Raw genomic sequence first — 141,169 nt, forward strand, 5'->3', positions numbered from 1 at the left:
GGGTTATTGAGCAGAGTACCCTTTGAGTAAACGCATGAAAAGCAACTGGGAGTGGTTGTGAACAATCACAGTCAACATACAAACACACTGAATTGTTGTAGTCTTTTACTTTTAGAAAAAGTAAAGCAAAGTCCAAAAACAATCCAAGTCAAACACAGATGTGAGCTAAAAGATAAATCCAGGGATATTTCAAGTACAAAGTCTTCTTACCAGTTGTAATCATTCAAAATAAAAGTTGTTCTTGAGTTTCAAAACAAGTTCAATATCAAAACATTCAATAAATAGTAGAAAGCAACATGTAGTTATGATCAAACAGTGATCATGGAGAGATCACGTAGAGAGTTACAGCAAATAAGCAGGTAAAATGGTGTAGTGTCCACACAAGCCATGATCCTGACTTCCCTTAAGTACATTGGCTACAGAGCTTAGCCAATCAGGATACAGGATGATGCAATACAGTCTTAAAGCAATATAATACCTTTCTGACTGCAAACATACACTGTCGGTTTATATATTGCCTGACCAACTAGTTAGAGAAATAACCATTTCCTAACACCCTCAACTCCATTTGTTCGAAAGGAATACTTTTACTAAAAGCCAAGTGGTTACATACAACAAAGCCAGATCTGAAAGTTTGCATTCAAAGGTTTCTGAGTTAACTTTCCATTTCTGTTCCTCCCCCGTTATCTCCCAGTGGAGGGATTCAGTCTGTTTGCACTGGTTCCATTCCATTCGTTGTCAAAGTTCAGACGGATGCCCTAATTAAATCATGAGTCTCGAACCAAGCTTCAAAAGAAATCCAGTTATTTATTAGGAGCTTCATGTCTGCACGTTCCCAAGGGAAGCCACCTCTGACCCTAGGTAATTTACGCTCCAATTATGACCCCGTTTCTCCCCTCCCCCCAGGGTGTGTCTTCAATCACATGTAGGTAGCCCTGGGATACAGGCTTGAGAGAGAGAAGCCTGGAATGTGCATCTGTCTTTGGCTGATGTGCCATTTCACCGTTTCCCATCCTCCCTGGCCTACGGCAACTAGAGAGCAGGCCAGGGATGCTTTGTGAGTTGACATTCGTAACTCGCGAACCGGTAGCGGAAATTTTGAGTAGTTTGGAGAACCGGTAGTAAAAATTCTGACCAGCCCCGCCCCCATCTATTCTCTGCTTCCCGAGTCCCAGCTAATCAGGAGGGAATGGAGATTTTGCAGTATCCTTCCCCTGCCACGCCCACCAAGCCAGGCCACGCCCACAGAACCGGTAGTAGAAAAAATTGAAACCCACCACTGGTTCTAACTGTAAAACTTGAACTGGATTTTGCTGCACATGAAACCACTTCAGAAATCACTGACCAGGCGCCCCCCCCACACACACACACCTTCGGCCCCATCCCGCACAGGACTCGGAAGAGAGAGTTCAGTCCGCGCGTTAGCGATGAAGCGGCCGCCACCGGCTGAGCCGGGCTGCTGTGAGGCGGATAAAGGGGGAGGCAGCTGCAGGCGGCAAGCTCCTCTTCCGGGGCCGAACATCCGGTCCGGCCATTCGTGCTCTCTCCACGCAGCCCAGCCAATGGCATGGCTCCAACACGGGAGGACGGACTCTGGCCGGCCAATGGCAGCGCGGCTCTGGGGGGCGGGGCCTCGCTGCGCGGGCGACCGGGCTCTTTCGTCCCTGAGGCGAAGGCGGCGGGCCTGCCTTCCGAGGCGAGCGGGGCAGGTAGGCGGCGGAGGGAGCGCTAGAAAGCGGGGGCCTGGATGCGGGCCGCGGCGTCTTCCGGCTGAGCCATGGAGATCAGCCACTCGGTGAAGGAGCGCACCATCGCGGAGAACAGCCTGGTGCTGCTCCTGCAGGGCCTGCACAGCCGCGTCACCACCGTGGAGCTGCGCGACGAGAGCGTGGCCGTGGGCCGCGTCGTCAACGTGGACGCCTTCATGAACGTCCGCCTGGGCGAGGCCACCTTCACCGACCGCCACGGCCGCGCCCGCCGCCTGCAGGACCTCTTCATCACCGGCAGGAACGTCCGCTACGTCCACATCCCCGACGAGGTGGACATCCGGGCCACGATCGAGCAGCAGCTGCAGCTCATCCACCGCGTCCGCACCTTCGGCGGCCGAGGCAAGGGCAGGACCGAGTTCCTTCGGCCGACGCCGGCGGGCAAGTGAGCGGTCCGGGGGCCACGCGGCAAGACCCGTCGCTCGCTTGGGAAGGCCGAGGCTGCTTCCCCCGCTCGGCCCGACCGAGCAGCTCCCACTCCGCTTCAAAGGGGAATCCTTCCTTTGGCAGGATATATAGACCCCTGTCTACCAACAAGAACCGTATTCTCAGCGGCTTTTCTATTCACATTCTGTCTCCACCCTGAACTGCTTTTCCCCGCTCAAGAATAAACTTTTAAGCCTTAAAATTCAGACTGCAGGGTGGACCTCTTTGAATCCCCCGTTGAAGCTCTGTATGGTGGATGCTTTTGTTTTACAGTAATTTCTAGTCAGTCAGAAATGAAAACTGATTTTGCACCTAATGGGTTGGATTTTCTGGAGGTTTTTTTGTGTTAATTTGTTCCGCTTACAAAATAAGTAAAGGATGGTAAGCAAAATGTCTCTTTTATCTGGGGAAAACCTAGACACACAAAAATGAAACAGCCCAGAATTCCAGGGCTGGTTGTTCTTCACATTGCTTCTAATCCCCTTTATGGTCCCTGGCCTGTAAAAAACTGCCTAAAAATAATATGGCTCTGTCAACAAATCCATGTCCTGTTCCTGCATGATGTTTGAAGGCTAGGTTTATGCAACGCACTGGTCCTAGCAAAAACGGATGGTAGTGGGTGACCGTAGTTCAGTATGTGACAGGAATACCATTCTATTAGGCCATAATTTTGATTGATTTGTTGGACTGTTATACTTTGTTAACTTGAGTTAGGCTTTGTTGCATTGTGTCAACTAAACTACAGCATGTGCTCTGGTAGTAGGTTGCTGGAGGAAATAGGGAGGTGGAAATTTTGCTGGCAAACTATGAGTCACATTGAAACTTGCTTGATTTAGAACTGCCTGCAACTGTGCCTAGGTGCCCCTGCATACCTACACTGCAAAGGGGTTGATGTATAAGCATAGGTTGCAGATGGCTACATTGTGCATAACTCCCCCTCCCAGGTGACACTGGTCACATTGTCCAATGAAGATGGAAGGCAGGCTCTTCTCCACTTTCAACAGCCACCTTTTTCAATGACCTTGGTTCCCACAGAAAGCATTTTGTTTTGATTGGAGCCGGGCTATCTACTTTCCCCCCCTTCCCCCTCTTGGGCTTCATGGCAACTATGAGGCAGCACAAGAGGCAGCCAGGTTCGCTTCAGAGTTGACAATCTGTTTGATCTTCTTCCACTAGGTGCAGAGTTTGTCTCACAGTCAGTGTACTTAAAGTCCCCCATTACTATTGTGATATTCTTCCTACATGCCTTAGTTAGCTGACTAGCAAAAAGCTCATTTATTTCCTCTGGTTGGTTGGGTGGCCATCTTCAGATGGTTTTTGTCATTGTTCTGCTGTATTTTTGTAGAGATATACAGGTAGTACTTCTTACAACAGTTCATTTAGTGACCATTCAAATTTACAATGGCACTGAAAAAAGTGACATGACCATTTTTTCAGTTACAACCTTTGTAGCATCCCCATGATCATGTGATCAAAATTTAGAGGCTTGGCAGCTGGTTCATACTTATGACCATTGCTGTGTCCCAAGGTCATGTGATCATCTTTTGCAACCTACAACAAGCAAACTCAGTGGGGAAGCCAGATTCACTTAACTGGGTTACTAAATTATCAAATTCACAACTGTGACAAGAAAGGTCATAAAATAGGGCAAAGCTCACTTTACAAATGTCTCACTTGACAACAGAAATTATGGGCTCAATTGTGGTCATAAGTCGAGGCTACCTGTAGTTATTTCTTATACATAGTGCAACTCCACCTCTTTTATTAGGTCTGTTTCTTTTAATCAATTTAAATCCCTCTGCCTAGTCCATTCATGGGTTTTATTCCACCAGGTTTCCCTAATAAATAAATAAAATAAATAACTTCATTGTCATTGTACGTGTATACACAGTATACCCATACAATGAAATTCACTTAACACCCAAAGACCAGGTCCAACACACACAACAATCCCCAAACACACTCCCATCCACCACAATTCTCCACCCCTAAACCACCCAAACATCCACACAACAGATCAAGTAATGCTGTCCAACAGCTCACTGATGGTGGTCCTTTACTTCATTGTTGAGTGCAATTATAGCTCTGGGATAAAAACTATTCAGGAAATGCGTGATCCGAGTTTTAATTGTTCTTCTGCCAGAAGGCAACAGTCCAAAAAGATTGTAAGCAGGATGGGAAGAGTCTCTGAGAATGTTATGCAACTTTCTCAAACAGCGAGATTTGAAGATGTCATCCAGAGCTGGTAGCTGGAGCCCAATGATATTCTGGGCAGTTTTAATGATTCTCTGTAGAGCATTTTTGTCTGCTACAGAACTGCTCCCATACCATGCAAGAATGTCGTATGTCAGGACACTCTCAATGGTGCTGCGATAGTAAGACAGAAGTAGTTGCTGAGATAGATTTACCTTCCTGAGCATTCTCAGGAAGTACAGCTTCTTCTGTGCCTTCTTCACAAGCATGTTAACATTCATAGTCCATGAGAGGTTCTTCGAGATATAAATGCCCAGAAATTTAAAACTACCCACCTCTCCACTTCCTCACTAGTGGCAACAATACCATATCTGCCCTCATGTACTTGGATTTCTAATTCACCCTGTTTATTTCTCATACTTTGTGCATTGGTGTATAGGCATCTGAGCCCTTTTTGACTGACCCTGTGTTTATTTTCTATATAACCTGTTTTGTGTCTGAGTGTCCCTTCTTCCTTATCACTTGTTCGATTAGTGCACATTGTGTGGCACACGCTATCAAAAGCTTGATTTTTCTTAACAACCACCTTAAGTGCACAAACATCTGTGTTAGAATGTTCTCTATCAACTAACTGTCTATTATTCTGTTTAAATATTTCTCCGGAAAGCCCCTGAATTTGGTCCTAAGTAAATCAGTTCCCTTTTGAAAGTAAGTAAACCATCCCTTTTGTGCAGGTGTTCATCAGACCAACTGCAAACATTATGACTAACATAATCAAAACCTTCCGCTTTACACCACTCCTTTTTAGCCACACACTGAATTCCACTCTACCCTGCCTTTTACTTTTTGCTCCTTATATACAGGTAAAATCTATGAAAAAGTAGGACTGCAGCCTGTCTTGCTAAATTCCTGCCCCAAACTCTGAAAATCCTCCTGCCCACATCTTTTTTGGACGGATTATTAGTGCCAAGATGCACAACACCACCATAGTCCTTATTAGCATCCTTGATTATCTTAAAATGTGCTTTTTTTTCTCTGCTGGCAGTAGCACCAGACAGACACCTCATCTCTTTCAAAAGCTCTACATCTTTTCTTAAATTGACACCTCTTTAAATTGTGTCACTAACCAGAATATGGATTCTCTTTGTAGATAAATTGCTCACCTCACATGACTGATTTGCAATACCTGACTAACATTTTCCTTTATCCGAAACTTCTTCCTCACAGATCACAATCTCCTGCTCAGTTGAGTAAACACCATTACAAACAGCCACCCTTGGTAAGCATATTAAGTTCAGCAAGGATACTGTATGCATTATGCAGGGACACAACAAAAATGTCATGCGTATGATCCACAGCTCACTCTGCGAGATCCAACAGTTGTCCATGCATGTCCATGTCCCTTCTCCTGCAGGGTCTTTGTGGTAGAGGGAGCAGATAGAAGGGCAGCTCAACACGGCGATTGAATTGGCCACCTAATTTCAGCCTGAAGAGCACAAACTAAAGACTCTAGATAAGAATCTGTACATGTAAACTAACTATCTCCTTAAAAGTAGGATAGTATCCAAATTTAAAGCATATCACAAAAGACATCTGCAAAACAAGTGTTGCACTGAACTAAGTCAGCCATTCTGAAATAAAGTTGCAATCTCACAAGTGTGGAGCAAGGATGAACTATTGCTGTTTTCCAACTACTGATGTTTTCTGATCAGAAAGTCAGTTGCCCTCACAAGTAAGTTCAGAGTCAGTGCAAATAGATAAACCCTTACAGCCTTCCAGTTTTAGATTTTTGTTCAATGAGTGGTGTGCCATTACTTTCTTCCACAGGACCAAGTCTCAGTCCTCTTGAACTTGCTGTGAGCTCCTCCTTCCAGCAATCTCTGGTGCTATGCAATTGTGACCAGTGACTCCAAAATGTTTTATTGCTTTAATTTATTTAATTAATTCATCTTTTCCTCTTTAAACCTGTGCCATGATTCCCATAGCCATGCTCAAATTTTCCCAATTCATGAAGCAGCCCAATTCCAGCACCACCTCCAAGAGAGGAGGAGCAGAGGACCCCTGTGCTGCAAGAGAGAGCAGTGATGGGCAGCCAAGGAGGCATTCGGGGCTACCCAAATATCCTGTGTCTGAAGGCCAACCTGCTCTGCCAAGCCCGAGAACTCCAGGGTGATGGCAGGGGTGGAATTGCAGAACCTGGAGAGTATTGTGTGGCAGAGCTCCTCAGGACTCATCATCTGTAAAGCAAAGGGGAGATCTGAAGGAATGAGAGGAGAAAGACCTAGCCTTTTTTTATCATAGTCAAGTATCTTGGCTAGCAATCAAAGTGAGACTAGAACTTGAGACCAGTAAGCCAACATCATCCTAGGACCCAGTAGAAGGAAGATGGCCCATCTCCTCACAAGCTCAATCTTGCCTACACTAGAGGGCTTGGATGGATCACATGCTGGGCAAAGAAGGCCCTCTCTGTGAATTTCACCAGGGTTGCAACACGATAGAGCAATGCAGGCTAGACAGACAGATTTGCAGTTGGCAGACCAAGCACACTCAGCGTGTGGTCCTCAATGGAACTACATCTATGTGTAGGGAAGAATGCAGAGGTCTTCCTGAAGATCTTATCTTGAGCCCAGCCCTGTGAACTTCTTAATAAATGACCTACAGGATTGAAAGGGCGGTCATCAAATTTGTGGGTGACAGAAAACTGGGCAAATTGCTAAGATTCTGGAAGACAGACTCAAGAAAGATCTTGATAGACTTGAGCATTGGGCCCTATCCAACAAGATCAAGTCAGTGATGTGACACGTAGGTACAAGATAGGTAGTTACCCAGCCAGCCAGTAGTTCCTGTGAGAGGCATCTAGGTGTCCTAGTGGACAACCACTTAAGTATGGTCAGCAATATGCTGCAGCTGCCAAAAAAAGTCGCCGGACAGTCCTAGGCAGCATCAACCATGGGACAGGGTCAAGATCACCAGAATTGATTGTACCGTCCTAGACTGCAGTATTGAGGTCACATTTGGAAGACTGCATCCTGTTCTGGACACCCTGAATAAAAAACAGATGCTGAGGCCCTAAAAAGAGTGCAGAGAAGAGCAACAAAGACCATAAGGGGTCTGGAGTTTAAATCGTATGATGAAAGACTAAGGGAACTAGCTACGTTTGGTTTAATGAGAGAGGCTTCAAATATGCTAGGTTAGTCTACTCTAACAAAGAGAAGGACTGGGGTGACATGGAAGGAGTGTTCCAATACTTGAAGGCTCCAGCCAAGCCATTAGGAACTTTCAGGTCTTCTCCATGACCTGCAGCAGTCCTGTTGATTTCAATGGACAAATCTATTTCATGGTCTTGTCTAAACTCTATTACATCTGCTTCCAACCCCTGACTGTCAGCTTTGGAAGCCATACTAGCACCAGAAGCTTCCACGCTGCCACCTTCTTGTGCTTGGGAAAGTAGGAGGGGGGGGATTAGTAGAGGGATTGTAGTTAGACATAATAGCATTCTTTCTTTCGGTCAAGGTCAGGTTGTTCCTGCATCTGGAGGAGGAGTTGATGTTGATTTTCTGAGGGAAAACCCGGAACTCTCAGATTCGGGTTTTCCCAGATATGCCAGTATACCTACTCTAATAAATTGAACTTTGAGAAAATGCCTGTCTCGGAGCTTTTAATTGGAGTTGGACTCTTCTGGAACGCTGACACTGACTTTAGAAAGGAAGCAGCCCACGATTAAACTGCCTCAGCAGTGCTGAAGCGCTTAGTCGAGCTTCTGTAACATGAGGCAATCCACATACAAAGAGCCATGGTTTCTGTGCAAAAAATGACAACTAGGCAATTTTAGGGATTGGTTTGGGAGCTTCCTTGGATTTAGGGGTTTCCCAGCATCATCAAGGGCGCCTTCTCTGGAAGAAGGACGTAGCCCCTGCCCCCACCCGCTGGCTTTCCATTCTATTCGGAGGGCAAACTTCCCTGCAAGCGACAATTCCAGCAATCAACCCCATGGCATGACCTAGGGCCCTCAGAGACAATGCAGAAAGCAGTAGAGCCAAGAGGCGAGTAACAGACGTACTCAGAAAAAGAGTGACAGAGACAGAAAAGAACGGAAGGCAGGGAAAAGGAAAGCTCGCTCCAGCTCACCAATACCAATGCGATTTGCATTTGCCTCCACATTTTTCCATCCTGGCAAAATGCTGCTACTTCTTTCCCCCATTTGCACCCATCGCTCCTTTTCTCACTTCTCTCTTTTTAAGGATCATCTCACGAGCTTCATGCTGCTCTTGCTCTTTGGAGGGGCAGGGGAAGGAAGGAGAGGGAAGGGCAGGGGAATTGAGTTCCCTCCCCTCCCTTCCCCCTCATGCGCCTTTCTCCCCGCTCTCCTCCCCTCCCTGTGCACCTCCCCATCCCACTTCCCCTCCCCCTCGCCCTGTGTCCCTTCCTTCCCCTCTCTCCATGTACCCCACCCAATGGCGGTACCCCTCCCTCTACCCATTCTCCCCCCACTCCCCCCCATCCTCCTCCTCAGCATCACCTCCCTCCCCCTCCCCCCCTTCAAAAGACCAACAAATCTCTTTGATAACTGATCACTGCAGATAACTAACATTTTAACCTGCATGGATGAAATCATTAAGCAATTTTCTCGTTCTGGGGCATTTAAAGGGGATATTAGCACATTTAACAGGCCTCTTTTTTAAACTTTAGGATAATGACTTATTTCTTCATTTATATATATATCAAACTAACTGCCATCTTCCTCCTAGAGAGGCTTCTGGGGACATTTCCAGGGTAGCTCCCTGCAGAGCCTGTGGCCAGAGTGGAATCCAGAGGTGGCCAGGGCAGAAGTGACTGAGCAGAGGGCCTCCCTGTCCAGGAAGGGGGGTCACTGGCATGTAAGGTGGAGTTGGGTAAAAGTCCTCCAGGCGAGGGTTGCCCCCTCTTCTTTGAGCTGGAGCCGTGAGTCCAAGGGGACTCCAAGTTAAGTGCCAGCCAGGTCTGGGGTAGTACAACCCCATCCTAGACACAATATGATAAATCTTGGACACGGAGGGGCCACGCACAGCCACTCCGTCTTGCCAGGGTTCAGTCTGTTATCTCCCGTCCAGGTCCCTACAGCCTTCGGGCACCCACCACATCCCACACTTCACCCGGGATGGAGCTATAGAGCTGGGCACCAGTACTATGTATCCCCCTCCATTTCCATCTACCTATTCCCCCTTCCTACTACCTATCTCCTCCCCTGCCTCCTACCTATCCCTTCCCCTATCCCCCTCCCATTCCTATTACTTATCCCCCTCCCCTTCCTATTATTTATCCCCCTCCCCCTTTTACTACCTATCCCTCTCCCCTTCCTATCCCTTCCCCTTCCTCCTATCGATCCCCTCCTTATCTCCCTCTCCTTCCTATCTCCCTCCCCTTCCTACTATCCCCCTATCTATCCCCCTTCCTACTACCTATCCCCCATCCCATTCCTATTACTTATCCCCCTCCCCTTTCTACTACCCTCTCCATTTCCCCCTCCCTCTCACTTACCTCTGATAACCTGCATGGATGAAAATATTATTTATTTATTTATTTATTTATTTATTTATTATTTATTATATTTCTATACTGTCTTTCTCCCGGAGGACTCAAGGCACTGTACAGTCAAGAAAAATATAGATACACAAACAGCATAAAATTGCTAATTAAAATTATTATTATAACATAGTTTGGCCTAATTAAATAGAACCTAAAATTAGATAACATTTTAAAAACATTCACATATTCATGTTTAGCCCCGCCTGTTGGAACATCAGGGTTTTGAGGGCACGGCGGAAAGCACAGAGATCAGGGATATTTTGTATCTCCGGGGGCAGTTCATTCCAAAGGGTTGGAGCCCCCACAGAGAAGGCCCTCCCCCTGGGAGTCGCCAGTCGGCATAATTTGACTGACGGTACCCTGAGTAGTCCCTCCCTGTGAGAACGAACTGGTCGGTGGGAGGCTATTGGTGGCAAAAGACGGTCTCGTAGGTACCCAGGTCCTAAGCCATGGAGCGCTTTAAAAGTGATAACTAACACCTTGAATCGCACCCGGAAGACCACCGGGAGCCAGTGCAGCTCGTGTAGGAGAGGTGTTACATGGGCGCAACGAGCTGCGCCCATAATCACCCGCGCGGCTACATTCTGGACCAGTTGGAGCCTCCAGGTACTTTTCAAGGAAAGCCCCATGTAGACAGCATTACAGTAGTCCATACGGGAGGTGACTAGGGCATGAGTGACCGTGCGCAAGGCGTCCCGATCCAGAAAGGGACGCAACTGGCGGATCAGGCGAACCTGATAAAAGGCACCCCTGGCCACGGCCGTCAAATGATCTTCTAAAGATAGCCGTGAATCCAGGAGGACACCCAAGTTGCGGGCCCTCTCTGTGGGGAGCAAGATCTCATCCCCTATTGTCAGTGATGGTACCAGCTGACTATACCGGGACGCCGGAAGCCACAGCCACTCGGTCTTGGAGGGGTTGAGTCTGAGCTTGTTTCTCCCCATCCAGATCCGCACGGCCTCCAGGCAATGGGACATCAAAGCAAGGGCATCATTGGGGTGGTCTGGGGTGGAGATGTATAGCTGTGTGTCATGAGCATACTGATGAACACTCACCCCAAAACCATGGATGATCTCGCCTAGCAGTTTTACATAAATGTTGAACAGAAGGGGTGAGAGGACTGACCCTTGCGGCACCCCACAAATAAGGTGCCTCGAGGTCGACCTCTGCCCCCCTGCCAACACAAACTGCGAACGGTCAGAGAGGAAGGAGGAGAACCACCGAAGCACAGTGCCCCCTATTCCTAACCCCTCCAGCCAGTGCAGTAAGATACCATGGTCGATGGTATCAAAAGCCGCTGAGAGATCTAATAGGACCAGGATAGAGGAGCAACCTCTGTCCCGAGCCCTCCAGAGATCATCAACCAACGCGACCAATGCCGTTTCCATGCTGTATCGTGACCTGAAGCCCGACTGGAACGGATCCAGATAGACAACTTCATCCAGGTATCGGGGTAGTTGTCGCGCCACCACACTCTCAAAAACCTTCGCAACAAAGCGAAGATTGGAGACTGGACGATAATTTGATAATATAGCCGGGTCCAGGGAAGGCTTCTTGAGGAGGGGCTTCACAACCGCCTCTTTCAAGGCGGCGGGAAAGACACCCTCACTCAGAGAAGCATTTATAATCCCCTGGAGCCAGCCTCGTGTAACCTCCTGGGAGGCCAGTACCAACCAGGAGGGACACGGGTCCAATAAACATGTGGCAGCGTTAAGCTTGCCCAGAATCCTCAGGAGCCACAGAGTCAAACTCTTCCCAGATAACGCTCTCAAGACCTACCCCCGTCTCCTCCCCTGGATCTACCCAATTAGAGTCCAGGCCTTCCCGAATCTGAGCAACTTTATCACGCAGGAATTGTACAAAATCCTCAGCTCGACCCTGTAAGGCAGTGGTCCCCAACCTTTTTATTGCCGCGGACCAATCAGCCTTGATAATTTTACCGTGGCCCGCTGAGCGCGCGCAGGGGTGGGGGCTTTGGGCCACACGTGCGTACCTGCGTGGGGCTCTCTTCCCTGGAGCCTTTGCGCACGGCCCAGGAGCTTTTGCGCACGGCCCAGGAGCCTTTGCGCTGCAGCGTTCATGTCCCCCGGCCGCTGCGCGGCCCGGTGCCAGGTACTCCACGGCCCGGCACCGGTCCGCGGACCGGGGGTTGGGGACCACTGCTGTAAGGGATCTTCCCGTACCCCCACCTGAAGTAGGGAGTGGGTCACCCTAAACAGCGCAGCTGGGCGGTTCTCTACAGATGCAATAAGAGCAAAGAAGTAGCTAGACTTTGCCACTCTTATTGCCACTAGGTAGGTCTTAATATAAGATCTCACCTGTGTTCGGTCAGATTCAGATCGGCTTGTCCTCCAATCGCTCTCCAGGCGTCTTTTCCGATGCTTCATCTCTCTCAGCTCCTCGGAAAACCAAGGAGCTAGACGAGATCGGCATCGGGTATTAGAATTCCTTAAAATATTAGAATTCCTCCCTCCCCAACTGTCCCTACCTATCCTTCTTCTGCCTGTTCCTTCTCTTCCCCCCCTCTTCATACTCCTCCCCTTCTCCCTCCCCCTCCCTTTCCACCCCATTGTGTTCTCCCTCAGCCCCTACCTTTCACTCCCTTCCTCTCTCCTACCCAGCCCACTCCATCTTTGTCCTCCTGACGTTCCCCAACTTCCTTCTCCTCCCCACCCTCTCCCTTTTTTAACATTTATTTTGTCCTCCCCTTCCCCACCCTATCCCCCACCCCCTGATCCTGATTCTTAACCTTACCTTCCCTCTCACCCTGCCCCTCAACCTCACCCTCTCCCCTTCACCATCGCCCCCACCCTCAACCTAACCCAATCTCTCACCCTCACTTACCCCCTAAGCGTTGGCTACCAAAAGAGGGCAGGTTCCCCAGAATGCAGGAGCCCCACTGAAGAGCAACTGCCCTCCAGGAAGGCATCTTCACTCTGACGGCTGAGAACTCTCAGTAACTGACCCTTTGGCCTGCAGGGATGAAGTCATAAAGCCATCAGAATCCCCAAGGAGATGACCCGCCTCCTGTATTAAAGGGCACCTGCCCTCCACTTGGTGACCTACCCCCATGCCAGACAAAGGTCTCTAGGAAGCCACCAAACCAATCCCTAAAGCTGCCTGTTTATCATTTTTTGCAGGGAAACCATAGCTCTTTGGATGTGGATTGCCTCTTTTTACAGAATGTTATGCTTGATAGGAAAAGTGGAATTATTTTTTTGCGGGTTATAGCTAAATAGTAAAAATCTGAATTTAACAATTCATCCGAATACCTTTGTAGAATATTTACTAACGATTGTGGTCTATGGACTGACTGAATGTTAAAAGAAACAGATGATGCTCATAAGAGGATGCATCTGTCCACTTTGTTAAATGGAAATATGAGGAGATGAGGACTGTATGTCAGGAGAGAAACAAATGGGTGGGAATGAACTCCTAAGGAGGGCATGTGGTCAAACAGGAGAGAGAGCTAAGAGCAAACAGCAGATGAACGAATATGACTCAAACACCAAAACCCGCAGGAAAAAAGAAATACATTGAAGTGGATGAGTCAGATAGAATTGGTAAGGATCAAATCAGAAAGCAGCCTGATGAAAGAAGGGAAGGATTGAGGAAGGAGAAGAGCAAGAGAGCCATGGTGGCATGAAGCTCGTGAAATGATCCTTAAAAAGAGAGAAGTGAGAAAAGGAGCGATGGGTGCAAATGGGGGAAAGAAGTAGCAGCATTTTGCCAGGATGGAAAAATGTGGAGGCAAATGCAAATCGCATTGGTATTGGTGAGCTGGAGCGAGCTTTCCTTTTCCCTGCCTTCCGTTCTTTTCTGTCTCTGTCACTCTTTTTCTGAGTACGTCTGTTACTCGCCTCTTGGCTCTACTGCTTTCTGCATTGTCTCCGAGGGCCCTAGGTCATGCCATGGGGTTGATTGCTGGAATTGTCGCTTGCAGGGAAGTTTGCCCTCCGAATAGAATGGAAAGCCAGCGGGTGGGGGCAGGGGCTACGTCCTTCTTCCAGAGAAGGCGCCCTTGATGATGCTGGGAAACCCCTAAATCCAGGGAAAAAACTCATTTTCCATAAATGGCCACTTCCGCACATGATCAAACAGGGTGGAAGGCTGGTTGGAAATCTCGGAGAGCTCCGCACTTCTGCTTCTTCTGCTGCTGCATTGCACCGACCTCAGTTATACTCTGCCTTATTAGGAACCTCAAATTCAAATCTTTAGTGCACAACATGCCTACAATGAGATTGAAGCTGCTGGCTAGAAGGGAACTCCGCTAGATTCAGCTAGCTCAGGGTTTCTCAACCTTGGTAGCTTGAAGATGGGCGGACTTCAACTCCCAGAATCCCCTGGCTGAGATCTCTTCCCACCCTTTCCTTATTTTCTCCCCTCCAGTCACCAAACCACAACATGAGGCAGCCGGAGACCCCGGACCCTCCGACGGGCGCCGGAGGAAAACGGTCTGAATCAGTCCGGAGCGACGGCCGTTGGGACCGAGGATCCGCCTTAGGTCGAGGAGGCTCTTCTTCTTCTTTTCCCGCCAGGTCTTGTGACGGGGAGTTCCGCAGGGCACCGCTGGAGGACTTCGATTGGGTTCGTGAGTCCGCCCCCCCAGCCCCCCCCCCGCGGTGACAAGCGAAGGGGCGGGAAAGCCGATCCCTCCTGCTCCTCCCCTCCCCTCCCCGTGACGGCTTCTTGCCCGGCTTCCGCCCCACCGCAGCCCCGGAAGCCCCGGGACGGAAGAGGCGGGACAGGCGCCCACGTGCTCGTTCGCCCGACCAATCCGAGGGCGGCGCCCGCGTCGCGACGTTCCCCTGCGTCACCTCCGGCGTGAGGGGCCGAGGCGGGCGCCCGAGCGGGAGGCGGCCTGGCGACGGGGCCGGCGGGGCCGGGCCCGGAGGTGGCGGTGGCGGCGGCGATGGGTGAGAGAGGGCGGCCAAGGGGCTGGTCCTCGGCGGTTCTTGCCCCGCGGACGGCTCCGTCGCATCGGGCGCCTCCCTCGGTCGAAGGCGCCCGGCGGTCGCCCGGAAAAGAAGCCGAGGCCCGCGGGGCTGCCGGGGCGGCGGTTCTGAGGGAGGAGCCGCCGGGGCCCGATGCGCGGAGGGAGGCGGGCGGAGGGGCCGGCCCTGGAAGCGGCGAAGGAGGCCTGTGGGTGCGGGGCGGGGGTGGGACGAGGCCCTCCGAGCGATGCCCCTGGGCAGCCCTGGGCGTCAGAGGACGCGGCCGCCAAGGAGGCCTGCGCCTGGGCCACGGAGGGCGAGCCAAGGGCCGGCCCGCGCTGCGTCTTTCTGCCCCGGAGCCCCGCTCAGCGAAACCTCGGCCGCCTGATTGCGAAAGCAAAAGCTCCTCCGCCCGTCGCTGCCTTTGGCCTTTGGGAAGGAGAGCCCGGGGGGGAGGGGCGGCTCCTAAGGTGCCTGGGCAGCCGAAACCGGCCCCGGCTGAGGTGGACTAGTCGGTCCCCAGTGCAGGAGCCCTTCCAGCCCTCTGGGCCGCTTAGAAAGAGGCGCCTTGGGGAGAAGGCCCCTGGTGCAGGCCGTGGGGGAGACCTAGCCGTAGCCTCCCTCTTCCCCAAGAGCCTCCCTCCTGTCTACCGGGAGATCCTAATGTCCTTGAAGCCGAGGGGCCATCAGAAAACAGCTGCTAATCTTCCTCCCTACCTTCCCTGCGAGAGAGGAGACCTCCATGCCAGGCGACGTCTTGGAGAGCAAGTCCTGTATGCGCCTGGGTAGAAGGGCTCCTTTCAGTCTGGATTCTCTCCAGAACTTGAAGAAATGCAGGTTAATTGTTCTCACTGTTAAGGATTTTCTCCCCGGTTCCAGGTTGCTAGAAGGTCAGGGTTACAGGTAGACTGCTGCTCTTCTGAAGTTGCATAGCTTTCTTTCACTCACTTGGTCTTCCTGCCCACAATTGGGATTGAAAGGTAACCCTTGTGGTTACGTTGAGTAAAGGAATGAAGGGAAATATACGTGTCCCTGGATAATGTTGCAAGATCGAATCTCAGTCGGTCACTGGACCAGATATGTACTCTTCCAAGCTTTCAGTCTTATGCTGAGTAGCAGGAGTCTGAAAACTCGGAAGAGTAAATCTCTGGTCCCGGTGACCAACCGAGATTCGATCTTGCAACTTTGAGCTAACTTTGCCAAGCCCGCATAGTTCACATGCCATCCGCCAGCAAGCAGCTCTAAAATAAGATTGCCTGGAAATGTCCTAGTAAATGAGGTGCATGCTTAGGAAACTGATCTTTTGCATCTTGTTCAATATTAAGATGAACGGGAGCAAATTTTCTACTGTCCAGTGAAGATTTTAACATTCTTGTATTGTGTCAAGGTGGATAAAGAGGAATCAAATTTCTGTCTGTTGTTCAAGGATTTGATAGCTCAGCAGGAGTTCTTTGCCTTGCATCCTAGCATGCACTTTCGTATATTTCTCAGAATTGTCCCACTGAATTAATGAGGATTTATGCCTTAATAAATGTACTCCTTTATTCCTTCTTGAGCTGATTGCAGCTCAAGAAGTGAAAACCCTTGACATAGAAAATACATATGTCTGGAGAACAATAATTATGAATTTATTTATTTGCTCATCCTGCTGGTATACTAGCAAATCAATACAGACGCGTGGCAAAATACAAATATAAGTGCCCCTTCTACATACAATAATGTAAAATGATGGCAATGTTAGTTTAAGAAGCACTTTTTTAAAAGATATTGTGAAAGTTCTTGAGAACCAGCAGAGTTCTGCTTTTCTTTCTAGCAAATATTTTAATCCCAAGGCCATCCAGAATTTTCACCAACCTGTGAGTGAAACTTGATCAAAGTGCAGGTTGGGTTGGCTAGTCAGCAGTGTGGCTCTAGCTGGCATGCTGTTATCAGGAAGGCAGAATATTGTAATAATTGTGTATTCAGAGTTCTACTTCCTGATGAAGTATGGCTGTTTTTCTTTTGTCCTTGGGAACATTGCTGTTAGCATGATACAAAGCTGAAGCTAAAATCTAACAAGATAAGGCTCCCCCAATCTGTACTGCTTTTCTGGCAAATTAAAAGTAGAAAAAATAAGTTCACTCTAGTTCATGCTAACCTAATCAGGGCTCAGAAATTAAGCAAGGTTGACATTTATTTTTTTTTTATTTTTTATTTATTAGATTTCTATACCGCCCTACTTCCGAAGGACTCAGGGCGGTGCACAGCCAAACAATAAAAACACATACAATACAAAATTTAAAAATAGAATAAAATCAAATTAAATAATTTTGGCCCCGACAAATTTAAAACCCCAAACTTTTAAAACCAATTTAAAATTGAATATATAAATACTAAAAAATATTTAAAATTTTAAAAATCTTTTATAAAAGAGGGGGAAAATTAGGCCAGGCCGGCCTGGTGAAATAGTAAGGTCTTTAAGGCGCGGCGGAAGGTGCGCAGATCCGGGATCCTCCGTATCTCTGGGGGGAGCTCGTTCCAGATAGTAGGTGCCCCCACAGAGAAGGCTCTCCCCCTGGGGGCCGCCAGTCGGCATTGTTTGGCTGACGGCACTCGGAGGAGCCCCTCTCTATGGGAGCGTACCGGCCGGTGGGAGGCTATTGGTGGTAGTAGGCGGTCCCGCAAGTACCCGGGTCCTAAGCCATGGAGCGCTTTAAAGGTGGTAACCAAAACCTTGAAACGCACCCGGAAGACCACCGGGAGCCAGTGCAGCTCGCGCAGGAGAGGTGTTACATGGGAACGCCATGTCGCTCCCATTACCACCCGCGCGGCCGCACTCTGCGCCAGTTGGAGCCTCCGGGTGCTCCTCAAGGGGAGCCCCATGTAGAGAGCGTTGCAATAGTCCAGGCGGGAGGTGACAAGGGCATGAGTGACCGTGCGTGAAGAGTCCCGATCCAGAAAGGGACGCAACTGGCGAATCAGGCGAACCTGATGAAAAATCCTCCCGGTCACGGCCGTCAAGTGCTCTTCTAAAGACAGCCGTGAGTCCAGGAGGATGCCCAAGTTGCGAGCCCTCTCCGTGGGGGCCAATGATTCGCCCCCAATAGTCAGTGATGGCGTCAATTGACTATATCGGGACGTCGGAAACCACAGCCACTCAGTCTTGGATGGGTTGAGCCTGAGCCTGTTCCTCCCCATCCAGATCCGTACGGCCTCCAGGCACCGGGACATCACTTCAAGGGCATCGTTGGGGTGATCCGGGGTGGAGATGTACAGCTGGGTGTCATCAGCGTACTGATGGTACTCCACCCCGAAACCACGGATGATCTCGCCCAGCGGCTTCACATAAATGTTGAACAGGAGAGGCGAGAGGACCGACCCTTGCGGCACCCCACATATGAGGGGCCTCGGGGTCGACCTCTGTCCCCCTGTCAACACAGACTGCGACCGGTCAGAGAGAAAGGAGGAGAACCACCGCAACACAGTGCCTCCCACCCCCAACTCTTCCAACCGGTGCAGCATGATACCATGGTCGATGGTATCAAAAGCCGCTGAGAGATCTAACAGGACCAGGACAGAGGAGCACCCCCTGTCCCGAGCCCTCCAGAGATCATCAACCAACGCGACCAATGCCGTTTCCGTGCTGTACCCGGGCCTGAAGCCCGACTGGAACGGATCCAGATACGTCGTTTCATCCAGGTGCTGGGGGAGCTGTTGCGCGACCACACTCTCAACAACCTTCGCAACAAAGCGAAGATTGGAGACCGGACGATAATTTACCAACATTGCCGGGTCCAGGGAAGGCTTCTTGAGGAGAGGCCTCACCACCGCCTCTTTCAAGGCGGCGGGAAAGTCACCCTCACTCAGCGAAGCGTTTATAATCCCCTGGAGCCAGCCTCGTGTCACTTCCCGGGAAGCCAGTACTAACCAGGAAGGACACGGGTCCAATAAACAAGTGGTCGCGTTCAGTCTACCCAGAATCCTGTCCACGTCCTCAGGGGTCACAGGATCAAACTCATCCCAGATAACATTCTCAAGACCTGCCCCTGTCTCTCCCCCTGAGACTACCCAGTCGGAGTCCAAATCTTCCCGAATCTGAGTGATTTTGTCATACAGATACTGAACAGAATCCTCGGCTCTACCCTCCAAGGGGTCCTCCCGCGCTTCCTGGTGGAGCAGGGAGCGGGTCACCCTAAAGAGGGCGGCCGGGCGATTATCTGATGACGCAATAAGAGCAGCAAAATAACTACATTTCGCTGCTTTTATCGCCACTAAGTAATTCCTAATGTGGGATCTTACTAGTGTCCGGTCAGATTCAAGAAGACTGGCCCTCCAACTACTCTCTAGGCGTCTTTTCCGGCGCTTCAACTCCCTCAGCTCCTCGGTAAACCAAGGAGCCAATTGAGATCGGCGCCGGGTCAGAGGCCGCAAAGGCACGACCCGATCCAGAGCACCAGCAGCCGCCCTATCCCAGGCGGCCACCAGGTCTCCAGTCGAGGCGTGTGCCAGAACCTCAGGAAATGGCCCAAGCTCCGTCTGGAATCTGTCAGGTTCCATCAGGCGCCTGGGGCGGAACCATCTGACCGGCTCCGCCTCCCTGCGGCGGGGTGCAGCGGTTCGAAAGTCGAGACGAAGGAGAGAGTGATCTGACCATGACAAGGGTTCAGTAACTATATCCCCTATATCAAGATCCCTCAACCACTGTCCAGAGACAAAAACCAGATCCAGCGTGTTTCCCCCTGTGTGGGTAGGGCCATGAATTAACTGGGTCAGGTCCATAGCTGTCATGGAAGCCATGAACTCCCGAGCCATCTCTGACGTCTCACCCACGGACGGCAGGTTGAAATCCCCCATAACCATAAGCTTAGGGGTATCAACCGCCACCGCGGCGATGACGTTGAGTAGCTCGGGCAGGGCTGTTGCCACGTGGCAGGGAGATGGGAGATTGCTAGGAAATTTCAAATCTGTAAGACTAACGTTTTAAAAAAAACTCCCAAAAGAATTTGATCAATCATGTTTGATGTAGCTGAAATTCCATGTGTGTTCATGAAGTCAAGATCAAATTGAGGGAAAGAGTATTTAAAGCAGGGGTGTCAAACTCACGTCGTCACGTCGGCATCGTATGACGTATCAGGACGTTTTTACCCTTTGCTAAACTGGGCGTGGGCGTGGCCAATGTGTGACACATCTGGCCCATGGACCGGGAGTTTGACTGACCTGCTTTAAAGCATTCCCCATAAGTGCTTCACAGTGCATATGGCTTAGTCTCAGTTGGGCAAGGAGACACAACATCTGTTTTGCTGGTGTCAGAACATAATCAGTCTCGGTTGATCCCAAAAGCAAAACTGAATTAGGTCTGGTTAATCCTCGTAAGGGACCAGTTGGGAATTCCAGGGCCATTGACAATCAGAGAAGTAGATGGTGACAAAACTGCATGAAGACAGTCCCCAAAGGTCAAATGTGACTTGAAGAAGTCTTTGCCTTTATGGTCCATCCACTGGTTTGCATTGCTGACACACAGATTTGGGCCAAACTCTGTACTGGATCTGATGAAAGCCCTTGGCTCAGTCTCCTTCATTTCAGGAACCTAGCTCTCGCAAGAGACCTTTGCAGGAACGCTTCCTGTACAGAGCCAAGACAAAAGTGGCAGCTATGGATCGGGGCAGACTGGCTAAGGATAGCCAGTCTGCCCCGATCCAGAATCCTCCAACACTACCTCCCACAATCACAAGCCAGGTCACAATTAAACCAGTTGGGGACTGTTTTTTCCAATCAGGTGAAAGCTAAGAAGAAACAAGACAAGTGTGAGTTGCAGATCAGTAGCAGAATGAGCTTTGCATCTTGGCTGTGGGCCATACAACAAAGCAAATGTTTGAATTTGTGTGTTAGGCACAACCATACTCAGAGCAAAGATCAAAACTTGGAGAATATCTGGCATACGCTTGATTCATTGCTGTCTTGTGCAGGCGCTTGTATATATAACTCAGCTGTGTGTTTTCTGTACCCAAAGAATTACATTCAGAGATTAGGACAGCTAAGACGTACACCTCATTGTGGTGGTGTCTCATGTGAGATTTGAGAAGAAGCTATCAAAGCACTGCAACCTGAACTCCTGCCTTCGGTACCCTTGCTCAGCTGCCCTTGGTGACTTTAGAACAGTGATCAGATCTGCTGTTCCCTGCAAGTTCTTGTGTTTCGCTAGGCCTCAAAAACACTATTGTATTAAATTGAGTGTTCCTAGGATGATGATCTTTGTGCTTTAGGGTTCATTGTGCATATGTGTGCCTGTCTATCACTTTCCTGCAGGTGATGCTCTTGTGCTCGACCTGGTACATTTTGTTGCCCCAATGAAGTCATTAGAAAAGATTACACAGGCAAACATGAACATGTGGACACATTCTTTTTGTGCACCAGTGATCTCAGACTGGCAGATTAGCATATGAGGCTGCCCTGTGTTCTTTCAAAGCCAAAGCATTCCTTGACTTTCTCCCCAGGAGTCTTTGGTAGGGAGACTGGCAGGATCTTCCATGAGTTCATGGCCCTCTTTGTTGAAGTATCACACGCTCTGGGGAGATTCCTTCAGCCCCTTGTCATTAGGGTGGGTCTCCTCAATTTCTCTTGGCTGTAGCAGCATTGGTTGCAGCTGGTGTTTCACGTCTGCTGATAAGTGGAGACCAGCTGAAGTCTCCAAAAAGGAAGAGTTCATCAGATCCGCACATTAAATGGCTTTACTGGTGCGGGAACCTCTCTTTTACTTCCTCTGTTCCTCTTGGTGCTTCTGCCATGGGTGGGCAGCCCTGGGTGCCTGAGGCCTGAGATCGTTCACAATCACTTTGCTGAAATCATCCTTGGAATGCAGTGAGGGGAGGGAGACTTCATGCAGTGGGTCCTTCCTAAGTTTCTCTCTCCGACCATTTAAACTACTGGGGGCTCCTGCCTGTCTTCTCCAGTTGCTTCCTAGGCAGCAGTTCTTGCCCCCCTCCCCCAAAGTCAACCGTGAGCAACAAACGGTGTGCAAATCTATGAGTTTCTTCTGTGTGGTACAAAAAGGTACCGTAGTTGTGATAGGAAAACTCCTTTGAGAAAATGAATTGAGCTTAAAGCAGCGTCTGCCTTTCCTTTGCAGAACTCAGAATGAAGCGACGAGCCTCCGATAGAGGTGGTGGGGAAACATCAGCCAAGGTCCTCTGCCCAGGGATTTCCAGCAGTAACACCAAGAGAGCTGGGCCTTTCATCCTTGGTGAGTAAGAAGGGATTCTTGCCCCCTGGGAGACTGTATCTAACTACCTATTCAGTGCTGTAAGATCATTAGGCATGCAGAGCGCTTCCTTTGCATAATGAGTTCTGCCATCAAACAGGATGAAATTCCTGGTCCCCGACAGACAGTATATTCAGCCAGGCTGCAGCACTGCAGAACTCTTTAGAGGTATCCCAGCCTCTCTTCATCACCAGATGGTATGAGGATCCCAGATGCAATGCTATCTCTAATCACAGCATTTGTGAATAAAGGTTTTGAATCCCTTTCTGCTGTGGTCACTGCCGGCATAATTGTGCCTAGTACCCCAGTGCAGCTAGCTCATCAAGAAAAGGTGGGCCACAAAGGTTGAAACTATACCAAATTCATCTTGAGTTGCACTTTCTCAGAAAAGACGGCACCACACTACAGTGTTTACACTTTTGTTTGTGTGTGATACACCTGGCTCCAGTTCCACAGCGGATGGCCACGGCACACTCCTGCTCTTGTGCTGAGCTGGGGAGGGCACATTAGGGCCATCTCCACTTCAGCTTCCTGTTGGCCATCTCTGTGGCTTAGGGAAAAACACATCTTGCTGGGCAGAGAGGGAGCTTCTGGGGATAGGCTGACAGGGCAGATGTTCTTTTTTTATGTTCCCAGGCCCACGTTTGGGCAACTCCCCAGTGCCTAGCATTGTTCAGTGCTTGGCAAGAAAGGATGGGACAGACGACTTCTATCAGCTGAAGGTAAGAAGCAATTTACACACTCCGTTTCCCCAAAATAACTGACATGGCAGAGTGTTTAAACCCTAATGATCTGCTGAGCTGCAGAATCTTTAAAGGTGGGATGGAATGCAGCGAATATTAACAGGAGCCCTGGTGGTGCAGTGGTTAGAATGCAGTATTGCAGACAAATTTTGCCCATAGCCAGGAGTTAGATCCTAATGGGGCTTCAGGTTGACTCAGCTTCCCAGCCTTCTGAAGTCAGGAAAGTGAAGACTAAATTGTTGGGGGGAATATGCAAATAATGCTTTGACACTAAGCTCCTAGAGAGTGCTGTAAAGTGCTACGGGGCAGTATATACACCTAAGTCCTATTGCTAAATAATAATAGAACTTAGACTTATATATTGCTTCATAGTGCTTTACAGCCCTCTCTAAGCCGCCTACAGAGTCAGCCTACAGCCCCCAACCCTCTGGGTCCTCTGAATACTATTTTGTAAAAAGGGAGTGGGGTAGGCAAGGCCTGGTCGATCTTCTGTGGAAAGTCAATGAGCAGTGGTGGCACCACAATCAAACCATTGGTGGTTCTCCTCAAGTGAGACTCAGCCCTTTCAAGGAGGGATATACCTTCTGCAGCTGTTCAGTCCCCAAAGCCACAGCAGCCCCTTTTACGTGGTGGGCTCAGGTAGAGAGAGGCCTTTCTTGCATCTTAACTGAGTCACTTGCTGTTGCCAAGGCTGGGGGTGATACAAGATTAAACTGTGAAAACTGTTACCTGCCCTAGAACAATTTAACCTCCAAATCTCATAGCAACAGGGCATGGGAGGAGTGTTGGGAAAAGGTGAACCCCCTTGGTTTGAGCCAGACCAAAAACGGAAGTAAGGCCTCCTTTCTTTAAGATGTCAACTTTGCGCTCCAAGGCACTCTGTGCCCTGCTGTGATTTTGTTTGCATTGCATTTGAGACTGGCGCTTTTTTGACTGCAAAAAAGGTCCTGTCTTGAGCTGTTCTTCCTTTGTCTTGTTCACAAAGATCCTCACCTTGGAGGACAAGAATGACCATGGCACAGAAACCCAAGAGGAACGTCAGGGCAAAATGCTGCTGCACACAGAGTTCTCCCTCCTCTCTCTCCTGCACAATCAGGATGGGGTGGTCCATCATCATGGCCTTTTCCAGGTAGGAGCCGGAGCCCATTGCTTACTGGCTTCCCAGCACTGACTTGGCGGAGCCTCGAGAGGCCTGCTTTCTTAGTCCTTCCCATGGCACAGGCCATGTTAATTGCTTTTGGGGACATCGTGGTTTTCATGTCATCTGCTGCTTGCAGGAGCTGCCACAGTCCCAGTCCAGCTCCTCTGCCTGAGACTGTTAAATTCTACCCATCAAATGCCCCTCTGTGCCTGTTTAATCACAATTGCTTAAGCAAGGCGAGGGACTGTCTTCAGAGAGTCTTTGGCAAGTCTGGGGCATGCTTGCTCGGAAGAATTTGACGCTTCCGGTAAGACAAACTATTTCTGCACCCACCCGCTCCTTTCCGAAATCTCTGAGAATTTTGTGAATGGTTGTAAAGAGCTATCATTTTGCACGGGTGCAAAACCTGCAGTTGTAGCCCTTGTGGAAGCAGCATAGAATGGGCTTGTGTCTAATCAGTGGGTAGGGTGGGCATCTCCCTGCTCAATTAACTCTGGTCCCTGTGACTTGGGACTATGCAGGACCGAACCTGCGAGCTGGTGGAAGATCTGGAGTCCAGTCGGATGGTCCGAAAAATGAAGAAGCGTATTTGTTTAGTGTTGGACTGCCTCTGTGCCCATGACTTCAGTGACAAGACGGCTGATCTCATCAACCTCCAGCACTATGTCATCAAAGAGAAGCGGCTTAGTGAACGAGAGACCGTTGTCATCTTCTATGATGTTGTGCGGGTGGTGGAAGCCTTGCACAAGGTACCATGTTTCTGTGCTTATTCCACAGTACGATAACCGGCCCCAGAATCTTGCACGGCTAGAAGAACGTTGCGGTCAGGGCACCAACCCTAAATTTTACCAAGAGCTGTTTCCCACCTGCCTTGGCAGGAGCAAAAGGACAGAAGTCAGAACTGAGCCGGGCACTTCTCTCGGGGGATTCAATCACGTGCTTCGTTTGGGTCTTCTGCATTGGGCAGAATAACTTCAGTTGTTCTAATTGCAGGATTGTTTTATTTTTGCAGAAGAACATTGTGCACAGAGACTTGAAACTGGGGAACATGGTGCTAAACAAAAGGTGTGTTCCTTCTGCAAATTGCTCGGCCATGGGATGGTTGAGGGCTCCCAGAGGGTCTTTACTTGCCCTTTGCACACAGCTGGGGAAGTGGGTAGCAGGTCTTCTGCAGAGACCCCTGGAAAAGTTTCAGCTGGTCTGCCATGTCCAGGGCAGATGGCATCTCCTGCACGCCCCTCTTTCTGTTCTCTGGTGGGCAAAGGTCCAAGAATGGGTGATGCTTCCATCAGGGGCAGTTGGTGGTACTGGAAGAGTCAGTCAGCTCCCCAGTCAGGAATCTTGTCCTTGATGCAGACAGACAGACAGAAAGTTTGTTTCAGCTATTGACCAATAAAAGTGCCTTCAGTAAAACGAACGGCACAAAACTATTCCTTAACAACAAGAACTATTAGCAACCATTTGAGGACGATGGCCCTGGTATAGCTGCTCTGCCAGTCACCAGGGAGACCAGGCTAGCTGGTTGTCTTCCAGAGAGCCTAGATACAAGAGGCTGCCCACCTCATCCCTTCATTATGCCCAGACAGATTGAGGGATGTATCTGGGCAGCAATTTTTGTGCATCCTCCTAAAAGCAGAATGTTAAGGCTTTGGCAGCAACCCTCTGGCCTCTTCTCATTCCCTTGTGGGGAAAAGCACCCCAAAGTCCTTTCAAGACTCTGGGCAGGAAGAACTGATCCAACCTCCAGCGAGATTGTGAGAATTCCTGGATGCATGCAGCTGTCTGGCCTTGGAAAGGAGGCTGAGTGGGCTTAGTTTAGGCTGCTGAGAGGCTTTGGAGGAAATAGAAGCGATTTCTTAGAGGCTGGAATTCACCCCTTGTGCGGGGAAGCAGTGCCCAAAAGCTCTCCGCTCCGGGGATGCTCTGTTCCAGCCTCAGAAAGAGAAGCTCAGGCAAACTTACTTTGGCTTCTGCCACCTACAGCTTTTTCTAACCTCACCTTTCTGACCCATATTTTGGCCGTGTCCAGGTCAAGTTGCTGCAGTGTGTTCTGTGAGAAAGCTGTTTGGAACAAGTAGCTGCTGAGTTTTTGAACAGGACTTGAACGTTTACATTTGAACGTTCTGAGCAGAATTGATGGCTTCACGTAGTTTGAGGTCAGGGAGCCTGAAGGGCTGCTTCAGTTGTGATTTCTTTTATGCACTTACCTGGATAAGGGCTGGATCCTGAGAAAACAGGACCTCGTGTCTGCTTCTGGGCACCAGAGCCTAAAACAACATGGACCAAAGTTCAGCATCTTTCGAGATGAAAATGAAATGAAGGAGGGCATGGAAACCAAGTCCTCTGAGGAATGATGAAAGCAACTGGCCATGTTTAGCTTGCAGGGGAAGAGGACGAGGGGAAGCCTGCTACTGAAAGGCAAGAAAAAGGAGGAATGGGTGGACCTTTGTTGCTGTGAGAGCAGGGCCAGAGCCAACGGGTGGAGCCTGCAGGAAAGGAGGTGGAGCTTGGACTTCAGCAGGAACTTCCTGATGGCAAAGAGCTCTCCGCTGGCCTCCCCTGGAGGTCTTCGGACAGGCTAGGCAGTGATCTGCAGTGGATCCTGCACTGAGCACAAGGTTAGCCTGGCCTCTTGAGATCTCTTCCAACTCTATGATTCCATGGAAAAGGCATGGAAGCCCTTTCTGGCAGCCCATGAAATTTGGAACCTCTTGGTGGCTGAATTCATACATAGTCTTGGATTGTAGAAATTTGGTTTTGTGCATTTGATTGTTTGGCTGCCTCCTATGTCCTCTTTTTTTTCTGCAGTAATTATGGCTCTTTTCTTGGTTTTAATCCTGTAGCTGTGAAACTCCCTCCTGTGATAGAAGGGGATATAAAATGACAAATTAACTATTCTTGGCAAATTTCCCTTGTTCTGCTTCATAGGAAATCCATCCTCATTCTGTATTTGTCTGAGCTGGAAGTTTCTTTCCTTTTTAAGCCAATGTTAATTGAGATAGAACACCAAAATATTTGTTCTTCTATGAAATCTTCCAATTTAATTCTGCTTTTAATTCAGAATTAAATTGATGGTCCTTCTCTCAAAGAATTCTTTTTAAAAGGTGCTGTGTTTATATGACAGCAATTTGGCACTATTCCTTTTCTAAAGTTCTGAGGATTCTGGCAATTTTTATCCAGCTGTGTGAAATAGAAAGAAACGTTTGCCTGCACTGCTTGTTCCCTCAGGTACGAGAGATGATGGCGGTGGGGATTCTCGGGCGATATTAGCCTTCCCTCTTTCCCCAGTGCAGCATCCAGGATTCTCTTCTGCCTCCACTTCCACTACAGGCTCCCAACACCCCTCAGGAAGGAGACTTGAGGCTGAACGACTGGATCAAACCCAAAGATACACGGAGAGCTTTTGGGCAGCCCTAGTTGTCCAAAGTCTCACAAGTCAATGCACAGTCACAGTACTTATCCCTGGAGGCTATTTCAGTTGGGTAGCATTCAGATCTAATTGACTAGATCTAGTTGTGAAAGCTGACTGGATGCTCCTCTATTGGGACTCTGCTTATCTATCCTAAAATCATAGAATTGTAGAGTTGGAAGGGACCCCAAGGATCGTCTGTTCCAACCCTCTGCGGTATACAAAGAGATCGGTTACACCAACTGTCAGAGTTGGCTATCCAGCCTCTTAAAAAACTCCAGAGACTCAAAACCCATCACCTCCATCAATAGACCGTTCCACTGTTGTACGTATCTTACAGATATTTAAATGAAATCTAGGTAACCACAGCTTATATCAGTAATTTCTGATGGTTATGGAAAACAGTTGATAACGATCTTCTCTGTGACTTACATGCCTGAATGTAGCTATCACGTCTTCCCTGTGTGAACATCCTATGTTCTTGCAGTCCGTTTCAGGATCTTGTATCGCCTTTGTTGCCCTCCTCTGAATCCACTCCCGCTTCCATTCTAATTCTGTCTTTGCTTCAGGACCCACCGCATTACGATCACCAACTTCTGTCTTGGGAAGCATTTGGTGAGTGAAGATGACCTGCTGAAGGACCAGCGGGGCAGCCCCGCCTACATTAGTCCTGATGTCCTCAGCGGTAAGTCGCATCCCTTTCTCCGGGACGTCTCCGGCAGCCCTTTTATTTACCCTGAGAGCTCCCATTCCTTTCTGACGCTGCTGTCTCCCCTCTAGTCCCTTTTCTGAAACATCTCGGGCGTCTGTGTGTGGGTGGATTTCCAGACCTTTTTCTAGCTACAATGGCTCCAAAACCTCTTTTTCTTGGCTGGCCGGTGGCCTGGCAGATGGAAAAGAGATTCTGTTTGTTGTGACTGGGAGAGAGGGGCCATCTTTACTCCTCCTCCCCCGGCCTCAGCACACTTGCGGCTTGGGGGAGGCCTCCTCCTCCTCCCAGTGCAGGAAGAACGTGAGCTCAACCGGCAGGGTGGTGCAGCTCCTGCTTCTTAGTGGGCCATGCTAGCCTGCGGGTGCCTCCTCTGCCCTGCAGGTCGGCCATACCGCGGCAAGCCCAGTGACATGTGGGCGCTGGGAGTGGTCCTTTTCACCATGCTCTACGGACAGTTCCCCTTCTACGACAGCATCCCTCAAGAGCTCTTCCGCAAGATCAAGGCTGCTGAGTACGCCATCCCAGAGTGAGTGAAAGCAGCCCTCGGTCCTCCTGTCTCCCCTGAGTCACCCTTCTTTCTGGCTCCAGGGGTTCAGGCCCCGTCCGACCATCCGTCCCTCTAGCTCTTCCCTGTTCTCCAGCAGGGACGGCCGGGTGTCCGAAAACACCGTCTGCCTGATCCGGAAGCTGCTGGTCTTGGACCCTCAGCAGCGCCTGGCGGCCTCGGAAGTGCTTGAATCCCTCAGCTCCATAATTGCCTCCTGGTGAGTGTGGAGGGGGATATGAGGGTGGGGCTGCCGTGGGCAGGGAGAGGAGGTTTGGAGTGGCTCTGCCCTGCATGCCAGCCCAAGCCTTGCCAGATGGAGGATGGGTTGGATTGGGCTGCCCTTCTTCGTCCATCCAAAGGGGACTGTTTGAAAAGGAATCCTCTGGAGCAGCTTCCTGACTCTCCATGTTTAGCAGCTCCCTTGTTTTGCCTTTTCCTCTGGCAAGGAAGCCATTGTCTGCCCCTAAGAACAGGGCCTCACTTGAGAGGCTGCCTTTGCAGAGGCTTCAACTAGACAGAAGAATTGGAAGAACTCCTCCCGGGGTCTCCAACCAGGTGGCCGAAGGGGTTTCGGTTCTCGATGCATTTGTTGTTGGGTAGCACAGATGGGAGAGATGATGGGCGGCTCTTGGCTCTTCTTCGCCAGTCTTTGGGTTGCTCTGGCGAGGGCATCATCCCAGCTCCGCAGCATGAACTGAAAGGTGCTACACCTGTTGTCCCTCCTCCACCCTGATGGAGAAGCACCTAGGATAAGAACCGGTGCTGTGGTGTACCTCCTCTGTGCTCTGGTGTGCACTCTGACCCACTCTGGGCTGTCTAGGAAATTCTCTCCCTGGGCTGGGCCAAACCTGGGAGGCCAGTGACCTCCTGCCTCCTCCTGGCAGGAGCCTTCACCCTGCTGATCAGCAAGCCTTTGTCTCCCACAGGCAGTCCATGTCCTCCCTCAGTGGGCCCTTGCAGGTGGTGCCTGACGTCGACGATCAGTTGGTCAGCCCAGAACACGCGCATGAGGTAAGATTTGCCATCCCAGCCTGGAGGGTCTCAGACTGAGCATCATCCTGGCTGCTGTTGCTGAACTTGAGGGGATGGCCTTGTCCGTCTCCTCCTGAGCCTTTTCCAGGAGCTTCTTCCAGTCCCTTCGGAGCCCCTCCGTGCAGGGTGCCTGTCTGCACATGTGTCTGCAAGGAAAGCAATGAAGGCTTGGGATTGGCCTCACCTGCTGACATTTCTGTGTCCGCTGCTGTCCCAGCTCCTCTCATAGGCTTCCGCCTCTGTTAGTCTGACATGCAGTCAATGCAAACTGGCATTTTCTGCTGCCAGGGGGTCAATGGCATGGAAACATGTAAGTGTGTGTGCGTGCGTGCGTGCATGGGCATGCATGTGCAGAGGGAATAGGCATCTGTCCTCTGAAAGCTGCTTGTCAGACTGTCCGCCCTGCTGCTTACTGAGGCTGGGATTCTTGGGGATCAGGAAGCCGCTCAGATCAAGAGCGTTTGTCTCCTGGTGGCAAAAGGCAGGGAGGGCTGGACACAGTTCTGGTCCCCAATGGACTTTGTCCTCCTCCCTGCAGGCAAAGGTGACCGAGGAGTGTTCCCAGTACGAGTTTGAGAATTACATGAGGCAGCAGCTCTTGCTAGCGGAGGAGAAGAACACGCTCCACGAGGCAAAGAACTTCCTGCAAAAGCGGCAGTTTGGCAGCGTCCCTCCGGTGAGACGCCTTGGCCACGATGCCCAGCCCATGAACGCCCTGGACGCCGCCGTCCTCGCACAGCGCTACCTTCGGAAGTAGCTCCCACGGGAGGCAGGAGTTGCGCTCCACCCGCCCAGCCTGGCGCAAGAGTAGGGGCCGGGCCTAGGTGCCAAGCGATGTAGCAGTCTTCCCTGCGTGCTGAGGGGTCTTGCGTGCCGGGGTTGCCCCAAGAGGACAAGTGGAAGACACCTGGCTGGGACCAGCACCTGTGGATTTGAACTCCCATCCTAGACAGTAGCCTGCTTTTACTTACGACTCTGAAATCTACCTCTCTGCCTTTTTTAACCACACTGTTCTCCAGACTGAAATGTAGAGCGGTTTTGGCAAAGGTTGTCCTAGCAGGCTCCTTTCCTCACACAAACTGTAGAAAGCAGGTGGACTGCATTTTGCTCCATATGGTTTGAATAAGCTTAATTGTTTGTTTGTTTTTTTCTCCATTGTCCTTCACCCTGGGTTTCAAAAAGGTAACTCTTTCTTCAACCCATTTCTGTTCAATACCCTGTTTTCAGTTTAAGCTCCAGGTTGAATTACTTCGTGCAGGCATTAATTTTGAACACCAGTGTGATTACAGCCTTGCAAAACGTCTCATCTTTACTCTGAGCTTGTTGAACTGAGAACATTTGCTTGCAGATTCCAGCCAGGGGAAGTTTCAGCCCAGAGCTGTTTAAAATGTAGCTTTTCTGGAGACCAAAGTCTCCGAGCCACTTAATTATTTTGGATCTCCTGGGTGTTCTGTTTTGGTTTTGATTTTTTTAAATGGTAGCTTTTGAAAAGTGCAGTAATGTTGCATTAATTCTGTTTTTATCTCTTGCCCCATTAGCCATGGAGGCATGTTTGAAGGGATAAAATTTTGATAATGTGAAAGAGGAGGAGTTGTCCCTTCCCTCTTCCTTCTATTCCACCACCCGTCCCCCCCACTTACAGACCTCACCTCAGTCCCCCCTCACATGTGCTCTTGGCACGATCTCACCATTGTCTCTGGTCACAGCAATTGCCTGTATGCACAGGTTGGGGAGGGGGCTTGTCCCTTGCTCCAAGCTAGGATCGGGCCGTGTGATGCCTGGGCCACGGGGGTTTTTTGGACTGGATGCCTTTCTTGCCAGATAAGTCATGCACAGCATCCTGTGGAGATAGATGATTCTATTGCAGAGTGTCCGGTTTCTTTTTCTCTTCCGTCATTAATTCATTTTCCAGCAATGTTGGCTCTCCAACGTGCTGCCCTTTGGAAGACCTGGATGCTGGGAGCCTGGAGCAAGCCCGTCAGACGAGGCTTGATGTGACATCTTCCCTGGAAGGGGGAGGGGAGCAAAGAAACCCTTCGGAAGCAGTAGAAAGCAGTCTCCCCAAGGTGAGTGTGCTCGCATGATTGAAGTAGTACAAGCAGATTTCTGACTCTGTTGCACAGGAGAAAAAATACAGTCCCAACAAGGTCTAGAAATCTGGTGAAATCCAGATGAGGCTTAGCCTGTCACTTGGAACCGCCACACAGGAGACGGGTGCAGTTATCATGGTCGGTCTCTGGAAAATGGCTCCTATGCATAGGAGCCTGCCTGCCTCAAGAGATAGGTAACCCCCACCCCACCTTCTCTCTTTGCAGCTGCAGAATCCGGGCCAGCCAGCAGCTTTGCCCAGGGATGGCAGCAGCAGCCTTTGTTGGCTGAAGTGGAAAGTGAAAAGTTGTGCACTTACCCTTTGAGCTGCTTTTCCACAGCCTTCCAGGAAGCTGCCTTCCCTTCTCCTGGTGAGCCCTGAACAGGATTCTCAAGTGTGAGAGAGGCGCTTCTGATATAGATGTGGGAGACAGACAGACAGAGTCCTGCAGGGATGTGCGCTCAGGAAGGAGCCCTTGGAGGCCTCACCTGCAGCGCCTGCTTCAAGTTCCACCCCTGGTTTACATCTTCCCGTAGGAAGGTTGGAGGCAGAAGCTGCCTGGGGAAAGAGCAGCTTTCTGCCCTCCGGAAGGGGTGATCAGGGTCTTCCCAGGAGAGGAGCAGGAGGCTGTGCCAGGGAAGTCATCTCCCAATCCTTGGAATGCTAATTTATCCCTTCGTAGCTCTGCCCTCTTCCCACCTTTAATTTTTTCACCCTTCCCCAAGATAGTTAATATGTCTGAATGACCTGGTCCTTCTCCCACCCTTGATAAAAATAGCAATACTCCATTGATTTGGGTGTTGGGCGTTCCACCATCTGTTGCAATAAAAAGCTGACTGGAAAGAGATGGAGAGGGACCCTGGGGTGGGGTGAGGGCCTCGAAAGGGATGTCGTGAGCTGCTGGGTTGGCTTGGGGAGATGTCATGTTGGGTGAGACACCACAGACAAAATCCCTATTGTAAAAACTTGCCAAGAACGTTTGTATAGAGACCTATTTTTGTATTACACCCATCTAATCCAGCATGCCAGCAATAAAATTTCATAATGTAGAATTCATGCACTCAGAAGTCTGGTTATTATTTCAACAGTTACCCTACCCCACACCTTCCAGGATGGGATATGGAAAACTCAAGAGTTCTTGTGTAAGAGCTTTTCGCTCATCTCTTTTAATAGCCGTTTCTGGCCTGGGGAAGTGTAGGTGGCAACACCTCCTATCTCGAAAACTACAGGTGGTAGTTGGTGGGAAGCCTTGCCTTGCCCTGTCAAATGCAAGCAGATCATTGTTCTCCAGTTATGAAGAACAGTGTTGAATGGCAGTAAAAGCATAAGAGAAGTTCTCATTCAAGGATCTTGCTGTGCTTCACCACTGTAGAATGGGGCCACCCATCAGTAGGGTGTCTGGTATCATCAGCATGTTGATAGTACCCAATTATATATCTCCACCCTTAGACAGACAGTGGTTGCTGTGGCGATGCTGGCCAAGTGCCTGCAAGCTGTCAAGGAGGAACCTTGGCGAACGGAGAGGCTTTGCAGGGGTTTTCGCCTCCCTGGACCAGATGATTAACTCTGGAGGGGGTGCCACTCCCCCAGACGGCTTGTGCTTGAGGAGGCAGGTGGCAGCCATGGCTTGGGGGGGGGGGGTGGACTTTGCACAGATTCATTTGGTGCTCCCAATTATGCCCTTTCCTGGACCAGCAGGCCTTGCTCATGGCCACTCATGTCTTGGGTCATATCCCGTTTATTGCAATGCACTCTACATGGGGCTGCCCTTGAAGACCACCCAAAAGTTGCTGCTAGTCCAAAACCCAGTGATGTGCACAGTAATTAGTGTCCCTTGGTTTGCCCGTGTAAGAGCTGCATTGGCTTATAGGTTCTTTCCAGGTGCCATTCAAGGTGCTGCTCATTACCTTTAAAGCCCTAAATAGGACAGGGACAGGTCATCTGCCCCTCCCTAAGGACATCTACTTATCCTACCAGATCAGATAGGGTGGGTACACATAGGCTCCTAGTCCTTGCCCTTAAATATTGCCACCTTGTGGGAGCAAGGAAGCATGCATTTTCCGTGGCAGCTCCACCCTTTGGAGCACTCTTCCCCCTGCACTTTGGCATCAGCCCTTAACCTTCCAAAAAGCACTGATGGTCTAGCTCAGTGGTTCTCAACCTTCCTAATGCCGCGACCCATTAATACAGTTCCTCATGTTGTGGTGACCCCCAACCGGGGGGGGGTTCTAAAATTTTTTACTATCGGTTCTGTGGGTGTGGCTTGGAGGTCATGTGACTGGGTGGGCGTGGCTAGCTGGTCATGTGACCGGGTGGCCATGGCTATGTGTATAGGGACTACTCAGAGGGCTGAAAAAAGTCATTTCTGACAGATCCTCGCACTTTTGACCGGTCTTCGCACTTATGACCATCCTCACATTTATGCCCGTGCAGCATTCTTAACAACCGTGTCAATCATTTCACCACTACTTCTCTTCACCACGGTGACAAGATAGGGCGCAAAACGTGAAATGTGAGGACAGTCATAAGTTCAAGGACTGGTCAAAAGTGCGAGGACCGGTCAAAAATAACTTTTTCAGCCCTCTGAGTAGTCCATATGCACATAAGGACTATCCAGAGGGCTGAAAAAAGTAATTTATGACAGGTCCTTGCACTTTTGACCGGTCATCATTTATGCCATCATTTATCTTCTAATCCAGAGATCTCCAACCTTGGCAACTTTAAGCCTGGCAGACTTCAACTCCCAGAATTCCCCAGCCAGCTATGCTGGCTAGAGAATTCTGGGAGTTGAAGTCCACAAGTCTTAAAGCTGCCACGTTTGAAGACCTCTGAGCTAGGGCTTTAGGGCCAGCCTTTTGGGGAGGGGGTCCCATTCGGAGAGACCCCCTGCCTCTCAGGAAGCATCAGGCCCAGGCAAAGAAAGTTGCCAAGGTTGGAGATCTCTGGACTAGAAACCTCCAAAGGTCCCTTCCAACTCTATAATTCTGGTAAGCAAGCACAGTTAAGCTACTTAAATCCTCCAGAATAGGGGTCCCCAACCTTTTGGACCTCAGGGACCACCAAGTTCATAATTTTAAATTTCGCAGACCACTAATACGAATCCAGTGTGCCACTTGCTGAAGCACCTGGACTCCCAGTGACGGGATAGGGTCCTTCAGGCACTCTCCCCCCCTCTTTCTCTCTCCCCCCTCTTTCATTCTCTCTTTCTCTCCCCCCTCTTTCTCCCTCTCTCCCCTACTCACTCTCTCTCTCATTCTCTCTTTCTCTCCCTCTTTCTCTCTCTCTCCCCCACTCTCTCTCTCATTCTCTCTCCCTTCTCTCTCTCCTCCACTCTCTCTCATTCTTTCTCTCACCCAATCTTTCTCTCCCCCCCCTTTCTCTCATTCTTTCTCTCTCCCCCTTCTCTCTCCCCCACTCTTTCTCTCACTCTCTCCCCCTCTTTCTCTCATTCTCTTTCTCTCTTCCCCCCCCCCTTTCTCTTTCCCTCTCTCTCCCCCACTCTCTCTCTCTCATTCTCTTGCAGGGGGCCGATTTGGTGTCTGCAATGGAGAGCAAAATCCAGCTTCTTCTCTCTGCTGTAAGTGCAGCATCAGGATTCTGCCTTGGTATATTTGCGGCGCAAGGCAGCCCTCATTTCCTGCCGACTCGGAGCGGTAAATAGCGTCTGGTTCGGGGAACAGCTGGATTTTGCTCTCCATTGCTCTCTCGGCCCCCTGTAAGCTCTCATCTCTCAAGAAGCCCAACCAAAGTTTCCCGCACCACTTCAGGGAGCGTTCCTCGAGAGACGAGAGCTTGCTGAGAGAGCAATGGAGAGCAAAATCCGGCTGATCCCCAAACCAGATGCTGTTTACCGCTCCAAGTCCCAAGCGGCAGGAGAGGAGGGCTGCCTTGTGCTGCAAATATACCAAGGTGGAATCCTGATGCGGAACTTACAGCAGAGAGAAGAAGCTGGATTTTGCTCTCCATTGCAGACACCAGATCGTATTGCACCACCTGCAAAAATGCAAAAATTTCCAAATGTAGCCCTGCCCTCTAACAGCCCTCCTGATGTTCAACTGTTGTCTCTCAAGGAGGATACTTGGCCAGCCTCATGCTTGAAAGGATTCTACAATGTAACAGCAGATGTCTCCCACCTTGGCAGCTTTAAGACTTGTGGACTTCAACTCCCAGAATTCTCCACAATTCCCCAGAATGGGCTAGGCGGGAGTTGAAGTCCACAGGTTGTAAGAGTCACAATTGCCCAGCCCTGGGCTAGGGTAGGCTGACGCCGCGCGGGTGGGAGGCGGGGCAAGGCGAGGGGCGGATGAGCCAGCAATTTAACAAACGGTTTGGTGTGCTGCGAGGCCAATAATTGCAAAAAAACACCGAACTGTTTGTTAAATTACTGGCTCGCCCACCCCTCGCCCTGCCCCACCCCCACTATTTATTGGCAAGGGGCGGGGCAAGCCAGCAATTTAACAAACGGTTCAACCAAGCCACCTAGAACCGGCAGAATCCCACCACAGGTTTGTTTCCCTCTAGCCATCAGCTGGGACTCTGGAGGCAGCAATAGATTGGGAGTGGGCGGGGTAAGCGACTGGCGACCGGCGATCCAACAGAGGCAGAGGGTGAGGGTGAGGGTGAGTGAAGGCGTGGGGAGGGCGAGAGAGGGCTTTGGTGACCCCTGTGAAATGGTCGTTTGACCCCCAAATGTGTCGCGACCCCCAGGTTGAGAACCGCTGGTCTAACTTTTCTCCCAAGTGCTGAGATAGAATGAGGTGGCTGCATGTTGGAAGCTTAATTTAGTGCCAGGTTTTTGTTTTTAAAGTTTTAATTTTAATAGTTTTAATTTATTTATTTTGTAAACTTGCATGCAACCCATCTCGCCATCTTTGTGGCTTCCATTCAATTAAAACACTCTAGGTAAAGGTTCCCCTCGCACATATGTGCTAGTTGTTCCTGACTCTAGGGGGCAGTGCTCATCTCAGTTTATTTATTTATTTATTTATTTTTGCGATTTATATGCCGCCATTCTCCCAAAGGACTCAAAGTTTCAAAGCCGAAGAGCCAGCACTGTCTGAAGACATCTCCATGATCATGTGGCCGGCATGATTCAATGCCAAAGGTGCACGGAACGCTGTTCCCTTCCCACCAAAGGTGGTCCCTATTTTTCTACTTGCATTTTTTACGTGCTTTCGAACTGCTAGGTTGGCAGAAGCTGGGACAAGGAACGGGAGCTCATCCCCATTACGCGGAACTAGGGATTCGAACCGCTGAACTGCCAACCTTTCGATCAACAACCTCAGCATCTTAGCCACTGAGCCACCGCATCTTATATGCACTATAAAACATTAAATATGGGTCATAAATGTAAAATTCAATTAAAATAAAGCTAACCAGTATAGAGAGGAAGCAAATTGTGCACAGGAAGGTGGGGTGTTGTCTCCTCCATTAGCCACCTCCAAAGTGCCACAGCCCCATCAGGACCCCAGGCTGAGTAGCACAAGAGGATGGGAGCAGATCTGGCCTTGGAGGAGCACGATGTTCCAGAGGGCAAGTCAGGGTAGAAAAGATTCTTCCCCTGGATCCCACCAGTTGAAATTGCTTGACTGACAGGGTCTGCAGCATGCCTCTTCTGCTGGCATGGGTGGGGCAGGGCAATCACGGTGGGCTGAGATGGTTCCTTGGATAACCTGCTTCCATGCCATGAAGGACTATAAAAGTGATAACCAATACCTTAAATTGGACCCGAAAGCAAACAAGCAACCAGTGCATCTTGCATAATAGCAGTGTAACATGGGCTGCCCTCGGGGCCCCAAGAACTGTCCATGTGGCTGCATTCTGCACCAGCTGAAGCTTCCAGATACTCTTCAAGGATAGCCTCATGTAGAGCACACTGCAATAGTCCAGAAGAGAGATGACCGGGGTTTGAACGAGTGTAGGGACTCCCAGCCTAGGAAATGACTCAACTGGCATGCAACACAAAGTTGTGTAAAGGCTCTCCTAGCCACAACTGCCATCTGCTCATCGAGCAAGAGTTATGATTCCAGAAGAACCCCCAAATTGCACACTGGATCTGTCTGGAGTAGTGCAGCCCCATCCAGAGCTAAAGATATTAAAGTCCTGGAGCCGGAAGCCACTCAAACTTCCTAGGATTTGACCAATGATCTCCCCTCCAGAAACCTCAGCCTCCAGGCACCATGAGAGGGCAGCGACAGCATCAATTGGGTCCCCCCCGGATGGAGCTGTAAAGCTGAGTGTCATCAGTCCACCATTTTTACCTTATCCCGTGGTGACAGATGACCTCACCCGGCAGCTTCATGTAGATGTTAAAAAGAAGCAGAGAAAGTACTGAGTCTTGTGGCACCCCACAAACGAGCAGCCATTGACTGGACCTCTCGTTTCCTATCAATATCAGTTGTGACTGGTTTTGGAGAAAGGAGCCAAACCAGGGCAGAATTATGCTGCCCAACCCCAAGCCCCACGACTGCCCCCAAAGGAACCATGGTCAATGATACCAAGGTCATCCAAAAGAGTGACCAATGCCCTTTCTGTCCCATAACCAGACCTGAAACCTGACCCGGAGGGCTCCAGACAATCCGTTTCATCCAGGATCCTCTGAAGCTGCCAACCACTTTCCCTGCCATCTACTCTAAAAAGGGAAGGTGGGAGACTAGATGTAAATTGTCCAGACAGGTGGGATCAAGAGATTTTGTTTTTAAGGAGAGGCCAACCAGGGCCTCCTTAAAAGTTCCTGAAAACATCCCCTCCCACAATGAGGAATATATCGCTGCCTGAACTCACCTGCTGAAGGTTTTCACCAAGCAAAAGAGACAGGGATCTAACTGACAGCTGGTTGCACTGACAGCACTGAGGACTGTTCTTCCAGTTGTCATATGCAGCTTTCAGAAGCACATTAAACAAGTTTGCACAGCCAATCTATAAGCACACAGCCCCATTTTGTCATTTCTTCAGTTATGTTGCCTTTCCACAATCTTTCCTTTTTCATCAATCTCATGGCGTTTCCAATATCTTTTTCATTAGTATTTCTTTGCTTTATCAATAGCATTCAGTTCAGATCGACTCTTTGGCACATTCATGTACAAAGCTCTAAAACTTTGTTTTTAATTCTGTTCACTTTGCTAGGAGTAGCTTTGCTTAGCCCTTTTCATCTACCTCCAAAACAACTTATTTTGATCAAAATCAATGCATTTTCTGTGCCTTTTTTGGTCCTAACTGTTCCTTGCCCTCTTGGACATAATTCCTTGTGGCTCCCCTTTCCTTTACATCCCCATTATGCTGCACTGTTACTTTATGCAAAGGAAAAGCAAAATCTCCCCAGGGCTTACTTTGTACAAAGGGATGAGGCAGAATTTGAACCAGAGTCCAAGAGATGACTGTGAGCAAACTTTGGTAAGAGCAGTTTCCTTCTAGGCCAGGTGGGGGGGACATACACCCATTAAGACAGTGTTTCTCAACCTTGGTAGCTTGAAGATGGGTGGACTTCAACTCCCAGAAGTTGAAATCCACCCATCTTCAAGCTTCCAAGGTTGAGAAACACTGCATTAAGAGAAAGCACGGAAGATATTTTCGGCTGGTGTGTCAAGTGAAGGCCAAGTAAAAGTGCCAAAGCTTAAGGGACATCAACACTGACCATCCTTCCGAGCATGCACATCTCTGCACTGACAGCATGGCCTGGGGAAATAGGAAGTGTTTTGCACAAAGATGGAGCTCCACACTGAGCAATGAGTAAGCCAAGTCTGCATGATGTTCCCTTGGTTGTTTAACATTTTTATGGTACGTTAGATAGCATTCTAAAAAGCAGAGACATCACCCTGCCAACAAAAGTGCGTATACTCAAGGCTATGGTGTTCCCAGTTGCAATGTCTGGCTGTGAAAGTTGGACCATAAGAAAGGCTGAACGTCAAAGAATGGAGGCCTTTGAACTCTGGTGCTGGAGAAGATTCCTGTGAGTCCCTTGGACTGCAAGGCGATCAAACCCGTCAGTCCTAGAGGAGATCAACCCTGACTGCTCTTTAGAAGGCCAGATCCTGAAGATGAAACTCAAATTTGGCCACCTAATGAGAAGGAGAAGAGCCTAATGCTGGGAAAGATTGAGGGCAAAAGAAGAAGGGGACAGCAGAGAACGAGGTGGCTCCATTACTGAAGCAGTCGGCGTGAGCTTAAATGGTCTCCGGTGGATGGTAGAGGACAGGAAGGCCTGGAGGAACGTTGTCTATGGGTCGCGATGGGTCAGACACTTTGCAACTAACAACAACAAGAAGGAATGAATGCAGATAATGCCCTTTTGCTAGCTGGGTAGCTCAAATGATTTGCAGCAAACTGTCAGCGTTCCAACTAGCTCCTCATTGCAATTCAAAACTCCAAGACAAAGTCCATCAAAGTAAGATTTTATTAGAGAAATCATAGTGGCACATCTGGGGAAAACCCGAATCTTAAATCCCGCGTTTGCCCCCACCCACACTAAAATTCACACCCTGCCCTGTCCAGTGACATTCACATCCCATGGCCCAATCAATCCACTGTCTCAGCTGCCCACTCTGCTCCAGGTGCCAACAAATCACCTTGATTTCATGTGAAAGAATGTTATGATTTACTCCCTTCTCTACTCTCCCGTTCCAAAGACGGATCCAGGGCTGATTTAACATTACACTGATTGTACAATTCTTATGATAGACCAAATGGTCATATTATATTATGATAGGTCATAAAAATAATTATTTTGAAATAACCAATGTATATAAATTTCTTTAATCAGAACCAGGGGTGAAATGTAAAATCTGTTACTACCGGTTCTGTGGGCGTGGCTTGGTGGGGGTGGGGGTAATGTGACAGTGGGCGTGGCCAACTTTTTTTTTTTTTAACTTTTCAAAGCATTTTTTCTAATGCTTTGAAAAGCCTCTCTGCAGATCAGGAACTCAGCTGGGATTGTCAGAGAGGCTCTTTAAAAAATGCCTCTCTGCCGATCAGGGAACTCAGCTGGGATCGTCAGAGACTTTTCAAAGCATTTTTTTTACTACCTCTTCGGCCAAGAGGTTGCAGAAAAAAATGCTTTGAAAAGCCTCTAACGATCCCAGCTGAGCCGCGCAATCATCAGAGGCTTTTTTTTTTACTTTTAAAAGCATTTTTTCATCTGAAGAGGTTGTAGAAAAAATGCTTTTAAAAGTAAAAAACATTTCACCCCTGATCAGAACCCTTTATCTATCTTTTTATCTACTTCTCTATCCTAATAAAACCAGTTTCCAACAAAAGAATTGATCAGAATGTCTAACAAAAGTGAGGAAGAAACTGTGTATCTGGGTTCAGTATTAATTAAAGATGGCAACATGGAGAAAAATTAAGATACAGTAAAAATTACACAATATGTAGGCAAAGAATGAGTATTTATCCAAAAAAACCCCAGCAAACGTGGCTGCATTTAAGAGTATAATTCTACCCATTGGATTATGGAAAAAGAAGAGTTGAGTTACACTAGGAAAAGTGAGATGTTACTTAAAACAAGAAGCTAAGATTGAATGGATGTTAATTGAATATCAAACTAAAAGAAGAAACATGTGAAGGTGGTTTGGTCATATGAAGGAAATGAAGGAGGGCTTGAACTGGAAGGAGCCTGGATAGCTCAACAGACTAAAAGCCTGTTATTAACATTCAGCTGTCTGCAATTATTGCATGTTCAAATCTCCCCAGGCTCAAGGTTGACTCAGCCTTCTATCCTTTCTAAGGTAGGTAAATTGAGGACCCAGTTGTGAGGGCAATAAGCTGACTTTGTATAAAATATACAAAAGTATGAAGGCTATTGCTTAGTGCATTGTAAGCCGCCCTGAGTCTCCGGAGAAGGGCAGCATATAAATATATAGGTCTTTGGTTATTCGGGTCTTCTCCCACGTAAAATTGGAAGTGTCTTGGCGATGTTTCGACGAAGTCTCATTGCTCCTGGAAGCACGAAGCCGAGAACACCAGCCTGAAGATGACGAATGAGACTTCGTCGAAACGTCGCCAAGACACTTCCAATTTTACGTGGGAGAAGACCCGAATAACCAAAGACCTACATACAAACACCCACGAAAACCTGAGAAAACAAAAGCCATAGTTGGACAGGGTTGATGAGCCTAACAAAAGGGGGAGACATTTAAAGTATAAAATATAAAGTTGCATGTAGATTCAAAAATAGAAAGCTAAATAATGGTATAGTAAATAGTACAAATTAGATTTAGTGATATTTCCTTTTCTCCCATGCCTTAGCTTTTTTGGTCTATTTCTTACTCTGCTTAACGTTGCTTACCCATTGCTTAAAATTAACTTCCACTTCCAGAGATTTTTCACAAGTTTGGTCAGAAGCCAAACAACACTCCTCCTACACGTCTGGGGTTTTTTATTTTCTATATTCATAACTTTTAATTTCTCTGGTTAAACTTCATTCTATTGTCTGCATCCCATTTCCCTAACTTCTAAGTTACGTGTTGAATTTTATTTCACTCGGCTACAGGAGCAATCATCCCATGCAGTTTGTGTTCTCAGATTGAACAGCATTCACTCAATCATAATTTTTAAAAAGACCTGAATGGAGGGGCACCAACTTGTCTAGGAATTCTGGATAAGCACCCATGAAGTATGGGTGTCAGGGAAGTACCCACTTCTCATGCCATTCCACCCACCCTTCACTAGCTGGGGTACCTGGCCAAGTGCTCTGCGGAAGACAAAATGCCAATGGCATTTGCACAACCTAGAAAGGCTGCAGGTAATCCTCGATTTACAACAGTTCATTTAGTGACCAAAGTTAGAAAGGCGCTGAGAAAAGTGGCTTGGGACTGTTTTTCACATGACCGTAGCAGCATCCCCAGGTCACGTGATTAAAATTCAGACACTTGGCAACTGGCTCATACTTACGATGGTTGTAGTGTCCCGGGATCATGTCGTCTCCTTTTGCAACCTCCTGACAAGCAAAGTCAATGGGGAATCCGGATTCACTTAACAACCATGTTACTAACTTAACAAATGCAATGATTCACTAAACAACTGTGGCAAGAAAAGTCATAAAATGGGGCAAACTCACTTAACAGATGTTTCACTTAGCAACATAAATTGTAGGCTCAGTTGTGGTCGTAACTGAAGGACTATCTGTATTTCATTTATGTATTTATTCAATCTTCAAGTCAAATGAGGTTTGTTTATCAACGTTGGTTCCTGACAAATTGATGTGGAATCATCCTCTGGATCTGGAACCGTCTCTGTGATCTACTTTGGAATCTTCCTGCCTGTCAAAGTCAGGTTTGCCTCCTCTTTGACTGCCCTCCTCATTGTCCGGCCTGTTCCTCCCCTCCAGGATTCTTCTCTTCCATGGACTGGAAGGCTGGAGAAGAACCTTTATAGACCTTCTTTATAGCCAAACCCCGGGCAGCATTAAAAAAACTACATTTCCTGCCTCATAGGCACCTAAGAGATAATGTAAGGGTAGTATTGAATGCCTTAGAATACTATGAGACACACTCTGATAAACCAATGATAATGATTTTTCTGGATGCCCAAAAGGCTTTTGACGGAGTCAACTGGAATTTTATAATACAACAATTGGAAGTGATGGGTTTTGGGCCTCAATTTACAAGGGCAGTTCAAGCCATCTATTCTAAACAGTCGGCAAGGCTACTGTTTAATGGATCACTATCAGATGAGATACAGATTTATAAAGGTACCAGGTCAGCATTCTTTTTTTTTTTATTGAAAAAGTTTTACAAATACAAATTTTCCCATTTCCCCCCCTTTCCCTCCCTAACCCTCCCTAACCCTCCCCTCCTTCCATGACTTCCCCAAGGTGAAATCCATCCACATTATATTATATCATACTTTATCACCCTTCTATTCTCCCCCCTGTGTACTATACATTTCTACACAACATTCAGCTAAAAGCTATCTGGTACTTCCTAGTTTGGTATTTATTCTGCACATATTCTATCCATTTCTTCCACTCCCATGCATAGGTCTCTTGAGTCCGGTCTTTTAAGTATGCTGATATCTTCGCCATTTCTGCAAAACTGGCCACCTTCAAAGTCCATTCTTGAATTGGCATAACATCCCTTTTCCAATATTGACCAATCAGTAACGTAGCTGCTGTCACCATATACAGTATCAATTTTGTTTCACCCACTGAAAAGCCCTTAACTATACCCAGTAAAAACAATTAAGGAGAAAATTGGAGTTTTTTCTTCAAAACATTTTGCATAACCCACCAAATTTTTATCCAGAAAGCCTTTACTTTCTTGCAGGTCCACCATATAGGATAATATGTAGCATCTAAGCAATCACATCTCCAACATTTTGGTTGAACATTAGGATACATGCACAACAATTTCTTAGGATTTAGATGCCACCTATAAAACATTTTATAAAAATTTTCCCTCAAATTCTGTGACTGTGTAAATTTAACATTCTGAACCCATATTTTTTCCCACGTTTCCATCATAACTGGGTCTGCAAAATTTTGCGCCCATTTTATCATACAACCTTTAACCAATTCATTTTCTGAGTCTCTTTCTAACAAAACATTATAAACCCTCTTAATATGCATTGGGCCTTTCTCTTTTATCTGTCTAACCAATTCTTCTTCATGCAACATTAATCCAATTTTTTTGATCTTCTCTCCATCTCAGTTGAAGTTGATTATACTGTAACCAAGTTAAATTAATCCCTTCTTCCAGCAGTGTGTTTAATGTCTTTAGTTGCCATCTGCCCCCATCACAAAAAAGTACTTCTTTGTATAAAAACCCCCCGAGTGACTTTATATTTATATTCCGTATAATATGACCAAGATCCATCCACAGCGGTATTTTATAATCCCATTTGAGCCGGTGCTTCTTCCATACTCTCATCAAGGAGTTTCTAAGCATATGGCTGTTAAATACTTTATCCACTTTATTTTCATAGAATAAATATGCATGCCAACCAAATTCAAGGTCATAACTCTCTATATTCAATATTCCGGTCTTTGTCCTTCCAAACCAGTCACCTGCTTGTGTCAACGCTGCTGCTTCATAGTACAGTCGCAGGTTTGGAAGTTTAAGACCACCCCTTTCACGAACATCTTGCATAATTTTCAATTTCACTCTTGGCTTTTTCTCATTCCAAACAAACTTATTCACTCTTTTTTGCCATTCCGTCAACTGTTTATCACTTTTAAGCACCGGAATCATTTGAAACAAAAATAAAAATCTAGGTAGAACATTCATTTTAACTGCTGCTATTCTTCCAAGTAGAGACAGCTGCAGTTTTTTCCAGGTTTCCATATCCTTTTGTACCTTTCGCCACAGCACCTCGTAATTGTTTTGGAACAGTTTTATATTTGAATCTGCAACTTGAACTCCTAGATATCTCACCTTTGGTACTATTTCAAAGCCTGCCTTCCTTTCCAATTCCTTCTTTTGATCAACTGTCATATTTTTAGTTATCATCTTGGTTTTTTTCTAATTCAGTCTGAATCCTGATACCATACCATATTCTTCTATAATGTCTTTCATCTGAATTATTGATTCCATCGGCCGTGTTAGGGTAACAACCAGGTCATCTGCAAATGCCCTTGTTCTGTAATCCTCTTGCCTTATAACTATTCCCTTCAAAGTGCTCGAGTCCCGTATTGTGTTCAACAAGACTTCTAGAGTTAGAATAAACAACAACGGGGATAACGGACAACCTTGTCTTGTGCCTTTTTCTATATTGAAATTTGTAGTTAAGCTTCCATTAATGATAATTTGTGCTGTTTGCTCTTGATAGATTGCTGAGACCGCCTGCATGAACTGATCCCCAAAGTCCATCTTTCTTAAAGTCTTTAATAGAAAGTTCCAATTCACTCGATCAAAGGCCTTCTCCGCATCCAGAAACACCAGCACTGCAGAGATCTGTTTATTCTTCTCAAGATATTCCAATAAATCTATAATTTGCCTCACATTATCCTTCATATATCTGCCTTTTATAAATCCTGCTTGATCATGATGAATCACCTCTTGAATAACTGGCATTAATCTGTTGGCTAATACTTTTGCAAAAATTTTATAATCCGTATTCAGGAGAGATATTGGTCTAAAATTTTCCGGTTTTGTAGAACCTGCTTCCTCTTTCGGTATCAAAGAAACAAAAGCTGCTTTCCATGAAGGGAGTATTTTACCCCCTTGTTGTATGCTACAAAATAAGTCTTTAAGATGTTCAATCATTTCTGCTTGTAGAGTTTTATAATACACCGCAGTTAAGCAATCCGTTCCTGAAGCTTTAGCTGTTTTCAGTTGTTTAATAGCAACAATAATCTCCTCAGCTGTTATTGGTAGACTCGTTCTTTCCTTTTGATCACTAGAAATTTTTATCTCTTTTCTTCTAGATATTTATTTATAAGTTCATTCTGTATATCATCTTTGGCATATAGTTTAGTATAATAATCTAAGAAGGCTTCTTTGATTAGTCTTTGTTGAAACACTTCCTTCCCTCCATGCTCAATACTACCAATAGTCCGAGTACTCTGCTGCTTCCTCAGTGTGTAAGCCAACCACCTGCCTGGTTTATTAGTGTTGCAAAATGTATTATGTTTCGCAAATTGTAAATTAGTTGCTGCTTGTTCCGCTGTAAGCATTTGAAATTGATCTTTCAAAAGTTTTATAATTCCTTGTAATTTTTCATCTGTTGGATTTTTTGAGTAACTGCTCTTTTTTCTTTATCTCCCCTTCCAATTCTAATCTTTTTCTTTGTCGATTTGATTTATGTTTATAATTCATATAGATCAGTACCCCCCGCATATACGCCTTGCTCGGGTCCCAAACAATTTCAATAGGGGTACCCTTGTTCAAGTTCATTTCAAAAAATTCCTTCATTTGTTTTTTAAGTTCATTTACATTCTTTTCATATCTAAACAAGTTTTCATTTACTCTCCACGATCTTCTCTCATTCTTTCCCATTTCTATTTCTATCCATACTGGGCTATGGTCAGATAAAGTCCTCGGAAATATCTTTGTTTTCTTTGTTTTTAAAAGTAATCAGCCGTAAGTAGAATAAAATTGATCCTAGAGAAGGATCTATGTCTATCTGAAAAAAAAGTAAAGTCCAGTTCTTTTGGGTTATGCCATATATCTTTCAGTTCCAAATCTTCTTTCATATCAAAAAAGATCTCTGGTAGTTTAACACATGACTTTGCCAAACTCTTTTTATCTTTTTTAGAATCTATTACTCCATTCCAATCATAAGTAAGATAGATCTATAGTCCCATTGTAATATTTTAGAGTACAATATTTTATAAAAATTTTCTTGTTGCCGATTAGGAGCATAAATTCCAATCACCAAAATTGGACCATTATCTGTAAAAAGTTCAATTGCTATATATCTTCCACAGTCATCTGCTTCTAAGATTTTTGCTGGCAATCTTTTATTTATATAAATCACTACACCATTCTTTTTCTCCAAATTTGAGGCTGTAAACTGTGTTCCTAATCTAGAATTTATCAAATATTTTTGATCTTGTGTTCTAATATGAGTTTCTTGTAAGCAAATAACATCATTATTAAATTGTCTCAAATAATGAAATATCTTCCTTCTTTTCTGTGGTGAATTCAGTCCGTTCACATTCCAAGATAAAAACTTAATTGTCATTTGTAGTCTCCTGAAGCGTTAAGAGCATTTGCTGAAGTTTCCGTTCCAAACTAGTAGTTTTCGGCTTAGCTCCTCCCATGGCTTCGGATTTTTGTGCTTTACCATTGACTCCCTGCTTGTCTTGTGGTGGCTTAGACCTCTGCTGTTGTTGTTTCTCTAGAATTTGTTTATAAGCTGCTCGAGTTATACGCTGATCTTTACCATTGTGCAACATCAAGTTGAGATCCGCTGCCACTTCTCTTGTATTTTTAAGTGGTTCACCTATAGGCTCTAGGGGAAGATCCAATAGCGATTCATCTAAAAAGCCCTCTGTTGCTCCTTGAGTTTCCATTGCCTCCACCTCCATCTGTTTCCGCTGCTCTTCAAGCTCTTGTTCAAATTGCTTCTCTTTCTCACCCTCCACTATACCTAACACTGAGGATGTACGTGGAGATGTTGCACCAGTTTTGAAAAAACTGAAATAAAATTCTTCCGCTTTTTCAACAGTATTTAATCGATATCTCTCTCCTTGATACCTCAATATTATGCCAACTGGAGCATCCCATCTAAATGGAATTTGTTGTTTCTTTAATTCAGTCACCAAAAATCCAAAATCCTTTCTATCTCTTAGCATCTTAGTGGCAGCTCTTTGTAGATCCCAATCTCCCTTCCATCCACTTGAATAGTAGAAACAAAAGACTTTTGTAAGGTATCATTTCTTATTCTTCTATCTGTAAAGTAGATCACCACATCTCTAGGCAATTGCCTTTGCCTTGCCACCCAAGAATTCACTCTATAGACCTTGTCAATTTTGCACAAAATCTCCTCAGGGTCAACCTTTAGCATCACAGCCAGGGCATCAGCACAAACCCTTCTCAAATCTTCTCTATTGTTCTCTTTTATTCCTCTCAGTCTTACAGCAAACTCCATGAATCTAAATTGCATCATTGTCACTTCATTTTCAATCCTTTGTGTTTTATTATCAACATTAGAAATTTTATAATCAACTTCCTTCATTTTAGATTCTACTTCTGAACTAAGTTCTTCCACTTTTTTATCAATCTGGACAACTGCTTCTGACAAGCCAGTCACAACCGTCAGTATGTCACGCTTCATCTTGTCATATTTTTCTTGAACCACCTCCTTAATCTCCTGTTGAGATTTTTCAAATTTCTGGTCCAAAACTTCATTTTGATTCAACAGAGCCGCAGCAATAAATTCCTTCAAATCTTTAAAACTAGTCTCCTGTGCTTGGCTCTGAGTCTGCCAACTTAAAGGCTGCTCTTGTGACTTGTGAGTGGGGGAACCCCCCCCCCGCAGCTTTGGCTGGCTTTGTCTGCTTTGAAGCCATTCTGCCACACAGACTGATTCTTTCTAAGAAGGAAGTCCTCCCTCCCTTTTCACCACAGAATCCTTTCAAAAATTTCCCCAGCTTTAGTCAAGTCTCAAGGGAGAGGGAACAGATCAAAATCACTTTAAAAAGAACTTTTCCCTTTTCTTCTAGCCAGCGCAGTTACTTTTAGTTACTTTGTAACGTATTAAACACTCAGGCAAATCCACTTTCGCTTTCAGCTTTCCTTACCGCTAAAGCCGGACGGCATTTTAGCAAACTTTTACTTTTTCTCAGTTCTTAAATTCATTCACAGGGCTAATAAAAAGTTTGAATTTCAAGTCCAGATTCCACCCTGTTTATTTTTAGTAATTCTCTTGGCTTTCACTCGTTATGTTGGTCGCGTCGTCTGGCTCTGCTAAATGCAGAGTTGTCCCCGGAGTCCGGAGCCTCGGCGAGCAGGATAGGGAGCCTCACCCTGCTTCCTCCCCAGAAGCAAAAAAGACAGTCTGGGGACTTCGTAGGGGGTTTTACCTTGTCTCGCCGGCTCTCCTCCCGATTCCTCAGGATCGTGGAGTTTTTCAAGCCACCTCTTAGCTGTAGAGGCGGCTCTTTACGGGCGGCGGGGCTGGCAGTCTTGAAGAGACCGTCTAGCGACGACGGCGGTGCCAACCGGAAGTCACCAGGTAAGCATTCTGATGCTGCCATAAAAAGACGAGGCTTGACTTTTCACCTACTTATTTCTCTGTAGATAATATCCCCTAGGAGATGGGATGGTGGGGGGAACATTCCTGTGGGGTGAGGTCAGAAGCTGGGGAGACTGACTTGGAAGATGGCCAATGAGAAGATGAGAATTGGGGAACGGAAAGGGAAGGGTTTGGGGGTCAGAGGGTTAGTATCGGCTACGACGAAGTCGGGGCCAGATCTGTCATACTCAATAAATGGAATATTTCAGCAAAGATTAATTGTTTGGGAGTGCAATTTATTTGAGATGACACTGAAACCTGACTGATGCCCTTTTTCACCGCTGCTATTTATTTTAACACTTGAATCACTTCTTAAGATGATCAGGCAGGATTCGGAAATTAAGGGCTTAATAGTTAAAGGGGAAGAATACAAACTCCAAGCATTCGCCAACGATTTGGTTTTCATATTAGAAGATCCCCTTATTATGGGACCAAAATTACTTACTAAATTAGATGAATACGGGGAAGTAGCAGGATTAAAAATCAATAAGGATAAAACCAAAATGTTAACAAAAAATTTGTCAGGTGCCCAAAAGGAACAGATCCAAAGTATTATGGGGATTAATTGTGTCAAAAAACTTAAATATTTAGGTATTTGGCTTACAAATAGATGTTCTTCTATCAAGGAGCTCAATTATTCCAAATTATTAATAGACACAGCGAATGAAGTGGAGAGATGGCGGCATATTCAGATCTCATTTTTGGGTAGAACTGCCGCGATAAAAGCCCATGTTTACCGAAATGGATCTTTTTATTCCAAACGGCTCCTGCAAGATTGGATAAATTTTTTTTTAGGAAATTAGACCAAATTCTAAGTAAATTTATTTGGCAGAGTAAAAAAACCCATATAAAAAGAAAAATGCTGCAAGAGCACAAAACAAGGGGTGGCTTGGGGCTCCCTATGTGGGAGCTTTATTACCAAGCTTCATCCCTGGTTTGGATAAAAGATTGGGTGATCCTCTCAAGAAAGCGCATTTTAGCAATTGAAGAATATGATTTGCAGCGGGGATGGCATTCCTTTTTGTGGTCTCAGAAAGACAAACAATCCAAACATTTTACTAATCATTATATTAGAGGAATTTTATTAAGGGTTTGGGAAATGGTGAAGAAGCAAGTTTACACACAGATTCCTAAGTGGGTGTCTCTGTTAGAGGCAGTGACCCTTCCGGCTGTGCACAATATAAAGAGGAACTGGGTTTATGGTGACTTGTTGGATGAAGTCGGGAGTCTTAGACCTAGAGCCGATCTCCAAACTAGAGGATTAGACATAGACTGGTGGTCCTATGTGAAAATTCAAACTAGATTCGCTAGGGATAAACAGGAACATGGTATTTCCCTTCATTTACAAACTTTTGACAAGCTTCTCCTTGGTGGCCGAAGGAAATTTATTTCCAACGTTTACAATCTTCTTCTGTCCAATTTTATGGCGGAGGAGATTGTAAAGGACACGATGATTGCCTGGGGGAGAAATATTGGAACAACAATTCAGTTTGATGCATGGCAAAATGTATGGAACAAAACTATGAAACTGACCCTTTCTTCCCCGTTCAAAGAAAATTTTTATAAAATGATCTACCCAAGTTGGTATCTTCCCCCCGCCAGAATCGCTAAGATGTTCCCAGGATCCTCTGATAGATGTTGGAAATGTGGGTTGGCCAAGGGTACTTTCTTCCATCAGTGGTGGATTTGTCCGTCAGCTAGATGCTATTGGGGGAAAATACAGCAGTGGCTGCTGGAAATAACAGGTGTGGGCTTTCCCCTTCACCCAGACCTCTACTTACTCGGAGTAAAACCGGACTACATTGATAAGAAGGATTGGTATATATTTGTCCATGTCTCAACAGCGGCGAGAATGGCATTTGCTCAACTGTGGAAAGATGCAGATACGCCCCCCGACCATCTGATAATAAACAAGATTCTCTGATGTGCTGAGATGGACAGGCTAACGTATATCTTAAAAGACAGGAAAGATTCAGTATATAATAGAAGTTGGGACAGATGCTTTGTCTGGCTCAAAAGAAGGTTAAACTTAGGAAAAGGGTGATAAGATCATCTAATTAGATTAACTAGATATTTACTAGGCTTTATAACTCTCTATAATTTTGATAAAAACAGACCAATTGTTTTGTAGATAGTTAAAAGAACTTGATTGCATTGAAATGTTTGGCTAGGATGATATTAGTTAATATTAATTGGAGAGTGAGCTTAACTCTCGGTTAGTCATGTTTGTTGTTTCGTTTTAGTCTTGTGTTTATGTGTTTCTATATTTCACTTCTTATATTGCTTTCCAATCATTATTGTGTGTTAACTTTACTATAAATATTTAATAAAGATATTAAAAAAAAAACAAAAAAGACTACATTTCCTCTTTTTTTCCCTTCTCAGATCCTCAGTTAGCCAAGTACAAAGTCTTGAGCAGAAGGGAAAATTTGTTAGGGATTCTTCCCTGAATTTCTTTGCCAAACTTCTGTTTGCTGTCCTTCTTTGCTCACTCAGGGAGCTGATTACAGATAGTCCTCAATTTATGGCCCAATTGAGCCCAAAGTTTCTGTTGCTCAGTGAGACAGTTATTAAATGAATTTTGCCCCGTTTTACAACCTTTCTTGCTACAGTTGTTAAATGAACACTGCAGTTCTTAACTTAGTAACATGGTTGTTAAGTGAATCATGTTTCCATTGATTTTGCTTGTCAGAAGGTTGCCAAAGCTGATCATTTGACCCCGGGACACTGCAACCGTCATAAATAGGAGTCAGTTGCCAAGCGTCCCAATTTTGACCACGTGACCCTGGGGATGCTGCAATAGTTGTGTGAAGAACGGTCCTAAGTCACTTTTTTCAGTGCCGTTATAACTTCTAACGGTCACTAAACGAACTGTTGTAAGTCGAGGATGACCTGTACAAGAGAAAAAAACCAAGTGAACGGCATTTAGATCATGTACCATATAGTGATGACATTGATTTCCTGCTCAACCTGGTCCTTCACGTGTTCCCCCATTGCCAGTACCAGGGATCCTCACTGCCGGCCATCTCCTTCCTTCCACCTTTCCCAGGAGAGAGTCTGGGAGGTCTTTGCATAGTAAGGAAACACTTAGGAAGCATAGTTGATCTTGGTGACTGGTTGCCAAGAAGCAAAAAAAAAAAGTCACGAAGAGTTAGACAGCCTGAAAGACAGGAGAAACTAACTTTAGAAAGTGTATTTATTTAATTTTTACCCTACCTTTATTATTTTATAAGTAAGACTGTTAAGTATACTCCTTCCTCCTATTTTTCTCACAACAACCACCCTGTGAGGTTGGGTTAGGCTGAGAGAGGGACTGGTCCAAAGTCACCCAGTTGGCTTTCACGCCTAAGGCGAGACTAGAACTCACCACCTCTTGATTTCTAGGCCAGCACCTTAACCACTTGACTAGACCAAACAGGATCTGTTTTGTGCTGTAAGTGTACTTTTCCCCATGAAGCTGTTTGCAGGACTGGCCCAAAAATAAAAACACGAGACTGAGAGCACCTGAAAGCCATAAGGCCTAGACCCTGACAAATATGAGTTAGCAGTGAGTTTCAAAAGCTAGATTTCAGGGAGCTGCTTCTTGGGCCTCTGAAGGATTATCTAAGTAGGACAGCAACTGCTTTTTGCTATCTTTTTCTGCCCACCCATGGGCCCTCTGAAATCTGCATGCACTTATAAATGAATCTTAGCCCTTTAATTTTTTTAACAAAAAGGCTACTATTGCCCCTTCCAGTTGAGGAGCAGACTTGATGTGTGCTCTTTTCTAGCTTGCTATGACTTCACTTGGCTGTGGGTCCTGCACAAGTTCTAAAGCAAAGCAACTTCCCAACCAATCCTCCTCCACCAACCCCCTCCCCACGCCTGTATTTAAGAGGAAGGGGGAGCTCCGGCCCCAGCCAGCAACCATTTCCTGTTGCTCTGCAATCTTAATGCAAACCAGACCCCAACTCTGAGCCTCGTCTGCGTTTCCTTTTGCAGTCGGGAGGAGGTAGACACAGGAGGCGGACACAACCTGGGAGTTTCTGGGCTTCCTGGCTGTCCCAAAGGCCCTGGATCATTCTCCTCCTAACACCCAGGTAAGCAGCATAGGAGTGGGCTCCTTTCCCTTCCCTTCCTTTCTGTTTTTCCTTCGATATTCTTCTCTTTTCTCCCCCTCCCCTCACTAAAAGAAAAGCAAGAATGTCTTTCTGTGTTTGGCCACTCATGGAATGATCTGATGTCCCCCTCGGCCAGCTTTATAGGAATTCCCAGTTCCAGGATCTCTTAATGCAGGGGTGTCCAAACCGCAGCCCACAGGCCACATGCAGTACTGGACAATAGCAATAGACTTATATACCGCTTCACAGTGCTTTACAGCCCTCTCTAAGCGGTTTACAGACTCAGCATACCACCCCCAACAATCTGGGTCCTCATTTTACCGACCTCGGAAGGATGGAAGGCTGAGTCAACCTTGAGCCTGGTGAGATTCGAACTGCCAAATTGCAGGCAGCAGAAGTAGCCTGCAGTACTGCATTCTAACCACTGCACCACCACAGCTCAGCTGGTAACAAGGTCCCACAAGAAAATAAAAATAAAAAATAAAGGAAGTTTGTTATTTATATACATTAACTACATTATGTATTTTAGAGCAGTGTCCCTCAACCTTTTGGGCACCAGGGACCATTTCCGTAGAGAGAGGTTTTTCCATGGTCCAGAGGGGTCGTGGTTTTGCATGCTCCCTGCATCCCAATGGGGTTTCGCTTGTTTAAGTTTACTTTATTGTCATTGCACCTCATACAACGAAATTAAATGCCATCTTCAGTGTACATCATACATAAGAAAACTATAAAAAAAATAAAATGAAAACGCACATCCTTCACATTCTATACAATTGAATATTGCACTATACAGTAGAATTCAACATACTTACTGCTCTGGGATAGAAGCTGTTTTTCAGCCTATTTGTCCTTGTTTTTATCGTCCTGTACTGTCTGCCAGATGGCAATAGTTCAAAAAAAGGGGGCCCAGGATGAGATGGATCTTTAAGAATGTTTTCAACTTTCTTAAGACAGCGGGAGCTATAAAGCTCTTCCAAGGAGGGGAGAGGGCAACCAACCAATCATCCTCTGGGCAAAGATGTTAACCCTCTGGAGCGCTGTCCTATCTGCCACTGTGCAATTAGAAAACCATACACAGTTAAGATATTCTCTATGGTGCAGCAGTAGAAGGTCACCAGCAATTTTTCATTCAGTTGTTGTTTCTTGAGAAGTCTCAGGTAGTATAATCTCTGCTGGGCCCTTTTGACCAGGGCTGCAATGTGAGCGCCCTGGGTCAGGTCCTTTGATGATGTTTGCACGGCCCACTGGCATGCCGCAGACCAGTGGTGGTCCCCAAACTGGGGGTTGGGGACCCCCATTTTAGAGGCAGCCCAAGACAATTCCTCTTCACTCAGTGTGGTCCAGGCAAGCCAAAGGCCGGCCCAATGCATTCCAGTGGCTGCTTGGCAGAGAGCTGGGCCTCTGCTTCCCTTCTGCCCAGGGTCCCAGCTGGGAGGGTAACTTCCTGGCCACCTGTGGCATTAGGCAGGCAAGACTGGGCCATTTTTTGGCCCTTTCAGCAGGGCAGGGAGTATTGCTGAGCTACAGCTTCCCCCAAACCAGAGGAAACGTTTCATGTTCCTGTGTCCGAAGGCCTCCAGGGAGGAGAGTGAGGCCGGGGCCTGCCCAACCTCAGGAAAGCTGCTTTCCCTGCCAGAGGGAGGGAGGGTGGGTGGGCGCGTGGGGCGCATCCCCTCTTGTGCCCTCATGAGTGCTGCCCCTTTGGGAGGCCGGGTGCAGCTGAAGGGCCAAGATGCCTGCCTGCCTTCCCATCCCTTCCTTGGAGGGCGTCCTTAACCAGGGCAACTGGATGGAGAAGCGGCGCTTGTCCTGGGAAGCCAGAGCTGCCCTTTGGCCTAGTTCAGCCTGCCAGCCGCCTTCCTCCGCCCCCGCTGCCCATCAGCGCTCCAGGCCGGGGTTGCGGGGCGCCCTCCCGCCTCAAGGCCGAGAAAGGCCGCTTGCTGGAGCCGCCGCTGACCTGCCCGCCGCCGCCCCGCATTTCTGCTGTTTCGGCCACGGCCGGGAGACTCCTGGGAAAAGCCGGCGGATCCGGCTGCCTCTGCCCAGCCGAGGGCGGCTTGCTCAGGGAAGAGGCTGGGGAGAGGGAGGCCAAAGCCGGTCCCCCCAGGCGGCCTCCCCGCTTGCTTGGAGTCACGGACGCCTGACGGAAAGCCTCCGGGCCGCTCGGGGATGCGCCCTTGGCGGCAACCTTCCCGAAAGGCTGGGGCGCAGGCTGAAGACGGGGCAGGTCCTGAGGCCGCCTTTCCTGAGCTGAAGCCGCTCGCCGGACGGCGCCCACGGGGCTTCCCCAATTTGGGCGTAAGGGGAAGGGGCGGCCGGGGCGGGCTGGGCTCGCTCTCGGTGGGCAGGACGGCGCTTCCCTGGCCCTCTGGCAACCGCCCCGGAGGCCGTCCCAGCGGAAAGACGGGCGGGCTCCTGTCCGTCCTGCTAATCCCGCTGCAAGGGGCTCTGGGGCGGCGGCGGGAGCGTCCCTTCCCCCGGCCGCCCCGCCTGTCCCGCTCGCTTCCCGCCCCCCGGCTGGCCCCGCGCGCGTCTCCGCCGAAAGGAGCGCCCCTTTCCACTCCCGCCGGGCGGTCGGCCAGCTCGGCTCGGCTCCTCAGCTCCGGCCGGATCCTCCCGCGGGCCCTGCCTCCCCTGCCGCGATGGGGAGCCGACGGCCGCAGCCTTGAAGGCAACAGGTAAGCCGCAGCTGCCGTTCCTGGCGAAGCTGGACGCGCCTTCGAGGAGCCGCCGCCGCTTCCCCGCCTCGGCTGCCCTGGCGGCGGACGTGGCGAGAGGGCTTTGTCGACGACCGCCGGATGAGCTCGCTTTCCGGATCAGCCCGGGGGCCTGCGCGAGGCTTCGCCTTCGGGCCGCGGCGGTTCGTGGGTGGCCACAACCTGGCGGGGGAGGCAGGCAGCGGAGGTCAGTCGAGCACGAGGCCGGCGACTCCTGGCCGCCACTCTGCGCGAGTTCAGAGGTTGCCTCGCTCCTTCATGTTGCCGGCCCCGACTCAACCTCCCCGTTGACCCCAACGGAGCCCCTTTAGCCGGAGCCTCTCTGGGGGAAGCGCCTTTCCTCCCTTGCCCCGAGCCAGGGCAGGGGGCAATTATGGGGCCGCGTCCCCGCAGGCTGCCCGAGGAGCGCCAGGAGGGGGGCGTCACCTGGCGGCTCACCAGCCCCCGCCGCCCCGCCTGCACTGGGCGCTGCCCGGCCGCGGATGTCCCGCCAAGGAGCCGCGGCGGGAGAGGAAGGGCTGGAGGCGCTCCGTGCCGCTCGCTCCCTCCTTCGCCGCGTTGAGGCCCGGCGTGTTTCTTGGCAGGGGGCGGCGGGGGGGTCGCCATGTTCTCCTGAGCACTTCTAAGAGTTGTAGCGTCTCCAGCTTCGCTCCCGAGGGTTTCTCCCGCCCGCCCGGGCTGGTCAGCAGCCCGTCCTAGCCGAGGCCCAGCAGCCTCGCGGCGCAGGAGGAGCCGCGCTCTGTTGGGCGGGAGGCTGTGGCACTGCTGGGGCTCCCCCGGGCCCTGGAAAGAAGCAGCCCGGGACCCCTTTAAAGCGGCTTACTCAACAACCTCCCGTGCCTCTTCTGGAGGGGCTTTGTCATCGGCGCCCATTGCAGCTCTCCAGATGGTGAGGAAGCAAATTCCTGTGTAGATGGAAGGCAGCCAAAACTGATCCATCCACCCCAAAGAATCGAAAGTGCCAACGCATATTTGGCCATATGCAGGGCATTTGTTCTCCAGATGTTAAATTTAATAGATGAACAGAGTTGGAAGGGACCTTGTAGGTCATCTAGTCCAACCCCACCCCAAGCAGGAGACCCTACACCATTTCTGACCAATGGCTGCCCAGTCTTTTCTTGAAAGTCTCAAGTGATGAAGCTCCCACAACTTCCGAAGGCAACTTCTGTTCCATGGGTTGATTGTTCTCACTGCCAGACCTTGTGCCCAGGTCACACCCCTTGGGTGTTCGTGAGAGGAAGCCCCCCCCCATGCATCTTCTCTGCCCACTTACCTGCGGGCAGCCTCTGGCAAGGAGAGGCGGGGGAGCTGGGTGCTTCCCTGAGTCAACCGGTTTCTCCCCAAAGGGAAGCTGCCTCTCTTTGGTCCCAGGGCAGGGAAGTCCTCTGACCTTTGCCATCTGAACAATGCCGCATAATGAAGTCCCCTCGCAAGAACTGCCCGGCTGGTTCCAAAGCAGTGAAGAAGTCAAGGGTAGCACATGGAGTTGCCACAGGCAGTTGTCTTTCCTAGAGTTCGGAGGACCCTTGAGTCCAGTGCCAGCTCTCCACAGGAGCCCCAACTCAAGCTTCCCAAAGAGATGGCTGCCTGGCTCCATCATCACTACACAGCCAGAAAAGGGAAGCTCATTCTTTTCACCCTCAAAGTGCACTCCCTATTAAGAACCACTTCAGTTGACATGGGGCTTCCTGTTCTGTAGCTTAATTTTATTATTTTTCTTGTGCCCTTTGAAAAATTGAGGACAACCTTTATGCTTCTGTGTTACAACATTTTCAAATACTTATATGCTATCTCTTCTCCCTTAAAACTTCCTAGTTCCTTCAGGTTTATTTTCTCATAGAATGTAACTTTCCAGTTTCTTGAAAATCTGATTCCCAATTATCTTAATTGTTCTTTGAATTTGTCTGAATCCTTTTTAAAGTGTAATGTCTACAATTGGACATAATACTGGATCCCTCCCTTATCCTGGCTATAATATACAAGATTAGATATTAGATACAATACCTAATATACAAGATTGGGTAATTTGGAAAGTGTATTAAATTTGATAGCCATATTTGCCCCTTTTTGCAGCTAAATCACACAATTCAGCCTTATTCAGTTTGTAATAAACTATTTCTCCAATTTTTTCCCAAGTATTGTTCCCAAGCCAAGTATCTCTGTTCAACACTTTTGTATTTGATGTTACCTAATAATGTCTTGTCTCTGTTAAATATATTATTTTTCAGTTTGACAAAGGAAGCTTTTACTGTGGGTTTTTTTTTGGGTGGGGGTTGCTTTTGAGTCTGTTGATTACTTGGACTAATCTCTGCAGTTCTCTTGACAAAAGTTTTTCAGGAGTGGTTTGCCTTTGCTTCTTCATCCCAGGACTGAGAGAGAGTGACTGGCCCAGGGTCGCCCAGCTGACTCCATGGCTAATGTTGGAACTCTGGTTTCTAGCCTGGTGCTTAACCACTGTACCACCTGGCTCTCCTTACTGTGTTAGCAGAGAGCATTTGGCCATCTTCAATGAGCAGATGCTACAACAATTCTCTTCTATTGGATTGCTCTCTATGGATGCCTTTGATGTAGAACAGTGTTTCTCAACCTTGGTAGCTTGAAGATGGGTGGACTTCACCTCCCCCCCCCAGTGCTGCTGGCGGGGGGATTCTGGGAGTTGAAGTCCACCCATCTTCAAGCTTCCAAGGTTGAGAAACACTGGTGTAGAAGATGCTCTTTCTTGGCTCACATCTTCACGAAGCTTCTCGTGCCACCAACATTCTGCTCTATTTATTCCCCCTGGCTGGAGTAGTTTGCAATTGTGTTTTTAATACTGTATGGCCTTTTTAGGAACTTTTCTACTCATTTTCCCATCACCTTCTTCTTTCTGCTTATAATTGCTTTGAGTTCATTAAAACTGCAAGTCCAAAGTATAGGAGGTTTGACTACGCTCAGCTAGTTTTCTATAAGAATGAGTATTCCTGCTGTTTTCTACCAGCTCCTAACTCTTCCCCATTGGTTAATATCAGTTGAAGGGCAGCTGATCTCCCACCCTTTGAGGGATGGAGTTGTCAGGGAGTTAAGACAGGAATTTTCTGGAAGGATTAAGTTGCAGAGTTTGCCTTCCGTTGTTATTCCTTCCTTCTTCTTTGACAGATCTACAATTAACTTTTGAATGGTATCATTCACATGTTTTGGGGTTTTTTTGACACGAGGTAATATATCTGGGGCATACTTTAATTTTAACTAATTTCACCACTATGTTTGACTGAGGCATTCCTTAGATTTCTGGAGATAAGAATATTTATAATATAAAGTGCAATCTCCCCCCCCCCCATTTTATTGTTTCTGTTCCCTTTTGACCGAGTTATGCTGCTCACTTGCTATAATCTAATCATTGGAATCATCCTGCCAAATTTGTTACACCTATCAAATATGTTTTTCTTCCTGGAATGAAAATTCCCTATCCTCTCAGTATTACTGTGGAGATTACAGCCATAACCCTTGTTACTCAATCATATTCCTCATCATTGTTTTCCGCTGAGTGTCCTAAGAGTTCAGTTACTGTCTTTCTCCTGCAGTGCACACACATCCTTATACAAAGGTCTTCTATGTTTACATCTCCAGCCCTGACAGAGGTAGTTTGAACCCCCCTGATAACTTGTAGCATAGATCCACAGATCATCTGGGGTATAGTCCATCTTAATGAGAAGAGAAGAGAAGCTGGAAAGGACTTTGGAGGTCTTCTAGTCTGACACCCTGCTCAAGCAGGAGAACATTTCAACTTACACCTGTACACCTGTATTTATACAAGTCCATCCTCCCCAAACTGAACTTGTAGCATTTTTTCTTTCTTGTCCTCTTCTCTGGAGTGGAAGGATGGAGAAAATGTTTTGAACCAGGTCCCAAAGCCCATGATGTAGTTGTCACTGCAGCAACATTTGTTCCCACCAAGGAACAGGAAGGGGGCATACCTTCAGTGGAAGTGAGAAATCTTGGAAGTTGTTCTGTAAGTGTCCTTGACATGTACCCAAGAGACCCGGCCTGGGTGGCAGCAGGATGATGTTGTTCGTCCATTGTTTTTGAAGAGGACCTTGACATCTAGTGGGTTGTGGGCTGTCCACACTGTGTCCGCAGATGGCTGGTAAGGCCTATATGGACACAATGTTCTGCCACATGTGCAGGCAGCAGGAACAGAAGCCTCAACACCCAGTCAGTTGTTCTTCCTCTGAGATGGAGCCATTCCTGGACATTGATGGGAAGCCCTAGGAGGCGTGGGATATACGGTAGAAGAAAAGGGAAAGCCTCCGCTTTTGGCCATGGTCATCAAGTCCTGGGCCAGACCCACAAAAGAGCGACTGGGCCAGCTTTGAGGATGGGAGGTGCCATTTCAGCTCTCTCTTCAGCCAGGAAGCTCCAAGAGGCTTCCTTCCTCCCTTGCCTGCTCCGTTCTGCATTTCAGCCAAAGGGAGCTAAAGCAGAGGGCAAGGGAAAAAATCCACTTCCTGTCCGATTTGGCTGCTGGCTTCGATTTACTCCTGGCCTGCCTGAAGAGGGCAGTTGGGCTGGGCGACTGTCACAGGATTTGGCAGCCTCTGCCAGGACTCCCATGACGCCTCTGCAGGGGCGGGGGCGGGGGGAAGTCAAGCTGTTCTTGCTGGTTAAAAGGACCCTGTTTTGCTGCCAGCCTGGCTTCAAAGCTCCTTTTATTTTACTTGCTTCCTTCTGAGTGCTACGGAAAAAGTGGTTGTGTGTCTCTTATTGGTCTGGTTTCTTGAAAGCAGGCAGGCAGCCTTTTCCTAGTCAGAGACTGCACTGTAGTTGGGATCCAGCCCATCCTGCCTGCCCCCACATTTCCACCTCTGAGACGGGCAGATGTGAAAGAACCACTGTGACATCACCTGAGTGTAGTGAAAAAAGCACTCGGCTTCTGTTCCGGCACCAGAGCAGGGGTGGATTTCAGCTCCCAGAATTCCTGAGCCAGCCTGGTTGTAGAGGGGCCATCGTTGTCCACCCTGCAGAGGATGCCTTCAGCCTTGCAAGAAGCCTAATATCCCTATTCTGTCCCTTCTGTGACACAAAAGCAAATACTGTACTCTACCAAAAAAATGTCACCTTTGCTGAATGCCTGATTTGACACTGCTTTGCAAATATGTGGCAGAGTGTCCCTGGGGGCTCTCCTAGGCTGCCCAGCCAACCCACCTGTAAGCATCTCAGCATTCAGAAGTCAGCTGATATGTATCCCATGACCAGCAGGTAAAACATTAACTCCAGATCTTAAGTACCTGTAAAACGTTGCACTCCACTCCAACCTACTTTTAGCCATGGAGACTCCTGGGTGACTTTGAGTCACTCACCCTTCCTCACCCCAGCCTACCTCACAGCTCATGCATTTGGGGATCAAATGAAAGACAATCGGCCTCTAAGCTCCCTTGAGCAATGGAAGGAAATGTAAGGAGCAGATTGTTTTAATTTTTAATTAATTAATAGTCAAGACAAACCAGCTAGCCAGGTGAAGGGCTTTGCAAGGTCCAGCATGATGCAAACCTTCCTCACTGCCGAAACTCCATCCTCCCCTCTCCAGGTACCATAAAGGCATCCACCATGGAGGCGGACGGTGAAGGGGAAATGGAACTCCTGAGTAGCAGCATTGCAGCCTATGCACACATCCGAGGTAGGTGGACAAATGGGGCTTGGTTGAAAGGTGTGTCTGCCACCACACCAGGTAATGTCTGAGAGTGCTTGATGGGTGCACAACGTGCTTTGTCTGGCTTGGCAGGATCTCTTGGAAGGGACTGAGCCCAATTATCTGGGAACCGGATAATTCAGGAGCCGGTTGATGCTGAAGAATTAGACAGGGTCCTTGTGGCTATAAGCTCACCTATATGGACTCAGGCCCCTCCTGGTTGATCAGGGATCCCAGGAGTGGTATGTATTTGGGTTGTGTGGTGGTTAAATGCCTCTTTGCAAGAGGATATGGTACCACCTGTCTTGAAGGATGCGATGGTGAATCCCTTCTCAAGAGGGTATCCTTCTACCCCAACAGTATGAGGTAACTTCTATCAGCCTCCAAACTTCCCTTTATAGGGAAGATCATTGAACTCAACACTCAGCTACAAAACCCTGGATGAAATTGATTATTTGGACCATGTTCAATCTGGATTCAGACCTGGATACAAAACAAACTTGTGACTCTTGTAGATGACTTTCAGGGGACTAAGATGAGACTGGTGCAACTATTCTGGCCCTCCTGGACCTTTCAGCAACTTTTGGTGCCATCAACTATGGTATCTTCCTGGACTAGCATTGGGGGGTTTGGGGTGGGAGGCAGTTTTGCAGTGATTCTCCTCTTTCCTTCCTAGCCAGGTCTAGGGCCAGACCCTTGTAACGTGAGATGCCTCGGGGCTTGAGTCTTTTCTGAGCTTTCCTCTTTAAATCTAAACCGCTGGGGAGGTCATCCAATGGCATGGGCTTATACATCCACCTCTCTCCAGGCAGGTGATGCTGTGCAGTGCTAACCGAATACCTGGAGGCAGTAAAGGCCTAGATGGGGAGAAATTGGTTTCTGCTCAATCAGTTGAAGTGCCTTTCACCCCTTCCCCAGCCCGGGTGATATGTCATCTTTGACTCTGGATGGGTTCTATTCCCCTGGACTGAATCCCGTCTCCTGCTCCAGAAGCAGGTGGCAGCTGTGCCTAAGTGGGCTTTGCACAGATTGAAGCGTTGCTAAAGCCTTGGTCACCCCCTGCTTGGATTACTGCAGTTTGTACTGTTTTTCAAGAGACCTTGGAAAATTTCACTTCTTCATCAATTTATGGGCCATAGCTGCTTCAAGTGCAAAGATTGTAGGGCCTGTTGCTTTGCTTTTCTGGTTTTTAAAATGAACTTACCTCTTGTTGTTTTAAGCATTGGTGGTTTTGAGGCTTTTTTTCTTATTGTTCTCTTTGAAGTCCTTCCAGGAGGGAGAAATGGTGGAGATAGTCAGGTTCAATCCCTTTAGTCTAGCTAGCCTGTCCATATCATTTTCTGCGTAAATTGCCATTCCCTCCTTGCAGCCTGCTTGAAGAGCAGCATAGAAAGAATAGAAGACATTCCCCCAAGGAGCAGATGTGCAACTAGAGATCAGAGCAGCTTCCTGTGCCCCAGAATGTTGATTTCTGTAGACCACAAGCTGGGAAGGATCCGCCCAGTGAGCCCCCACCCTCTCCGTCTCCTCCCCCCATCCCAGGCCGCCATTTCTGACCTGCTCCTCTTTGTCTTGCCTAGAGAACCTGGAGAGTGTGGGCCTCTACTTTGTGCTGGGTGTCTGCTTTGGTCTGGTGCTGACACTCTGCCTGCTGGTCATTCATATCTCATGGCACCCTCAAGCCTTTCCCCCCAAGCGCCGAAAGAGCCTGCAGGACTTGAGTGAGGGTGAGGAAGAGGAAGAGGAGGAGGAGGAGGAGGAAGAGGAAGAAGACACAACCGACCACACCCTTTCTCTCCCCCCCTTAGCCATGACAGAGCTGCCCCTGGTATCCCCCAGCACCCCAGATGGAACCCTCACAATCAACGTCTTTGCTTCGGCTGAGGAACTGGAGCGTGCCCAGCGTCTGGAGGAGCGCGAGAGGATCCTCAGAGAAATTTGGCGTAATGGGCAACCGGACATTCTAGGGACTGGGACTGGGACCGGGACCATCGGGAGAGTCCACTACTATTGACCAACCTCTTCAGTTCATGCCTAAACTGAGTAGGCAACTGTCCTGCACTCCTTGAGGCACTGCGACAGTCACGGACCTTGAACTAAGAGGGATAATAGCGGATGGGAGAGGAGAGGTCTTCCCCAGAGTCAGAGTGACTCTGACTGGGAGCACCACACATAGGCAGTGGGAGCTTCCAGGATCAGTTGGGCAGAACTATGTCAGGGATACTAAGGGGATCACTCCCAGGTACCTGCTTCTCTGACCCTGTGGGGTGGGGAGGAAGGGAGTCTATCAGAAGTTGTATTCAACAGGTTCTGACCAGTTCTGGAGAACCGGTACAGGAAATTTTGAGTAGTTCGGAGAACTGGTAAATACCACCTCTGACTGGCCCTGCCCCCATCTATTCTCTGCCTCCCGAATCCCAGCTGATCGGGAGGAAATGGGGATTTTGCAGTAACCTTCCTCTGGAGTGGGGTGGGAATGGAGATTTTACAGTATCCTTCCCCTACCATGCCCACCAAGCCACGCCCACAGAACCAGTAGTAAACAAATTTGAAACCCACCACTGGAGTCTATCATGGTTCTGGAAAGTTCTTACGGCAACCCCTGATGGATCTGGAAGGGAGAAGGCTTGAGGAACTTTGGGCCCACTTGGTGGAAGGATACAAGACCTTCGGGGGTTGAAACCTCCAACCGCTGAAGAAGCTGGGTTCAGTACGAGCAGCCCAGCCCAATCTTAGCTGAGCTGCTTGCCCAGTGCTGGCACTGTGCCCAGGGATGTCCTCTGCACCTCCTCTCTCCCTCCAGCTGGTGGGCAGGCTCTCCTCTCAACTAGCCAAGCCATAGGAAATCCCACCACCACTACCAAACAATTCCTTATCTGAAGTACTGTATTTTATCTCAGGCTACCCTCCTACAACATGGTGACTCCTGGAATTTTCTCTGCGGTGGAATTTCTTGTTTTCTAAAAAGGGGTTCAGCAGAGGGACAGGCAGAGATGGGCTGCAGGGGTTCCGGTGCCCAGGCATTTTGTTCTATTAGTTCCTCACTGCCTACAGGGGTTAACTCAGTGTTTCTCAACCTTGGTAGCTTGAAGATGGGTGGACTTCAACTCCCAGAATCCCCCAGCCAGCGCTGCTGGGTGGGGGATTCTGGGAGTTGAAGTCCACCCATCTTCAAGCTACCAAGGTTGAGAAACACTGGGTTAACTGATTGGTAGCAAATATTCCATTTAGTGTGTAAAACTTTGCCTTATCTTTTATAAAACAGAATTATTTCAGTGCAGTAGTACTTGTGGTGCTCAGCATTCAATCCCTTAGGCTGGTTGTGGGTGTCATTCTTCAAAAATGCCCCAGTGCCGGGGGGGGGTGGGGGTGGGGGGAGAGCGAGCCACCAGTTTTGTATTGCTTGGAAAGAATTGCATAGATTCCTTCCAAGGGTCCTTTTATAGTACAACTTCATTTGGATCACGTGCCAGTCCAGCCACCTTCCCCCGCCCTCCTTCCGTGGAGGACACTGATACTTTCCTGAGAAGTTTTGGTTCTTCACGTCCCAGGCTCTCAAGGAGAGGGGGGGAAATGCATGGACCACCCCTTACAGAGCCCTCTTAGTTTGTGAGAAGCGAGCTGTTCCCACACTTGGTTTCCCCCTCATAACCTTCCAGAGATTCCCTGGTCTTCACCTTGGGGGGGTGGACAGATGCTGACCCTCCTTCCCTGCTTTTCCAGCAGGGAGTAGATGGCTTTGTCCTATAGCTAGAGGGGATTGTGATTAAACCAGGCGTGCACACACACACACACAAGAAAGAGATGCAGTTCATGCAAACAAGTAGCTGTAAAAAAAGTTAATTTTGGAATTCAGGAAATCAGTTAATTTTGTCATCCGAGACAAAGCAGATCCTGGACTCTGGTTGCTGAGGGGGTGGGAGGGGGTGTCATTGCTCCCGGGATGAAGGAACTCCTCCACGCACTCCCTTTCCTCCTGGCTGCCTCCCCGCTCCCTCTCCCTAGAGAGGAGTGGTAAAAATAGCCTTTCCGCTCAGTCCTGTTGTAATTTGAACCAGATGTTTGCCAGATGTTTTCCTGCAAAGCGATTTCCTGCAAAAACAGTTCAGGAGGCTGTTTGGAGTGCTAGAGAAGGGGAAGGAGAAACAGCAGCCCTTCTCAGTTTGGCAGGGAAGAAACAGAAGTCTTTTCCTCTGAGGGGGGGCAGGAAGGTAGCCCTCTCCTTCCCCACCTATAAAGCTTCAGTTTTGCCATCTGTATTTTACGCTTAATGTGCAGCCAACTCTGATTTGTTTCACTTCAAGGAAACAAACTGCTTGTCTCCGTCTGTGGAGAAGCCCTTGGAACCTCCCCCCACCCCCGCATTCTTTTCCAGATGCCTTTGGTGCAAAGCATTCCTTCGGTTGCTTGGATTTAACCAACCTAGGATCGTGACTGGGCGATGCCCACAAAATGATAAAATGATGGTGTGTGAGAGATGAAGGCTTAAATGGGACATTGGTTGTCTTGGTTGAGCTGGGATTTGAAAGGCCACAAGGCCCATAATCAGAAAATACAAGACTTGCGAGAGGATTTGGAGATCATTTAGTCCAACCCCTGTCTATTGCAGGATTCCAGCACTGAAGTCTCCCTGACAATGTCCATCCAGCTTCATGTTTCCTAGCCAAATGCAGGACTTTCCATCTGTCTCTGTTAAAATCGATCTTGAAGATTGTGGTCTGATGTTCTTATAAAAGTTGATGCTGCCCCTCTGGTCATCTGCAGATTTGATTACCGGATTGTCTTAAATCCTCCCCCACGTCCTCTTCCTTTTCTCTGGAGGATGCCTTCCCCATGGAGACATCCCAGCTCTTCTTTAAGCTTATCAAAACACTCCTGTTGCACCAGAAGTTGGATGTGAACTTCTGGCACAGCAAAAAGTTGACATCGTTTCTTATACAGGTAGTCTTCAACTTACGACCACAATCAAGAAATTCGTTAAATGATTTTTGGCCCATTTTACAACTTTTCTTGCCACATTTGTTAAGGGACTCACTGCAGTTGTTAAGTTAGTCACCCGGTTGTTAAGTGAATCTGGCTTTCCCATTGATTTTTCTTGTCAGAAAGTTGCAAAAGGTCACAAAAGGGAATCATCACATGACCCCGGGACATGCAACCGTCATAAATATGAATCACTTGTCAAGCATCTGAATGTAAATCATATGATGCTGCAAAGTGTGAAAAATGGTTACTTTTTCCACTGGTGTTGTAACTTCAAAAAGTCACTAAATCAGTGTTTCTCAACCTTGGTAACTTGATTCTGGGAGTTGAAGTCCACCCATCTTCAAGCTTCCAAGGTTGAGAAACACTGCACTAAATGAACTGCTGATAAGTCGAGAAGTACCTGTATTAAACTCTTGCAGTCCAATTCCAAGCAGTTAATTCCCCCACCCCAACAGAAATTTGTGTTCCTCCTTTAATGTTGTTTTTTCGCATAGGAGCCAGAGGACTGAGTGGCTAGTTTAATTAGTAGCCTAATTCATGCAGTTAGTCCTTCTGAACCATAAACTCTGGATTACAAAGAACCCATGATGCTGTGCCCAAAGCAAAGCACACTGCATTCATTACATCTTAGCAGGGCTCTCCACCTACTGGCATGGTCCAAAGGCCTTCCTGCCAGTGCTCCCAGATGGACAAAATCTTGGTGTCTCATTTGAGAGGTGGAGGACTAAAAGGGAACATTTTTTGCCCAGGGGAATTCTTGCCTACTCTTTCCCAATTTCGACCAATGCTAACCACTCACTCTGCATGTTTTGCAAGTTGTCCCCCCACATTCTTTGGAACCCCAAGGGAGAGAATTGCGGGCAGCCAGCCTGTTGCAGCTCATGAGCAGAACAGAAAGAAGCATCTCTGGTACTGGGCATGACGTGGCAATCTGCATGTTGCATGGAGGACAGGTAGCCAACTATTTTAAGAAACCATGATGGCTTATGACAGAAGGGCACTGTTTTATTGATAAACGAGAGCTGGGAAAACCAGGAGTCTCATGCAGCTGAATGGCTAGAAACCTAACAAATATATGGTGGTGTTTGGGGTCATCGGATTTCTTGGCTGTCACTCAAGACAGGTAAATAGCCAGGAGCAGGATCATAACCATGTGACTGATCTCAGGGTCTGGACTCACCTGCCGCTCAGCCTCTGCCCATGTACAGAACGCTAGTAAAGGACAGGCTCCTCCCAGCAAGAAAAGCCAGACTAATGTAGGACTCGGGCTGGACCAGAGCTCCGCCATCTGCGACATAGAACAGGAAAAGAGAAGTCGGAATGGATGTCACCCCCAGCCCAAGCAGGACAAACCCCAGCTGGAGAGGCAGGCATGTTGGGCAGCTTTGCCATCCACAGGGCTGGTCCTGGGGAGTAGCCACGGAGGGCCCGCAGCCCCAGACAGCCGAAGATTGGGAGACTGGAGAAAAAGAACGGCATGGGTGCCCCCTGCTGCTGGAAGCCAGAAGCACAGGCCATATGGCAGTGTTTCTCAACCTTGGAAGCTTGAAGATGGGTGGACTTCAACTCAAGAGCCTTGGTAGTACAGTGGTCTAAAGCATCCTGTTATTAACACAGCTGCCTGCAATTACTGCAGGTTGGAATCTTACCAAGCTCAAGGTTGACTCAGCCTTCCATCCTTTCTAAGGTAGGTTAAATGAGGACCCAGTTTGTGGGGGCAATAAGCTGACTTTGTATAAATATACAAAAGAATGAAGGCTATTGCTTAGCGCATTGTAAGCCGCCCTGAGTCTCCGGAGAAGGGCAGCATATAAACCAAATTAAAAAAAAAAAAAAAACTCCCAGAATCCCCCAGCCAGTGCTCTTGCGCCCCCCCCTCCAAGAGCCTCAGTGACTTTAACTAGATCCACTTCCCCGCTCTTCATTTCTTAATCATGGTCTGACACTTTAGGGGACACCCTCTCTACCTGGAAACAAATCCCCAAATATGTGTCTCCAAATTCCAATGGAAATGGATATAGTTTGCTGCGTCAGGAAGCTTTCTGACACATCCAATTCTATTCTCCTAAAGAAATGCAGTTATCGTACTTTCCCTAAGCCGGTGCTTCTCAACCCTGGCAACTTGAAGAGGTATGGACCCCAGCTCCCAGAATCCCCAGCCAATTCCTAATTCTGGGAGTTGAAATCCATGCCTCTTCAAGTTGCCAAGGTTGAGAAACACCGGCCTAAGCCAATAATCAGGCAAAACCCCCCAAAACCCTTGCGTTGCAGGTCAGGTGTTTTTCTCAGCATTAATGCACATTTTTCAGAAGTCTGCCATGGCTCCCTTCTGTATTGTCTGCACACTGGATTACACCTATCAGGGATGAGTCTGCTCTTGGCCACTCAACCAGAGAATTGCAGGAGACGCTCAACACTCTGCTTGGCAAGAATGGTCCAAGAATCCTGGTATGCCACGTCTTTGGGTATCAGTCCTGCTGCCCACACCCCCTCCCCATTGTGGAAAGCACCTCATAAATGCAAGCAAGGAAAGAGATGCAGCAGGGGAAATTTTGCTACACTGAAGAGTTTGTGGAGCCAGTATCAAGATAGGTGAGCCCACCCTGTTCCTCCACAGCCATCCAAGAAACTCCCTGGGTGCCTTCAGGCTAGTCACTCTCTCTCAGGCCAGCCCACATCCCAGGGTGGAGGTAGAATAAAATGGAGATCCTCTCAGAAGACACTCTGATCTCAAATATTTGACAGAAATCAGATACACTTTAAGAATAAAACTGACTGAAAGGGCCTGCTCCTCCCTGCAAGGCAGAAGCAGTGAAAATGGGCAAAGTAAATTGAGGTGCATGTGAATAATACTGGATAATGTAAGTCATATTTGCTTTGATTAGGAAAAGAAAACTGGAACACAGCGCAGATGGGTCAGCCCCTCCCCCCTAAGAACCTAAAGGTTGTACTATTAGATGTCATTCCAAGCTATTCTTTATGACAAGGGTGATTTCTGGTAAATTTACAAAATTTTGTAGATGTACAAAACTATAGGCATGGACAGTAACAGCTAAATGGATCCGGAGTGGAATCTGAATACCTTGCAGAACAATTTACACAAAGCAAAAGCATATTTTCTGCAGTTTTACCTTAGGCTGAAAAATGCATTCTGTTTTCCTCCAGCCCAACCTGAAGGGATTGTGAACACTCTCTCGGGCTCTGTCCAACCTTCTTTATTGGAAGCAACTGGATAGTCAGGATCCAGCTTTTGCTGCTCTTGGTAACCGAATATTGAAGCAAAAGCATTCAAAGGCTAGTGAGAGAGCAGGGGGGCCACACAGCTGCCGCAACAAGAGGCTGCAGGGGCACTGAGCTACTCCATCGGGTGGGGGATGCCAGTTATTGAAGGTAGGGAGTGAAGCACAGAATCTCACATCCACTTTCATCCATGCAGAACTCCCTTTTTCAGCTTGAACAAAAGAGGTGATCCACCATGAGCATTTTCTCACTACTTCTGAGGTCTTATTTTTCTTCGTTCTTTTTTTTTTTTTTTGCTGACAACTGCAATGTGCAAGGCTGTTCGCAGCCATGAAACAAAAGGATTAGTACAAAGGCAGTATGAAATGGTATGCACAAAGTTCAATTCAACATAGTTTTATTTTAACAAGGAGGCAAAACAAGAATTTGCTAAGAATTTGCTCTGCTAAGCAGGAACTGCACCCGTCCCACAAAATGAACTCACAGAGGGGAAAGTAGGGGAGCCAAAGGAAGCACGGCAAAGCCAGATTCCTGGGGGAATAATTTCTCCTCACAGCAATCAGAATCTCTCTTGTGGGCTTGGGAGTAAGAATGCTATATCTACCAAGCATCTTTTAAGCACTGCAGATTTAAAGCTGAAAAGAATGACAAGCCAATTGTCAGCAAGTGACCATGGCCACCACACAAGTAAATCAAAACTGCTTTATAAAAAAGATTAATATAATAAGAATTCTCATTTTATTCATGCTACAGGCTTTTTTTAATCTACTATATTCAGAAGTTTCTTATAAAACTGTGATCCTGAAAATGTGTTCAGTTTGACATTGGGAAGGAAAAGAAGTATGAAAGGAGTCTGGATGAACAAATGAAGATGCTAACATCATTCAAGAAGAGATCTGTAATTGGATGGAAGGAGGAAAATGAATTTCCCCACTGCGCCATGCTGTCTTTAAAATTTCAGCAGAAAAGGGGGGAGGGGGGGAAAACCTTTAAAAGATATAGTTCTAAATTCAGTTGGGGGAAAATTCCTGTAAATTAAAAACGCTACAGAGTTTGGTCCCAATACTTTCTATTCAGATGTTTATTCTTCCCCCAACTCTATTCATTATATGTATATATTCATGAAGATCTTTCTGAAATTAACCATTTAAGGGCATATTGTCAATATATATGTAAATGCTTAAAATAAAGGATTTTTTTTAAAAAATCCACAAACAGGAAAAAGGAAAACAAAAGAGCAAGACATTACTCATCTCTATCACCACATTTAAAAAAGACAGAAATGATTGCCAAAAATAGTGGGCACAACTCTACCGTCCTCCAGGGTCACTGAGAAACCAAAGAGCAGGAAAACATTCAACTAGCCAATCAGAATCAAAAACAACCCCCCACCTCCCGTCCTCGTGTCACCAGCGGCTCCTACTCTGCCACGGGTGGGAGGACATCCTTGTCTTCCCTGTTCTCCGGCCCGCTCTCGTCGTCCTCTATCTCGCCCTCTTCGCCACTGAACTTGTCGTGAGCCCACTTGGGGCTGGTGCTTGACTTGCGATACAGGAACCGTCCCCGGCCTCGGGGGAAGAGGCCTCGGCCCCGGCCCCGGTTCGCCCACTTCTCGCCACCTTCGCCCTCTCGGTCATCGTGCTGAAGGAGAAAAGGGAGTCAGCTGGTAAGCTCTAGCCACTGAAACCCACACTCCCCATGCTTCCTCAGCCCCTGACGCAAATGGGAGCCTGGCTTTGGCCGGGGTGGGGCTCAATCGTAACCAGGAAAGTTCTGCCCGAAGGGTCAGGATCGCCCAGCCCCACCCAACGGGAGGAGGCGCTCACGCACCAAATAGTACTTCTTGCTCTTGGGTGTGTATTCGGGGTCCCAATCCTCCTCCCGGTTTCGCTTCTGGAAGTCAGCGCTGGTGCCGCTGTTGTTGGTGTTGGTGTTGCCGGAAAAGGTACCCCTTCCCCAGCCACGGCCTCTGGCCCGGAACTGCTGCTAAAGAGGAGGAGGCAGAGCAGGGCTAAGTCTGAAGCCCCTTCTCTGTCAATTTGTTCTGGGATGGGGGGGGGGGAATTACTCAAATGGGAAAGGAAAAGGGAAACCTAAATGGAGGGGTTTTCTTTGCCTCTGGAAATGACTTCAAGACAACTGGAAGTCACAGGCTGCTTTGATTTGTTTCAACTTTTAAAAAATCACTCTGGAGAGATCTGTCCGTGTTTATGCTCCACCAGAGTTTGGAAATATTGAGATATATTATTTTCAAGCAGGGGCCTAAAGAGCTCAAAGCAGAAGACTATCTTAAGTCACAGAATGAGACACCTTTAGGACCAAGGATCACATTTGGCCATGAGCACTAGAAAGCAGGCTGGGCCAGGATAAAATCTAGATTAATTCAATTAAAATTAATTAGTGGCAGCTAATAAGATAATTCTCAGAATTTAATAGTTTTTCTCCTTTCGTCCAACTAAGCAGTCCACTTTGGTGATAATTTCTAGAGGGGCTTTGCAGGGCACAGGAGATGTATACCCTTAAAGGACACTCACAAATGTTCCTCGGGCTCTGCCCCGGTCGCTCGGGCCGGCAAACTCCTTGGTGCCAAGGCGGGATTTGTCAAAGCCGGAGGCAGGGGCCTCCTCCCGTTCCTCAGTTTCCTCAGGATACTCCTCTGCTTTATAGGAGCGTGAAGACTGTGAGGACGAAGAGCTTGACCTCGATCTCTCCCGGACACGTCGGTGCTTCCTGGGACACCAAAGACACAGAAGAGCTGGCTCGAAGCAGAATCACAGAGACTCAGTAATCCCTTTACTTGTTAGGGGGAGAAACTACCTTAAAAATGAGTCAGGGCCTGCACTGCCCTTTGTCTTATGGAAAACTGAAACCTAGGACAGCCGTCCCCAACCTTTCTGACTCTGTGGACCAGCAAAAAAAAAAAAAAGGGGGGGGGGAGAGAGAGAGGATGGTTTCACACATGCACCCACCACTTACACAAATGGAGCTCTACCCCGGATCGGGGTAGAGAGGGCATACCTGGGCAGCCACAGCCAACAAATGATACAAAGCTAAGTAGCTGCCTTGGTCCCACTCTCTCCCCAAGGGAAAGATCTAATTCCTGAAAACAAAATTACCACTCAGTCAATCCTTTTCTTTCTATAGCAGCCAGAATAAATTTACAGGTGCAAATGCCTTTACTGACTGCACTCCATAAACAAAAGGGGCAATAATTAGGTCTCAGATTTTCCCCGTTTTAAGAGCAAGAATGGCATTTGTTTAATCCCAATCTTGGGGAATCTGAGCAAAAACACTGGGCATCTCTCTTCTTTGTCAACATTTTATTTTTATAGCTATGAAATGGAAGGAACTGTCTGTACTGCTAATTAATTAAACCTGTATGTCATTAGGCTCCCAGTGAACAATCAATGTAAACCAGGGTACGGCTGCTTTAGCACAGTCCAGGTATCACCAGAGAGTCCCACAGGCCTAGTTTCTCTTGAAAGCAGCTCTTCAAACGCTAAACTCAATTTCTGCAGGACTGCAAAGCTGACTTCAGTGAAGCACTGTTGAAGTAAAAATGGCACATATATTGTGCAAGGTAACTTGTTACTTTGTCTTCTTATATATCCTTCAATATCCAAGTTTTTTTTTTTAAAAAAAAAGAGGGATTCATTTTAACAGGGACGAGGGAAAGTAAGAACATTCTCAGTATACCTCCATGGTAAAGGGGGTCTGAGTAGGCAAAAAGTCTGCACAAGGCCAAATTTGATCGATCTCCCCAGGCCCTGGAGCAGCACGTGAACTGCTCCAGCCTCTTGGCACTTTGGAGCAGGGGACTTAGATCTCATGAATCCTGGCAACTTGACAGAGCCTCATCCTCCACGCTTAATGGGGAATAAAACCAAATCACAAATGTTGAGGTTACTTTTGACATTCTGGTGCCTTGAAACTAGTAATTAAAATTATTCCTAAAAAACAGCCTCCCCAGAAAACAAAGTGTGCCCCTCCCTGCTTGCATGAGGTGGCAGCTGGATCTGATGAATATGCAGTAAAGGGGCATCGGATTGTTCAATGTTCCTCTTGAATGAGAAATTCTGGAAATTCAGCTCTACACATCTTGAGGACATGCAGGCTGGGAAAGACTCTCCTCATTGCTAACACTGGGGGGCAGGGGGGTTCTGCAAGCCGTGGAACCATTTCAATTAAAAGGAAATAATAATGGGGGGGAGAGGAATACGTGCTCCCCTCTAACTTACTTCTTTTTGGAGCCTTTGTGAGGCCTCTCTGTTTTCTCTGCTGATCGTTCTCTTGAATGACTGGAAGGCCTGGATTCCACAGATTCTCTCGACTTTCCTCGCTTATCTTTCTCCTTATGTTTTTTACGTCTTTCAATGTCAAGGCGCAGGTCAACTGGATCATCTTTGTATTTGCTCTCAGCCTGGAAGAAGAAAAACAGTAAGGAAAAGGATTTTAAACTGAGCCTTTAGCAGCTTCTTCACAGATGCAGCGTTGATCTTATTTAGGACAGGAACCACCAAGGACATCACACACATTATGTTGCTGTTGCAAACAAATTGTCTGAAAACAGGGAAACTCTCCCACTCTTTCTGCACTCATTTCTCTCCCAGCCAGAGTACAGAAGGGTCTTGGCCAAGTTATTAAACCAGGTAAAGTGAGAGAGAAACTCAGCCAAAGCCAAGACCTTTCTGTGCAACTTCAAGGGCCACCACCACTAAATAAAACCAAAAGCTATCACTTCTATTTGGGGCAGGGAAAAAATACTGGTCATGTGCTGCCAGAAATTGACTTAAAAATCATAGAATCCCCCTCTTCCTAAAACAGGATTCCTTCCCCAAAAATGGGAAGCCTGGCTGTGGATACTGAGAGAAAATGAGAAAGGGAAGCATCCAGCTGCAATTCAGCCTCAGAAGCTTTGCAGAAAAGTTTCACCCTGGATCAATTTATATGTAGGAGTAACCCAGGAGATCCATGCTTTTGTCCAGTCTCCCTCCAACACTTATGCATTTTGAAGACTCTTGCTAAGAATCACCACTTAAGCTTAGATTTGTGCACTGCAAACACATCAAGCACACATACACAAAAACAGGCCTGAAAAAACTTCTGTTGATGGAAACCAAATGAAGGAGAAAGCAGTTTGGGCCCAGGAGACAAAGTCTGGTGCCTGGGCCTTTTGCATAGCTTCATCTGCCCAAAGGAACCCTAGATTCTGCTTCAACTGCTCAGCAATGGACTAAGTTTCTCTTCCCTTTCCTCGCTTCCTTCTTGCTCCTTGCCAAACCTATTATTTGCTATTGGAAATATGACTTCTTTGAAACATTGAACTTTGAAAGTACAATAAATGTGCAACTAATCGCTGCTTCTGAATTATTGTCATGTTTATTTAGCACCTGCATAATGGAACTGCAGATAACCATCACATATCCTTGGGAGATTGAGATTTTCTCCAGAGCAGAAAAGGAGAAAAGAATAAGCAGGAATCAGAGAAAATACTGTAGTCGGAAAACTAAATTTTATGTCAAAGCCGAGCCTTCATAGGAAGCACTGCAATTATCCATCCAAGAAATCATTTTAGATCTGTACAAGTCTTGCTGCTTATTATTGAAACAGTTGATCCACGCAGAGCCTTGACCCAATTCAACAGCTTCCAGTCTGGCACAAGGCAAGACCGCACAATAACAGGTCAAAGAAGAGTTCCCTTAACCCCAACGAGAAGCATTAGCAGCTCTCTGTTAAAGCAGTACTTACACAAGTCTATAGTACCCTTCCCAGTAAAAATATAGGATAGCCCCATTAGAGCAGAAATTGGCACTTGTTCTTAGGAGAATTTTTTATTTTTTTTTTATTTTTGCACTTGTGCATTCCACAGGTGAAGAGTAACCCTTTGCAGTTCAGAAGACAAAGACGACTTTATCACCACAGTGGAAACTGGTTTGTCACCAAGTATCACCATCCAAACCCGGAGATGTAGCCATTATTCAATGCATTCCATTCCTCACAGAGCTAAGCAGTTCTTGTTTGCAAATCAGAAGAATGTCCCTATTCATGTGTCCACATGCACATAACATAACTTTGCGTTCACCATCGGGGCTCATCTATTGTCTTTCAGAAGCGACAGGGGTTTTGATAAAACAGAGAACACAGGCATGATAGGAAAGTAAACAGTTTCATAGCATTGTTAAAATACTTTAAAACAAACTTGCATGAAGGTGAAGAGACAATGCTTAAAGATGAAATACTTCTGTTTAAAAACTATAAATAATAATATTAAAATAAAGGGCCTACTGAAATGTCACTGTGCATATCTAAAAGGCTTCCATTTTCAACAGCATTTTAAAATAAATGAATAGAATTCAACAGGAAATGACACATTAGCAAAAATGTTCTTTGATTTGGCTTATTTACAATTTGATTTAATTTCCTCTTTCTGACATGCATGTCTTTTTGAAAACATGGTTGGAAAATATCACGGGTAAGACAAGTGATTTAGTTATACTTACAAGCATCAAAATATCACAAAAAGTCTCTTCCATCATCAAGGTCACTTGTTTCCAAAAATCCACTTTTTGTCTCAAGCTCAACCTCAATTGACTTTGTGGTCATTTACCATATTTCTAACCACTTCACAAAGGTTGTTGATACATTTTTTTAATAAAAATTAACCCTTTGTAGTTCATTTTTAGAATTATGCCCATCCTTGAAAGAAAAACACAAACTTAAGTAGAGAGCAAGTTAAATTAAAAAAAAATCACTTTTTTTAAAAAACCCAAAGTTCATGCCCAAAGCACACAGATGAACCCAAATCAAAAGCATCCGTTTACCTTGTAGCTTGCTTCTTTGGAACTTTTGATCTCCTCTTGTGAGAATCCATGTTTTCTAAAAGAACTTGGAGAAATGTCTATCCTCCTAAACACAGAAAGGCAAGCCACGATTAAGAGACACCCTTTTTTTTTTTTGGTCTTTTTTGATGATCAGATTATGAACAAACCTGGTCAGTTTCACCCTCTTACTAATGTTTTGGGGGATTTTAAGACTGGGAGTAAAGTCATCTCAGAGGTAAACAACTCTCATCCCACTCTTAAAAGGCGGAGATTGCTTTCTTCAGACTATTTTTCAGCAGTTGTAAGGAAATTGCCTGTCTCTATCTTATCTGCAATAGCTCTACAGGAAGTTGGGAGGCTGTTTAGTTTTAATTACTTGATTTTCAGTGTGTATTCCTTTGATTTTAACTTCATTTTCATTAAGATCGCTATGTTGGGTTTTTGGTGGGAGGGAGTCCTTATTTCTTTTCCCACTGCTAGGGTTGTGCCCTGATGCATATCTCCAAATGGTTTACAATGGTTAAAAACAATACAACGAAGAGAATAAAAATGACTTCTTCACCAGAGGAAGAAACTACCACAAACAGCACAATTCTGTCACCACCTGTGTTCTGGAACAGCAGCCCTCCAAGGTGTCTCAGCCCTGGCTGCGCTCAAAACAGCTCTGAAAAGTTGGCTTCAGCCTTGGGATCCTGCACGTTTGTCTTTTAATGGCTGTTTTTATTTTAACAACAAATGGATTTTTAAAATAGTATGGTATCCTTGTGCTTACCATGCAACCACCGGCACTCATTGTACGGGTGGACAGTTTTATGAGTGAAGGGTTCACCCCTGAGTTATAAATACTCTCCTTTACTGGTAGCTTTATAGTTTGTAAAAGAAAAAACCCTCTGCCCAATGCCTGTGGAATGAGTCAGGTCTTTTAAAGGCAGGCAGGGTCAGGGATGGGCTGTTCCAAAAGGCAGGCAAAACCACACAGGAGGCTCTGCAGCCCAGCAGACACCATCGTTGGATGGATGCGAAGCAATGCAGGCCAGCCTTATTGGACAGGCAGGCACAATTGCAGATAGGAGGACCTGCAGATGGCCAAGCTCTACACCATGTAGGCTTACAGATGACGACTAGTACCATCAACTGCACCTGGAAGCCCACCAAGGGAAGCCCCTTGAGAAAGAGCGACACCACATGGACGTAGCAGGTAGGACCGTAACTGCTTTGGCCACCACATTTTGGACCAATTGTAGCCTCCGAGTAGTCTTCAATGGCAGCTCTCTGTAAAGTGCACTAGAGTAGTCCTTGACGTACAACCACAATTAAGCCCAACACTTCCATTGCTAAGTGAGACAGTTAAGTGAATCACTGCAGTTGGTAAGTTAGTGACATGTTTGTTGAGTGAATCTGGCTTTCCCATGAACTTTGCTTGCTAGAAAGTTGCAAAATGTGATCACATCATCCCAGGATATTGCAAACCATCATAAATATGAGTCAATTTTCAAGCATCTGAATTTAAATCACGTCACCATGGGATGCTGCAATGGTTGTAAATGTGTTGAGGACTACCTGTAATCCACACACAAGACTATAAACAGAGCCACGTAACCCAAGAAAGGGATGAATCTGGGCAAAAGCTTTCTTGGTCACATCTGCTACCACTCCTTGAGCAAGAGCGGAGTCCATTCCCCCTTCCCTCCTTCCCCAAAACTATGCACTAGACCCATCTGGGAAACTGCAGCTGACCAACAGCTACAGCTGATCAATCTCTGGAACTGGATGGTCTACAGCCACTGAGTCTTGCTGGAGTGAATTTCAGCTTTATAACATGACGTTTGGCTGACTGAACCGCCTGGCATCTTGTAACAGATGGGTACAAATGATTGTAATAAATAAATAAGCTTGTATAACGCTACCTAACCCTGGATGATATGCCACCTTTTGGGACCCTGATTGTGAGACCCCTCATGGCCTTGGAGAAGCTGCCATTGCTAATCCTGGGATAAGGCAAAGATATGTTGAGATAAATGTTGTGCATTCTCTTGAAACACTGCAAAGTTATAAACCACAGCATGGAACAATCTAACAGAATTTGGCTTCCTTGAAGTCTCTGTTTGCTTTTGGTCCTTAGCATTGAGGAAACATGTCTTAATTTATGGGAATGCTATTCATCCTGCTAAATGTTCAGGAAATTCAATAAAGTTTCAGCACTCATACCTTTTTTGGCCAATTATTAATATTTTTGCACAGAATCTGTGGCCGTAGTGATAAGTTTTAACCTGTGAGATGTTGGGGCTGGGGGAAGCAGGTCAGGACAAGCAGGTAAAAATTCATCTGCCCATACATGCGTAATCTTTCCCCCCACATGCTCCTTCAATCAAGCAGTGCTTGGTCCTGATCAGCTGCCTAACACCAAGCAGTCAACTGACAGGTTGATTTTGCTGTGCAAGGACCACAAAGGCTTTCAAAGCCTTCATGATTTTCAGCTATAAAGTAAAATCAAATACTAGGCATAGAACGTCTCCTGCATAAATTTTGTTTTAGAAATTATTTCAAAAGAGAAGAGAATTTCAGATCATTTTTCATAGGGTGCGTTTGGGCTTCTTTCAGTTATGAGGTTGCTGAAAGTAATATATGAATGTGGAGTACTGTATACATGGTCCCCTCTCCAGCAGTCTGCGGATTCCCCGGTTTCCCATGATTTCCCAATCCTTTTCCTTTCTCTGTAAAAATCCAGGGAAATTGTACACCCAGCCCTGCATCTTTTAAAAGACCATTTGGGTCTTTTAAAAGACCATTTGGGTCTTTTAAAGACCATTTGGGTCTCTATTGCAAGCCTTAAAACCCTGCAATCTCTCTTCCTGTGTGTGTCCCATGCTAAGGCTCCCTCGGTTCTCCCACTTGAGCCTACTCTGCTTTCATGCCAAGTTCCACTCACCTGTGGATTTCAGGGCTTTTGCTCTTAGCCGACTCCTGCTCTGCCCGCTTGAGGTATTTTGTAAAGCGTTCATTCAACGTCATTCCTGAAGACCCAAAGTGATGCTCTGTTGGTTTGCGATGAGGAAACACCATATTGTTAATATTGTATATAGACTTTAGGACAAGATAAAAGTGGGCTCTGCAACAGATTCAAGAAGCAAACAGTAGAGAAGTGAAGAGGGGGGTGAAGAGAGAAAGAAGAGAGGATCCACCTCACTGCTTAGATGTATAAAAGTCTTTTAACTGGAAGCTCCTCCTGGCACTAAAGTCACCTGATGCTACTAAGCGTGATGTGGAGCAGGAGCCTCCTGAAAAATAAGGAGCGTTCTATGCCACTCTTCACTTTCGCAACTATCCTGCTCCTAGACTTTTTATTCCAGACCCTGAATTTCAGACATTTTAATCCATTTTTTTTCACTGCTTAGGTAGAAGCAGACAAAGAAGTGGAAAGAACAGAAAGCAGACAATAATGCTAAGCCATATCTGGAGAATTGTTTTCTTTCTCTTGGCTCAGAGAAGGCCAGCTATTCCATGGGGCTACAGTCCAGTAACTAGACTGCTCAAAAAAATAAAGGGAACACAAGCAGAAGACATCCGAGATCTGAATGAATGAAATAGCCTTATTAAATACTTTGTTCTTTACATACAGTAGTTTTGTGTTCCCTTTAGTTGTTTGAGCAGTGTATAAACTACTGTATGTAAAGAACAAAGTATTTAATAAGGCTATTTCATTCATTCAGATCTCGGATGTCTTCTGCTTGTGTTCCCTTTATTTTTTTGAGCAGTATATTTTCTCCAGTCTCATCTGTCTCTCTGGGTCATATATGTGTGTGTATGTGGGTCTATGTATAATGGTTGTCTTTTGAGAGCTGAATGCAAAGAAATTTCATGTTAATGTATGCTGATTGTACATTTAAAGTAACAACAAAGTTCTGTTCTATTCTATTCTATTCCATTCCCCTATGAATTATTGTGTTTCCTGATAAGGTTGCTGCAATTCAATAGCAAGGCTTCAGAATCCTACAATGTGCATCTTCAGGGCTACACACGTTCTCAGTCACCAATCTTCTCCTTGTGACAATGTTGTTACCATTTGTTCACAAAGGTCCTGCACAATAACTCATGTCTAGAGAGGTGAAGCTGTTTAGTTCTGGGCTAGGCACGTTCACTGTATCTGTCAGTACCACACAGCCATTGCATAGGTCCTTTAGGTCCAGATTCAATACATGTTCCCAATTTGAATGTTTTTTCCTATTGGCTCAACACTAGTAGGAATTTTCTTTGGGGCTGACTTTGAAGATTATTGGGAAAGTTCAATTAGCACAAAAGGTGGTTGCCTACAGCTGGCAGATGAGTAACACTGGTTTTACAGATGCTGTATTGGCTTCCTCTAGGTTTATGGGTACCATTCAAAATACTAGTTTTAACTTGTGAGCTTTTACAGCTTCATTCCCAGATATTTCCCATCTCTTTCAAACAGAACTGTACCATTCCATGTGCTCATCTCAGCATGATGCATAAAGCTTCCTCCTCTGAGACTGGGATGTCGGGCCAGCAACCCCTGACTGCAGACTTTCTCTTCAAAACAGCCTCCACACAGTTTATAACACCCTAAAGTACTGCTGTGATTTCTATCTGAAATACTGATATATGAAAACCGTAAATATATAAATAATTTGCAACAATCAGGAATAAATAAAATGATTTGGGTTAATTTATTTCTGTTTGACTCATCTTAGAAGAAGAACTAAATAGAAGTTCAACTGAATCAAAATCAGCTAAGAGATAAAATGAAGAAATTGTTCCAGAATCTTTCAAAAACAATTCCTATAAAATAATATAGGAATGAATCATAGGGCTGGAAGGGACCTTGGAGGTCCTCTAGTCCAACCCACTGCCCAAGGCAGTTATCAATCCAATCTCCTGCACGTTGCAGAATTCACTACATCTTCCCTATGGAAGAATTTCCCCATTTGCTCTACTGAAAAGAAACAGAGAACTGTGCACCAATTTCTGAGAAAGCAGCAGTGCCAGGATGGCCTACAAAGTCCAGGGAACTCACCTTTCACGTGATGGACAATGGTCACTATGTGCTGAGCAAAGAGCTCTGAGGGACTTCGCTGAGACTGGGCCGACTGGATGTGATGGAAAATGGAACGGAACTCCTGTTCCTTTTTATTGCTGTGCACCAAATCACGACATAACTTGCGCTCCTGTGCCAAAATCCCACTTGGGCTGTAAAGACATACGCAAAAAATCATGTAAGAATGGTTACAGCTGCCACAGAAGGCCACTTCCAGGCTGGAAATCACAGCGATGTAAAATGTGGCACTCTAAAAGTCAAGAGATTATGGTATACCCACCTTCTGAGGATTATTCTTCTGGTATTATTTCTCCAAATCCAGATCCACACTAATATCATTTTTCTCACTGTAGCCCAGCTTCAAGAAGAGAGGAATGGGAAATTTGTCCCTAAGAGCTGTGAAATGAAAGCCATTCCCATTCCTCTCTTCTTGAAGCTGGGGCTACAGTGAGAAAAAAGATATTAGTGTGGATCTAATATCCATAGTAAGCCACAAGCAATGTTTCAGTAAGCAAGAAACACAGTGTTGCTTTAGTATAAAAAGGCAAGTTAAGCAGTCATTATGTGAAGAAAGGAATCCAGAGTGGGTGGGTGTAATCATAACATCAGTTCTTCACTATGATGCTGGATGACAGTCAGAATTGATCTCATTGGAAACTGCTGAATAAGGATCAGGATTAGCACAGAGGTCCTGCAACAAATATATTAATTCATGTGTACAACGTATTTTCTCTTCTCTCCCCCACTCCACTAATGTGCATGCTACTTTTCAGACTGGCAAGCTTTGAGACAAAAATGCTGGGCACCATGTACTGTCTAAATACAGGCTTATAAAGGGCTTTTGATCATGCTTAATAAATGAGATTTGAGGCTTCGTTTTCACTGGCCAAGAGAAGAATGAGACTTCTATACCGCTATTAGCATAACTGCATCTGAGTTAACCTGGATTAAAAACAGCATTAATTAGGGTCAGATTTCAGGCGAGACCTAATAAGCATTGGTTCTATTTTTATAGACATGCGTAATTTATCTATAATTACACTAAGAGTGGTTTTGTGCACGAGTCTGGAACTCTGAGTGTGTGAGTGTATTAGTACTTAGTATTAGTACCACTTAATAAGACCACACTTGGAATCTTGCATCCAGTTTTGGCCACATTACAAAAAATATGTTGAGACTTTGGAAAAAGTGCAAAGACAACCAACTAAGACAATTAAAGGCCTGGAGACTAAAATATATGAAGAACAGTTTCAGGATTTGGGTTTAGTTAGTCTAGAGAAAAGAAGGACTAGGGGAGACAGTATTCCAGTATTTGAGGAGCTGCCCCAAAGAAGAGGGGATCAAATTATTTTCCAAAGCACCAGAGGGCAGGAGAAGAAACAATGGATGGAAATGAATCAAGGAGAGAAGCAATCTGGAATTAAGGAGAAACTTCCTGACAGTGAGAATAATCAACCAGTGGAATGGCTTCCCTCCAGAAGTTGTGGGTGCTCCATTGACCGAGGCTTTTAAGAAGAGACTGGACAGCCACTTCTCTGAAATGGTCTAGGGCAAGGATCTTCAAACTTGGCAAGTTTACGACTTGTGGACTTCAACTCCCAGAATTCCTGAGCTAACATGACTGGAGGAGGAGTTCTGGGAGTTGAAGTCCACAAGTCTTAAAGCTGTCAAGTTTGAAGACCCCTGGTCTAGGATCTCCTGCTCGAGTAGGGGGTTGGACTAGAAGACCTCCAAGGTTCCTTCCATTTCTATTCTGATTGATTGCTTGAAAGAGCCAATCTTCTGGCTGGGTTGATAACTTTGCATGACACCCAGCTCCAATGTGGGTTTTTTAACATTTCATGTATTTTATTGTAAGTCGACGAATGGCTATTTAAGTCAAATACATAAGATAATAATAGCCACTCTTATGGTGCTTCAGTGAGGATCTTTTTCAGTTTTCATTCTAAATAGACTGTAACCCAGGTCTGCACAACTTTTCCTCGGCTGAGGGTTACATTTTACTTTTGATTGTGTGCTAAAAAAGCCCCCATTTTTTGAGTTAACACTAAATGTTACCTAAATTATATTTAGTTCATACTTTTTTACGAAGCAACTGGCACCCATGTATTTTTAGCAGCAAGAGCAAGTACAGTGCTCTATAAATAGAAATTTGGGCTTATTTTTAAACAGCTCCTGATTTATTCTTTCTATTGAGAGAGGGAATAGAACAGGCATTCATATCTTCCCCAACCTCCCTTTTCCTTCTTTTCCTACAAAGCCAGACATGCTGAATGCCTCACCGAGCAAGATCCTCATCAAAGGAATCCATTCGAAGGTTGACCTGGGTTTCACGAGTAATGGAAAAGGAGGATTTGCCCGCGGCCAGGCCCTCTCCCCGCATGCTCGTCTTCTCTCTGCTCTCTGGGACCTTTCGGGGTGGGGGAGAAGTTGCCATTTTTTCCTGGCCTGCTTTGTAAGTGGTGACTCGGAAGTTCTTCTCTGGAACAAACCCTCGGTGCCCGGCTTCTCCTCTTTTGGCTGCCTGCCTCTCGTCTTTCTTGGAGGAGTCAGTATAGGACTCCTCTGCCATCTCTTCTGCTTTCCTCGGCTTCTCCTTGGCTGCAGGTAAATAAACCAGGCCTTCCCATTTGCCTGCCCGATCTTCGTCCTGGCTTTTGCTGGAAGCAGGCACTGTCTTCACAAACTTGGGCTCCTCATCCTCATCCTCATCAAAATTGGATTCCTTCCGTCCTTTGCCCTTGACTTTCTTTTCTGGCTCCTCTGCCTCCTCTTTGCCATAGTGGGCTTCCTTGTGGAATTCAGCCATTTTCTTTTCAAAATCATCTCGGACTTTATAGCGCTTTGGGGACTGATTCCCACGATACATCTTTTCTGTATCAGCTTTAGAGGCGTAAGGATCCAACTTTGTTTTACCATCGGCTAATCCCATCTCAGAAAAGCTTCCTTTCTCTTTCATTTTGTCCTTTTCTACATTCGACAATTTCTGCTCTTTGTCCTTCCCATTCTCAGCTTTTTGTTCTTCCAGGTACCTATGAGTAAAGAGAGGGGATATTTCAGGCAGTTATTCCTGGAAGATCTAATCAAGCCATCTGGAAAAGATCCTGTTGATGATGTGTGACCCATGTTTATTTAGCTTCTTTTGCATTGTTTAACACCTGAACCTGGGAACAAATACCTTAGCAACAGCAATAAAATGTCAATCTTTCTACAATCTTTTGCCACAGCTAGAAGGCAGAAAATATGTAAAAGATCTTACCCAACCTGTGTATTCATTTACAAACCTGTTTCTGAAGAATTAAACCATCAACATTTTCACTTTGGACTGCTGTGCTTTTAAGTAACACACAATGGAAATAAAAGGCTCAAAAGCTACTTCAAATATTTGAAGGCATGTCTCCTATGGAAGCTATAGACAATTCAAAACACAAATAAAGCAAAAAAGTTAATGGGGAAAATACTTAATTGGCTGGGAGGAAATGAACACTTATCAAGAATGGCAATGTTTAACTAGATCTGATGATTTAATCTGATACCAGTGATTATTGCATCTAGCTCTAAAAACAGTTTAATGTTCAATCAGAGGTGGAATTCAAAACAGCTCTAGCTGCAATACAACTATCCTTCCATACTAAATGGGCTTTTAAAAGGAATGTGTAAATTACCAAGATTATCAAATCAGCTAATATGTTTAACATCCGTATATTGATATGGATGTTTTCATAACATGGCGGTTATTTTTAAAACATGCAAGTAACATGCAAGTATACATCCTGCCCAAGGATGTATATCACAACTGTCGCTTTCATTATTTAATTTTTACTGGATGTACAAGTTGACTTTTGAACACACTTGTTAGAAGTGAAGCCCAAGAATGGATTCCAAAGGTCGACAAATATTGTGTGTGTTCTTTCAAATATCTTGCCAAATGCTTCTGAAAGCATACCAGAAAGGTTCTGCTCCAGAACAATGATTATAGCAGTGTTCTGAAATCTGATTTACACTACCTTATTTGCAATAATGGATGTTTGAAGAGGCAACAGTGTTAAAATTCTAAGCTGTACATTCAGAGATTCAACAGAGAAATTCAACACATTTCTACAATGTTTATAATACAAAAAAATCCAAAATAATATTTCTGCAGATTTCTGTTTAAATTGTGATCAATCTCCTACCTCCTGTCTCTAAAGACATTCCTATGTTATGCAATTTTTAACAACTCTTTTGTATCCATGTATCCTGGCTTACTTAGTTTAAACTATTTTAGAACTCTCTCAGAAAAGAAGAATAAGTTAAAGTTTAAAGAAGTTTAAAATATACCATTTAACATGGTAAACTGAGGGAATATATTCCTGCTATTCCCCATATTGTAAGCCATCAGTCTATTCAAATCGTACTCTACCTTGGATCACCAAATCTTGTGTTGCCACATAGCAACAAATAAATGATAGCTGTGAAAGCAACCCCAATGCAGCTCTAATAATATTCCAGTAATGTCTAAAAATCAGCTTTTCCTGATAAGAGTACAAAAATTTCCTCCCTGGACAGCAGAGGCCAGAATTAATGGCCACATAGTTGCATTGCACCATTTATCTTGTAAACTATTGCTTTGTGAACCTCTCAGAGTGTGCTATAAAGCACTATGGAGCAGTATATAAGTCTAAGTGCTACTGCTATTATCAATTTTTTTTTTAAAGTAAGCTATTGTTATAAGTTTAGGGGAAAAATATCTTCATGCAGGAGTCCCAATAATTAGTTAGTTAGCTCTGCCCTGCCATTCAATCCCCAATAATGAAAGGGGGAAATGGATGGGTGAATTCTTCCTAAATTTGCACTGCCCAGTGCAATTTGTGCCATTTCTCTTCAAGACTGAACCCTACTGGAGCACAGAGCCTTTTCACTGTAATACACATTAAGGATTTAAATCCTTCAGGAAAGCTCAACAAGCATCCTAATGAACTGCCTTCCATTCTTGGTTAAAAATCTGTCCAATTCTAAAAATAATAACAACTGAGAAGTGTGTGTTTAAAATTCATGTTTTTACATTTAAAATAAATACCCCTTTGGTGATATAGGGATGTTTTCTAGCTCTTTATTTTTCCCCAAATTCAGAATTCTAACTCTTAAGTTAAATACATAAGGCTGAACTTAGGCAAGCCTTGGGATTTATGTACCCTCCCTCTGGCACTGCTCCCAGATTCAGAAGCTTTTGCTTCTCTTTTCAATTAGCGGTGCTTTGCTTCCTAATGTCTGAAAAAATATGGCTACTTTTACAGGCATTAGGATTAGTGGCAGTAAACATCAGGTTATAGTTCATAAGATAATTTGGATTCCCCTAGCCACTCTCATCCATGATTTGTATTGGATAAAGCCACAAACTGGGGTTTAATCTAAAACAGAAGTTTAGTGTTTAGTGTCACCAAGACAGGAATACAGAAAATACAAGCCTGAAGTTTCTTCTACAGCCTACCTAACATTAAAGCACAGGTGACTGGTCCATTTCAATTAGTGTGAACAATGCCACTGGCTGGGTTTCACAAAAAGCATGGATTTCAGGCTCCACTGTTCACAATTTCCATTCTAACAATTCATTTCAAGCTTGTTAGCTCACTCAGGCAAAGACCAAATTCCAATTGCAAGCTGGTTTTTTGCTAAGTATAGTGTAATAAAAATTCCATTCATGTGGACAGAACAGGGAATTGGTTAATTTAAAAAAAGTTTTACAAGGACACCCAGGCTCTGTTATGCGGGACTATTTCAGACAGTTCTGGAAAATGCATGAAAAAGGTGAATTCTGGAATGAATCCAATCCCAAATCAAAACTGCATTTAACTTCTTGGACGGCCATTTTTCAAACTATATTTAATGTATATACGTAATTTGTACCTATCAGTAAAATCAGAATGCGAACCACTTGATGATTTATCTCCCAATTTCTAAAATATATAAATAAGGTTATTTTAAAATATTTGTAAATATTAATTTTGAGTAGAGCTTTGAATCTGAAATGTGACATTACTGATATTCAATTAATTTTTAACCAAAAACATCTTCAGCTATTTATGTGAATAATATTATAGGTGGCCCTTGACTTATACCACAGGACACTGAAACCATTGGTAGTAGATACCTGCCGGTTGCCAAGTTGCCAGATTTTGATCACGTGACCATGTGGGGGGAGGGGAAGGTGCTGCAACAGTCATAAAATGTGCAAGGATCTGTTGCAAATCACTTTTTTCAGTGCCATTGTAACTTTGAACAGTTGCTAAACTAACGCTTCTAAGTTAAGGATTACCTGTATTTAAAATTACTCAAGTTAAACATGCATTCAGGGTGTGGAATAGTTTCCCAAAATACCTCTTTTATTTCTTCTAATTTAATTTAGTTACTTTTTTCATGAAATGGATTGTATCCAAACGAAGCCTGGTTTAGGTAGCTTGTTAAAATAATATAAAGTGCTCTTCATTATGATTTAAACCTCACTGGAAGGAATAGCAGCAAATTTAGTCTGGATCCAATTCATTGCTAGCAGCAAATATCCAACAGCAATAGCACTTAGACTTATATACCGCTTCACAGTGCTTTACAGCCCTCTCTTAAGCGGTCTACACAGTCAGTCTATTGCCCCCAACAATCTGGGTCCTCATTTTACCCACCTCGGAGGGATGGAAGGCTGAGTCAACCTTGTGCCTGGTGAGATTTGATCTGCCAAACTGCTGGCAGTCGGTGATCAGCAGAAGTAGACTGCAGTACTGCACTCTAACCACTATGCCACCACGGCTCCACCAAGAGCAACTTATTCCACGGCCACATCAAAGAAAGGGCAATCATTCCATTAACCCACATTATTTTTAGCAGCTAAATTATGCATCCAGCTTCCAACCAAAAAAAGGGAACAATTAATCAATTCCAGGAGTTAAGACCACTTGCCTCTTGGAAAAGGCTGACCCTATTTCCTCCTTCTGAGAGGCCCCATAAATGGAACTGATTGTTGTGGGGCTTTTGCATACTGGGCTCTTCCTGGTTGGGCTCAGGCTGGCTAAACCATGCTCAAACTGATGTGAGCCTGCCTGAAAGGAGCTGCCGCTCTGCAGAGCTGAGCCCAGCTGGGAAGGATTGGAAGATGTTGGACTGGGCTTCTGAAGTGGGCTTGGCCTGGGTGATCGGCGTCTGACTACGACTGATTGGAGAGGGCTCTTTAGCGCTGGACTCCGCTCTTTGGGACTCAACTCTGTCATGGCAGAGGCCCTTGAGGCTGCGCTGGTGCCGTAGGTTCCCACATCCTGCCAGGGTTTTGACCCCTCTGAAGACTTGACATCCTGGGCAGTTCCTCCTGAGAAGGGTTGTTCCTTGGAGTCATCCCCTTGGTTGTCCCCAGCACCTTGGGACCCCCGAGCCTCCTTAGATTTCTTTTCCTTTAACGACCAACGCTTGGAGGACTCAGCTCTGCTGTGATTAGAAGATGACCGAGATGATGAAGACCTTCTTGAACGATCGGATGATGATTTGTCAGAGTTTCGAGAATGACTTCGGGATCTCGGAGAGGGAGACCTCCTCTTTGGTGACCGAGAACGAGAACGCCCCCTTCGAGGGCTGTATGTTTGGCGGTAGTTTTGCCAATTAGACCTGTAATTTCCATAACCACCTCGGTTATATTGGCCCCACGGGTAGAATCCTCTATTTCTTCCACGGAAGTAATAGGGTCTCCGATAGCCTCTGTTATGACCTCGAAAATCCCGGTTCTGATATACTCGCTGATGGTTCCTCTCCCTGTTATGAGATGGAGAATATGATCTTGAGCGGGACCTAGAACTGAGGAGAAAAAAGATATTTGGTAAATATACATAATACTTTTCAATGTAATTCAAAAACCTATTCTTTCTTGCATGACAGGATAAAGATTCCCTTTCTAGAATTTCTTAGAACAATCCTCCTTACTAAAAAGCTACCATTAAGAAGAATTTACCAGCTAGAAGAAATTGGTTACTGCAGTTGCTTTGATTTTCCTACAAAAGCATTATTAAGATACACGGGTACTGAGAAAGAGGCAGTCGCTTCTAAATATCAACTACAATGGATTGAATTGAATTTAGAATGAATGAATGAGCTGGAAGGGACCTTGGAGGTCTTCTAGTCCAGCCCTCTGTTCAAGCAGGAGAACCTATACTATTTCAGATAAGTGACTGAATCTATCTTTGTAGGAGTAGGGAAATAACTTTAAAAAAGGAACGCAAGGAAGATTACATAAACAAGTTTGGCCCTAGGAAAGAGGAAGGGATGGGAAAGAATCTCAAGGTAATCTTGTCTTGATTCACTCTTGAGAAGGCAGAAGGTAACTCTGTCAGGCTTTCAATATTCTATTATTATACCCTATAAGAGAATTCCAGTAATTCTTGTGATGCCTCTTTCCTGACCTACCCTACCCTACCTCAAAGGACTATCAGTCTTCTAAAACTCCTGCTGCAATAGAGAACAAACCTGGCAGAGATTGAATGAAACCTATAAATTAAACCCTGAAAACAGAGAAATTAATTTAAAAAATGAACAGAACCAAATTTGATCTATATCACTGTAGTAAAAAAGCTGAAATCTACTATAAAGCTAAACAAAGCCTTATGATTATAAATCATATAACACTGGAGGTGTACTTTGTGACATGTGTAAAGTTTTGAGCAAGTCCATTTTATTTTGCTATAAATGGTATAACTAACATCACCTTAGAAAGCCAATGTAGTTCGAAGGCCAAAACTATGACTAGGTAAACCCAAATCCTGACTTTGGAACATACATACTCAGCCTAATATATCTTGCAGCACTGTTACAAGGATGTAAGTCAACATAAAAAGTCACTGCTGTGTAGCAACACAATACACCTTTCTCCCTGATAAAAACAGGAAAGAGACCAACTTACCTGGGATACTGTCTCATTCGCAAACAGTTCCAGGAACATAAGAAAGACGAAACAGACACACAGCCTAGTGCATCCAGTGAAAGCGAGCTAATTAACAGTAGTTCTAAAAGAACTAATCAGCCCACAGAAGAACCAGTCCCCAAGCGGTTATGTTAACAATTACTGAAGACCAGTTGCCTGGAGGTTGTTCACAAAAATCATTTCGAAAGACACGCTAACGTGGGATGCAGCCCAAGTTGTACAACAGCAAAGAAGGTTTTGTTGGCCTAAATAATCAATAATAAAATCACTCCACAAAGTTAGGAGAAATGAAGAGAAAGGCAAATGACTGACTCATACCCTAAACAGACTGTCAAACTGAAGAAAATATAAACTCTCCAGAGAGAGATACAAATATAATCCAGCCAATTTTCTCAACCGAGTCACTGAAATCAACCAGCTGCTACAGCTTTTTCTTCCGCCAAAGGATTATGATCCTGAAGAAATGAATCCTACCTCTGAGAGATTGCTAAATTTCTCCCAAATGATTTGTACATGCCAGCTTTTTCCATTTTGCTTCTTTAATCAAGCCATTCACAAAACAAAAATTTCTCCAACAGGTTTCCACATCTAGACACATTATGCACACAGAGATGGTTTCCATTTGCTTTTCTGAATATTGCTGCATATTCCCAGCCTTAGGCAGATGTTCCTATTGGTTTGCCCTCTGGAAAGAAAGCGCTTCAGTTTCACTGCATGATACAGTTGTCTTTCCCACATGTTTCTTTAAAAAACTACCTTCTAATTATTAACAATTACTTGTGTCTGTAGCCTAACAAAACACAGAATAATTTCAATTATTTAAACATGTAATTAAATACAACAGGAAGCAAAGAAAAAGAAATCTGTTCGAAGACTAATTGGTTTCTGAAAAGCAGAGCAACCACATAAACAGGCAAGGCATGTCCCTAAGCAGCTACAGTTGCAAGAAAAAGTATGTGAACCCCTTGGGATTACGTGGAGTTTTGCATGAATTGGTCATAAAATGTGCTCTGAACTTCATCTAAGTCACAACAATAGAAAAACACAGTCTGCTTAAAATAATACTACACAAACATCAGATGTTGCCTGTTAGGATGTTAAACTTGGCTAATTTCTTCGCATCTTCCTCATCAGCAGGATTCCATGCTGTTACATCCGGTGGATTATTAACTATGTCCCACAGTCCTTCTGTACGCAAAAGTATATTACATTTTGTAGACCAGGATACATAGTTTGTTCCATCCAGCCGGGTTATCATGGAAAAATTTGCTGCTTGTTCTAGTGCCATCTTCACTTGGATTGTATATCACAAACACAGTTTGTACTATTCACATTAACTCTCAGTTTAGCTTTTAACAATCCTAGTTAGTTCTGGTTGGCTCTGGGCCCATAACCAATGTTAAGGATATTGTTGTTGTGTTACCAACCAGCAGAGTGTAGAGCACAGAGTAACGTTGCTGAGAGCAATGAATAAGAGATGTGCAAACTGCTTTATCAAAAGTTTACTTTATAGTGAAAAAACAATCTCATAGTCTTTAAACAAATCCAAGTCTTTGCCAGTTAAATCAGTCCAGTGATGCAAATCTTCTTACCAAACAAACATTAGTTGGTTAGAATAACAAACTCACTCTGGTTCACAAACCACGATGGTAGCAGATCCATCCAACAATGATAGCAACAATGGATAGCAACTCCACACACTATGGTAGCTTATCATCAACTGAATACTTTACAGTACCTTCCTTAAATACGTTCACAACTAATTACAGCATGACTCAGCATTACAATGAATCAGCAGTAAAACTTTAAAGTCACACAATACATATTAATATTAAAGTCACAGAACACATATATTGCCTGGACAACTTGTTAGGCTCAAACCATATCCTAACATTGCCATGGTTTAATTGAACATAACATGTAAACATTCACAGTGCAGGGAGGAAAAAGTATGTGAACCTTTGGACTTAATAACTGGTTGACCCTCCTTTGACAGCAATAACCTCAACCAAACGTTTCCTGTAGTTGCAGATCAGACCTGCACAACGATCTGGAGTAATTTTGGACCACTCCTCTTCACAAAACTATTTCAGTGTAGCAATATTCTTGGGATATCTGGTGTGAATCGCTCTCTTAAGGTCATGCCACAGCATTTCAATCCGGTTGAAGTCAGGACTTTGACTGGACCACTCCAGAAGGCGTATTCTGTGCTGTTGAAGCCATTTTTTTTGTTGAATTACTTGTATGCTTTGGGTCATTGTCCTGTTGCATCACCCATCCTCTGCGGAGCTTCAGTTGGCGGACAGATGGTCGTACGTTTTCCTGCAAAATGTCTTGATAAACTCTGGAATTCATTTTCCCATCAATGACAACAATCCATCCAGGCCCTGAGGCAGCAAAGCAGCCCCAAACCATGATGCTCCCTCCACCATGTTTTACAGTGGGGATGAGGTTTTGATGTTGGTGTGCTGTGCCTTTTTTTCTCCACACAGTGTTGTGTTCTTCCCAAACAACTCAATTTTGGTTTCACCTGTCCATAGTATATTTTGCCAGTAGTGCTGTGGAACATCCAGGTGCTCTTTTGCAAACTTCAAACGTGCTGCAATATTTTTTTGGGACAGCAATGGCTTCCTCCATGGTGTCCTCCCATGTACTCCATTCTTGTTTAATGTTTTCCTTATTGTAGATGTGTCAACAAAAATGTTAGCATGTGCCAGAGATTTCTGTAGGTCTTTAGCTGACACTCTAGGATTCTTCTTTACCTCATGAAGCATTCTGCGCTGTGCTCTTGCAGTCATTTTTACAGGACGACCACGCCTAGGGAGAGTAGCAACAGTGCTAAACTGTCTCCATTTGTAGACAGTCTGTCTTACTGTGGACACATGAACATCAAGGCTTTTGGAGATACTTTTGTAACCCTTTCCAGCTTCATGCAAGTCAACAATTCTTGATCGTAGGTCTTCTGAAAGCTCTTTTCTGCGAGGCATGGTTCACATCAGACAGTGCTTCTTGAAACCAGTAACCCAAAACAGGTGTGTGTTTTTAAAGGGCAGGACAGCTGTCAGCAACACATCCAATATCATCACACTGATTGGAGTCAAGGTTGGCTCACTCCTGGCTCCAATTAGCTTTTGGAGAAGTCATTAAGCTAGGGGTTTACATACTTTTTCCTCCCTGCACTGTGAATGTTTACATGTTATGTTCAATTAAACCATGGCAACATCTAATGTTTGTGTAGTATTATTTTAAGCAGACTGTGTTTTTCTATTGTTGTGACTTAGATGAAGTTCAGAGCACATTTTATGACCAATTCATGCAAAACTCCACGTAATCCCAAGGGGTTCACATACTTTTTCTTGCAACTGTATTTGGGATTATCTGAACAACTGTTCCTTTTTATTTAAGAGTCCAAGTTTCAATAAGGAATCAGAAAACCACACCAAAAATTATCTCTTGCTTTTTGGAAGTTACCAGCAACAACACAATATTCAGATCAGGGAGCTGAAATCACTAGCTTTCTATCTATATTAAACTGTTTTCTACTTACAGAGTCTTAAAATATAACTACAAAGTTAAAAGCTTGAAGATTTTGAAGGGAAATCAAAACATTTACACATACTGCAGTTACTCTTTGCTCTTGAACAGTAGAAAGGGACTAACCACAAAACACAATGTTTTTAAACAACTCTCATTTTATCTGTCAATTTACAGAACGGGAAATGTTTTCTTATAATTTATAGTATTCCTCAACAACAAAAGAACAAGAAAAGCAAATACTTGCCAGTGGCCAAAAACTACCTCCCCCCAAAAAATCCTTCCCCAAATATGGAAATCACAGATTTTCTTTTCATGAATGATCAAGAATCATCTTGATAAAATTATTGAATAGAACTTCTGGCATGCAGTAGACATTCTTCTCATATGAGCATCTGAAGGTGAAGCATTTGTTGGCAAAAATCTGCCAACCCCAGACACAACCCCAAAATACTCACCTCAGCCTTCGTTTCCTTGATCTTGAAACTGATCGAGACCGAGATCGAGACTTTGAGAAAGACCGAGACCGAGACCGGGACCCAGATCTTGAACGAGAAGAACGGGACCCTGATTTTGATTTATTTGTTTTTGACATCTCCGATAAATCCTTTCACTTTAATCTGTCAACAGAGAAAATGTAACCAACATCAATGACTGTTCCTCTGTAGTAAGGGAAATGTTTTTTACTGAATAATTTCTGAAAGGAGAAAAGGAACAACACTAGGATCACACAAGCTTTAAGAATTCTGTTTACAAAATTTCTAGCCTGTTACTTTTATGTCTAACAACTAATTACATTTATCAGTTCCTCAAGTCCTTACTGCAAACTATAACGGAGAAACTGTAACTGTAACCTTAACGAAGTACTAGAGCTCAGGAAGAGGTGCTGACACTGAGGAGCATTGGTGGTAGCAAACGAAGTCACAATCAAGCAGCCACCAAGGATTTCTTCTGTAGCCAAAATAAATGAGGAATCTATCCAAGTATTCCAGAGTTTCAAATGTTGGTTACAGCATCTTGTCAACTTGCAATGTTTTTGAAGCATTAGTGTTTCTATAGGAAAATGGTTTTGCTATAAGTCATCTCATACCAGTGTGTGCTCGTCAAGAGTTCTTACTTCTCTTGTGTAAGAACTCTATTTAGATGAGCACAAACACACTACAGCAACTCTGGACAGCAGATAAAAGGAAACAGATCATCTACAGACATCTTGCACTTGACTTAGCTAGGATAGTCACAGTTTCCCAGTTGAAACTATGGTTGAATCTGCCCAGTTAGGAAATTTCTCCTTAATTCTAGGTTGATTCTCTCTTTGATAAGTTTTCATCCATTACTTCTTGTCTTGCCTTCAGATGCTTTGGAGAATAGGTTGAATCCTTCTTCCTTGTGGCAGCCCCTTAGATATTGGAAGACTGCTATCATGTCACCCCTAGTCTTTCTTTTCACCAGACTAGACATACCCAGTTCCTGCAACCGTTCTTTACATGTTTTAGCCCCTAATCATCTTTGTTGCTCTCCTCTACACTCTTTCCAGTGTCTCAACATCTTTTTTATAGCATGGTAACCAAAACTGGAAGCAGTATTCCAAGTGTGGTCTTATCAAAGCATTATAAAGTGGTATTATCATTTCATGTAATCTTGAAGCTATCCCTCTGTTGATGCAGCCTACAATTGCATAGGCTTTTTGGTGGCTGCAGCACACTGCTGGTTCATACTTACAGTATATCACAGAAGTGAGTACACCCCCTCACATTTTGTAAATATTTAAGTATATCTTTTCATGTGACAACACTGAAGAAATGACACTTGGCTACAATGTAAAGTAGTGACTATACAGCTTGTATAATCATCCATCACCATGGACTGAGGTATCACCAATATGCTGATGATACTCAGCTGTATGTCTCAACCCATGATGAGTTAAGTGATGCCGTGTCCTCCCTCTCACAGTGCCTGGAGGCTGTTAGGGGTTGGATGGGGAGCAATGGGTTGAAACTAAACCCTGGCAAGACCGAGTGGCTCTGGGTTTGGGGTTCGTTGGCTCAGGGAGAATTGCCATCTTTGGTCTTGGATGGGGTGGCACTACCCCAAACAGACCCTGTGCGTAATCTGAGGGTTCTCCTGGACTCACGACTCCTGCTCAAAGAGCAGGTGACGGTCACAGCTAGGAGGGCCTTCGCGCAACCGTGAGTTGCACGTCAGTTATTCCCTTTCCTGGACCAGCAATCTCTACTCACAGTCACTCATGCCTTAGTAATTTCCTGTCTTGACTACTGCAATGCGCTCTACATGGGACTGTCCTTGAAGAGCACCTGGAAGCTCCAATTGGTGCAAAATGCAGCGGTCCGCACTTTTTTGTACAGACCCCGGTGCGCACATATATCACCTCTCCTGCGGGAGCTGCATTGGTTGCCGATTTGCTTCCAGGTGCAATTCAAGGTGATGGTTGTCACCTTTAAAGCCCTTCATGGCTTGGGACCAGGTTATCTGAGGGACTGTCTCTTGCCGTTCACATCTACCTGATCCATCAGAGCAGGAAGGCAGGGACTGTTGCGGTCCCATCCCTGAGGGAGATACACCTGTGGGACCCAGAAGAAGAGCCTTCTCCGTGGTGGCTCCCTCTCCCTGGAACATCATTCCCCCAGAGATTAGAACAGCCCCCACCCTAATACTCTTCCAGAAGGCGCTGAAGACCTGGTTCTGGCAGTGGGCCTGGGGAACCCAGAGCAAGATGGAATCCATTCAATGGTTCGTGTGATCGGCTGTCGCTGGGGCGGGAGGTAGTGGTCAGGGGTGATTTTATTATATTAATTCATTTGATTTTTTTATGAGTTTTACTGTTTTTTAAATATGGTTTTTTATATTCTGTAAACAGTCTTGAGTCGCCATGGGCCAATAGGCGGCAATATAAATCTAATAAATAAATAGATAGATAGATAGATAGATAGATAGATAGATAGATAGATAGATAGATAGATAGTGTAAATGTGCTGTCCCCCTCAAAATCACGTAACTCACAGCCATTAATGTCTAAACTGCTGGCAACAAAAGTGAGTACACCCCTAACTGATAATGTCCAAATGGGGCCCAAAGTGTCAATATTTTGTGTGGCCATTATTATTTCCAGTACTGCCTTAACCCTCTTGGGCAGAGTTCACCAGAGCTTCACAGGCTGGCACCGGAGTCCATTTCCACTCCTCCATTACGACATCTGGTGGATGTTAGAGATCTTGCGCACCTCTACCTTCCAGTTCAAGATGCCCCACAGATGCTCAATAGGGTTTAGGTCTGGAGACATACGTGGCCAGGCAAATTGCCTTTACCCTCAGCTTCTTTAGCAAGGCAGTAGTCATTTTGGAGGTGTGTTTGGGGTCGTTATCATGTTGGAATACTGCCCTGCAGCCCTGTCTCCGAAGGGAGGGGATCATGCTCTGATTCAGTATTTTACAGTACACGTTGGCATTCATGGTTCCCTCAATGAACTGTAGCTCCCCAGTGCCGGCAGCACTCATGCAGCCCCAGACCATTACATTCCCACCACCATGCTTACTGTAGGCAAGACACACTTGTCTTTGTATTCCTCACCTGGTTGCCACCACACACGCTTGACACCATCTGAACCAAATAGGTTTATCTTGGTCTCATCGGAGCACAGGACATGGTTCCAGAAATCCATGTCCTTAGTCTGCAGCAAACAGTTTGCGGGCTTTCTTGTGCATCTTTAGAAGAGGCTTCCTTCTGGGACAACAGCCCTGCAGACCAATTTGATGCAGTGTGCGGCATATGGACTGAGCACTGACAGGATGACCCCCCACCCAGTGGTAGGATTCAGCCAGTTCGCACCACTTTGGGAGAACCGGTTGTTAACTTTCTGAGCAGTTTGGTGAACTGGTTGTTGGAAGAAATCATTAGGGCAGAGAACCGGTTGTTAAATTATTTGAATCCCACCACTGCCTCCACCCCTTCAACTTCTGCATCAATGCTGGCAGCACTCACACGTCTATTTCCTAAAGCCAACCTCTGGGTATGACGCTGAGCACAGGCACTCAACTCCTTTGGTTGACCATGGCAAGGCCTGTTCTGAGTGGAACCTGTCCTGTTAAATCACTGAATGGTCTTGGCCACCGTGCTGCAGCTCAGTTTCAGGGTCTTGGCAATCTTCTTATAGCCTAGGCCATCTTTATGTAGAGCAACAATTCGTTTTTTCAGATCCTCAGAGAGTTCATTGCCATGAGGGGCCATGTTGAACTTCCAGTGACCAGTATGAGAGTGTGAGAGCGATAACACCAAATTTAACACACCTGCTCCCCCTTCACATGAGACCTTGAACCACTAATGCATCACATGACACCAGGGAGAGAAAACAGCTACTTGGGCCCCATTTGGACATTATCACTTAGGGGTGTACTCACTTTTGTTGCCAACAATTTAGACATTAATGGTTGTGTGTTGCGTTATTTTGAAGGATATATATATTGTTATACAAGCTGTATACTCACTATTTTACATTGTAGCCAAGTGTCATTTCTTCAGTGTTGTCACATTACAAAATGTGAGGGGGTGTACTCACTTCTGTGATATACTGTAAGTGGTTGTCTACTAGGACTCCTAGATCCCTTCTTGCAGTTACTGCTCTTGAGCGAAGTACCACCTATTCTATACTTGTGCGTTTGGTTTTTCTTGGCTAAGTGTAAAATCTTCCTTTGTCAAGATCCTTCTGAGCCTATCTTGTGAAGTGTTAACCCTTCAGTTACAGCCATGGTGCTGCAGCCTATTGCTACTGAGCAGGATAGCTAAAAGGGCAGAGTCAGGCATGGGGCGCAGATAGGTGGGTGGAATGAATTTGAGCATCCCTGCAGTCGTAAGCACTACTGAACAAGTTGGGTGGCTGCAGCTTTGCATGGCATTACCCTCCAAATCGTACATGTATTTGATCCAGATGATGAATAAGTGTATAATGTATAATAAAATGGGCTAAAAATTTTGAGTGTAATATTTAAAGGGAACAATGGGAGAATATGTGGATGAAAGGACTGTATTATAATCTTAAAGAGAATTTTCATAAAATGCTGTAGCATTTGTTACTGAAAAGGTTGTCTAAAGTACTCCCTTCCCCCCCAAAATAAGACATCCCCTGATAATAAGCCCAATCGGGCTTTTGAGCACATGGCAATAAGGCCAAGTGCTTATTTCAGGGTTTAAAAAATATAAGACAGGGTCTTATTTTCAGGGAAACATGGTATATAAAGGTACTTTGTATGTTGGAAATGTGAACTTTTTATCATGCTGGATGGATGTGCAAAAAAGCTGAAAAATTGGATTCAAATGCAGAATTCAGAAGCTCTTGAAGACTAATATACAATTGAAATCAAAGATATTTCCTTCTGATGAACTTTTTCCAACAGTTGGAAAAAAACTCTTAGAACTTTGTTTCTATATATGATAACAGCAGTGAGACTTTTCTATGCAGAGTGATAGAAGGACCTGACATTTCCCACAATAGACGAATGGATGGTGAGGTTGATGGAGCTGGCTGAGGTGGTGAAATTGACAGCTTCAATTAAAGAAAAAGATACTGATTACTTCTAATGCTTATTGGAACCCTCCTTTGGACTTTGTGTGAAACAGAAAAACATGAAATTTCAATATATGATTAGAAAAAATAGTAGACAACAGGAAATGACATGGAATGGTGAAGATTAGTGGGGTGCCCCAGAACCTGTGAAGCACAGAGCAGCAAGGGCAAATGCAGCTTTGCAGAATGGCCCCGGCGTAGCTGGCCCCAATGTGGAGCTTGTATTTCTCAGTAGCAGTGGCAGTGCTGGCGCTGAAGTAGAGGCCAGAGGGCAGTGGCAGCTCTTATTTCAGAACCAGTCCCAGAACTACCACCAAATGCCACAACGCAGGATAGCCAAAATAGCATAGAATGCTAGGGAGCATATAGATTTTTTTTGGGGGGGGGGGATGGATTGTAACACCCCTGCAATCGTAAGTGCAGGCAGGCTGCCATATGCCCAATTTTTGATCACATGACTACTGGGCATTACAACAGCCTTAATTTTGGACATGGGTCGTAAGTCCATTATTTTCAGCAGTCATTTTGAACAGTCACTGAGCCAAGAACTACTGTCTATATAACAGAAAAACTATGAGCTTTTAAAACATATTTTTAACAATTTTGCAGGAAATATGCAATATTCAAAACCTCTTCAGTATTAACAATGACAAGTTGTTGGAAAACTTACCTTGCCTTGAAATTAACTCTGCTTGAACAGAAAGCAAGGTCAATTGGCACGTCTCCTTCCACTTGAAAGAGCAAACAACTCTGCAAAATAAAGGTAACTGCTTATACTCCAACTGCACACACAGTAAGTGTTATATTTTAAAGAATAATATAAAGACAACATAGCTTGAAAGATGATCTGAGGCACAAATCTATCTAGCTCAAACAGTGCGTTCACTTCAAAGCAATTTTTAATCTATGCGTCATGTGAGCAGGGTACTATCAGGAACTTGAATGGCATGTATAAACAGGGGGGCCCAAACCCTGGTCCATGGCCCAGTGCTGGTCTGCAGCCCATTGGACACTGGGCTGTAAAAGTGGTGGGTGAGAAACCATCCCCTCTTCGCTCCCCCCCCCCGCCAAGACGGAAAGGTTGGGGACCAGTGATGTAGCCAACTGGCCTAGATTGGAAGGTTCATACTGCAACCTAAGAGGTGAATTATCCCACCTGCCTTTTGTATCTTGACATAACAGAACAGGAAATAAAAATTAAAGTATATACAGTCTCACTCCTACATATAAGTAGTCTTCGACTTACAACTATAATTGAGCCCAGAATTACAGCTGTAGGTCATACCAATTGTTAAGCAGTCATCATGTGACCACATCCAATTTGATGACTTTTGCTGTATTTGCTGTTTAAGTTTGCCATACTCTAATGAACATGTAAGATGGACAGCACAAAAGCTTGCATTATAACGTATTAATTCATTAAAATAGTAGATTGAAATAGCTTTTTACAATTAGAAAAACTCATCAGTAAGAATATATGTGGGCACAGTCTCTTGGTATTTTTTCATATCTGTTCCTCCCTATCTACTATTTGGTGTAAAACCCTGGCTACTCTGTACCCATCAGCCTTCTCATCTATTCTAGAAGGGAATGCTTCTGAAAAGCTCACCAAGAAATAAAAGCAAGTCAAGCGAAGAAACTCTGTGGTCAAAATAGCAATAGCACTTAAACTAATATACTGCTTCACAGTGCTTTTACAGCTCTCTCTAAGCGGTTTTCAGAGAGCCTCTTGCCCCCAACACTCTGGGGGCAAGAGGCCCACCTCAGAAGAATGGAAAGCTGAGTCAACACCTGGTGAGATTCGATCTGCCAAATTGCAGGCAGCCAGCAGTCAGCAGAAGTAGCCTGCAGTACTGCATTCTAACCACTGTGCCACCATGGCTCTATTTTATCTTGATTCCCCAAAGTAGTAATTCAAGACAAACTCAAAAGTGAGAGTATTTAAAGATACATATTGGAGAGATTTGTAAAACACATTAGATCAATCTTGTGATCTAAACTAATCCAGCTATATTATATATTAAGTGCCAACAGCAAATTTACTTTTTAAATACACAATGGCTATACCGTGTTTCCCTGAAAATAAGACAGGGTCTTCTTTTCTTATTTAAGACACGGCGGAGAAGCGGGACACGTCTTACCTGACTTCCAGCTCCTGCCATGCCTGGCGAGGGGGGGGAGAGAAGAGACGGCAAGGGGAGCCCTGTCTCACTTCTTCCCAGCCCCACCCCTCCCCACCTGCTACTCCCCTCGCCGGCAGAGATCGCCAAGCCAGATTTGGGGAGCTGAACGCGCTGCTGCTGCCCAGGAGGAGAAGAACGTGAGAAATGTGCTCTCTCGCAGCACTTCCTCTCTCTCTTCTTCTCCCAAGTGGCAGCGGTGCGTCCAGGTCACCAAATCTGGCCTGCTGATCTCGGGCAGCAGCAGCAGCGGCTCTGACTCAATCCTCACCAGCAATGCTGCAGGCAAGAATTGGCCACGCTGATCCCGCTTCATAGATGCGCAGACAGCCCACACCGGCCACTGCTCGGAGCTCCGATGCCAGTCCCCCTCCCCCAGTCCCAGGTTGACAGGACTAGGGCTGGCAAGAGTTTTTTTTGTGGCTGCCACTAAGAGGGGTGAGCAACCCAGGGTTTGAGGGAGCGGCCTCCGCAAGGCCGGCAGGTGCATGTGGGGCATGTTCCCCCTCCCTTTCCCCACCTCTCCGGCCTCGCCTCCTCATGCCGTGTTGTTTGCACAGCAGCTGCACGTGCATCTAAGAATTGGGGGGGGCTTATTTTGGGGGGGGGCTTATTTTAGTGCATGCGCTCAAAAGCCCAATTGGGCTTATTATCTGGACAGTCCTAGTTTCGTGGAAACACAATAGTTTTGTATTTTTATAATGCAAATTAGGCATACCATGTAAATTCTTCTATAATTCATTTTAATATTCATTATTAGTAAATCAATTATTACCTTATAACACAAGTATAGTGTGAAACTGCTTGTTTTTTAACTGATACAAGCAGAGACAGAATTTCTAGAGCAAGCTTGGAATTCTGCCAATAGAAGCAATCTCCTTTGCTTCCCAATTGCCATTGCTGTAAATCAAACCTACACACACAGTTAATTTTTATCTTGTTTTTACCCCAATAGGAAAGAAAACACTTTTTGTTCAGCACAGTGAAGCCCAAAGGGCCTCACCAGCAAAATGGGCAAAAAGCCAACCACTCCTCCTCAGTGCAGTAGCTGCCTGGGCTTTTGAAAACAAAAAGTCACCACCTGTTCCATCTCATCCTTAAGGAATATTTTAATTATCTCACATCTGAAAGGGGACCGTTTATCTTCTCATCCTGTCAACAATGAGCTAAGATAACATGCAGCCTGCTTCACAACATGCAGTTGACAAGTTATTCAATCAACTGATGACTGTTTTACTTTTTCCCAGACCTGTATACCTTAAAATCACTCCTAATAAGGCAGAAGGCAAGGCCTGCAGTGTTTTAAAAATCCTCCTAGAAAGTATCATAGCTTGTCAAAGAAAAAGGAAATTGGAGTGAATTGATACACAGTATTAATTGTTAACACGTTAACAATTGCTTAATATAGTTACAAGTTGTTGGCAAGATCCAACTTTTCCATGGGTAGATACCATCTTCACCTTCTTAGCATGAGATTCAAATGGATTTAGATGCAGTTTATCCTTGGATGAGGAGCAAGACAGCACCAATCTCTTGTACGAAAAGGAAAAGCTGTTGCATAAAAATCTATATACCCTTAGTCTGAAAAGTATTTATTTAAAAGAAAAGTGAACTGCTCACAAACTTGAAAAATTACTATTGCTTTTTAAAGCTTTAAACTTCAACATTGCTCAACTTTAGTTGTCCCTTACTTCCCTTCATTGCCTTTCTGCTACAATAGCTTCTCCAACAGTCCCAAGGTTTCACAAACATCACTAAGGAAGGTGAAGCGCATGCTATGGCTGGGTGCTTCCCTCTTTGCCTTGAATAGAGGGTTCAGCATAAATATCATAGCTTGCATTAGGTCAAAGTTTCCTATTGCATTTCAAGAATTGTATTTTAATAAAACTGCTACAGTAGACAGCAAAAGGAAAAAAAATTCCTTTTCCTGACAGCTGTCCCCAACTGGGCATATCTGTTTTAAGTTTGTACAAGTCACTTTATGATAACATAAATAGACAATGCTCTGCAGGTTCATCATTTCTATTTTTAAAGGTAACCTTTAATTCCCTTTTTTAAGATGCAAACCATAACGTCTAAAACTGGAATATCAGGTCAACAAAAAATAATCCTCCTTCCTGTTACATCAATAATAAAACGGTTAGCCATGATTTTGAAGCAGTCAGTTTAAAACTTTATATTGATTTATAAATTGTTTGTGAACAACCTATATAGATGCAATGATAAAACTGATATTGTAATCCTGTAATATTCAGACCAAAGTTTCCTTGGATTGGAATCAGAACTCTTACAAATGAAATTAGCATAATTCTGCTTGCTTATGATTCAGAAGCATCAGATAACACAGAACACTCAAATAACCCAGACCTGTTCTACCTTCCAAATGGAAATCTTTCTGCACAATGAATCAGGATAGTGAACTCTGCTAACAGGACAATCTGCTGAAGCTGTTTCCATTCTGATTATTTTATATAGCAGCTCTTTCTTACATGCAATTAATACCCTGTTTCCCTAAAAATAAGCCCAATCGGGCTTTTGAGCGCATGTGCTAAAATAAGCTCCTCCCCCCAAAAATATTTAAATGCATATGCAGCCTGTCCCCGCCATTTCCTCTGGTTAGGGTTAGGCAGACAGAGCTGGAAATCAGGTAAAATGTCAAGAGGAGCCCCGTCTTGCTCCACGCAACCCAAAATAATAAGACCTCCTCGAAAATAAGGCCAAGCGCTTATTTCGAGGTTCAAGAAAATATAAGACAGGGTCTTATTTTCGGAGAAACACAATACCATGCAGAAATTCACTTGGAACAAATCTCCTTCAAGAGTTGTCAGCAAACCAGAAAACATTATGTCGTATAAAAAACAACACAGGTAGTCCTCAACTTACAACCACAATTGAGCCCCAAAATCCCATTGTTAAGCAAGAGAGTTGTTAAATGAGTTATGCCCCATTTTACAACTTTTGCCATGGTTTTTAAGTGAATCCATTAAGTGAATCATGAGGTCATTGAGCAAATCTGGCTTCCCCCCATTGACTTTACTTGCTGGAAGCCAAGTGGGAAGGTTACAAATGATGATCACATGACCCCAGGATGCTGCAACCATCATAAATACATTCCAGTTGCCAACCACCCAGTTTGATCACATGACTGTAGGGATGCTGCAACAGTCATAAGTGTGAAACCTGGTCATAAAATATATCACTTTTTTTAGTGCCATTCTAACTTTAAATAGTCATTAAACAAATGACTGTAAGCCAAGGACTGCTTGTAGAGTCCAACTACCCTACAGACCGTGATCCAGTTTTTCCTCAGACAGATTCCTTGGCTCTGAGCAACTCACAGAGCTTCAACTTCCATCTTATAATTTACTTTATGGAATATAGCTGCCTATTTCAGAATTCAGACATAACTGGGAAAAGAAAGCACAATGTGAAATCTAATTCAGAAATGGAAGCAATTATAGCCTGCTGACAGTCACTGAAGAAGACTAATACAGAATTTATAGCTCCTTTAATTCCACAGTATTGCTAATGCTTCCCTTTCATAGTTTCTGCCTTCCTTTCATGCCATTGCCCATTTACATTCTTAGAATCTTGTCATTCATAATCAGGGTGGATTTGATTTAAATCGAGTTGATTTAAATCATGATTTAAATCACTAGTAAAAAGGCTTGATTTAAATCAACTCGATTTAAATCATAATTTTTAAAGAGCAACTGTCATCTCTGCTACTCCTTTGACCCACTGTTGACTCACTGATAGTCCCAGTGTTGCAGAATATACAGCCTCATGCCACATAACTAAGCTCCATTTCATGCTGAATAAACTAAATTATTTATGTATCTTAAATAGAAAACTATTTTACGATAGATTTTTACCCCAAGTTTTTTATTAAAATAAATTCAATAAAAATCAAAAAAATCCGATTTAAATCAAAAAAATCCGATTTAAATTAAAAAAAACTGATTTTTTTTATTTATTTTTTTTAAATCATTGATTTTTATCCACCCTGTTCATAATCATAAAACTCACTGGAGCCATGGCGTAAGGCATATTGGACTATGACTCCCATCATGTCCTGCCTCTCTAGTTAATCTATCATACTGCCTGGTGTAGACAAAATTTGTAGCCCATTAGTCCAAGAAGAGGAGGCTGAGGGAAATTTACAAAAAGCAGAGAAATTGTACCACAGATATTATAATAATAATGGAATCTTAGGCTTATCTAATGAAACACATGGACGATTTAAGAGAGATCAAAAAGCATTTTTACAATGTACACAATTAGAATGGAGTTACTACTGCAAGACATAATGATGGTTAGATTATATAACTTTAAAAGGGGATCAAATCTTCATGAATTTGTCACAAATAGTTGGGTATTGGTTTCAAAATAGATATGCAGAGCTTCTATTTCACGTAACTACTGAATATCAAACACTAAGGGATGGACCATGCTCACATCTGTAGTTGCATCAAACAATAAAAGCAGCCAAAATACAGGAAAAAACCCCCACTCCTTTCTTTGCAGTTTAAGTCACTATTGGTTAATCACAGTGACAAATTAATCTCATAGATCATTTTGATATATTTTAGAGATAATACTAACTAAATGGCAGAAACGGAACATCTACCTTCCAATTTCAAAAAATGTATCATACACAACAGCAAGAGGCAAAAGAATTTATTGCCCAACATTGGAAAGGAAACAAAATTTGAATCCAAGTTATGACAAATGAAGAATTTTGACACTGATTTCCATGATAAAAAAAAATTAATAAATTATATAATTTTTAGTGGTACTTCATGTGATCTTGATTCTATCCCTCTGTTGATGAAACATAGGACTACATTGGGTTAAGTGGTGGTCCACTAGGGCACCTAAATCCCTCTGAGTTACTAATGTATCTCCAATTCTATGCCTGTGCATTTGGTTTTTCTTACCTTATTTTTCACATCACTGAACTGTATTTTGTTGGATAGTCCAGTGTTCAAGTCTGTTCAAGATCCTTCTTGAGTCTTATCTTGTTGGCTATCCCCCCCACCCCCCAGCTTGGTGTCATCTGCAAATTCCATGTTCCCTTTCTATCCCCTTAACTGTTTATGATGACGTTGAAGAGTACTGGGCCTAAGACAGAACCTTGAGGTATCCCACTGCATGCTTCCCTCCATTTAGATGTAGGGCCATGAGGACTACACGTTGAGTGTGATTGGTCAGCCACTTATGAATCCATCTCATGGCAATTCTGTTTATCCCACATTTTTCTATTTTTACCAAGTAGGCTTTATGGTCTACTTTGTCAAATGCTTTACTGGAATCTAAGTAAACTATGTCTACTGTATTTTCCTGATCCACCAGTTTAATCACTTTGTCAAAGAATGTAATAAAGTTTATCTGCATGATCTGTTTTTGACAAACCCATGTTGACTTATGTTAACAGCTTTGCTTGTTTCTAGATGTTCACATCTTATCTTTTTCCAGGTTCTTCCCAGATATTGATGTCAGGCTGATTGGTCTGTAGTTTCCTGGCTCCATTTTCCCCCCTTTTTGAAGATTGAAACCTCATCTCTAAACATTTATTTTCTCTGGTAGTTAATTGTTCCTTATTCTGTTCAGTTTGGTTGCAGTCTTTTCCCTTTAGTTGGGGTTTCTCATTTTGTTGTCAGTGGCTAGACTTGTCTCCAGACACTTTGCTTTTTCCTCTGGACCCTATACCTTTTCCTCAAGTAATTCAATTAGCTTACATTTGATTGAGATATAATTTGTGTCTTCGACACACTTGACCTAATATAAGGAGCAACAGTGTTTTGCCTTACAGATGAAGCACGTTAAATGTTGCCCTTCAAGACAGAAACCTGGAGATTTGAGGTCTGCTGCCAAACATAATGCAGTTAAAAATGACATGTTGCACTGCCTAGAATGGGCTTGTGAATGGTTTTAAACATATTTTAAAAGTCAGAATTTACGAATTAAATCATTTTTTTCATATTTGGGAACATGTGCAAAAAAGCTATGTTGTAAACTGCGTTTGAGTTATTTTATTTTTAAAAAACTGTCAATATGTGCTAATACAATGCATATTTTTTTAGAGATATTCAAATTGTTAATGAAAGCCCAACTGCTGGACCATTTAGCCTAGGATCAGCCATACTATTGGGCTACAGTGAGTGAAACCAGCTGCTGAAATTTAGAACTCCTTAAAATGTGCTCTGCCAAAGAATTACTGTCCTTCCCTAGCCTTTCATTATTTATTCATTCATTAAGAGCTGTGGTGGTCCAGTGGTTAGAACGTAGTATTGCACGCTAATTCTGCTGACTGCCAGGGATTCGATCCTGACTGGCTCAAGGTGGATTCAGGCTTCCATCCTTCTGAGGTTGCTAAAATGAGGACCAAGGTTATGGGGGGGGGGGGGGAGGAGAATATGCTTACTCTGTAAACTGCTTAGAGGGCTGTAAAGTCTAAGTGCTATTGCTATATTTTTAAGGAAAATGACTAAAATACCACTTTTAGAAGCAAACTATGGAGAGAAATTCACATTTTAAAAAATTCACCTGTGTTGCTTATAGGCTAAATATTGTGTTAGGCTCTAAACAATACAAATGTAAAATTTACATAAAATCCAGAAAAAAATATGCAAAAACATAAATTAAAACCACCATACCTAAACTGCATAGCAATTGATAACTGAAAAATTACAATTTAAAATACCCCCTTTGGGGCTTAAGTAACTCTGGTCTCACTTAATCAGTTTCAGCTGGTACTACTATATATTAGAAGTCTGCTAGCACCTTTTCTATTAACACCTTTTATTACAAACGCTATATTAATTTCCTGAAATCACGACTGTAAACAACAGAACCATTCGCCATAGCACTCATTTCGCTAACATCTCTCAAAGGTTGAGGGCTGCGAGTCTTGCAGCGGGCAAGAAACCGCAGGGCCAACCAGAGGCCAGCAGGGCCCACGATCAGGGCCGATGCCCGATTATCCCCCTCAGGCGGCAGCCGGGTGCCCGGGCATTTCTTCGGGCGGCCCTGGTCGGCCCCGCGGCTGCTCCCCTGGCTTCTTTGTGTCGAGACCGAGGAGGCCCGCTCGGTGGCCATTTTGAAAAGGAGCCACGGCACGCCAGGGAGATTCCCCAGGAGGCAGCGAGGACGTTGGGCCTGCCTTCCACCGAAGCCCGTTCCCGGGGCAGATTTCCAAACATGTGAAACTTGTCTTCCGCCACGACCTCCGAGTATCCCACCGGCCACACCGAAGGGCCCTCAGCCCCAGACGGATCCTATTCACGGGCATTTCCCGGAGGAAGCGTCTCACCGCCAAAGGAACAAACGCCATCAAACCGCTACTCTCCAACCGCCACCGCCCAGCCACGGACGGGCCGGGCTCACCAGCCGCGCGGCCGGCCCTTCCCCGCCGAAGGCAGGACTACCGAAAGGCGGCCGGCAGGCGACATTCCGGAGCAGCTGCGCCCGCCCAGCCTGGCGGAGGCAGCCCGGGAATGTGGAACCAGGAGCCGCGTTACGAGGCGAGACGAGCGCAAGGAAGGCCGCGCCGGCTGCAGCCAAAGGAGCTCGGCTGGAGCCACCGCCTGCCCGGTTTTCCCCGCTGCCAATCGAGCTTTAGCGATCGCCCTCCGAACAAACGCGGGAGAGCCTCGGCTTGGGCCGCGCGCGGAGCGGGGAAACGTTGCACTCGCGCTGTCGGGCCCTTTCCTCGCCCGCCCGCCCGCCCGCGGCACTCTCACCTACGGGCCGGGCCTGGCGAGGCCGCGCCACAGCCCGAGCATCTTCTCCGCCCGCGGGAGGAAGCGAGGGAGGGCGAGGCGCCGGGCCGACGGAAGGCCTGCGCTGGCCGAAGGGGGGAAGGGAATACGCGACCTCCCCGGGCGCCCCTCCCCCACGCGCCGGCCCTTCCCTGACGCCCTCCAGCTGCGCAGCGGAAGGCCGCGCCAAATCCAGGTCCGTGCGCCCTTCGGTAAGTCCAAGATTAGGGGGATGAGGAAGAAGAGACGCCGCGGCCTCCCACTCACCGTCGAGGCCCGGCCCGCTCTCGCCTGCCTTCGTCGCCTCACGGTCCACCTCCACAGCTGCAGAAGGTCCGGACGCTTTGCGCGCGCATCAGCACAAAAAAAAAAAAGCAAGCTAGGTACGTCCGATGGGAGGTGTAGTTCTTCTTGAGCCAGAATCCACGGGGCTTCCGCGAACGTCTTCCCCGAGAGAACTACATCTCCCAGGGTACCCGCGTCTAAATATTGGCCCGCCCTCTGCTTCTGAGGCTCTCGCCCTATACTCGCCAGGCTCCGCCCCTTGCGCTTTTTTCCCGTCCCGGCCCTCCTTTGGCTTGACGGAATATCGAGTCTTTCTGCTTCTCTCCATGCATAGGCGAAGAAGGGGAGTCCCTGGATTGAGAACTACAACTCCCAAGAGGCGAATCGTCCAGGTCGAAGCCCTCGGGAGAGAATGCGCGCGCGCGCGCCAACGCGGCTTTTTTCCTCGGGCCCCGGATGTCTCTGTTGTTTATGGTTCCCGCGCTAGGCCGCTTCTGTCGCCCGAGGGATTGCTATCCATCCGCCTTGAAGGCGAAGGGGCTAAACTAGGCAATAAATCCTCTTGAGGCGACCTGATGGAAATTGTGCTGCTCGATTTCCCTCACATGTCGGCATTTGAGTCCACACGGTGCCCTGAGCCACTGAAACAGGCGTGAGAATCCGGGAACACGTGTTAGGATGGTTACACAAAATGCCAAACGTTCTACTCGGAGACTAGTCGCGGAAGAAAGTAGAAGAGAGCAGGAACAAAAGAAAATACGAATATGGGGGAATATCGCGGGACATTCATGGTTAGAAGAGAATCTCTAGCTGAGGGTTGAACCGCCGAGTCCTTGGTGGTCTCTGAGCTGGTTTGTTTTCTTGCAGATGTTTCATTACCAAATTAGGTAACATCATCAGGGCGCATCTGAGGGGCTGCCACAGAGAAGTGGTCAACCTATTCTCCAACGCACCCGAGGGCAGGACAAGAAGCAATGAATGGAAACGTAACAAGGAGGGATCCAACCAAGAAATTTCCTGACACAACAATCAGTGGAATTGCTTACCTCCAAAAGTTGTGGGTTCTGAACACTAGAGGTTTTTATGAGACTGAACAGCCACTTGTCTGAAATGGTCTAGGGTCTCCTGCTCCAGCGGGGTTCAACTAGAAGACCTCCAGGGCCTCTTCCAATTCTGTCATTCCAAGTTCCAAACATCCACAAACACATCTGCCAGCTCCAGCTAACCATGGAAAAACGCTGCCCTTGTAGACAGTGTTTCCCTTCAACTGGGGAACAGAAATTTTAGAAAAGCAAGATAGAAAAAAATGTCCAGAGGATTTCTTAGAAACAAGACATTCCAATCAAGTCACAGTCCAAAACATAAACAAGGGGCTACCCTTGACCATTCAGAAGCTTCAGCTGGTGCAGAGTGCAATGATGTAAGAAGGTCTTTGGGGCCCTAAGGTTGCCCATATTACCACTGCTCCATAACTGTTGGTATGCTTTTGGGTGCAATTTAAGGTGTGGGTTTATTACCTTTAAATCTCTGGATTTTATCATTTTACAAATATTTATTTCATAGTTTCATGTTTTTATTGCTGTAAGCTGCCCAGAGTTGCTTTGAAATGAGATGGACAGCAAATAAATTCAATTAATAAATCTTAAATTTGGCTGACTTGTTAAATAGTGCAGCCAAAGATTTCGTCCATGTGCAGATTTACCACCCGGCCCCACCAACCCAAGTATGTATGCATAACTCATTCAACTACATCAAGAAAGGTAATAAAATGGGACAAACTTCACTTAACAACTGTCTTGTTTAGCAACAGAAATTTTGGGCTTAATTGTGATTGTAAGTTGAGGACTACCTGTAAAGGCAAGTTAAGAGTCTAATAAATATATAAAACGCCATACGGCAGAAGTTTTGTTACAGAAAAGCCAAGTTGCCCTTATAAAAGAATTCCTACAACTGCAGTATATCAAATAGTATTTAAAGTGAAATAAACAGCCAAATTCTGTTGCTTCTTTCTAGTTATCCCTTTTTTGGGTAAAGGACAACTCGGAGATCAGCTTGTTTTTCCTTAACCGCATGACACAGCCGCCAGATCCCTATTAAGCACATTGCTTGAACACAACACCTGAACATAATCACCTGTTACTTTCTGGATATCTTTGGAATAGCTATCCAGCTTGTACCTGTGAAGATAAAATTCTTTCCCACTAGTGGGCCATTTTCCCACTACTGTCAATCATTCTGTTTTAAAAGCCCTTTTTCCACAATTGAAAGAAAATGTGTTTTTTTCAAAATCAGATACTGTATATGGCTAAATTGTATCTATCTATAGTTTTCTCCTGTGGAAATTGTTTTCCATTGTTTTTTTAAGTATAAAAAACACCTTTTCTCCTAATCTTGGGTTTCTGAGTAAAATAGGCACATGCTTTACTTATTGGGATAGAATATAGATCTGTGTTCAGAGCCTGCAAACCTGTGTAGTGGAAGTTATATAATGTCATCAAATATACTGTAGTGTTAAGTCATCTTTGGGAACACTTCCTGACATGCTTTAAATGATAATATTTGAAGCTCCCATAAGTGGAGTGCTAGTTAATTGTCTCACAGAAGAAAGAAAAATTCAGGATTAGTTGGACTGATCCTTAGTGTCCCTACTTTTTAGTTTGGCCTCCCCTTGTGCCTAGTTCCAAGCTTGCAGGGCTAGGCATAGAGTTTCTGTCACCTCCTTGTTTTGAAAACATGGTCTCAGTTGGATTAGGTGATGCCCTATTTAAAATGCCAGTGATCTATAGCAACCTAACTCAAGTTCCAGCACTTTTGTGAGGGGTTTTAAAAAAATGAGATAAGGAGGATCTTTTCTGTTCAATGCTCTTATATCAGACTTGTTTTCAGTAGAAGGTCTGCAAGTGAGATCTTAAAATGCAGCAGGAAGATCCTTAATATTAATTTTCTTGCCTTGTAACACGTAAAGAAGGGATGGCAGAAGGAGGAGGAATAACTGAGCAAACTGCACTGGTTTCTGAGGTAGTTTAATATTATCAATCTTTTTCTAGACTAGACTTCATCACCAGATAAGAGGAGGTCATAAATCATTGTTTCTTCATACAAAAAAAAAAAATGTGCATAAGATTTTTGATGCCCTAAAATGATAGTGTATCAATATTTCCAGACAAAAATACACAGGTATTTCCAGATCTAAATAATTTTGTCTTAAATTTTGTGTTTTTTTAAACAGCAACTGAGACTAAGATATTAAAGAGTGCATTTTTCATTTCTGTTACATTCTTTTTGCATAGTTGAGCACAGGTGTCCGCGTGAGACCAATTTTCTCCTAACAGATAGGATTCATACAACATACCAAACCAAAAGCAAACAAATAACTTTATGTGTAGCATGGGATGTGAAACATGCCACTGGATGTTATCTCAGGATTATACTTTTTCCCCAACAGTCTTTCTTTTCCTTGCAATTGTCTCATTACAGCAGAAAGTAAGAAAGACTCCCAGGAGTACAGCAGGAGCAAGTCTTTAATCTTAGCATAAGAATTTGCAGAATTCTGCCAAGGTTTTGGAAAAGAACTGGTAGGAGTAGATGAAGGGTTAGACCAGACATGAAATGTGTCAGAGCTGCCTAGAACAGTAAGGGGATAAATGGGGGCAGAATAAAAGTCAGGCTGAAGCAGGAGAGAACATCGCTCTGGGCACAGAGAAAGCATGTCTAAACATAGCCAGCCAGGAAAGAAGGAAAGCTTTAAAAATAGTGCTTGGGGAAGATCGTTTTTGCCAGACTAAGCTCCTGACATCAGGCTGCGGGCCAGTCTTGGGTACTGACGGGAATTCAAATAAGGTATATGCAAAAATTATCTCAAAGGCCCTGGATGAAGGCAGGGGTCAAAATAGATTTTTTCATGGTGTCACTTGCCTATTATAAGTGAGCAACAGTTGAAAAGCAGTGTAAGGATAGATAGTAAAGGGAAATGAGTTGGAAGGGAAGTCTCCCAAAGCTGGAACTGGGCAGAAAGTACCTGGAATTAGTGGAGAGAACAAGAGTATTTCCCAAATGTTATTTTCAGATCTATTATAAATGCTAAGAATGAAGCCAGCTGCAGAGGAGCATGAGGTTCTCAGGGCAGGCAGAACTGTTTTATAAAACAGCAAGAAGGAGACTCCTTCATCCTGGATGGGAAAGGACAGCCATGTTTCTTGGCGCTATGTGGGAGAGACCCACTCTGCAGCTGTGGGGGGGAAGGTGTGCAAGTCTGGTATTCTTTCCCTACAGCAGAACTAATTGCCTCCCCAGGTCAGGACATTTGCAATTGTAGCTGGGGGTGGTTGGGTCCCTTCTGAAGTAGGATGGATTGTCAGAGCTACCCAGTTTCCACAAAAATAAGACATCCCTTGATAATAAGCCCAATTGAGCTTTTGAGTGAATGTGCTAAAATAAGCCCCCCTGAATATATTTAAATGCATGCACAGCCGGTCCCTGCCATTTCTGGTTTCCTCCATGTGCCCCAAAATCATAAGACCTACCCAAAAATAAGGCCAAGCGCTTATTTCGGGGTTTTCAAAATATAAGACAGGGTCTTATTTTTGGGAAAACATGGTAGCTGTGTTTGCCAGAATGTGACCCAGGCCTGGTGGGAAGGAGCGAGGGCCTTCCAAAGCAGGCCAGACCAGGAAACCAAAGCCAGAAGTCCTCGCCCTTCCTTTATCATAAGCAGATTCTTTCAAGTGTGAAAGCACTCCCTGGAAAGAATCACTATGTCCCCCCTAAAGATCACAGGGACTTCAACAGGGCTGGGGGCAAAGTCCTCGAGATTTTAGAGCATGGGTAACTTCCTTTTTTTAAAAAAAATAACTATTAGATTTTAAAATAAATAAAAACTAACAAGAACTAATATTTAAGAGAAAAAATAGAAAAAGTAAAGAATGAAAGAGAGAATAAAACCAAGAATAAAACCAGTGCAGAGAAAAAAAAGACAAAGAAACGGTTTCTGTTTTTCCTTCAAAGCAGATACAAGCATAAATTCACATTTCTTACTCTTACCCTTACTCTTACTCTAAGTTTACAACATAACTTTCATTTTCCTGTTGTCTCCTATTTTTCCCAATCATCAAATACATACATCAAAAAGGAGGGGTTCCAATCAGCATTAGAAGTAATCAGTATCTTTTTCTTTAATTGAAGCTGTCAATTTCACCACCTCAGCCAGCTCCATCAACCTCACCATCCATTCGTCTATTGTGGGAAATGTCAGGTCCTTCTATCACTCTGCATAGAAAAGTCTCACTGCTGTTATCATATATAGAAACAAAGTTCTAAGAGTTTTTTTCCAACTGTTGGAAAAAGTTCATCAGAAGGAAATATCTTTGATTTCAATTGTATATTAGTCTTCAAGAGCTTCTGAATTCTGCATTTGAATCCAATTTTTTGTACATCCATCTTGTATGATTAAAAGTTCCCTTTTCACATTTCCAACATACATTCAAAGTACCTTTATAAATTTTTGACAATTTTCAGTAACAAATACTAATACTACAGCGTTTTATAAAAATGCTGTTTAAGATTATAACAGTCCTTTCATCCACATGTTCTCCCATTGTTCCCTCTGAAAATTACCATATTTTTCAGAGTATAAAACCCACCCTTTTCTCCCCTAAAAGGGGGTGAAAATTTAGGTGTGTCTTATACACCGAATGTAGCCTCGCCCACCCACTGGCCCCCACCCTTTGGCCTGTGCCTTGCAACAGTTACTTTCTTGCAAGCAAACAGCAAGAAAAAACAGCTTCTTTCAGCTTCAGCACAGCTTAATTAGCACAAGTTGATTAGATGGCCTCTAACTCTCAGCTGATTTGCTCTCAGCTGTTTTGCGCGGGGCTCTGGTGCTTGCTGCAAAGAGGTAAATTGCTGGAGCAGATTTTTTTTTTCTTGTGCTAATCAAGCTATGCTGAAAACGAAACTGAAAGTAAAGCAGGCTGTTTGCTGCAACAAGGCAAAATTAGGCAGAAATAGAGGGAGATTTCTTTTTCTTCTTTTTCCTCACCAAAAAAGGTACCTGCAAACAATGGGGAATTTAGGGCAAAAGAGGAGAGTTTAAGATTTAAAAAAAAAAAAAACTTTTATTTCATAGTCATCATACATCTTAAAAAATCATATATATATATATATATATATATATATATATAATTTTCCCCCCTCCCTTCCCCCCTCCCCTCCCAACCCCCACCCCCCTCCCCGGACTTCCCAGAACAAGTACAGGGTAAAAACATTTAACAAACCTTAATGAAAAACCCCACAAACTAACTATCTATAGATTTATCTATCACTTGTACTTTAACTCTCCTTGTTCAAAACAAAATATAACTTTTCTTGCTTAAAGGTAGTTAATCCCAGTTAATTCAACAATAAACAAACAATTTAAAGCCCTTGAAAATATATTGAAAAATCTATAGCCTTGAATTTAACATCCAAAAGGAAATTTCTCATTTAATCCATTACTTAAAATAATTTTTAGATATAATCCATCCAATCATAACCAAAGAGATCATATCCTTGTTCACGTTTATATAACAGTTGAAACATCCAGTCGACCCCTCCTTAAGAAGCCTAACCTGGATCCTGACGTACTTAACAACTACCGTCCAGTCTCCAACCTTCGCTTTTTAGCGAAGGTTGTTGAGTCCGTGGTGGCACAGCAATTCCCTCAATTCCTGGAGGAAACTGACTACCTGGATCCTTACCAATCTGGTTTCAGGCCACAGCACGGAAACGGCATTGGTCGCCCTAGTAAATGATCTCTGGCGGGCCAGGGATGGGGGTTGCTCCTCCATCCTGGTCCTTCTTGACTTCTCAGCGGCATTCGATACCATCGACCATGGTATCCTGCTGCAGCGGCTCAGGGGGATAGGGTTAGGAGGCACTGTTTTACAGTGGTTCACCTCCTATCTCTTGGGCCGTCTGCAGTCTGTTTGGGCGGGGGGTCAGGGATCCTCCCAGAGGCCTCTCACTTGTGGGGTGCCTCAGGGCTCGGTTCTCTCTCCTCTGCTCTTTAATATCTATATGAAACCGCTGGGTGAGATCATCCGTGGTTTTGGGGTGAGGTATCATCAATATGCTGATGATACCCAGCTTTACATCTCCACCCCTGACCATCCTAGGGATGCCCTTTCCGTAATGTCCCACTGCCTGGAAGCAGTGCGGGTTTGGATGGGGAGGAACAGGCTTAGACTCAACCCTTCCAAGACTGAGTGGCTGTGGATGCCGGCATCCCGGGATCTGGAGGTTCCATCCTTAATGATCGGAGGTGAAACTCTTGCTCCCTCCGACAGGGTCCGCAACTTGGGTGTCCTCCTAGATTCTCGGCTGTCTTTAGATGACCATCTGACGGCCGTAACCAGGGGGGCCTTCGCACAGGTCCGTCTTGTGCGCCAGTTGCGCCCGTTCCTAGACCGGGATGCCCTCGCCACGGTCACTCACGCCCTTGTTACCTCTAGGTTGGACTACTGTAACACCCTCTACATGGGGCTGCCCTTGGGATGTGTCCGGAGGCTTCAGCTAGTCCAAAATGCAGTCGCGCGGGTAGTTACGGGGGCGTCTAGATACTCCCGTGTAACACCTCTCCTGCGTGAGCTGCACTGGCTACCGGTGGCACTCTGGATACGTTTCAAGGTGCTGGTGCTCACCTATAAAGCCCTTCATGGCTTAGGCCCGGGGTACTTGCAGGACCATCTCCAGCCGTTCTCCCATCGTCCTGTGCGCTCTCACAGAGTCGGCCTCCTCAGGGTGCCGTCGGCCAAACAATGTCGGCTGACGACCCCCAGGGGGGAGGGCGATCTCTGTGGGAGCCCCGACCCTCTGGAATGGATTGCCCCCCGAGCTCAGGACAGCCCCCGACCTTCTTTCCTTCCGTTGCGAGCTGAAGACGTGGCTCTTCCGCCAATTAAACTGATCCATTTGGGGGTACACTGGTATAATTTTAAATCGTTTTTAATTGGGTTACTGATTTTAATTTGGTATTGTATTGTGATTTGTATTGAAGTTGTCATTTTGTAAGCCGCCTTGAGTCCCTAGGGAGAAAGGCGGCATATAAATCGCAATAAATAAATAAATAAATAAATTAACATCCAAAAGAAAATTTCTTTTTTTAAAAATCTGTTTTTATAACAGTTGAAACACCCAGTCATAAGTAAAGAAAAAAAAAATTCAAAACCAAACAAATTTATTTATTTATTTATTTATTTTATTGAATTTCTATACCGCCCTACTCCCGAACGACTCAGGGCGGTGCACATCCATGAACTAAAACACATAGATATACAAAATTTAAAATCGAATAAAATGAATTAAATAAATTTGGCTGAATTAGTACCCATAATTTAAAATACCCATATTTTAAAATACATTAAAAATTTAAAATTTACACTTAAAAGGGAGAAGATTTAGGCGAGGCCAGCTTGATGAAATAAAAGCGTCTTCAGCTCGCGGCGGAAGGTGCGCAGATCCGGAATCCTCCGTATCTCTGGGGGGAGCTCATTCCAGATCGTCGGTGCCCCCACAGAGAAGGCTCTCCCCCTAGGGGCCGACAGCCGACATTGTTTGGCCGACGGCACCTGGAGGAGCCCCTCTCTGTGGGAGCGTACTGGTCGGTGGGAGGCTGTTGATGGTAGTAGGCGGTCCCGTAAGTAACCAGGTCCTAAGCCATGGAGCGCTTTAAAAGTGGTAACCAGAACCTTGAAGCGCACCCGGAAGACCACCGGGAGCCAGTGCAGCTCGCGCAGGAGAGGTGTTACATGGGAGCTCCATGTTGCTCCCATAACCACCCGCGCGGCCGCACTCTGCGCCAGTTGGAGCCTCCGGGTGCACCTCAAGGGGAGCCAATCATATCCTTAATAAAAATCTTGAATACCAATACAATCATTCACCATGTTATCCTGCCTAACAAAGACGAATAAAATTCTTCCACTTCCATTTCCCCCTAGTTTTTTTCCGAGCCTTCTTCTTCCGCTTTATTCCACCATCTTTTATTTTTACAAGCTTTTGTGTATTCAACTGTAATTTTATCTTCCAATCCTGTGCAGCTTGCAAAGTTCCTTTTAAGCAACACACCTCTTTAAATAGGATTAAAAGTCCATTTTTGTAAAGAAATTGTAATGTTTCATTTCTAATCCTTCTTGATATCTTGAAAATCCAAGCTTTTCCCAGCACTTTTCCTCTCATCTGCGTCAAAACCTCTGGATAGATCTCTCTCCATATCTCCGGATTAACCTCCTTCAAGCCCATCAGTTTATTCATAGTTTGAAAAACATCCTTTCCATGTTCCTCAGGCACTTTTTGTTCTTCCTCCTCTTTCAACATTGCAACTTTATTAGCAATTTGAGTAATAAACTTCTCAAAGATCTCATCCAGTCTTTCCATAAATGATTTTTGCCATGCTTCCAAAAAATCCACTGTCAGTACACCAGCTGAATTATCTGCTGAGAAACCTCCATTCTCTTCAAAAATCTTTACTTCTCCCATCTTTTCTTATGCTGCAAACTTCATTCAGCAAAACTTCAAAGTACTGACAGCTATAACGACCTTAACAAGCACAAACAAGCTTTAACAATTACTTTCTTCTTAAGCTTCCGTTCTCAATCAGCGCCATTTTGGATCTCTTTGAAGCTTTCACTCGAATCTGAAAGGACTCATTATTCATCAGAGTTAAAGAAAGAAAAATACTTGCGAGAGGCTCTCCTGTTTTGTTCTGCCTGCGTGAAAATCAATCCTTGAAATCACTTGTTTCACAGGGATAGTTGCAACGCCTTAATCCGTCAAAGACAGAATCCCGAGTCTGGAGCTGCTTTCCAGGTGTTTGGGGAGCCCTCACCCTCTGCGCCTCCAGGGTTAATCCTGGAGGTTTTGGGGGGCTCTACCCTATACACCTGAGCACTCACCCCCACTCTTTGCCCGAGGGGGAAGTTCCAGCCGCCAAACAGCTGATTTACGCTGTTTTGGCGGTTTTACAGATCCTGGGAGTAGCAGCTCACAAAAGAGTTTAAGATTTTAAACACAAAAGAAAAAAAGGAGAAAGAAAAAGGCAAAAATAAAAATGGGAAGGGAGAAAAAGAAGTGAAAGAGAAAAATGTTATAAATATTTAGAATTGAAATATGAATAGTAGTAAGAAATAAATGGGAAATCATGATTGTAAAAATGAAATGAATAATAATTGGAATATTTGTCTTTGTATTTTTGAAATCTAGACTGATAATTTTTTCTTTTTTTTTTTTTTTTGAAATATGAATAAGTCTAAACTGTAACAATTAAAATACCTTTAATGGTATATGGTGGTGAAAGTAAAAAGGATTAAGTTGTAGCTTGGATAACAGCTAGAACATTTTTAAATTTAATTAGGGAAATTGTAATGATTGAAATATTTTTAATTATATATGTAATGAAAGTAGAAATGATTAAGTTGTGATTTGGAGGATTACATGGGCAAAACTATGTGGGTTATTGGGAGAGTTTAAGATGTGAAAATGAGTAACATAAGGGGGAAATTATTTGGTTTATTATTATTGGTAAATTTAATTAATTGATTTGTAAGAAATTGGATTGCATGGAAATAATTGGAATATTCATGTTCGTATTGATTAATATACAAAAAAGATAGCTATATAACTAATTGATTTATATTAAAATGTTGAATTTGTATTAAACAACTGTATTACATAATTACATAATTAACCAATGTGAGGATGGATATAAAAATAGATGATAATGGGAAGGGGTATAATATAGAACAGAAGGGAAAAATTGAATTTGATTAAGATTAGAGATGAGGATGAAGGGTAATATTGGTTTTTAAAAAAAATAGACGAGGAATAAATATGGCAAAAAGGAAATATAGAAATTGTAAATTTAATTGAAATGACTAAACACTGTTTAAATTTGTGAACCGGCCAAATACCCTGTTCAAAGAAAATACATTGTATGTTTGTATGTGTGTTTGTCTAAAAAATAAAAAAAAACTTTTTTAAAAAAAAACCAAAAAAGGTAGGTGCGTCTTATACTCCGAAAAATACAGTACACCCAAAGTTTTTAGCCCTTTATCATACATTCTTTCACTTATTCATCTTCTGTTTCCAAATTTAATAAAAGGTTATACATTTTAGCAACATGTACATAATTTATACATAATTTTATTTCAAATTTGGTCTTACAATGAAAAGTCCTTTCATCTATTTTAAATCTTTCTAGTAATTGGACATAGGAAAACCACATCCTTCTGATATAGCAATAGCAATAGCACTGAGACATACAGTATGTTCCGCTTCACAGTGCTTTACAGCGCTAAGTGGTTTACAGAGTCAGCATCAGGCCCCTAACAATCTGGGTCCTTATTTTACTGACTGATGGAAGGCTGAGTCAACCTTGAGGCGGTGAGAATCGAATTGCTGGCAGTCAGTAGAATTATAGTGTGCAATGCTGCATTCTAACCACTGTGCCACCATGGCTCCTCTTTTCATTTTATTTTGAAATCTCTCTGGAAGAATCCCGATATATCACCATAAGTTAGCCATTTATGCTTAGTTGTCATTTCTCTTATATAACATGCTTCTTACCTGTGGCTTCCCTTCAAAAGATGCTGGCCACAGTGCAAAGTGTCCCTACACCAATTTGGACATGTTTCTGACTTGTTCTTGCGACTGCGTGTTGGGTGTTTGCTTCCTTAATTCAAATCCTTATCTGAACTGAGCAGAGAATGTGCAGAGATAGAATCTTTCTAAGGGTTTTTTTCCACATGGAAAATAAAATAGAATTAATACAAACTGGACTTCAAGAACATTGTTACACTTTTTAAAAACTGAAACTGTTCCTCACCTCCACCATGGAAACTTGCTTTTCTGTGCTGGGCAATTCCTTTCCTGTTCAGCTGGGGCAGGGACCTTATGATTCTTGACAAACGTTTTTGTTTTTTTTTATGTACACTGAGAGCGTATGCACTAAGACAAATTCCACACTTGGCCAATGAAGAATTCTGTTCTGTTCTGTTGTTCTGTTCTGTTCTGTTCTGTTCTGTTCTGTTCTGTTCTGTTCTGTTCTACTCTACTCTACTCTACTCTACTCTACTCTACTCTACTCTACTCTACTCTACTCTATGGAGGATGGTGGATGCTTCTTTATACAGGTAAATTTACAGGGATTAGTGAAAAATACAGAACTATTTACAGTACAAACTTTCTTGTTTCTAATTTTCCCTATGGCTATTTCCCAGCAACTATCTTCTCCACTCTTTAGCTACCAACTCTACATCCCCACCCTGCTCTGATTTTTTCTTAAAAGCTAAAGTAAAAAATGTCTAATAATTCATAAAGGGTTAGGTAAAAATGGAATAAAAAGTGGGTCTGTTTCAAAGTGGGTCTTGAGAGTGTTATCTGGGGGGAGTTCGATCCTGTGGCTCCCGAGGACATGGACAGGGTCCTGGGACGGCTGAACGCGACCACATGTTTATTGGACCCGTGTCCCTCCTGGTTGGTACTGGCTTCCCGGGAGGTGACACGAGGCTGGCTCCAGAAGATTGTTAACGCTTCTTTGAGTGAGGGGATCCTGCCGGCCGCTTTGAAAGAAGCGGTTGTGAGGCCCCTCCTCAAGAAGCCCTCTCTGGATCCGGCTGTTTTGGCTAACTATCGTCCAGTCTCCAACCTTCGCTTTGTTGCGAAGGTTGTTGAGAGTGTGGTGGCGCAACAGCTTCCCCGGTACCTGGATGAAGCTGTCTATCTAGACCCGCTCCAGTCCGGCTTCCGGCCTGGGTACAGCACGGAAACGGCATTGGTCGCGTTGGTGGATGATCTCTGGAGGGCTCGGGATAGGGGTTGCTCCTCTGTCCTGGTCCTGTTAGACCTCTCAGCGGCTTTTGATACCATCGACCATGGTATCATGTTGCACCGGTTGGCGGGGTTGGGGGTGGGGGGCACCGTTCTGCGGTGGTTCTCCTCCTACCTCTCTGACCGGTCGCAATCTGTGTTGACGGGGGGGCAGCGGTCGACCCCGAGGCACCTTGCTTGTGGGGTGCCACAAGGGTCGGTCCTCTCGCCCCTTCTGTTCAACATTTATGTAAAGCCGCTGGGTGAGATCATCCGTGGCTTTGGGGTGGAGTTCCATCAGTACGCTGATGACACCCAGCTGTACATCTCCACCCCAGGCCACCCCAACGATGCCCTTGAAGTGATGTCCCAGTGTCTGGAGGCCGTGCGGGCCTGGATGGGGAGAAACAGGCTCCGACTCAACCCCTCCAAGACCGAGTGGCTGTGGCTTCCAGCGTCCCGATATAGCCAGCTGACGCCATCGCTGGCTATTGGGGGCGAATCACTCGCCCCCACGGAGAGGGCTCGCAACTTGGGCGTCCTCCTGGACGCACGGCTGTCTTTAGAAGATCATTTGACGGCCGTGGCCAGGGGGGCTTTTTATCAGGTTCGCCTGATACGCCAGCTGCGCCCCTTTCTAGATCGGGACTCTCTACGCACAGTCACTCAAGCACTAGTCATTTCCCGCCTGGACTACTGCAACGCTCTCTACATGGGGCTCCCCCTGGGGTGCACCCGGAGGCTCCAGCTGGTCCAGAACGCGGCCGCGCAGGGGATTATGGGGGCGACGAGGCGCTCCCATGTGACACCTCTCCTGCGCGAGCTGCACTGGCTCCCAGTGGTCTTCCGGGTGCGCTTCAAGGTGTTGGTGACCACCTTTAAAGCGCTCCATGGCTTAGGGCCGGGGTATTTACGAGACCACCTTCTGCCACCAATAGCCTCCCACCGGCCAGTACGCTCGCACAGAGTGGGCCTCCTCAGGGTGCCGTCCGCCAGACAATGTCGGCTGGCGACCCCCAGGGGGAGAGCCTTCTCTGTGACGACGCCCACCCTCTGGAACAACCTTCCCCCAGAGTTACGTATAATAACAGACCTCCGGATTTTTCGTCGGGCCCTGAAAACCTATTTATTTCAACAAGCTGGGCTGGCCTGAGTTAAATTTTAAATTGGTTTTAAATTGGGTTATCTTAATTTCGGCCAAAATATTTAATTATTTTAATACTGTTCTTAAATTTTGTATGCTTTGTTTTTATCTTGGCTGTGCACCGCCCTGAGTCCTATTGGAGAAGGGCGGTATAGAAATTTAATTAAATAAATAAAAATAAATAATAAATAATGCCAAAAGTAGTGATAAAGGGACTTACCATGATTAAAAATAGAATTTATTATTCATGATGGAGTTTTCAAATACCTGCCAGAACCCTAGAGCAGGGATCTTCAAAGTTGTTATGGACTTCAGCTCATGGCTGCCTGAGAAATTCTTGGAGTCAAAGTCCACAAGTCTTAAGAGTTGTCAAGTTTGGAGACCCCTGCCCTAGAGGGAGTTGGCTGTTGTTCCTTTTTTAGATGACACAATCTTTTTGAGTTTGTACTGTTGTAAGCATGCTACCCAGAATTGCTGAAATTGGGCAGCCTAGAATTTGCAAGCCTCAATAATTTCTGAGCCGTTTTTGCACCTAAAGGAGATCAAGCCCTGGGGGAGTTAGGAGAACCTTTGAGGCAGAAGCAGTGCTTACTTGAGAGATGTCCTTTCTGTTATGCCAGAGCCGGAGCACCTTCCATGGAACTGCAAGTCCCACAAGACAAAGAAAGAGCCTTGGTAGTACAGGGGTTTAAGGCACCCTGTTATTAAGCTGGTTATTAAGACCAGCTGCCTGCAATTACTGCAGGGTTCGAATCTCGCCAAGGCTCAAGGTTGACTCAGCCTTCCATCCTTTCTAAGGTAGGTAAATTGAGGACCCAGTTGTGGGGGCAATAAGCTGACTTTGTATAAATATACAAAAGAATGAAGGCTATTGCTGAGCACATTGTAAGCCGCCCTGAGTCTTCGGAGAAGGGCGGCATATAAATCAAAATTAAAAAAAAAAAAAAAGCCTGCTTGAATCCTCTCTAGCACATCCAAGGGAGGGGAGTTCAATGAGGCATTCCAAGAACAGCCATGGGACTGTCCCAACCCTGTGGACAGTCAATGCAAAGATTTGGAAAAGAAGCCATAATGGTTGGTGGGGAAGGAACCATGGAACCTGCTCCCCCTAGGGTTCTTCCCATATGGAGGAGGCCCCGTCTTAAGAAAGAAATACCTGAGGTTAACTCTCCATGCTGCACTTTCTATAAACTTGATTAGGGATGCTGTAAGTAAGATGGACTGGGAGAAAGGAAGAACGAGCTAGAAGGCCAGGATACAACTGGGCGAATACGACCTCATAGACAACACTCACTCTGTCAAGGACCTAGGAGTACTCTTTTCAAAAGATCTAAGCCCCAGAACTCACTGTAACAGCATCGCCAAAAAGGCATTAAGGGTTGTTAACCTAATTTTGCAAAGCTTCTTCTCTGGTAACAGTGGACGAATGCAGGAAGGACAAGATGGACTGTCCCAACTGTTACAGCAATGGCTCCAAGAAATGAACTTTGGGTGAGAAGGAGAACTGCTCTCCTCCTGTGCCAATGCAGTGAGTTTATTCTCTGGCATCCACCATAATGCCTAAAAAAGAAAGCCGGGTTATCTGTGGTGCTGAAGGAGCACTGATACTATGCAACAGGACCCTGGAAAAATCACTGGGAAATGAAGTGATTCCTGAAGAAAAGTCCTGGCCCTCAATGTTAAGATTATGAGTGTGTAAGAAAGTAACCATTAATTTGGAAAGAATCAGGGCGTCTTTTGAAAGAATAACTTAGAAAAAATGCCTGGGACGCAAGGCCAATTCTCCAACATGACTGGCCATGTGATACTTTTTGAGTACAATCTACATATGATAATTTTAGGTGGATTCCATAGAAACCCAAATAAAATAAGCATTTTCTTTTGAATCCTACAAGATTCTGAAATAAGTACAGTTTACGAGATCTGGCAATTTTCTAAGACTTGCCAATGAAAATTATGCTTTTATTTTAGCAGCCATACAAGGAACACTTGCATTCCTCTTGCAGACCACCAATTAGTTGCCCCAAATAGCAAGATGGGCGCTATATAAATTTACTAACTTATTTGGGACAATCAAGAAAAATGGTGATGGCTGGTTTGGCCAGGACTCTGAATGCTTGTAAAGATTACCTACAATTTGAACTAGTTCTCTTGCATTTGAAGCAGGTGTCCTGAGACCAGAGCTGCTTTTCAGAGTGAGATAGGCAGCATGTAAATGTAGTAAGTGAATAAAAGCATCAACAGTGTGACTCCAAATGGTGTTAGAGTCCCAGAAGCTTGGACAGCCTTTTGCTTCTAGAACCAAAGGTCTGGGTGATGAGGAGCGTCTTTGAGAAGAGTGTCTTTTTTGTATTGGGGTGACCACTTTTGGTCACCCCAGTACAGATGATGATTAGGGGCTTAGAAGCCAAAACTGGATGTACCTAGTCTAGAGAAGAAGGACCAGGGGTGACATGATAGCAATCTTCCAATATTTGAAGGGCTGCCACAAGGAAGAGGGGGCCAACTTATTTATCAAAGCACCTGTAGGAGGGACCAGAAACAATGGATGGAAACTAACCAAGGAGAGAAGCAACCTAAAACCAAGGAGAAAATTCCTAACAGTGAGAACAATTAACCAATAGAACAAATTGCCATCGGAAATTGTGGGTGCTCCAAAACTGGAAGATTTTAAGAAGAGACTGGACAGGCATCTATCAGAAATAGTATAGGTCTCCTTGCGAGAACAGGGGATTGGACACTAGATGACCTCCAAAGTCCCTTCCAACTCAATTACTGTTGCTGGGAAGATGAGCAATGGCACTCAGAAAGAAGTCCAGCTGGCAGGACCTCCTGAACTGGACAAAGAGTTGGATAACCAGACATTTTAGAACAGTGGTTCTCAACCTTCCTAATGCCGCGACCCATTAATACAGTTCCTCATGTTGTGGTGACCCCCAACCAGCGGTCGGTTCTAAAATTTTTTTTACTGTGGGCGTGGCTTATTTTGTGGGCGTGGCTCGGAGGTCATGTGACTGGGTGGCCATGGCTATGTGTATAGGGACTACTCAGAGGGCTGAAAAAAGTCATTTCTGACAGGTCCTCGCACTTTTGACTGGTCCTCACACTTATGACCATCCTCACATTTATGCCCGTGCAGCATTCTTAACAACCACGTCACTCATTTCACAACTGCTTCTCTTCACCATGATGACAAGATAGGGCAAAAACGTAAAATGTGAGGACAGTCGTAAGTTCGAGGACTGGTCAAAAGTGCGAGGACCAGTCAAAAATAACTTTTTCAGCCCTCCAAGTAGTCCATGTGCACAAAAGGACTACCCAGAGGGCTGAAAAAAGTGATTTCTGACAGGTCCTCGCACTTTTGACTGGTCTTCGCACTTATGACTGGTCATCATGCCCATTGTAGCATTCTTAACAACCGTGTCACTCATTTCACAACTGCTTCTCTTCACCATGGTGACAAGATAGGGCAAAAACGTAAAATGTGAGGACAGTCGTAAGTTCGAGGACTGGTCAAAAGTGCGAGGACCAGTCAAAAATAACTTTTTCAGCCCTCTGAGTAGTCCATATGCATTAAAGGATTACAGCAATAGAGAGGGATGAAGGAAGGGAAGGGAAATTAGAGTAGGAGTGAGGGTAAGAGAGGGAGGAAGAGAGGAGGAGAAGGATAAAGGAAGAGGAAGGAGGAAGGAGAAGAAGAGGGGGGGAAAGAGAAAGTAAGAAGGAAAGAAAAGAGAGAGGTGGTAGGTTTGAGGAGAAAGATTTCTGTACAATAAAAAAGATGAAAGGGAAGAAAACCAACCCCAAACAAATATAAAGATATTAAGATAAAGAATGAATTGTTAAACTTTAAAGAATAAAAGATAACAAATATGTATAAATAGCAATAATTAGAAACACACATACAAACATACAATGTATTTTCTTTGAACAGAGTATTTGGCCGGTTCACAAATTTAAACAGTGTTTAGTCATTTCAATTAAATTTACAATTTCTATATTTTCTTTTTGCCATATTTATTGCTCATCTATTTTTTTTAAAAACCAATATTACCCTTCATCCTCATCTCTAATCTTAATCAAATTCAATTTTTCCCTTCTATTCTATATTATACCCCTTCCCATTGTCATCTATTTTTATATCCATCCTCACATTGGTTAATTATGTAATTATGTAATACAGTTGTTTAATACAAATTCAACATTTTAATATAAATCAATTAGTTATATAACTATCTTTTTTGTATATCAATCAATATGAACATGAATATTCCAATTATTTCCATGCAATCCAATTTCTTATAAATCAATTAATTATACCAATAATAATAAACCAAATAATTTCCCCCATATATTCCTCCAAACCACAACTTAACCATTTCTGCTTTCAACACAATATACAATTAATAGTATCTCAATTATTACAATTCCCTAGTTAAATAGAGCTTTTTTTGTGTGTGTTTTAAAATCTTGAACCTCCTCTTTTGCCCTAAATTTCCCATTGTTTGCAGTTTTGCACCTACCTTTTTTGGTGAGGAAAAAGAAAAAAAAATCCTTCTCTGCCTCATTTTGTCACGTTGCAGCATTTTGTCACGTTGCAGCAAAGACCCTGCTTTACTTTCAGTTTCGTTTTTTCAGCATAGCTAGGGGGAAAAAAAATCTGCTCCTCTCTGCAGCTAGCAACAGAGCCCTCCGCAAAACAGCTGAGAGCAAATCAGCTGAGAGTCCGGAGGCTAATCAAATCAACTTATGGTAATTAACCTATGCTGAAGCTGAAAGGGGCTGTTTTTTTTCTATTTTTGCAGGCACCGGTCTTCTCATTTGTTTTCTTTTAACACTTTTAACACTGATCAAAGGGCGGCCCTTTGAATCCCCGCGGCAAGAATTTAAACGGTTTGTTTCTGTTATGTAAATAGGTTTGTTTGGCGGGAAGTTTGAATTAACTGACCCTCAGCTGATTGGCTGACCACCACAGCTGCAAGGTATATAAAGGGAGCGTTTCCCTAGGTCAGTCGCTGGGTTCTCACCCTACAATGAAGAGCTGTTGTCACTCACTGCCTGGCTTGCTGCGTCCTCATTCACCGAACTTAACATTGGTGACGAAGGTGGGATTTTGAGGCCAGAAGCCAAGGAAGAGCTGAAGCCACAACCGAAAAGAGCTGAAACCACGTTCCGAGAGAGAAGCGGAACGCCCGACTACAGAATCCAGCCAGGTGAGTGAGCGGAGCACATGAGAAGCGCGAAGGATGTCTGCCTACACCCCGCCAGCGCCTTTCAACCCCAAGGAGGAGAAGTGGGGGTCCTACATGTCCCGGTTCGAGTGCTTCATGGTGGCCAACGACCTGCAAGGGCTACCGGACATGCGGAAGAAGGCCCTGTTCCTGAGCCACTGCGGACCACAGGTGTTCGACACAGCCAAAGCTTTGGCGGAGCCGAATTCGGTCCACACCATATCATGGTCAACGCTGCAGACCCTACTGAAAGACCACTATGCCCCAACGCCTTTCAAGTATGTCCAGAGGTATGAGTTCCGGCAAAGGCTGCAGCAGGACGGCGAATCGATCAGCGAGTACGTCGCTGCCCTAAGTAAGGCCGCAAACCAGTGCGAGTATTGAGACCTAGATGAGATGCTCCTAGAGCAATTAATCTGCGGAGTGAGGGATGGACGGCTGCAACTGAGACTACTTGCGAGATCGAACCTGACCCTGCACATCGCCCTAGATAAAGCGAGGGCACAAGAGTCGTCCGTGAAGGCCGCCAAGAGACTGCAAGGGACCATCCATGGCCGGACAGCGCAGAGGTCGGCGACCGTGCACCATGAAGCCATGAGCACCGAGAGTGAAGGGGAGTCCAAGGAGGAAGTCTACTGCACAGAGCAGTCCAGGCCAGATTGACGAGGACCCAGAGACGACTGCGCCAGCTGCAGCGGCCCCCACCCCCGACACAACTGCAAGTTCCGAGATGCGATCTGCCGGTTCTGCGAGAAAAAGGGGCACATCGCTCGAGTCTGCAGAGCCAAGCAAGCACAAGGCCACAAACCATGAGGCCAAACCAACAATCCGAGATGGCGTCGTGCCGGAGGCCCAATAAAGATGGCGGAAGCCAGAAGGGCGCAAAAATTGAAGACATAGAGGCCTACACCATCCGTGTCGGCCAGACCTGCACATCACCCGGCGAGAAGACCTACACTGCGGTCGAGATCGAGGGACGTGAGTGCCAGATGGAGATCGACACGGGATCCCCCATATCCATCATGTCATGGGCCAACCTCAAGAAAGCCATCCCCAGCACACACAAGCGGCAGCTCCAACCACAGCGACGCCGGCTTAAAGATTACCAAGGGAACCGCATCCCGGTCGAAGGAATAGGCGAGTTCTAGGTACGATACGGGGAGTTCAGCAAGAGACTCCCCCTCACCATCATCAGAGGCAAGCTCCCAAGCCTCCTGGGAATGGACTGGTTTTGAGCCCTGGGCATGGGATTCACCGGAGTGAGGAACATCCAGAGCACTCTGAGGGACGACCTGATGCAGGAGTTCCAGGACGTGTTCGACGAAAGGCTTGGCAAGTATGTGGGGACCCCTATTTCGTTCAACCTCAACCCCAACGTTGCCCCGATCCGTTTAAAGCCTAGGAGGGTACCATTCGCCCTGAAACCCAAGATAGACATTGAGCTGGACAAGCTAATAAAGCAAGGGTTGCTTGTGCCAGTCGACCACGCCAAATGGGAGACCCCAATTGTGACACCTGTGAAACCGGACGGGTCAGTGCGCATATGCGCCGATTATAAATGCACAATTAATAAGGCTCTGCAACAAAGTGCTTATCCGGTCCCAATTGTGCACCACCTCCTGCATTCCCTGGGCCCTGGCAAGATCGTCGCTAAACTTGATCTTGCGCAGGCATACCAGCAGCTGCCGGTAGATGGCGCCACCGCAGAAGCACAGACTATCGTAACGCATAGAGGCGCCTTCAAATGTACGCGCCTGCAATTTGGAGTCAGCATAGCCCCCGGACTTTTCAAAGTACAATGGAGCGGCTGCTGCAAGGGATCCCCGTGGTGGTTCCCTATTTCGATGATGTACTCATCACGGCGGAAGACGAACAATAACTGGGGGGGGAGGCTGAGAATGGTTTTAGAAAAATTCAGAAATGCTGGACTCTGGGTCAAACGCAACAAATGCATGATCACAGTCCCCTCCGTAGAGTTCCTGGGGTACCGAGTAGATGGCACCGGCATACACCCCACCGAGAGTAAAATCAGGGCAATCCAAGAGGCCCCTACCCCTAAAGACAAGGCGGAACTACAGGCGTTTCTGGGACTGTTTAACTTTTATGCAATCTTCTTAAAGGCCAAGGCAACAGTGGCTGAACCCCTGCACAGACTGTTAGCCAAAAAGTCCATATGGAAATGGGGGAAGGCCAAGGACAGGGCATTTACAAACATCAAGAAATTGCTGTCAGCTGAGAGTTTCTTGATCCAATACAACTCAACGCTTCCCCTTGTTTTAGCATGTGATGCGTCTCCTTTCGGCATGGGAGCCGTCCTGAGCCATAGACTCCTGAGTGGCTTAGAGGCGCCCATCGCCTACTACTCCCAAACTCTGTCAAGCGCCGAGAGGAATTACAGTCAGCTTGACAAAGAGGCCCTCACCGCCGTCTCGGGAGTAAAGAAGTTCCACGAGTACCTGTTCGGGAGGGACTTCAACCTAATCACCAACCATCGCCCGCACCTGGGTCTCATCGCAGGAGACCGACCAACACCGGCAGCCCTATCGCCCAGGATGACACGCTGGGCCATCTTCCTCGCAGCCTACTCCTATCGCCTGGTACATCGACCAGGGGCAGACATGGGAAACGCCGATGCACTCAGCCGCTGCCGACTACCAGACAAGCTGGAAGACCCCACACCCGGCATCCCCATCCTGCTGATAGACATTTTGGACTCAGGGCCCATCACATCAGCAGAGGTAGCCAGAGCCTCAAACAAAGACCACGTGATCCGGACGGTCGCAAGTTGGGTGACGAGGGGGTGGCCGGAAAAGACTGGGAGCAGGGAATTCAAACAGTACGCGAGCAAACGGGACGAACTAACAATGCAAGGGGGGTGTTTGCTATGGGGCGAACGGGTTATTGTTCCCTTGTGCCTAAGGGAAAAAGTCTTAACACTGTTGCATGAGGGGCACCCTGGGATTGTACGGATGAAGGGACTAGCCAGGAGCTACATCTGGTGGCCCAACATGGATATAGACATTACCGAGTGGGTGGGGAGATGCCAGCCCTGCCAAGAGTCTAGGCCAGATCCACCGACAGCACTGGTGAGGGAGTGGGAAAGACCCAAGGGACCCTGGTCCAGGATCTACATAGATTTCGCGGGACCGTTTCACGGTCAGACCTTCATGGTCGTAGTCGATGCCTTTTCCAAGTGGCTAGAGATTAAGCTCATGAGGGCCACTACCACCGATGCGGTTATCAGGGAACTGAGGCAGTTATTTGCTACCCATGGGTTACCGGACATCCTAGTGTCAGACAATGGGCCCCAATTCACGGCCACACAGTTCGAGGGATATCTTGCAGATTTGGAGGTCAGACACGTCCTCTCGGCCCCGTTCCATCCGGCTAGTAATGGTCAGGCTGAGAGATTTGTAAGAATGGCCAAGGAGGCCCTCTCACGCCTAGGCCCCGGGGACTGGCAGAAAAGAATAGATCGATTCCTCACAGCCCAGCATTCCACACCGTGTACAGCCACAGGCCGAAGCCCGGCAGAACTATTAATGGGGAGGAAGCTCCGAGGGGTACTGGATAGGCTAAATCCCAATTATTCCCCTGAGGTTTTCAAAAGTGGGGGGAGAGGAAACTCAGGGAGTTCACCATAGGGACTCCAGTCCACGCCAGGAACTACGGAAAGGGCCCACTCTGGGAAGCAGGAACGATCACGGAAATCACGGGGCCCAAATCGTACAGGGTAGACATGGGGGACGGGAGAGTTTGGCACAGGCACATAGATCAACTGAGAAGGCGAATTGCAACAGACGCTGAGGAAAGATTCAACGAACCGCTCCCTGACTACCAGCCAGAACAACAAACTAAGTCAAGCCCGAGCGCAGCGGAGGACTTAGCTGACGATCCTGGCATCCGGAGCCGCCCCAACGAGGAGTTTCTGCCAACCGGAGAAGTCGCCGCCCATGAAGAGATCTCGGAGGTTCCATTGGCGGAACAGGGAGAAACAGGGAGTCCCTCCGACCTGCTCGACGCCGCCCCTCCGACTGAACTGCGCAGGTCGACCAGGCTACGTACACGCCCTGGTCACCTGAGAGACTTTGTATGTAAATAAAACCCAAAGTGACTTCTGGGAGGGGAGGAGTGTTATGTAAATAGGTTTGTTTGGCGGGAAGTTTGAATTAACTGACCCTCAGCTGATTGGCTGACCACCACAGCTGCAAGGTATATAAAGGGAGCATTTCCCTAGGTCAGTCGCTGGGTTCTCACCCTACAATGAAGAGCTGTTGTCACTCACTGCCTGGCTTGCTGCGTCCTCATTCACCCAACTTAACAGTTTCCCTCTAGCCATCAGCTGGGACTCAGGAGGCAGCAATAGATTGGGAGTGGGCGGGGTAAGCGAACGGCGATCCAACAGAGACAGAGGGTGAGGGTGAGGGTGAGTGAAGGCGTGGGAAGGGCGAGAGAGGGCTTTGGTGACCCCTGTGAAATGGCCGTTCGACCCCCAAAGGGGTCGCGACCCCCAGGTTGAGAACCGCTGTTTTAGAAGCTGAGCACTGTTTTACTGTAGCATTGGGTGAATGATGGGGAAATCAAAAGATTGGCCATTGAGCAGCTGCCCAGAAAAGTTTTCCTAAACGCTTTTCAGCTTGATGTTTTCGATGTTGTCAATGATTTGCACACACATGCAATGCCATCAATTTACCAGGGGATGGTGATGTTGAACAAAGAATTGCAGCTCAGTTTCTGAGCAGCAAAATGCCATTGCAATGTGATAACTTGGTCTATGATTCAGATGCTGGATTGGGAGTTAGCATGTCTAGTTCTGCTTTTGACATGCAAGGCAGCAACTGAACCTGGGCCAGCACTCTTTCTTGAAGAAAGAAGGCAACAGCAAATCACTTCTGAAAACATCCAGAAAGCTTCAGGACACCAGTTGCTGGGAGTCAAATCTGATTAAAAGGACAAAAATGGAGTGTATAAAAATGGTGTGTGCATTCATTCTCCAAAAAGTAAGTTAATAATATTCTGATTTTGAACCAATCTGTCATGTGATCTTTTAAGGTATTCAGGAACTTTTTCTCTAGTGTAGTCGACAGTTAAACCAACACAGCAAAAAAAATCTGATTCTGGAACAGATTGAGAAGATGCAGTTTTGCTCATCAACATTTATTTCAGTGTTCAGGTAGTATTCTTCATGAATAAATGTACAAATTATATTTAATTACCAATAATTTTATCTCTTTCCTACTCTAGGATCCCATTAATGTTAGCCTCAGTATTCAGTCTTGTTCATAGTCACACAGATGGGTACTATCTCTTAATGCTTAGAGAATGAAACACAACACAATGCAGAAAGTCTTCAACTAACAACCACAATTGAGCCCAAAATTTCTGTTGCCAAGCGAGACATTTGTTGTGAGTTTTGCCCCATTTTACGACCTTTCTTCCACAGTTGTTAAGTGAATCATTGCTGTTGTTAAGTTAGTAACATGGCTGTTCAGTGAACCTGGCTTCCCCATTGACTTTGTCAGGACACAACAGATGATCACATGACCCAGGGACACTGCAACCATCATAAGTACATGCCAGCGGCCAAGTGTCTAAATTTTGATCACATGACCCTGGGGATGATGCAATGGTTAAGTGGGAGACAACACTGTAAGTCACTTTTCCCACTGCCACTTTAACATAAATGGTCACTAAACAAATGGTTCTAAATTGAGGACTACTAGTATAATCTAATTGTCCTACTGGGCAATGCTCACTTCACCTCAGTTGTGGCAAACCGAAATCTGCCTCCTTCTGGTTCACCTGGGGCTTCTGTGCGACTCAGAATTTGGTTGTTTTGTGTCTTTGCATCTTCAAAGCACAATCCTATGCAGTTATCTGGGTTGGTTCCCTTGGGTTCCTTACTTCTAGCATTACTCCGAGGAACCCACCCACCCCGCAGACATTTGGGGCTTTCTTCATACCTCAGCCTTTTGGGAGGCAGCACCCCTAGGAGGGCCTGAGAGGAGCCTATAGGAAGGACAAGGAAATAGCGGCCCTTTTTCAATGGGGAGGGGGGAGGGGGGATTGGGCCATCCCCCCCCCCAAAAAAACCGTCCTCTGCTGCTACGTGACAAGATCCAGTGGATCCAGGTTGGCCCTCCAGGACACAAAAGCTCCGCTGAAGTCGAATGTCAGGGATTCTTTCACGGTTTCAGGTTTCCCCGCGCTTTGCGCCGCTGGCCAATTGGCTGCAACCGAGGGGAAGCGGGAGGCCGAGCGCGGGGCTCCCGAGCGGCTCTGGGCTCTGGGGGGCCGCCTGCCTCCCCCTCCCCTCGGGGCCGGGCGGCGGGGCGAGGCGGGCTCGGCGAGCCTGGCGGGAAGGTGAGGGCGACGCCTGTCCGCGCCCACTTGGCCCATCCGGCGCTGCTCATTGGCTGCGTTCCGGGGACGGTCCGGGCGGGAGGCAGGAGGCCGATATAAGCGGCGGAGGCTGCGAACAATACGGCTTAGCCCGGCTGGGTGGCGCCGATCCGCGGGGCTCCTTCGTGGCGGGGGTTTGGGAAGCGCCTCGCCGGCCGCCGCTTCCTTCCGTCGCTCGCCCGCCTCGCGCGCCGCAGCTGCCCGGCAGCTCAGGTGGCGGCGCTGACCCCGCCGCGGGGCTTCCGAGCCGGCCCCGGGAGAAGCCAGAACGGCGCCTCCCGGCCATGGAGCTGGACCCGCCGCCGCCCTACTTCTACGACCCCTTCGAGGCGCAGGGCGAGGACTTCCACCGCTCCAGCGCGCCCAGCGAGGACATTTGGAAGAAGTTCGAGCTGCTGCCCAGCCCGCCCGCCTCGCCGCTGCCCGGCCCGGCCGAGGATGCCGCCGCCGACGGCCCGCCGGAGCCCGCCGCGGGGCTGCTGGGCAACCTGAGCGCCTTCGTCCTGCGCGACTGCATGTGGAGCGGCTTCTCGGCCCGCGAGCGCCTGGAGAAAGCCATGGGCGAAAAGCTGGCGGCCAAGCCCACGCCGGCCCTGGCGCCCGCCCACGACTTCGGCGGGCTGGGCGGCGAGTGCGTGGCTCCGGGCGCCGTCTTCGCCTGGCCCGGCGGGAGCGAGGCGGCGGCGGCGCCCGCGGACACCAAGATCCCGGTTTCGTCCGGCTCCGAGAGCCAGAGTGACTCCGGTAAGGCCGGCATGGAGACGAGGGAGGGCTGGAGGTCGCCCCCAACCCCCCCCTTTGCTCATCTCTCCCCGGGAGTTTCTGCTCCCGCGAGGAAGTTTGCCCGGTCCCCTCCCGTCTTCCCTCGCTTCCCCGGCGAACTTTCCAAGGCTGCTTGCGGGCTCTTCGCTCCGCCCCTCCCGGGCAGCTTCCTGCTTTAGCCCCTTCCAGACCAGCTGCCCCTCGGCTGGCTCCCAGGGAAGAAGCCGGGTTAAGGAGAGTGGGGTCCCCGGGCGAACCCAAGGATTGGCTCAGCGTGTTGTGGGGATTGGGTCATTCTGGGGCAGGGCAGGTGAGGCGGTGGCTTTTCCACAGGTTGAGTGAAGTCAGCCCGAGGGGCCTTGGAGACACACCTAGACCGGGCTCTCTCCTCTGGGGTCTGCTGGCAGGAGGGGGGCATTTCAAGTTTCTGGCTGCCTTGCAATCCTCTGAACTACACTCTAGTTATTAATAAATACTGGAAGGCTTGGAATGGCAGCATCCGCAGCATCCTAAAGCTAAAAGCTGGTCGCATCAGACCAAGGCAGGTGCCATCGCAAAAGCTGGTAAATAGAGCAAGACTGGTGTCTCTTTCTCTCCCATTCTGCAGCTTGGCGCTTAAAATGATCTGAAAGCCATTATGTTCTTGGGGAACAAGAACATGGGGGTGGAGCAGCCAAACCATGCCTGAAGTTCCGGAGTTTGGCTGCGCACATCAGTTCACCCTCAGAATTGCACAGGAGTAAAAAAAGAACGTAGTTGGTGCTGGAGCCCATTTCAAGAAAAATCAGAGACTTCCAACGACTAAGCCCCCTCGTAAGGTTCTCAGTGAAATCTTGGGTGGGGGTGGGGGGAGACTGGGAAAGCCAGAGCCAGCCTTTTTAAAATGTGGGCTGCAAGGGACTTTCTGATGAAGTAGGACAGTGTTTCTCAACCTTGGTAGCTTGAAGATGGGTGGACTTCAACTCCCAGAATCCCCCAGCCAGCAGCACTGGCTGGGGGATTCTGGGAGTTGAAGTCCACCCATCTTCAAGCTTCCAAGGTTGAGAAACACTGTAGTAGGAGGCCCATAGACTTCAGGGAAGAGTGACAAGCCAAGGACAAAGACAGGCAGCATGGTGGTGGGGGCAATGGGCCATTGGAAATGGAAGGGCATGATAAGGTATGCAAAGTAATGGTTGAGTTTCATGTTGTCCGTCCTTAGCATGTCATCAGAGCCTGGAAACTTGTTCAACAAATAAGCTGCAAGGATTGCTTATGCCTGATCCAGTCAGTTGCTGTTAAGGCAGTTTGATCCCTTTTGTGCTGGATTTAAGAGTTTCACCTGGCTCAGTCCATTTGGTGTGTTCACAGCAGAGCAGGTGATGGTAGGAGGCTGCCTTTCCTTCTTTGCAACTCCACCTTTTCACTAGTTGATTTTCTGGCTGAGACCCAAAGAGGGATCTCCCCATTTCTTACTACTCCACCCATGAGGCATTAATATTCCCCAACTGCTTATCAAGCCTTGATATTCGAGTGGTTTGAGTGTACTTGGCTTGCTAAGCCTTGTGTGTGTGCAAGTATATTACAATGGCTCAAGTGTGCAGTAAAATAAGCAATGGCAGAGATGCCTTCTGAAGTGATGCTTTCTTACTGACTCATTCTAGTGAAGTATTATTCCTGGAAAAACTGTTTTCCAGCATAAAGACTAATTCCAGGGTGATAGCTGCCCTCTGGTGACAGTTCAGACAAAGTGAGGGGACACCTTCTGTTCAAGAGCAGCTTTTTCCCAGCTAACCTGGGAGGGGGAGGTTCCTTGCACTTCTACTGCATTCTACTTCCAGGCTTCAAGCCTTGTTGACCCTCTTCTGCTTGAGTCATTAGGTGAACGTTGATGCCTTGTGACTCAGCTTGCAAGGCTGAAGAAACAAACCGGGTGTAAGGTTTAATTACATGAGGATACTGGTAGGTCTGGCAGAGGCTTAATCTCAGTTCGCAAAGGGGTGGGAACTGTTACTGATTGATTGAATCATGCTCTTGTGTTGACATGGACTTCACCCCCACCAACAGGAGGGCTCTGTCCACAAATGCCCTTTTCAGTCAGGGACAAAAAGCAACAGATGCTCATGTTAGGGTTATCTTGAGGGGGTGTGGCTGCTTAATGAGTGGCTGCAGGAGAAGCCAATGGGGATAGCAAGGGGGTGGCATTTCAGAATGTGATCCATCAGTTTCTTGCATTCTGGAACCAACAGGCTCTTTGTGTGTGTGTGAGTGTCTTTGTGTCTTTGTTGACTCCTGGAGATAGCCTCTATGAATCCTGCAGTTTTCTTGGCAAGATTTCACAAGTGTTTGCCATTGTCTCCTTCTTAGGCTTGAGAGAGAGTGCTTGGCCCAAGGTCACTCAGCTGGCTTTGTGCCAAAGGGGAGACTAGAACACAGGGCCTCCCTGTTTGTAACCTGATGCTTTAACCACTAGACCAAACTGGCTCTTTAGACAATATTTATCCTAGGGAAAAGTTGGATTGTGCAAAAGGACAACTTCAAAATGTAGAGCAAGGGGTAGAAAGAGACATGGGCATTCATATTAGGCATAAATGGGTATTCAAATATTTTACTTTAAGAGTTTTTTGCTGTTTTCAGAATCAAAGCACACACAGTAAAAAGAAAATACTAGTCCCCAAGAGTAGTGGTCCATTTATAATTTTGTCAAGTGCAGATGGGTGCTCTGTAGAGGATGAGGAGGGCATTCCCGCAGACTTTCTTTCCAGCCCCTCACCCTGCTTGCTCACTCTTCACTGCTGGTGTGACAGGGAGCCCTGGATCTTCCCTTCTCTATAGACCTCTTTGAATTTGGACAAAACTAGTTGCAAGAGAATAGCAGGATCTTTCCATTATCTTTGTTTAACATGTAAGCCATGAGCAGTGCACTTGGGTCCTGAGAGTGAGAAATGAGGTGCATCCAAGCATCTTTATAATACCTTGGTAAGACCACACCTGAAATACTGCGTCCAGTTTTGGTCACCACAATATAAAAAAGATGATGAGACTCTAGAAAGAGCGCAGAGAAGAGCTAAAACATATAAACAACCATTGCAGGAATTGGGTATGTCTAGTTAGTGAAAAGGAGGGCCAAGGGCGACAGGATAGAAATGTTCCAATATTTTGAGGGGCTGCCACAAAGAAGAGGAGGTCAGCCTGTTTTCCAAAGCAACAGAAGGCAAGAAAAGAAACAATGGATGGAAACAAACCAAGGAGAGAAGCAACCTAGAACTAAGGAGAAATTTCCTGACAGTGAGAACAATCGACCAGTGAAATGGCTTGCCTTCAGATGATGTGGGTGCTTCATTACTGGAAGCTTTTAAGAAGAGACTGCACAGCCCCTTGTCTGAAATGGAGTCTGCTGCTTGTGCAGCGGGTTGGACTAGAAGACCTTTAAGGTCCCTCCCAATCTGTTATTCTGTAATTTTATCTTTCACGTTAAAAACCCTCCGCTGTGGACTCCTCTGTCTGTTTCCTCTCTGCCCACTTAGCGAAGAAGAGAAAAGCTGAACCAGAGGGTGGAGTTTGGGGAGAGGCAAGTTTAGACAGGCGGCAGCCTTCCCTGGAAAAGGCTTTTTTTCTTTTGGAGAGCCCAGCCAGTTTGTCTGAAGAAGAAAGAGGGGTCTCTTTTGAAGTTTATTCAAGCCCTTCTCAACTCCTCACTCTCTCTTGTGGAGAGCTGCTGGGCAGGAGGTGCTGTGTCCCTTTTTGTGCCTCTGGAGGTGGGGAAAGGCAATATACATTTATGGCTTCTGGGAAGTGGCAAGTCAAAGGGACAAAAGCCAGATTCCCTCCTCCTGCCTCCCCCCAGGTCTGTGCTTCATTTGCAATTCCAATGAGCTATGAAAGAACAGGGCAAAGATGGGAGGTGGATTTAATCATCAAAGTTTACTCCAGTCCTGCCTCCCAATCAGATCTAATTTTGTTGTCCTTGCAGTTGTCTTCAGTAGAGATTTCTTCCCTTCCCTCCAGAGTACCAGACAACTTGCCTTCTTTGGCTGTAGTTCTAAACAGTTTGAATTTGGAGGGCGGAAATGCCCCCCTCCCAATTCTCAGTAAATTGCTGGAGTCCTGACAGGTCTGAGTAGGACAGGAGGCTAAGTGTGTACTTTTGTTTTCAGACTAATGCGGCTACATTATTTTGGTCACTCTTGAGGCTGAGAAGCAGTTAATGGAGAGTATTAATGGGGACAGTGTGGGGGAGGGGTTGTCTACAGATGCCTATCTGGTCAGTTTTAGAGTTTGGCTTTAATGTCTCTGATCTTTTGCTACTCAGTCATAGATGTGTAAGTTCGCTGCTTTAAGGAGTTTTACTTTGTTTTTGTGCTGCATTTGGTTACTTAAGTGCAACAAAACCATGATAGTCTCCAACAGCAGACTGATAATATCTGATGAAAAAGAGGGGAGGGAGAAGAGTATCAGGGGTCCAAATGCCCAAATACTACCCAAAGGAGACATAGTAT

At 45.7% G+C, this 141,169-nt stretch overlaps 6 protein-coding genes across 23 annotated transcripts in view; 4 read left to right on the top strand and 2 right to left on the bottom strand.

Moving 5' to 3' along the window:
* The first annotated feature begins 1,618 nt into the window (after positions 1 to 1,618).
* Positions 1,619 to 2,583, top strand: LSM10 (LSM10, U7 small nuclear RNA associated). The gene has a single exon (XM_034413308.3). The coding sequence runs from the start codon at positions 1,778 to 1,780 to the stop codon at positions 2,153 to 2,155; it is 378 nt and encodes a 125-aa protein (XP_034269199.1). The 5' UTR covers positions 1,619 to 1,777; the 3' UTR covers positions 2,156 to 2,583.
* A 3,717-nt stretch (positions 2,584 to 6,300) lies between these two features.
* Positions 6,301 to 13,007, bottom strand: LOC148112433 (uncharacterized). Of its 3 annotated transcripts, XM_087876736.1 has the most exons (3): positions 12,795 to 13,007; positions 12,269 to 12,366; positions 6,301 to 6,622 (listed from the first exon to the last, which is right to left on the bottom strand). In XM_087876736.1, exons 1-3 carry the CDS (start codon positions 12,877 to 12,879, stop codon positions 6,392 to 6,394), a joined length of 414 nt encoding a protein of 137 aa, XP_087732862.1. In that variant the 5' UTR covers positions 12,880 to 13,007; the 3' UTR covers positions 6,301 to 6,391. The 3 variants fall into 3 exon arrangements, 1 of the variants encoding a protein (XP_087732862.1); XR_015729508.1 differs by lacking the exons at positions 12,269 to 12,366; positions 12,795 to 13,007 and adding an exon at positions 8,514 to 8,746; XR_015729507.1 differs by lacking the exon at positions 12,269 to 12,366 and having other exon boundaries at positions 6,532 to 6,622; positions 12,795 to 12,878.
* STK40 (serine/threonine kinase 40) lies at positions 13,005 to 32,854 on the top strand. Of its 10 annotated transcripts, none has more exons than XM_087876729.1 (12): positions 13,005 to 13,725; positions 14,340 to 14,537; positions 21,990 to 22,103; positions 22,758 to 22,843; positions 23,850 to 23,993; positions 24,527 to 24,754; positions 25,018 to 25,070; positions 27,984 to 28,099; positions 28,508 to 28,652; positions 28,768 to 28,890; positions 29,600 to 29,684; positions 30,244 to 32,854. In XM_087876729.1, the coding sequence occupies exons 3-12, from the start codon at positions 21,998 to 22,000 to the stop codon at positions 30,460 to 30,462; spliced, it is 1,305 nt and encodes a 434-aa protein (XP_087732855.1). In that variant the 5' UTR covers positions 13,005 to 13,725; positions 14,340 to 14,537; positions 21,990 to 21,997; the 3' UTR covers positions 30,463 to 32,854. The 10 variants fall into 10 exon arrangements, 8 of the variants coding, with proteins under 8 accessions (XP_087732855.1, XP_087732857.1, XP_034269193.1 ...); XM_087876731.1 differs by having other exon boundaries at positions 28,771 to 28,890; XR_004590658.3 differs by lacking the exons at positions 13,005 to 13,725; positions 14,340 to 14,537 and adding an exon at positions 14,744 to 14,866 and having other exon boundaries at positions 30,244 to 31,771; positions 32,021 to 32,854.
* A 20,481-nt stretch (positions 32,855 to 53,335) lies between these two features.
* On the top strand, positions 53,336 to 65,229 carry EVA1B (eva-1 homolog B). Of its 2 annotated transcripts, none has more exons than XM_034413299.3 (3): positions 53,336 to 53,546; positions 61,848 to 61,937; positions 63,530 to 65,229. In XM_034413299.3, the coding sequence occupies exons 2-3, from the start codon at positions 61,868 to 61,870 to the stop codon at positions 63,961 to 63,963; spliced, it is 504 nt and encodes a 167-aa protein (XP_034269190.1). In that variant the 5' UTR covers positions 53,336 to 53,546; positions 61,848 to 61,867; the 3' UTR covers positions 63,964 to 65,229. The 2 variants fall into 2 exon arrangements, with proteins under 2 accessions (XP_034269190.1, XP_034269189.1); XM_034413298.3 differs by lacking the exon at positions 53,336 to 53,546 and adding an exon at positions 55,876 to 56,245.
* A 5,323-nt stretch (positions 65,230 to 70,552) lies between these two features.
* THRAP3 (thyroid hormone receptor associated protein 3) lies at positions 70,553 to 110,358 on the bottom strand. 6 transcript variants are annotated; one of them, XM_034413295.2, is made up of 12 exons: positions 110,298 to 110,358; positions 100,758 to 100,837; positions 94,971 to 95,132; positions 88,977 to 89,858; positions 84,329 to 85,078; positions 82,026 to 82,198; positions 79,923 to 80,028; positions 76,994 to 77,078; positions 74,411 to 74,592; positions 72,707 to 72,902; positions 72,003 to 72,155; positions 70,553 to 71,813 (listed from the first exon to the last, which is right to left on the bottom strand). In XM_034413295.2, exons 3-12 carry the CDS (start codon positions 95,105 to 95,107, stop codon positions 71,592 to 71,594), a joined length of 2,886 nt encoding a protein of 961 aa, XP_034269186.2. In that variant the 5' UTR covers positions 95,108 to 95,132; positions 100,758 to 100,837; positions 110,298 to 110,358; the 3' UTR covers positions 70,553 to 71,591. The 6 variants fall into 6 exon arrangements, with proteins under 6 accessions (XP_034269186.2, XP_034269185.2, XP_087732865.1 ...); XM_034413294.2 differs by having other exon boundaries at positions 72,003 to 72,158; XM_087876739.1 differs by having other exon boundaries at positions 110,013 to 110,358.
* A 25,322-nt stretch (positions 110,359 to 135,680) lies between these two features.
* MYCL (MYCL proto-oncogene, bHLH transcription factor) overlaps positions 135,681 to 141,169 on the top strand; it is a 9,091-nt gene continuing 3,602 nt past the window's right edge. The window contains exon 1 of the mRNA XM_034413293.2: positions 135,681 to 136,673. Within this exon, the coding sequence (XP_034269184.2) occupies positions 135,698 to 136,673 (976 nt within the window). The 5' untranslated portion in view covers positions 135,681 to 135,697. The remainder of the gene's footprint in view (positions 136,674 to 141,169) is intronic.

Source organism: Pantherophis guttatus, chromosome 10 (genome assembly GCF_059756535.1).
Source record: "Pantherophis guttatus breed Tessera chromosome 10, ASM5975653v1, whole genome shotgun sequence".
NCBI lineage: Eukaryota > Metazoa > Chordata > Lepidosauria > Squamata > Colubridae > Pantherophis > Pantherophis guttatus.

What these genes read in the sequence shown, in the direction of transcription:
- LOC148112433 (XM_087876736.1), bottom strand. Translation starts at nt 12,879, where the DNA reads ATGCCTTCCTGGAGGGCAGTTGCTCTTCAGTGGGGCTCCTGCATTCTG. An exon ending in TGGTAGCCAACGCTTAGGGG is followed by an intron (nt 12,367 to 12,794) that starts GTAAGTGAGGGT and finishes GATCTCGTCTAG; the next exon opens with CTCCTTGGTTTTCCGAGGAG. An exon ending in CTGAATCTGACCGAACACAG is followed by an intron (nt 6,623 to 12,268) that starts GTGAGATCTTAT and finishes TTTGCTTTACAG; the next exon opens with ATGATGAGTCCTGAGGAGCT.
- THRAP3 (XM_034413294.2), bottom strand. Translation starts at nt 95,107, where the DNA reads ATGTCAAAAACAAATAAATCAAAATCAGGGTCCCGTTCTTCTCGTTCA. An exon ending in GGGTCAGCCTTTTCCAAGAG is followed by an intron (nt 85,079 to 88,976) that starts GCAAGTGGTCTT and finishes CTTTACTCATAG; the next exon opens with GTACCTGGAAGAACAAAAAG. An exon ending in AAAAGCCCTGAAATCCACAG is followed by an intron (nt 77,079 to 79,922) that starts GTGAGTGGAACT and finishes TTCTGTGTTTAG; the next exon opens with GAGGATAGACATTTCTCCAA.
- EVA1B (XM_034413299.3), top strand. Translation starts at nt 61,868, where the DNA reads ATGGAGGCGGACGGTGAAGGGGAAATGGAACTCCTGAGTAGCAGCATT. An exon ending in AGCCTATGCACACATCCGAG is followed by an intron (nt 61,938 to 63,529) that starts GTAGGTGGACAA and finishes TGTCTTGCCTAG; the next exon opens with AGAACCTGGAGAGTGTGGGC.
- LSM10 (XM_034413308.3), top strand. Translation starts at nt 1,778, where the DNA reads ATGGAGATCAGCCACTCGGTGAAGGAGCGCACCATCGCGGAGAACAGC.
- STK40 (XM_034413300.3), top strand. An exon ending in ACGACTTCTATCAGCTGAAG is followed by an intron (nt 22,844 to 23,849) that starts GTAAGAAGCAAT and finishes TTGTTCACAAAG; the next exon opens with ATCCTCACCTTGGAGGACAA. An exon ending in GCCCAGAACACGCGCATGAG is followed by an intron (nt 29,685 to 30,243) that starts GTAAGATTTGCC and finishes TCCTCCCTGCAG; the next exon opens with GCAAAGGTGACCGAGGAGTG.